The sequence below is a fragment of the Anser brachyrhynchus genome (assembly GCF_964034855.1).
Source record: "Anser brachyrhynchus genome assembly, chromosome: 3".
Classification (NCBI taxonomy): domain Eukaryota; kingdom Metazoa; phylum Chordata; class Aves; order Anseriformes; family Anatidae; genus Anser; species Anser brachyrhynchus.
The window spans coordinates 21,190,220-21,334,398 of record NC_137696.1 but is presented as its reverse complement, the minus strand read 5'-3'; the positions used below and the strand labels follow the sequence as shown (position 1 = coordinate 21,334,398).

Genomic DNA, 144,179 nt, shown 5'->3' with positions numbered 1-144,179 from the left:
ATTCTAGTTGTTTCAAGCAGTATCTTAAGATTGAGTACAAAACAAACCATACATAAACAGTAGAAAACAGTCCGCATCTTGTTGCCATGACAATGCCCTACTTATAGCACATTAAGCTGATTCATGTCTTTTCTCACCTCACTGTTAATAAATTATGGTGGCTGATGAGAATTAAGCCAGCTGGAAGAGCTAGTGAATGTAAGCAGCAAATTAATTTGCCACTTAACCATGGTGTCCTTTAGGGGAATTACCCTATGTGTAGCAAATAACATCTTACTACATGTAAAACTGTAGGGATGGGTTGAAATAGCTAATCTTTGTTTTCTTTGTAATACGGATGTATCATAGCTTATTCCTGTACCAGCAAGAACTGGCACGGTCCTGCTCCTGCTGTAGGCAGCATCACCAACTTGGGTTGATGGAGGACAGAGCGTTGCATAGCCTCTTCCGCCGCATCCATGGAGGTTTCAGGAATAAGTCTTTAAAAACTAAGTCCTCAAGTTTGGTTCAGTTTTGTCATTTAAAACATAGGGCACTTGGCCAATAGCTGCTAAAGCATGTCCACTGCAATCCAGCACCTTTTTGTTAAACTGATGCACCATGCCTACTTGTGCAGAGTTATATTACTAATCAGCTGGTGTATGAATAGGATTTATGCAGGTCACAGTGCAAGAGTTTGGATGGAAGTCAGCATTGGTCAGTGGTGATCAGAATTTAGGCTTCTGAATATATATTCAAGGTAGAAAATATTTCCTAATTTTTCTGCAGGAAGAGATTCAACAGTGATAATGGTAGAACCAAATAAGCACTGTATAGCTCGTAATAGCAGCCCTTAACAGAAACCAGCCGTACTTCATTCAAACCTTTGCCTCTATACTTACTTGAAGTCAATAAACTCCAGCAGCTGGAGCTGGAACTCTGTACTGTAGTACTGCCTGAGTCACAAGTATAAGGACCTTGGAAAATAGCAAATGGTTGCTCCTGGGACCTGAAATCTGAGAAACACTAACTGAATTCTAATTATAAATATTCTGTGATCTTCAAGTATTTGCTCAAGTGCAGATTGCTTTCCCTGCCTTTTTTCACTGCTGGCTTTTTGCATTGTTCTTCAATAGTTTCATTTTTTTTCTCAGCTCTAAGTAGGTAAAATACAAATTTTCTCTGGCTTTGTGCTTTAGTTTGAGTTAACTAAAGAAACATTACCTGAGCAGTATCAGCTGAGAAAGCCAGATTAAACAATCACTCAGAGTAGTTTGGCTAAACTAAGCCTTCTTCCTTCTGATTCCCGATTTCATCCATTTCTTTAATAACATGAAAAATCACTCTAGGCTGACATCTGCTCAGCTATCAAAATGCTGTTGAAAGAAAATTCTCCACATTTTCATTTTGTCAGAAAAGTCTCCAACAGGCAATGGCAAATTTGTTCTGAGATTAAGGAACTTTACAGACTTCCCAACAATTCACATTGCATTGGAAATGTCTGCAATAACAGCTTTGTGGTGAATAATACGGTGATAAAGAACAAGCTCTGCACATCCAGACTTAACAGCAACTCAAGAGATCCATGATTTCTCTTCATTATGAGAGCTGCAACACCCATTTTTCTTCTCATTACAGAAGGTGTAACACCTATAAACACTAGCTCGAAGTTACAGCTCCATGTTGTTTTCATCAAATATATGTCATAAAAATATATTTTTAAAAAACCTACCAAGGGGCCTGAAGCTCTTAAGAGCAAGTAGCTCCTGAGAAACTTGACATTATTCCCTTATGCTACAGACCGCAATGAGGAATTGAGAAAAGCCTTCAATGCCACAGCTACCTGCTAGTGCTCTGGAAAAGGTAACTTTCCCGTGGTCTTCGGAAGCCAGACTTGGAGGTGTCCTGTACATGGCATCGTTGTCTTAGGAAAGTTGAATTGACAAAATACAGTGTTCATGCTCGGTATAAAATTTTTATAATCTCCAGCTTGCATCGTAATCAACTCGCCGTTGTTAAATGGCTTTCTCTGAAAGCAGAAACCAGGGTTGTCATACAGTTGTCTTGGTCTTTGCCTTCTGATGGTCTGACAAATATAGATTCAACTCCAAGTGAGACTATTTTACTCTCCCACAAGAGCAATAATTACCAAAAACGCCACCCATGCCCTTTGGCCCCCAGGCGCTGTATCAGGTTCACTTCCTAACTTTAGTGCTGACCATTTCTCTTCTGCAGAGGAAGGTGAGGGGACAAAAAGGCGACAGAAATTTGCCCTGCAGGAGCCCTGGTCTGGAATGCCTCATTCTTGATGCCCAGTATCCATGTGAGATGGCCACCACCATGTATTCCCCTTTTCCTGGTCCTTGTCAGTCCCCACTGGCTCTGCAGTCATCTTTAGCAAGGGTCAGGAAAAACGATGCCAAACATGCTTATGGCTGGTGTCCCCCCTCCACCATGTTAATTCAGATTAGGAGAGAAAAAAACAAAGTGCTGCAGCCCTGGGTCTTCTCAGTAAAATGACCCTTTGGGGGCATGTATGCCACATACACACACACACTCCCCCCCAGTGCTCAGAAGCAGTATCCCCCCTGCCTTATATGTGCTGGTACATATGGACAGGGACATTACTAAAGGTTGATTAATCTTTTAATTTTCATACATACATTTCTGAATATGCTGTCGTAACAGGCTTTTGGAGAAGATCCACTGGATTATGCTGAAGAGCTGAAGAGATAGTTCCAAAAAAATAATTTAGTTTTCATCATCACATAATAGCTCTGTTTTGTTATGGGTAGGAACATTGGCAGTTTGCTTCTGCACAGCACAGCTGGAGAGCCAGAGCCTGCAGCTGTGGCGTTCTGTAGAGCTGACAGCACCATGGGGATAGATCCTGCTGGCATCAATTGACTTGGCCTCTTAGTGTCTAGACACTCTTTCCCATCCTTCCACAGCAGGAAAATATTCTAAATGATTATATGGATTTAGCAATTCAAAAGTATGTCTGTGCACCTCATCCAAAGGCTACTGAGCCATGAGGAAGACGTGTGGGAACTCTTGCTTTATTCTGTGTGCAATGCTGAGCTCTGTCTTGTTCAATTTCTCTAATGCTCCTGTGCCCATCAGCTCTGTAGCATTGTTAGCATTTCTTTCCTTCTATTCCACACCAACAGTCTGGATGGATTGCTCTAAAATTCCTTTTTTTAATCTTTGTCCGGAGAGTATTGGACAAGAGCTGTCTACTGCTAAGAGGTCTTGTTTAATGAAGCAGGAAGTATCAGCTGCTCTACCACAAAGCCAAAATTCCTAGACTTCTCGTAATTTCAAGGCACAACACTAAAGTTTGTATCAAGGATTTTTTCTTAAGGTGAACCTATTCCAGTTCCCTGCTCTGAATTATGGAAAAATTAATACATGTGAGTGCTGCAGGAGTATCACATTGAGAAACGCTTAAGAGTATGTGAAAATTGCAAGAATCTATGTGAAATTAATTTTTTGCCTCTGAAACATGACCTTGCAGTGTGTATTTGGGAAACTGTGGATTAATCTGTATCCTGCTTTTACTCCTCCCTCTCCTGTTTTGCCTTATGACCTAAGTATTAATGACGCAAGGTGGCATCACACATGAAACCAATACCCAAATCTTGTAGACAACAAATGAGTGCTGCCTGCTCTCCCCCACTACCATCATCTACCCTGTCCTACTGGAGCATCAGCTTCTGTATATTACCTTAAAATCTCTCTCCTCTAATGCAGCCAAGCAGATTCATACCAGCTGACTGACCTGTGCAGCTTAGTGCGTATGGAGATCTATGGATTTCAGGGCTTGGAGCTAAAGGAAGGTGACAAGTCGTTTCTGTGTCTCCCTGTGATTTTTTTCCTTAATTAAAAATATAAGAGAGAGGTGTGTTTGTTACTTATTTTTGGATAGTTTCTCAAGCAGGTACTGTGCAACTGCAGAGAGATAGTATGTACCACCAAATGGCAGTGGAGATTTTGCTGGAGCCTTTTCTTGGGGGGATACAAAAAGCAATGGCAGAGAGGACTCTCTAATGTGAATGGATTGCTTCAGCTTAGATATTTCCTTCCCCGTGTACTGGCCAGGTAGGTGAGGGGGCACACAATATAAAACGCTATGTGTGGAAAGGAACACAACCTCTCCAAAATTAGCCATTACCTTCCTATCCTCACCAAGAATGTTGTTAGTTTGAACAAAGCTGTGTCCTACTTAATGCATCTGGAGCTTTTCCTACCTTCCTGTGAAGTCTTGTCTGCATCTTTCTCTCAGAGAGAGGTATGGCGCTGAGATTCTTCATGGATCACCTTGCAGTCTTCTCCATCTGTTTCAGTAAATAATAGATGGAAATCATGAAAAGTAAACTAAAAAACAACGGTGCATTCAGTTGAACGACACTTAGCACAAGGATTTCTAATTTACCTATAAAGAAAGGTGTTTGTTTATTTATTTATTTATTTATTTATTTATAAACGTTGCCTGGGTTATTCTAGTTCATACTTGTGATAATTATTCTCTCCTTCAGTTCCCATTTTCTATATTGCTAATTTAAATATAAATGAAGCACCCTTGCATTTTAAGAATGCAGAATCAGATTTATAGCTGCCATATTTTGGCTTTTCCTCATTTACTCCAATACAGCTACGTACAGTGATATCAGCTTAGGGTCTGATTTGTGTAGTTGTGTTAAAGGAACGACACACATAGATAAATCACAAATAAGTAAGTCTAAACACAGCAGAAAAATGTTCATTACGGGCTGTGTAGGCAGATAACCTGCACTCTCACTGCTATTAATGCACTTAGAAAATATCTCCAAAAGGTTGTATTGTGTTGCCAAATAATGCATGAGGAAAACCATTTTCCAGTCAACTTTTCATATGCAGAAACAACTGAACTCAAAACTATTCAACTGATGTGTTTTAACTCTGTACAAGCAAATACAAGCTGTGGTTTTATCTCAAAATGCCGTATGATACACTAGTGCCAGGATATGAATGATAATCAGGATAACTAATTTTAAAAGTATTTGTGTTTTTGATGACTTTTTCTTTCCTGAGATACAGGGCAGAGGGGAGAACAGGACATGTGTTCAGCAGCTATATTTCAGACACAAACGATCCAGCTGAAGTTGGTTACTTTGGCACGTGGAACAAATGGTCTGAGCACTGCCCTAATTTTGTGTGCCTCTTGTGTTTGGGAGTAGATGTTGTTGATGAACAACTGATATCGCAGCTACCATATCGACAAGTGTCTGATCCTGCTTCACAAGAAACTGGTGGATATCTTTTCTTCAGTGGTTAGAAGCAAACCCACGTCTCTGGCTTTCCCACAGCTCAATACATTATTGCTTGCGAATTGAGGAGAATCTCCTACCAGTGCAATTTTATGGTTTCTTTAGAGTTTCTTAGCCTTCAGTCTTGCTTATTCACAGTCACATGTAATGTATGTGGAAATTGCAGCCATGATTTACTTTGTAGACAGTATGCTGTCAAGTGCATAATCTCTAACCATTTGAATATGGGAAGTATCATTACCAAATGACCATAGAATCATTCAGGCTGGAAAACACCTCAAGACCATGATCAGCTTCTCAAGAATAACTGTGATATTTAGGAATTTCAGAACTATGAACTAGGGCTTTTTTTTTGGCTTTTTTTTTTTTTTTGCTTTTTTTTTTTCAGTGGTGGAGTCATAACATAACTGGAAGCATAATTCAGGGAGAAGGGCATTGCTACAACTACTATGTTTAAAATAAAAGCTAGCATTCAATCTCAGGTGAATAACACTGTTCCTCAAACCTACTAAGACAGACCCTACCCTGCCTGTTGGTGAACGAGTGGCAGGACTTGAGCACAAAAGAGAGGGTGTAAAGAACAGCAATGCAGCTGGTGGCAGAACCAGATACCAGCTTCTTGGCTCTGTTCATATAAATATCTGAAGGGAGGGTGTCAAGAGGGTGGAACCAGACCCTTTCCAGTGACAGGACAAGAGGCAAGGGGCTCAAACTGAAGCACAGGAGGTTCTGGCTCAATATGATGGGGCACTTCTCCACTGTGAGGGTGACAGAGCACTGGGACAGGTTGCCCAGAGAGGCTGTGCAGTCTCCTTCTCTGGAGATACTCAAAACCCACCTGGATGCCATCCTGTGCAATGTGCTCTAGGTGACCCTGCTTGGCAGGGGGGTTGGACTGGGTGATCTTCAGAGGTCCCTTCCAACCTCAGCCATCCGGTGATTCTGTGATTCATTACTGCTTGTCTTGCTAGAGTTTCCTAATGGGTTAATCCCAGCACTAGGGTTCATTTCAATAGCACTGACTTTAATAGCACTGTTACCTAGGAACTAAATTGATCTCTTCCTTCCACTGCTTACTGAAAGGCCTAAGGGTGGAAGTTTTGGACATGCTTTAAAAAAAAAAAAAAAGAAAAAGGGACAACTGGAAGGAACCCAGCTTGGTTAGTGATTCCAGATGACTGATATTGCTGTCAACTGGTCTGCAACCTACAATGGGCTCGAAAAACTCCACTGTTGCAGATGTGGGCACTGCAAGATCCTGATAGCTAATAATTTAAAGTCAGTACTCCCTAAGGTGTCCTAGTTGTCCTCTCTTGCAAGAAAGAAAATATTGTAAGGTGAGATTTAAATGTCTCCATCCCTAGTCTGAAGCAGTGGCAGAATACCATCATTGATCTGCTCTTGTGACAAAACCTGCTCAGTGGCCAACAGCCACGAAGTCAGCAATGTTAACTCTTAACAAACACAGAAGAGCATTTATTCTTTCAGATGCACTGCGGTGTGACATGGTGCCTCTGGATATGGTACTGCCACAGGCAATCCTGGCTGTGCTTCAGCTGTTTTCATGAAGAAAGTCAGGCTATTAGCTGTCTTCTGGCAGACAGGTTTGGCTAACAATTGCCAATCTGCTTAGCATTAAGCAGGAAACTTAATGCTAAATACCATTACGTTAAAGTTAAAAAACATCAACAACAAACAGTTTTCAGTAACTGGAAGGAAACGCTGGCTGCAAGTCAGCAACAAAACCTTTACCAGGATATTTTCTCAGTTACAGACCTAGAGTGTTTTCTGCAGTTCTTTCATCCTGCAGGCAGGTTGGTAGCAGTAGTGACTGTGGTTGCTTTCAACAATACCGTTTGTGGGTCTGGTCTGGGGAAGGAGGGCCAGCTTTGGTAACTCAGGTACACTCTTTGCTGCAATACTGCTATGTTGCAGTTCAGAAACTTGAGAGAAAAAAAAAAAAAAAGAAAAAGAAAAAAGAACTTCTCATGTCAAATACCAGCAAAGATGGCACTCCGCTACTCCAGCTTTTCTCGGGTTTTGTGAAGTTATGGGGTGGTCTCCCAGTGGTTAACACTGTTCAGTGAGTATTTTCCAGGCAGTGCTTGACACCCACCACTGGCTGTCATTGTGACAGTTTTCCCCGGACTCCCATCACTGCCCTGCAGTGCGTGGGCTATGTCCGTGCCTGGGTGTGAACACTTCCACCAGCAGTGAAGTCTGTGATAATGATGAATGATGATGCTCTTTTGGGCATGTTACAAGCAGGTGTTTTCACTTAATTTGTGAACCTGCTAACAGTTATTGCAAGCTCCACCATTTTGGGAGCCACCTCAGGCAGCCAGAGGAGCAGTGCGCAGTGCTGCTGCTTGTACCCTGCTGTGTACGTGCTGACACTTCCAACGCCTGTTGGGTGAAAAGCAGAAGACACAAAATGTGTGATAATTACATTTTAGCAGTACGGATCACTTTTGGGACAAGAAGAAGAGTCACGGTTTGTCTTTTGAAAGCAAACTGATTTTGTAAGGTGGGATGGGGGTGTTATATGAATATTTAAAAATTGTGGTTCACCACATCCTGTAGCACAAAGAGGGAAGAAGGAAAAAGCTGATAAAAGAATTGAAAAAAATGAAGTGCTACAAATTTTTCTAGATCCCCACAGCATCTTGAGAATAGCTGAGAAACCATGAGACTTTTTAAGAAACTGGGTCTCTCTTGGTTTTGTTTGGACTTTAATAAGGACTTCAATAAGTCCTCTGGATACATTTGTGTCACACTTTTGAGCTTTATTCTGCAACCATGAGGGTTAAAAACTTTTATAGTAAAACTGGAATACTGGGGTCATTGCTTTAACCCAACAAATGCTGCAAGACATACAACATATTTGTGAGAAATGCCAGAGAGCTGCTTCTGACATTCTCCTAAAGTAAGCTTTTACAACAATCCTCCCTGCAATGGCTTGCATAAATCATAAATAAATAAATAAATAAATAAATAAATAAATAAATAAATAAATAAATCTTCCAAGCTCTTTTTATAAATTCTTCATCTGTTACTTTTGAAAAGCCAGCACATACATGCAGCCTGTGATCCCAGTGAATTTCACGAGGAATTAGTAATAAATATTTCCACACTTTCCAAGAACTGTTTATTATCTCCATAATTCACTTCCCTTCTCCATGATCTCTCCCAAATCCTCACCACATGTGGCTGATCCAAATGCTGTGTAATCCTTTTGATGCAGTTTGGTTCGTTTTGAGTCAGCAAAGCACTTTGTGTGCTTTTAACCTCCATGTTGCATGCCACACCTGTAGGGGGGCTGCTAACCTAATTTTGATTCACAGTGGGGGCAACAAGCAGGTCACTTATGGAGTTAATGTCAGCTGCTCCACTAATTACTGTAGGAAAGTGATCCCATCATCCTGGATGGAAATGTCTAACTCTACCCTACAAAGCGATTTGAGTGTGTTAATTCTGTTAATGCTCCATTATGGCTTCACTTGAGCTGTGTGGGCCGTATCCCAAAGTAAGGTGGTAAATCCCCAGCCAGTTCCAGAACTGGGAAAATGTGCGGATAGAAATATTAAATATATTATTGGGCATTGTTTTCTGTTTGATTGGTTTGTCTCTTGAAGTTTATTTTGAAAGACCTTCTTTGGTAACTCTTAGCTTATAGTAGCCTCAATCCTTTGAAGATACATGCCAAAAAACAAACAAACAAACAAACAAAAAAAGTCTGTGGACATGGTTCTGATCTCTCTGCTCCTTGGATAGTGAAACAAAAAATGAATGCAACAAGACCATAATTACTCATTATGTCTACACAGCACCATCGTACACACCACAGTACCATTATATCTACACAGAGCCATCTTCAGTGGTCCCTGGCACTGGCCCAGGGTAAACACATGTGGTTGTAAAAAATATTAATGAAAAGAGACACAACAGCACGTGGTGAAATTAAGGAACTCTGGTGCTGAATTACCTCGGTGACAGGTAGGATAGATGATGACTGACTGTTTCAGATGCAGCACCCCTTGTCTGTGGCAGTGAGAATGGGATCTCTAAGGAGTTAATTCACTGAATGAATCAGATCCCCAGAGACTTAAGTGGATCCATTCTGATGGATGGCATGAGCATCAATGGCAATTTATTATCTACAGAGTCTCTGAGCTGCGCTCTTGTAGGGAAAGCACCTTCCTCCTGTGTGGCTGGTGCTTCTGCCAGCTTCAGCAGGGACTGAAGCCTGGTTGTGGAGTATCTGGCCCTTAAACCTTCAAGCATTAAAAAACTGCTGGAACAGTAGAAATACAGCACCAGAGCACCGCGCTCACCGGAGCACCTGCTTTTTCCAGTTCGGTTCTCTGTCACTAGTTCTGTTGCGTGCATTTAGGAAGGAGCTGTTTGTCTTCAGTATTAATTGTGGCTGCCGAGCACCATTGCTATGTTACTCAGCTCAGCAAATTCCTGTCCTTAAAACAAGGTGACTATGGCAGGGTCTGGTCTGGTGCAAAGCACCACCGATGGGAGTGCCTGGGAGTTGCTGCTGTCTGAAGTGACAGAGGTAATCATATAGACAGGCGGTACTTTGAAGTGATCATTTTTCCTAGTCCTAGTCAAATATAACACATTAAGTTTCATCTGGTCACAAGGAAGGCTGCTATCAAACCCTTATCAATGTAGTGCTTTTGATAGAAATCCCTCTCTTTTTTTTTTTTCATCCCACCCTTCTTCCTTGCTGGACATAAAAGACAATGGAAGGGAGAGGGCCAAGCTGCTCTTCTGCACACAAGAAGCCAATTGTTTAAAAACAACACATCATTCAAGACCATGGGAGACTGAAGACAGTGGCAGAAGCATGAATGTACAAAAGTGCCTACTGTTAAGGCCACAGCTTTAAGTGTTTAAATTCAAATCACATTCCCATTTGAGGTTCGAATTTATACCAAGAACGTGTACACAAGGGTTTCAGTGTTTTCTACAAATTTCATCTGACTTCTCAGGGTATTCCTGATGGCAGTACATCAGAGCTGAGTGCAAGGGAGACTTGCTTTCCTTGCTATGTGAAGCAAAAACATTGCAGTAGGTTATTTTGGTTTGGTTTGTTTTTATGTGTTCTGTGTTGGTAAATAGAGCAGCCTGTCATCTCTGGGCTCTGGTTTTCCAACTGTGAGCTTAGTCTTTGGCTTGAAACACTACTGTTCTTGGACCTTTGCCTTCAGCTGAAGGGTTTAGTTGTGGGGAGGAAGAGGAGGAAGCAAGCTAAAGATGAAGTGAAATAAAATCCTCTTTATTGCTGTGGAGTAGGTAATGCTTTCCTCGATATTTTGGCAAGTGCTGTCTATGCAGACAGTGTGGACTGGTGCAGTTTGCTTTCACGTGGAAGAGGTGAATATCCATATCCCCTAATGGCTTCCTAATATTTTGCTCTGTGCTCTACTGGTGTTTGCTTATGCAGGTCACAGCAACTCCACTCTTTCCACTGCATGTCAGGCAAAGAGCGTTTGCATTGCAGATGTGAGAGGCAGGTCGAGCTCCTTCACACTGCAGTGTCTCTCAGCGCAACCCTATGGTGCCTGTTCCTGCTGTGGCCCTGTACCAAGGGGAGATGCTGAGATCTATACGGGCTTTTGGGTCAGGACTGTGGTACAAAACACCTGTGCGTACATGTGCAAAGTCTGCCCAGAACAATACCTGGACAAAAAGCACTCACTGTCTCCCTTTTTGTACCCGCCTCCACAACAGGGCATCCCATAGGGCACTAAAGGCTATGGATTTAAGCCAGCGAAGGAACCATTTTTGCGCAAGACTTGCTGCAATGAGACTTTGTGCATACAGGAGCCGAACAGATGTTAGGTCAGTTGCAGGAATAATGAGAGCATCCCCAGCTACACCAGATGATCTGTAAAGTAGACATGAGGTAATTGCCAAAATCTTCTTTTGGACAGGACATTTCCTCATTGCCTATTTTAGGCATTGGAGTACGTGGCACTAAACATCTGCTGTGAACCCTGTTGGTGCTGGCTCCAAGGGTAGGATTGACTTAGAGCACATATTCCCCTGGTTTGGACATTCAAACATTTTCCATTAAAACCACTCAGATGAGGTTATATTTGACAATCCACCACCACATGGATAGACCACGGAAAAGGAAAGCCCATAGAAGCTACATCCTTCACCTGTTTAACCATGCTTTTCTTGCACTGATAAAATATTACTGAAGCTTTCCTAGTTAAAAGACATGGAAAAAGAGTTTCTCTCAGAGATAGTTTTAGTCAGGTCACTGTGAATATTTTATGTGTAGTATCAAGAGCATAATATGTTCAATTTCTTGAAATATTTGACAAGCAGAATATCAGAACTTTTTAATGTAGGGGGCTTAGTGTCTTAGGAAAGAGGTATGGTACACGTTTAGACATTTTAGGGGTCTATTAATAGTATTTCTCCATATGAGTAAATCAAGTGGCACTGATGATGTCTCTGGGGTCTTTTCCCAACATGCACTGCTTGTGTTCATGAAGTGGGACAATTGCTGTGTCTCTCGGATCCAACAAGGGTATCTGTATGGAAAATTCCCAGCTCTGGCATTATAGTTTGGGTATATTATTAGCACATCCTGTTTCTTTTAGGATAGTTAATTTAGAAGACAAGGCAAAGCATCCTTTTCTCGAATCAGGAAAACCTTGGGGATCCCTTTGCAGTGGTAATGGATTAGGTGTAGTCAGATGTCCTCCAAGAGAGGTGTGTTATTAAAAAGCAGGCACTTGAGTACTGGTTTCATGAGCTGGGGTGGAGGTAAAAGGCACGCATGCAAATCCCTTGTGCAGAAACATCAGGCTGGGCACTGCTGCCTTGTTGCAAAATACAGCCATTTTGTTTTTCATATTTTCAACTTAAATATGGCTGTGCGTCAGGTATCTTGCAGTGAAGTCTCCCTCATGATTAGAAAAATGGCTTATGTACCCAAAACGATGGATAATTTTCTTCCTGCATGAGCAGCTGCATTAATAAAAGATATGATATCTTCTTACAAACTTTGTCTCATTTAGCAAAGGAAACCCAACTGTGGTTTTAGTCATGCACACGGGTGAAACAGAGGACTTGCCCGTCTGCACCCCAGTACCATGCCCGTGCTTTGTCTTTCTAGGAAATGGGAGGCGGAAAATGTTCCCCGAAACAACTCCTACCATCACCTTTTTCAACAATGAAGCCATTTTGTTTGTCTCTTTCAGGGGCATTACATTACTGTTTAATAGACCTTAAATCACTTTCCTCCCCTTCTCTGCTTCACGTTTCATTTGTGCAGGTACCAGCAAGCAGCTGCTGGCCAGGTGGGGTTTATTTAAAGTAGAATAGTTCATTTGGAAGGCATCTTCAAGGATTATCTAGTCTAACTGCCTGACCACTTCAGGGCTAAACGAAAGTCAAAGCAGATTATTAAGGGCATTGTCCAAATGCCACTTGAACACTGACAGGCATGGGGCATCGACCACCTCACTAGGAAGCCTGTTCCAGTGTTTGACCACTCTCACAGTAAAGAAACTTTTCCTAATACTCAGTCTGAACCTTCTCTGGCTCAACTTTGTGCCATTCCCATGTCTTGTCATTGTTTTTTGGAGGAGCAGAGACTGGCACCTCCCTCTCAGTTTCCCCTCCTCAGGAAGTTGTCACCTCAGGAGGAGGTCACCTCTGAGCCTTCTTTTCTCCAGACTAGGGAATCCAGGTGTCCTCAGCCTCTCTTCATAGGACATGTCTTCCAGACCGTTTACCAGCTTTGTTACCCTCTTCTGGATGCTTTCAGGTATCTTAACATCCTTTTTATGTAGTGGAGCCCAGAACTGCACGCAATATTCGAGGCAAGGCTGCACCAACTCTAAATACAGCAGTTAAAGTTCCCTCCTGCAGGAATCTTTCAGCTTGGCTTGCCACCTCCAGGATCAGCACTGCTGTCTGCAGCCACTGATGGCTGGAGAAATGTGGGAGCTACAGCTGCAGTGTTAAGGGGAGCAAAATGCCATTGGAAGGAATAAAATCACCAAACCAACCTCAAAGTCAATGCAGGGGTGAGGGCAGCACCTGGGGTGCTGGGCCTGGGGAAAGCCGACAGGAGTCACGGGAGCTGAACAGGGGGGGATGGATGCAGTGCTGCTGGTTGTGCTGTGGAAAGTCTTCCTTCATCTGCTCAAAATACCAGGGTAGATCCGACTAGCTTAGACTGCAGGATGTGATTCCTGAAGAACAAAAGCAGTGGATGTCATTCCTTCCATGAAGTAGCTAAGTGTCTTCATTGTACCTTTGTGGAAGTAGTGCCTGGGTGAGGTTGGCTTCGCTGTTTAAAGCATTCATCTTATCAAGATCGTTATGCATCCCAGTGTCTAGTTAAATGTTGTGATACTCTTACTCAAATTCTGACTCCCCAAAGTGTTGGTCTATAAAATAAATAAATAAATTTTGTCATCATTCTCCTTGATCACCTTTCATAGGGAATTAAATCAAACTCTTTTCTCTGGCTTTATTACCAGCTGCTGTTGCAAAAGGTGATTAAAGCTTTTTTGTTTGTTTGGTTGGTTTTTTAACTGGCCGCTACAGAAGTATTACTTCCATTACATAAAATGTGTAATGGTTGCCGAGAACACTTTAAACCATTTATATTGCCTCGTGGCATAACTAATTTAAGAATATCTTTGCAAATTACATTAATTATGATTTTCCCTTGTGTTATGGAAAACAAAGAAGAACTTTTTTTTAACAGCAACAGTTTCTTGTGTCCTGGACTTTGCAATGTTCAAACCAATTATCACATCAGTCACTACATGAAAAACAGTTTCACAGTTACGGTCATCATTGAGAACACAAGGTTGTAGTTGTTGAAAATGTTCTATCTACATTCATGTGTATCTTAACAAATACCAAAAGAATTTTTTTAAAAGAATCTCAAGCAAAGCAGTGTTACTGAAGACCACAGCAGTGCTGTTGTTTCTGTCATCATGGCTTAAATTCTGCTTTCAAGATGAATATCTGAATTTGCTCATGTTGATTGATACAGATTTTAAGTACCTATAGTCATAAATGTGAGCAAGATTTGGCTTAGCGACTTTGAAAATATATTTAAAAATAGGAAGAAATTAATATAAATAAGAGGATGTGTGAAGAGCTGTTTCATATTGCCAGGAGCGGAACGATTGGGTTTCTTTGGTTAACACATACAGCACGTCTGCATCCACATCTTAAGACAGGGAGACAGAACTGACTCAGAGCTACCCTACAGCCCCAAAATACCTTGCAGCTCTGCTTTGAGTGTGGCAGGCTCTCCAAGCAGCTGATTTTCAGCCAGTTCCTGCTGAGCCCTGCTACTTGGTGCTCTCAGTGAGCTGAAGATGGTTTCAAAGTGCTGCTTTGGCAGTTGATGGAAATTTTCACCTGAGCAGTCTGAATGGGTTGGAGTGGTTTTATGGTCATGTAACCAAGAGGGAAATCTGTTTGCCTAAAGTCTGAACCATTATTTTAAATGTAATTAAGTGTTAAAACTTGTTTTAGTTATAAAACTTAATGAAACACTACTGCAGAAGTGTTTCAGGACTCCTGCTGGCCCACGTAGTACTTCACACAGTCCTTAAATGATACTTTTTCTTGTTTCATTTTAATTCTCAGGGGAAAAGCTTACTCTTTCTGTTTCTTGTAACTCATTAGATACTGACAGCTGGCACAGTGTTGTACATGACAATGGAAAAATAGCAGGGAAATTCAGAAGGTATGTAACTGTGGATGCCCCCCGCCCTCCCGCAACTCTCCTCCTTCCCAGTAAGCAGCTCTAAGCAGCAAATTCATGAGACTTGCATCAGCCTGACATTCTCCACATATATATATATACACATACATATATATATATATAAAGGTGATAATTTGCGCTAAAGATTAATTCTTTTGCACTGAGTCAAATTTCAGTTTCTATCTGCCCTCAAATTGTGTCCTGGATTCATATGTGCAGTATCCTCAAAGATGGGACAGCCAGCTAACCTACAACGGGGTAAGCCTTATTTTTCCTTGCAAACCACCCTGTTGTTTCACTGTTGCACTAAACATGCTGATGCTGATGCTGAAGAGATGGTGGCAGAGTGATACTGTCAGACTGCTCAGCACTGTGGATTGAAGCCAGGCCTGACGCACATCAGGACAGTTGACATTATGCCTAATTTGTCACGTGCAAGCAGTTCTGCCCTGCCCACCTTCACATTTACAGTGACATCTCTGGGCTCTTTATTTAATTTTACCACCTTTGCAAGAAGCAAATAAAGGAGTCTGTGATGTGTGGCTGACACAAACACAAATCCTTCTAATGACCTCAGTGGAGCTGAACAGTTTAAATTGATAGAGGTATTTTCTCTATTGTCCCTGTAGGGAAAATGATACCTGCAGCTTGGCTCACCCATACCCAGCCTCAGTGCTGCCAATTGCAACACAAACCCTGGCACCAGCCCTGTTTCTGGTAGCTGCATTTTCAGAAAAGGTTGATGGAGGTGCTTGGCCTGAAGAATGAGCTGGCTGTTTTGCCTGCCCCAAAACCAGGTGCTGGTGTATGCAGGAGTCTTATGGTATCATCCAGCAAAAGCCTGGGTGGCTGTAATTCTTAACAGACACTTTTCTTTTTGGTTATAGCTGCCATAAGTAAATAAATAATTAAATGTATATTTTATATAATCAGAAACAAAATAGGGAAAACATTAGGGAAAACTCCAGGGGTTAAATCTCTGAGCTGTCTTTGACCTTCTACCTCAGTTTCTACCAGTTTAAAATCGTTGCCAAAATTAGTTTCAATTAAAGTGTATTTAATTTAAACCTTAAAAACAAACAAACAAACAAACAAAACACATTATTCATGTATGATCGAGCACCGCGCACATGCAGTTTTGCAGTTCACCGGTGACTCATGCAGTTCCTGCTAACTTTGCCATGTTCAGAAAATGCTTTTGCAAGTGGCTTGCAGCCAATGCCAATGCAATGATCGCTTAATGCAGAGGAATTTGCTGTCATGTATGGGTGTAATTTTGTTAAATACAAATACATCACGCGTGTTTCCACACATGACAGTGTGTGCAGTGTGGGTTGATTGTTCTGTACCCTTATCAATCTATTCCATGAAAACTTCATCTCAGTTTAAGGTGGCGATGCAGGATAGACAGGGCTTTGCTTACACTTCCAAAATCTCTATAATAGTCACCATTTGACTGGCAAATTTATCTCCTGCTTCCCCAAATTGGAGTCATTCTTAAACAGTCACTGGCTCCCAGCAGCTCCCAGCACTGACAGCTGCGGCATTTACTTTCGCGAAGCTCTGAAGAAACAATAAATACAGATACACCTGACCTGAGAGTCAGAAGCATTTGGTATGGCAGTAAGAATGTTCCTGGCCAAATGCTTCAATAGCAAACAGCTTAGCAGCAAATTGGCTTTATTCTTACCAAGAAGTGGCCATACATTTCTTTGGAAATTGGCTGTGGGGTTCAAGAAAGTAATATTATTCCCTTCCTGCCTCCTATAAAGCTGACAGAGCTAGCATATGAAGGTGTGATGCTATTGATTAGCTTATGAAAACAGTATTCTGATTTAGTAGAAAATTAAACAGAAATATTTCTTCTATGTATTTGAAACAATCAAGTAAGTGTAAAGACAAAGAGAATTATTAACTGTATGAATTTCCCCATATGCAGCTCACTGTGCCTAGGTGAAGCTGCAAATAATAATAATTGAAAAATGCTTTTCTTCTCCTCCTGAAATTTGCTGCCACCTTGAATTAGTATTCCTTGTGGTAACCGCTTGTCAAGCACCCAGCCAATAAATAAAGCTGGTGGTGTAAACAAAGCTATGTGATCTGGAAGTTTAAGAAGGCTTGGAAAAGCCCTTTGGGGGTCTTTCATTTTCCTAGACAAACAGTTTTTCCTACCCACAAAACTCTTAAGTTATCTGTATCAGCCTGCGTGGGAGAGCAGTGGCTCGGCCAACAATTCACCTCTATTCTGCAGATTTTAGTCCCATGAATCATTTCCAGTTCCGCTTTCCTGTTCCAGGCAGTGCTATTGCCACTGATGTCCAAAAGGGAGGGGGTACTATCAAGAATACCCAGTGTTACTATTGTTATTGTTAAATCAAATGAGAATAAGTTGAAAAACCTCTTGAATATCCTTCTGGAAGCCAACATTTAACTACTGGTATTGGAAAGAGAGAGACAGTTTTTTCCACATCCTGGGAAGCATTCAACACTAGTCTGCATCAGAAGCATGGCTGCTGAATGGACTGGACTTTGAGATCAAGCCAGAAGAGTAATTCCTACTTTCTGTCACAGCCTCCTTCCTCCTGGGACTGGAAAATGAGCCCAAAACCTTAAGAAGCATGTCTTGCTTTCGTTGGCTGCCAGCACGACTGAGACCCCCATGTGTCTCCATCCCTGTCCCCATCCCCAGCTGCTCCTCGCTTGATGGCTGGACATCCCCATTTAGACATGGGCTCACAATGCAAGGTCACCTCTACCAGCCCCAAGCTGCTTCCTGATGTGGCCAACCACATTCATCTCTTGAACAATTTATTTGAACTTCCCTTTGTTTCGAAAGCAAAGTGTTGGTTCAGATCACATGGAGCACTTTATTTTCTGTGCAATTGGGGAACTAACCAGCATTGTCAAAAAATAATGGTCTTTACAAAGAAGTGGTAGTTTGTACTTCGAACAGGATCACCGTTACTCCAATGGTACCAAATTATAAACATGTAAACAAGTAAACCAGGCTCAGGACAACAGGAGATTGTGCTCCTTGAATGAAGTAATAGACCTCTGGAAGTCTTTGCTGAAGTGTGATGTTTGTGTGCAAGTTTTTACGAGTCTGAAGAGAAAGCGGAAAAGTGCTTGGAGGAGAGACCATTTATTTACAGAGAGCCTTAATGCACCAGACTCAGGAAGTCCCCAGGCTGAACATAAGCAAAGGTTGGGAGAGCATAAGGGGGCAGAAAGATCACGTATGCTTGCACCATTCCTACCTTCCCCTTGGTGCCCACTTATGGCCACGGATGTGTATGGAATAAAGGCAAGAGGGATCATCGGTCAGCATCGGTGTGGCTGCTTTGTCACCTCATTGGAGGCTTTCGGGAGCAGGGGTGTAACCTCAGAATAATGCACAGGCAGGAGCTACACTTTTCCCAAGTCCTGTCTCTGAAGAGAAGGAGTTATCAAATCTCCTTGCTTAATGATTTATTCTTCAAAATAGCAGGGTTTGGGGCAACACTGCTGTTATGTCATGTGAATCCTGGGCCGTATAAAGTGGTTTATTTGTGATTGGTTTGGGTGGATTGGTATGGATGAGTCCATATCAGTGACTCAAACCTTTGGGTTTAGGAAAAATGAATAAGATCAAAAATATTTTTAAACGTGTTCAACTGACTTTTTTTTTTTAAACATTAAGTAAATACATCATCTTAATTAGAAGTGATCTTTCACAGTTAACACACGGCAAAATTACATATTGTTGTTACATGCGCTCACAGATCTATGAATAAAGATCTTCACAAAAGCCTAATCCTACTTTCTTCATAATTTTACTGAAGTACACTATTTCTTTAAGTTAGAAATTAAACAAAATAAACTTGGCTTAACTTATCTTTTATGGGTTGCCCCAGTCAGAAAATGAAACCCTCAGTAAAGGGTAGTAGTTTCTATTCTTTACTCCAACCCATTGGAACTCCAAAATCCAAATTGCAGTAAAGGAAGGAAAAACAGCAGCATGGTTTCACATAACCTCATAGATACCAATGGAATGGCTTTTATTTGTGCCACTTGACAATCTAGCTCTGTGTTTCTAGATCAGTTCTGATCTGACCAAGACACTAGTTCAGAGAGAATTCAATGTAGTTCTTGTCTTTAATTAATTAATATTAATTAATATTTAATTAATTCATTAAAACTTGCATTACTCTCAGTGAGAACTGATGTTAGCTATTCCAATGTAACAGTAACATAACACAATTATTTGCATTTTATTTCATTTCTCATCACTTCATTTTGCTGAAGAAAATGGACCCCCTGCCTGGAAGCCTCAGGATTCTGCTTGTAAGGACAAAGAGAAAGAGGTGCTGGTGGAGGAGCCGAGGGAATGTGTGGGAGAGGAAAGTTCCACAGCATCCTCCTGCTGCGCACAGCTGCTCACACGCAAACCCTTCTGCACCTGCACTGCCGCAGGAAAGGCTTGACTCGGGGAGGACCCTGAAGGAAGTTTTGGCTAAAGGATGATTTCCACACTTGTAAGAGGGAATAGTGCAGCTCTCCGGTAAGCACCGATGTCTGGACCGTGGAGGCCCCTGGGCATGCTCTGGTCTCCCTAGTGCCTTTTGTAGGACTTGTGTGTTACCTCCAGATGTGCTGGAGGCTTTCATTGTCCAGACACAGGTTTTGGCTGAAGCAACAGCCAAGGCAGCTGTGATGATTAGAGGCCTCGTGCTCTCTGGAGGAACAGGAGCAATGCAGTTTTGTTGATGCAGCATCTTTTGTATATATATTAAATAGAAATAGATGGATTTTCAGCTGTGGAAGAAGCTATCAACATTCCTGAACTTACAAGTCCTCTGAACAGCTGGAATCAGGTCCAGAGATCCCTGCCAGCTGTTCCACAGATGTGCCTGTCCAATCTCTCCAAGAAGGCCACTATCCCACACTAACGTACACTAATAAAAAAGTGTGTTGTCTTTAAACCAGAATGGTGACACCTGACATTGGAGCTTTTATATCAGATCCTGTTGATTTCTAACTAACTCTCCAAATAATATAAATGTAAAATATCTATGATGATAAAGAACAATGATCTGTGGAAGAGGATTTCTCAGTGGGGCTGCTTTACAACCTCTCATCCCCCGAGTCTATACATATATCCAGGATTGCCCCATCCCAGGTGCAGAATCCAGCACTTGCTCTCTTTAAACTTCATGTTGTTGATGCTTGCCCAGTCTTCTAATTTGTAAAGATCTCTCTGCAAGGCCTCTCTACCCTCGAGGGAGTCAACCGCTCAACGTTAAAGAGAACTAGCCTTAAAATGCCCCAGGGAACCCCACTAGTGACTGGACACCGGTCCAGCCTGATGTAACCCCTTTTACTACAACCCTTTGAGATTGACCCAGCCAATTGTTCACCCATCTTATTATGTATTTTTCTAACTGTATGCTGGATATTTTGTCCAGAAGGATACTGTGAGAAACAGTATTGAAAGCTTTGCTAAAATCCAAAAAGATTGCATTAAGTGGCTTCATTTGGTCAAGATGGATGACTTTGTCATCAAAGGAAATTAAGTTAATTAAGCAGGACTTTGCCTTCGTGAACCCATGTTGGCTATCACCAATGACTGCCTTGTCTTTCGAGTGTTTTTCAATAAGTCCCAGAACAGGCTTGTCCATAATTTTACCAGGCAGTGAAGTGAGACCAGCAGGCCTGTAATTACCAGGGTCTTTTTTCTTACCCTTCTTGAAAGCTGGAACAATGTTTGCCAGATTCCCAAGACCCCTAAAAAGTAATTGAGAGAAGTCTCTCGATGACATCACTCAGCTCTTTGAGTACCCTGGAATGAATCTCCTTGGGCCCCATAGACTTACGTGCATCCAGGTGGAGCAGCAAATCCCACACAAGTTCATAGTCAGCTGGGAGGTTATTGTTCCCCCGGTTATGGTCCTCCAACTAAGGGCTGTGGGGGGCCCAGGGCCCTACATATTTCCCCCTTTTGCTGGGCTCCATGCACACATACAGTAAGGTAGATTTACATTCAGCATTTATATATAATCTTACATTTAAACTAGAATATATAAAAAAATATACATATATGTGCAGATATGTACAAAATACGTCTGTGTACATAATACACATATGTATATATACATACAGTGACTTAAACCTTCAAAAGAAGAAAAAAAATTAGTAGGTGGAGTGCAGTCAGTAATTCATAGTAATTCATAGCCTTATATGAGGATGTCCCCAAACATGTAGGACAACCCATCATCTCATGAACATCAGACTTGATATTTTGAGTGGCATGCAGGGAAAATCTTGTGCAGTGATTAAAGAGCTGTAAACTGCTGCTGAGCAGTAACCAGTGCTATATGCAAATGTGGAAATTGTTGTTAAGTATAATGTTCAGTGATGAATGTTTTGATTACGGTCATTTTAGCAAATTCTGATACATGGCTGGAGCAAGACTGGAGAAGTGTTAGTTCTATCTTAGATCATCTCAGACCTTGACTCCTGTGGGAGATCAGGACATCTTTTTGTTTTTGGGGTATTAGTTTACTATCCTTTTTCTGCTGTGCCCAAGCAAATCTGTTAGCACCAATGGAAGTTAAAAAGAGACACTGGATACCCTAAATATTTTATCAATTAAAAAAGCTGTGTGGGTTCAGCTAATTTCAGATATCTACCCCACATAAGAGGAGGGGTTTTTGAAAGCAGCATCAGTTTACGAAATGCAAGACTGAACAGCTCCAGTCAATGCAGCCAACTTAGTGTGATGATGGGCTCATAAGTGAATCTCCCACAATTTTCTGCTGATTCTCTCCCCTGCATTGTCAATATGCTCTGTGCTCAGTGAACAAAATACAGGGTTGAAGGACCATCTCAGCTCTTTTACCAACATTCTGTGTTGCTGAAAAGAAAGCCAACAATAATAACCTGGGGAGAAAGAAGGTGAAGTGAAAATCTGCAATTTTCCCTGTGTTGCTGAATGGGGAATAAGGCTGAAGAAGCAGCTGTGGTAGTGAAGACTGGTGGAGGACAAGAGGCTGGAGCTGCAGAAGCTAGAGGAGAGTGGGTGAACAGGAGGGAAATGAGGGGTGAGATTGACATCAGCAGTATGTATGGCACAGCTGGAGACAAAGCCAAGCTTGGTTTTGATGTTCAGGGCTTCAGAGAACCTCTCTTTCAAAGTGTTGATTCGCTGTAGTACAAACTTTGGAGTATTTCTTTTGTTATCAGGGCTGGACTAAGTGTGTAGAGTAAGATTAAGTAACGTTCCTCATCACTCCTGTTCTTTGGATCTTTGACTAAAATCAGCCTTGGACAATGATCTCTTTCTGGACGTTTGTGGACAAACACACGTGACACCTCGTGGAATTGCTTTGTGTCCTTTCCACATTCAGCACACCTACCATTGTAGCTGCTTTTTAACAGTTCGTAAACTTGCACTCACATCTTGAAACATAGTTGGGACGCTTCTATCCCCTGCTCGTACTTGGATGCCATTGTGATATGTGTCTATAAGGCACTATGCTGCACATGTCTGTGCTGCATGGGGACCTGCTAGCCCTGAACAAGCTGCGCCAAGTGTCAAAACTACCCAGCTGAAGAGATGGAGATGCCACTCAAGCACCACAAGGGCCATTCCCCAGCTCGATGTATTAGCCTGTGTAGAGGTGTACCCTACCAGTCCCAAAGGATGTCATTATTATCATGAGTACCTCAGATACCCAGCAGATCCATGACAACAGGTTTAATGCCAGCAAGCTATTTGTTGGTGCTTTGATAGTGAATTGGATTTAAACCTTGATGATCCATGATTGATGGGTATTGTGAATGTGCCTAAAAGGACTGGCTTCAAAAGAAAAGGCTTCCTCTACTCATCCAGAGCCATTAATAGCATAAGGTTTGCTGGCCACGATAGTATAAGAATATATCAACCAAACAAAATGCTGTGTGATCATTATGATGCTCTTAATCAACTGGAAGGCGCCTTCCTGAATGCCACAGAGGAATGCACCAGCTGGTGCTGAATCGTCTTTCTTCTCTGCAAATAAGGCAGTAATCAACAGGACATCTGAGTCCAGGCTTATTTTCCAGGGCCTCATCCATCTCCTGCTCTTACTCATGAGATTATATTCAGTGCCATTACACTGAAAAGATTAAGTTTTATTCCACAGTCAGGAGTTTCAGCACAGTTGATCCTTCAGCCCAGCACATCCTACCCAGGCAATGAAAGAGTGAATAATTTTTTGTTTAGAGAATAAAGATAACTTTCAGTTACTCTTTTCTCCCATGCCTTTTACACCCTGCATGATGGCAAGGTCACAGGTTGGTACTTTTATCTGCTTGGTATGTCTTCATTTCATTTCTACACACCAGCTGTTCAGACACTGTTAGCAGGAGACATGCCAGCCCACAGACACGTGGTGATAAGGATTTCAAAGTTCGTTAGCTGAAAAAAAGTTTAGAGAAAACGTGGCTTTGTCTGTCAGAGACAGTACAACAACCAGACACAAAGTCTTTGGCAAGTATTTTTTTAATATTTCCAGACAGGGGACCTATTTAAAATCCTTGACTGGAACAGGATGTGAATCTTCCATTTCAGTGCTGGAATATCATCTCTGTGAGGGTGACTTTTCTTAGCTCGCTTGAAAAATTTGTCAACAATTGGTTTGCACGTATGAAATAGCCACTGTTATTTGTTTTGTACAAGGACCACACACCTTGAGTTTCTCTTATACGAAGGGAATTTCAAGCAACTTTGTTCATGAAATTCAGACAAATGGTAACTTTCTTGCAGAACTAGGTTGCAAAATTGTAATTATCAGTACACCTCAACCCATGTGTGCCCTAGACAGAGAGAATCAGGAACTCAATGACGCTCTTCTTATAACATGAAGTCACTGAAACCAATAACCTGGACTGCCTGGGTCACTACTTTGATACCAGTGATGGCATAACTATACAGCTGTCTCTTGATTTGAAAAGAAATTTATTGATATGATTGACAATATTGACAACAATTGACATAAAAGGGTTGCATGGAGAGTTGCATCATCTATAAAATATGTAAGAAATATGCAGTCCTGCTTACCCCATCCACAATCCGACTTCTGTGCAAAAGGTGACAACCAGAGAGTATCTCTTAAAGGAGTCCTACCTGCAACAGCTCTGGAAAGCTTGTGTTTTCCTCCTGATCTTGGACTCACCATTAGGAAGGCATCACCACAGGCTCACTGGCCTGTCTAAAGCAAATCCAAAACTGTCTGACAGTACAGCATCTGTGCTCTTCCTAATTCAGCCAAAAACATAAGAGCAGAATGAAAACAGATCTCTTTGGCAATTATTTCAGAGATGCTGAACCCCAGCCCACCACTGTGCAATGATGAGATGCTGTTCACCTCCCAGTCGCTCCCTGTACCAGCCCACCTATATATTAGAGGAGCTGATAAGAACCAGCTGCCTTGGACAGTGTTATGAAGCTAAGCACTTGGAAATGCTTGAAGATATTTGGATTAAAGATAGGCCAAATAAAAGATTATATGAGTAGTAAAGCTTATGATGTGCAGTAAGGCTAGGTGTAGCTTCTCCCCCCACCCCCCCAGCTTTAAATCAAAACTTTTATTTTGAATAGTAATGTAAAAACATAAAACCTTTGTTACTGAGAGGCACCATAATGAGCATCGAAATCAAAACAAAATACTTTCAGTTAAAAATATTCAGGCTCTCTTTAAACTGCAGAATGCTTAGTCAGGTATTATACCCAGATGAGAACTTGAACTATTGCCATCTGCCTTAAAACTTAAACGTAAGTATAAAAATGAACCACAAATAAATTCATTTCTAGTAGTGCAGAATACATGGATGTAAGCTGAAAGCCAATTGTTAAACAAGCAAGTTCTCTCCTAATTGTAACAAAAAGTGAGCGTGGTAATACAAGGTGAAAATAAACAGAAAGAAAACAGAACACACCATTGATTGAGTCCTTCATTATCTAGCATAGCTTTTAATGGAGGAACCTGCGTGTGTGTCATTGCTCTTATCTCACTATAGGCAGTAGGCACACACTGTAAAAATCAGTCTCCTCATTTTCTGCTTGAAAAGATCATTGTAAAAAAAAAAAAGTGTCAGGGAGTGGAGGTCATGCTGATTTATTGGCAATTAAACCTGCAGGATATCTGCACTCCTTTCAAAACAAAGTATCTCTGGGTAATTCAGCCTGCCAGATTACATAATGGGCTATCTACTAAAATGCATGAATCTTTTTGTTTGTGCACAACAGAAACAATTGACTTGGTCTTATTTAGGAAATTGCTACTATTTTCTGTAAGGTATTTGTATTACCCAAGAAGAGAGGGAGGTAAGTTATGTCTTAAAAATGCAAGATTCTCTCCAATAGTAAAAGTGATGTTTTTATTCCTTACATTGTTGAGAATATAAAGTCTACAGATAAGCTTCCTCCTGCTTAAATGTAAATAGATGACTCTGCTAAATATATAGTCCAAATGCTATGGGAGGCCACATTTGCTTTACTCGAAGTGTGATTTACCCGTTCTTGAGCAGCTACTTCAGCATGGGCTTTCAAACCAGGCTGCTTTGGCGTAGCCTGTTTGTCATGCTTTTCTGGCTGTATCATTTAGAAGTCTGTAAAATGTCTTCCTTAAGTGGCATAGCTGAATTGACAAAATTTTCACTATTCTGTTTTGGTAGAACCATCTCAAACAGGTTTGGGCTTCCATAATTTACTGAGATAGCATACTAAAAAAACAAATGCAAGTATTCCCACCCAAAGTGACTCCCAGCATACCAAGGTCTTTCTAACATAGATAACTTATTAGCTCTGTAAACAGTTTTGGATATCACATATTCTAGAGTTTCAGTGTTTCAATGGTGATCCAACGTGTGTATGTCGGTTCTCAGACATGCAGCATGCAGTGCAGCAGGGATACTACCATCAGAAACCAGCTCTGAATACCTTTCCAACCAGTGTGGTTGTATCACACTTTGGTTGTATGGTTGATAAAGCATCTAATCACTTGCTGGATTATATTCCCCCTACAGTTATTTGTCTGAGCTCTGGGTCTACACTTTAGAGGTAATCAGTGGTGAAGAGTGGGTTTCAGTAGATGTTAGAATACCTCCAATTTTAGGAGGAACTTTTAAGGGGGAAATAAAAAAGCAGAGAGTACAGCACATTCATTCCTTAAAACGGGGGAGTTCTGACCCATCTTTATGTAGCTACAACCAGATTTAAACAAGAACCTCAAGGCTGAGTCCCAGTTAGGACATAGCGAGAGATGAGAGAGAGCAAAGAAAGCAGGCAGCAGGACTGAGGAAGAAGAAATGGTAAAAATCATGCACTGCACAGGAATCCTCATGGCTTTGCCTAGAGGGAGGAGAGAGTTCACATGCTTGGCTGGTGGTAGGAGGGAGCAAACTGGGAGAAGTTCACAGACAAAAAACGCAAGCAGGATGTTGCCATGCAGTAGGCAGGCACACTAACCTGAAGAAGTAATGAGTCTTTCTGAAGCCATCATTTCAAACAAATTATCAACGCAAATCTGAGATAGTGTTTGTAACCAGAAATCCTAGAAGAAGCAGGTGTCCAAACAGAGCTGGGGCAGCATTTCTCTCACGGCAAGCAGGGATATAAATCGATGGGAAGAAGCAGAGGTTAGCAGATCCTGAGAGCAGCATTGTTTTGCTGCTGTGGAGGAGGCAATACTGCTCCTAGGTGTGTTAGGATATATATACAAGGTGTTAGTTACACAGGGATGTACTGGCTGTAGGTCACTGGGACCAGAGGGCCACTGGTTTCACGATGCTAGGTGCAGAGGCACTATAAACCCAGAATGAGAGTTTACATCTGTTGCAGAAATCCTGGCACAGTAAATTGGGCTTACTGACTCGGTGCCAGTCTTGCTATAACATGCCCACGCCATCTGACTTCTGATTCTTGCCCATGTGCAAGTTCCCTGCTTGCCCTTCCCTGCTCTCAGCCTCTCGGGTAAAAAGTATTGCTGCACACTGCCATCTTCCTACTGCTCCTTGACAGACTGCACAACTACCTCACAGACCTGTGTCCAGAGCCGAGCTGGACAAAAATGCGAGCCAGCTTCACAATGTGTCATGTCACTGCCCCTCTGCCGACTGGCCCAGATTGCAGGACCTGCTGGGTCTAATGGGAAGCATTGGTCCAGCAGCTTCTTGGTGGCAATACAAAGGGCTGTGAAATCAACAGCACCATTTTGGTGATAAAAATCCCAGGGTCCGAGCAATGAATATGTTACCGCCATCCCAGGAAGGAAAGCCATTTTTGCAGTCCCATTGCTGCTTTCATTTTTTGTGGTATCTCTTTCTGGGCCTTCTGCCAGATCTCTACACTTGCTAGCAGATCAGCCTTGTGCTGGATGCGGTCTGGCCCTGGCCCTGTCTTGGTCCCTGTCCTTCAGAGGACAGGATCAGTGGCTGCCTGGTTTGGGGAGGAGGTGCTTTCATGGCTCTGAGTGGCATGGGTCAGGTCTGGCTGATGCACTCATGGCAAGTCCCTGCTGTGCCCTTCTGCCCTTGTCTGCTCCTCCCCAGAGGCAGACTGCAGTTTCTGGGAGGCAGACTGCATCTTCCCAGTGGATTCTCCAAATAATATCCTCCATGAAACAGGTCTGGATGCTAGTCCTCTCTGCACAGGGAAAGCCTTATCCCAGGATACCTGTATAAAAGACATCTACCATCAACAAGATAGAAGGTCTGAAGATACTGACCCTAACATGGAAGAGGTGGAAGGGTTTATTTTCTGCCCAGAGGAAAAAAAAAAAATCAAAATAAAAACACAACCACAGACAGAACAAGACAACTTGAGCCATGAGTGCCCTGAAGAGAACTCGCTTCTGGCAAGAAATGGTGCAAGGGCCTGGAAAGGGAGAGACAGCAGTGAGAGTTTTGGCCTTGGCAAAGCAGGCAGGACTTGTCCTTGAGTGGGCAGCGCCTCCAAGGCCAGCCCTGGAGCAGGGCCAGCAGGCATCAGCAGCCTCCGCTGAGTCTGCATTGGCTTTGTGCAGAAGGTGACACAAGAACAAGGTAGGGTGGAGGGCACCTCCTGCCACCTCCTCAGCACCTACCCCAACAGTCCGTCTTCCCCATGCCTCCTGCAGCCACCTCTGGTGGAGTTTTTGGGACTGAAAGGAGCACTGGATGAACACCCTGAGCATCTGTGTGAAGTCCAGTGGTGTAGCACAAGTAATGTCTATTCTGCCTATTTTAAAGGTCTGTTTTTGGGAAATAGCAGCGTGTCTTTGTTATATATAAAAGCTCTGCTTTTCTTGGTTGCTCTTTTGCTGTAGGTTTTCTTCAGCGCCACTTGTTATTTGTCAGTGTGTGGTAGAAAGCCAGCATGTCCTGGAGTCCTTGTGACAATGCTGGGGGAGCAAAAGGGAGCCCAGGGCAGTGGGACAGGGCAAACTGCAGGAAAGAATGATTTAATCCCTCCAATCCTAAATTTCAGAAGAAGCAGATTTCAAGGATTTTGCACAAAGCAGCCTGGCAGTTCAGCCTCCGTGCCGTGGCTCTCCAGCTTCTCATGGGTGAGTGAAGGAGTGCCGGGATGACACAGGTGGCTTTGTCTCTGCCCGATGCGGCTGCTCGCAGCCCTCCACCATCTGCTCCCTCTTGCTCTCAGAAATTGCCCGCAGGATTTAGCAAGCAAACTGTATCATTGCAGTGAAGCAGGGATGAAACTCAGCACTCACACCAAGCCAGGAGATGAGCACACATTCCTCCATCCTCCTGTACCCTGTGCTAGCTCTGGTGATACCCACAGAAAATGCTGGGCCTTCCACTGGACCTGGGGCAGCTTTGGGTGCGCCAACAGTGTACAGGTGAGCTGCTGCAGAATTGCAACTGCTCACAGAAACATGGGATTATAGAATCACAGGCACTTTTAGAGTTCTGACTACGGTGAGTTGTTGGGATGAATGTCATACAAGGCAGAAAGTTGAAGCCTTCCTGAGGATTGTCCTGCACCTTCTCCTGTCCCCCTTCTCAAATCCACTGCTGCATCACTTGTCATTTCACAGGCAGCAAAAGAATAAAGTCAACTCTGGTTGATGTTGGAGTTTAACCAGGTGGTGCAGAAGGTGCTCCAGAAAGCCTTAAAGCTTGCTTATTGTCTTTACTGATACATAGTTACTGGATTTTCTACAGTACAGTATAGTTTAAAGCCAGAGAAACCCCTCATGTAGGCATGTCCAACAATAGGGATGATTGGGGAAGATAAAGATGATGTCTTTCAGAAGGCACAGAAGCATTTTATTTTATTTGAAGTGTTACGCTACACCATTGTTCAAATAAAATGCCCATTCAAAGTCCAAGGCTTTATTTTTTGTTTGTTTCCTTGAGGTGGCGCTCACTTCAGTTCAGGACACTTTCAGTTTATGTCTTTTTTTTTCTTTGTGTTTGCATTTTTTTCTTTCACTAAAACACACAAAAAAAAAATAGTGAGAAGGCATCAGTTCCTACTGAACTCAGACTATATTTTTAAAGAGTAAATGGAAAATTTGTGGGCAGCTCTGCTCTAAATGTCAGGGTGTAAATGTAGTCAACTACTAGGTGAGAATGGATGCTATCCTCAGTGGCCAGTGGCGGAGCTTTCATGGAAAATACATTGAAGTCTGACGGATATTTTATTCAAAAAGCCCTCTTTGAGGGGGGTCAAGCAGCTGGGCAAAAGGCAAGCCGACACACCCTGGCTTCAACAGGCAAATAGTGCTGGGCAGAGGAACAAAAGGAAGCGTGTGGTGGGGCAGGCGAGCTTGCCAGAGCAGCGGTGGTGCAAACGCTGCCTGCTCTGCAAATGCAGCCACAGCACCCATGGCTGCCATGAGAAACACAGTGACCTTGTGTAAAGGCAGCGCCTCTCAGAGCAGTAAACCACAGGACGTGCTTTCTGGCTGAGCATGTTTGCTCTGCTGGACTTTTAAAAATGTGCGGGCATTGTAGCCCTCATGACATCAGGCGGGGACATAGCAGTGTGCAGAAATATTGGTGAAGATTGATTCAGCTACAAACAGGCGAATCATCCAGGCAGTAGCTGCTTGATTTAAATGGCCAGATCGATAATAGCCGGGGATTTATGCAGTCCCGCAGCCTGGGTTCCCCCTTGGTCTGAAGTAGGTGAGGTTTGGTAGGTACCAAGGCAAGATGCAGCGCATAATTTTTGGAGACAGAGGATCGGTAACGTAGGTAAAAGAGCCCATGACAGGCGAAGTGTTGTTGGTATCAGCGGTGCTCATTCTGTTTTTAATGGCTGAGGAATCGCCTTGAACCTTGGACGTCCTTAGTAACACATAACGTAAGTGCACCTCCATTTTCTACCAAGAGGGTAGAAAGGCTCTGGATAACTTCTGAAGCTGAAAAAAATAAATAAATAAAAAGAGAGGGAGAGAATGAGGCAACTTGAATGCTGTTTCTGGACCTGGCCATGCTGTACAGTGCAATGGGAAGAACCTGTATGTGGACTGGGCCTCTCTGCATCCGGATTTAATCTACCCTTGGGAGAAAGGTCTGTCTGTGGTATCATGTGCCAGAGTCATCCTCACTCTAAAATTAAAAACAAAAACAAAACAAACAAACAAACAAAAAATGTTCTCTGAATGGCAAACAATTTCAAAATAAATACATATATATATATATGGTTCCAGCTCATCAGGAGTGGGGGAATGGGGGAATTCCCTTGAAACCCTTACACTTCCCCATCCTCCCTTACACAAGAAATTGCTGCAATGCATCAGAGGCAGGCAAAAGCTGTGTCCTTCAGCCAGCAAGGAAGCCTTGGAAGGTTGAACAAACTTTTTGTAGCGGCAGTTGGGTGCAAAAGAAAACTTCTTCCTGCTGCCTGTGAATGATTTCCCAGCTCCTATTATTATGCTGTAAAACTAAGTGCGCGCAGCTCTGTGAACTGTGCTGAGCAAACAGCCAAGTTCTTGCCCTGAAAAGCTTAAATCCAAAGGCACGGGCGAGCACAATGCGGGGCAACGCAGAGCAAACATGGCAGCGTGCAGGCTTTTGCAGCCAGGATCCTTATTCTTTGTCAAGTTGACACAAGGAGAAAAAAAAAAAAAAGCAGATTTAATCTCTGGGGAAAGCAAGCCCAGCATTCTGTGGAAAAAAAATAAATAAATAAATGTGGTTTTCAGGAAAAGAGGAATAGGTAAAAGCACACAGGCGATTAGAGATGTGAGGGGAAAGGGAAGCAGAGCCGCAAAGCTTCGCATTTTTAACTTTGCTGCCGGTTTTTTGTTGGTGCTGGATTTCCCCCCCACCCTTTTCGTTTTCAGAACCGAAGCTTCCCGGGAAACTTTTTCCGTGCGGTCGGCGGCTCGGGGGCAGGGGCAGGGCCGGGGAGCCTCGACGCGAGCCGGGCTCCCCCCGGCCGGGCGCCTCACGGGGCTCGGAGGCCGGGGAGAGCTTGGTCCGTGCCGTTCCGTGCTGTGCTGTGCTGAGGGGGCGCTGGGCGGGCCGAGCCGTGCCGGGCCGTGCCGGGGCGGGGCGGGAGGCGGTGGGAGGCGGCGGAGGGGTGGCGGCAGGGCCCGGTTGCCATGGGGAGGCGGGGAGGGAGGCGCCGCCGCCGCAGCTGCTGCTCCCTGACACATCCCCCGCTGCCATATTGTGCCCGCGCTCCCGGCAGCGCGGCTTCATGACCGCGGTGAGTGAGCGGCCGCCTCCCCTCCCGCCTCCCGCCGGCGGTTGCTTTCTCCATTTTTAAAAAAAAAAAATATTTATTATTTTGGGAGGGTCTGAGAGGCTTGAGCCGGGAAACGGCGCGCGGGAGGGCGGGCGCGGGGAAGCGGCAGGGGGGCGGCGGGGACGCGTGGCCGGGCCGGGCCCCGCGCGGGCCATGGGGGACAATGGCGCGGCGGGCGGAACGCCGCGGGCACGGCTCGGCTCGGCTCGGCACGGCTCGGTACCGCACCACACGGCACGGCCCGAAATGGCGCCCCGGCCCTCGGCGTGCGGCGGCGGGAGGAAGCGCTGCCCGGCAGCGCGAGGGGGCGGCTCCTCTTCCTCTTCCTCCTCCTCCTCCTCCTCCTCCCGCGGCCCCCGGCTGTGCCCGCCCGGCCCCGGGGAGCCGGGCTCGTTAGCTGATGAGCGCTAATGAGGAGGCAGGCCGGTCGCGCAGCTCCACGGAGGCAGGCTGCCGGCCGCCTCGGCTCGCCCTCCCCCGAGCCTGCCTTCGGCCCGCCGCAGCAGAGCCGCCGGCGGCCGCCGCGCTTCGCTCTTCCGTGTTTGCAAGATTTTTTTTTAGTATAAAATAAAATTCTGAAGCTGTTCGTTTGGCAGTGACTGAGTTAAGTAAGCGGTAAGCGCTTCAGGTTATCCTGCTGCGCGCAGTGCGTGGCTTTGACGAAATCGGTAGAAAGTTTCCCCAGGAATGCAGGTGGGTGTGCGTCGCGCTTCTGCTGGAGCCGCGTGCTGGCAAGGTGAGGGAGATGGGCTGAGCGTCCTGCAGGTGAGGTTAAGGCTCTGGAAACCTTTTTGTTAGGCACCTGACAGGGCTGAGTTCTGCTCCTGGTGATTCACAGGCCTGGGGCTTTTACGTGCGTGAGGTGGAGCCTGATGCCGAAGTACACCGGTGGCCGAGGAACAGCGTGACGTGTGTGGCTTACCTGAACATACACCTTGTGTCCCCGTTTGTAGGGGGATCAGACTTATGTTCATAAATATATGGATTCTGTTAAAGCCAAAACAAAGAGGCAGGGCCCAATAAGCTTATGTCCCTACTTTGGTGGCTGGCTAGGCTAGCAATGAACGTTTTCTGCAAAACAAGTTAAAAATAATGAATTATATTTTACCTCAGTGTTTTGAGGATAACTTGGTTAGGTTTGTGCCTATCCCGTGGTTTGGCACAGATCAAGATAATTTTAAGAAAGGTGGCAAGTGATATACACTCCAAATCTTGTTACAGGTGACGTAGATTCCAGTGGACTTGGGCAATGGTTGGGTTGCAGTGTACTGACATGTGAATCATTTCAGTCAACTTCTGTTACGTTTTTTGATTTGGGGGTCTTGTATCCTCCTAGAAGTCTAGTGTGACGATGAATCTGTGCAAGATAAATTAAGCTGGCACAGTGTTATGTCAACAAAACTTGGAATAGCGTTGTGGTGTTGGTGCATGTTTGTTTTTGACAGGTGCCATTTGACATTTCCCAAGCTCTACAGAAGGTAGCTGGACAAGGCAGCTTTGAACTGAAACCTGTACCGTAGCAATTAGCATGGCACAGAGCTTGAGCTCATGAACTTAGATGAGTACCAGTATGTATTATTTTTAAACCAGATGTTATGGTGCTGCAGCAGCACAGCTTCTGCTCAGGTCCAGTGCACGTCAAGCTTCTTTGGACCTTGGGAATAGTTTCTGTATGCCTCAGTGCAAAGTGCTCTGCAGGATAATTCCCTTGTGGTGCTTATGGAAGAAGGCAGTGAGCTGTCATGATTTCTGTGCTCGTCTGTTCCCATGTTGCCTTCATCCCAGTGTAGGTACTCAGCACGTGGTCCATTCCTGCCATTGGTATGAAGGTAAGTCCCAGCCTCACCTCGGTTTTGTCCACCTGTCCTTTTGGTCTGGTACACCACACTGACACCCGCACCACCTTGAGGACTGGGTCAGTGCGGAGATGGGTATGAGCAGCCAGAGTGGTCACGGGGGGAACTGCTTTTTCTGGCAGTTGTTGTTGCTTATGCTGGCCTAAAACTGTTGTCAAGCTGTGACTTGGCTTTTGTAGAAATACAAAAGAGATGGCAATTCTCACACCATATGTTTGAGATACCTAAAACATGTGTAGGACTTTTCTATGTTTTGTTTTGTTTTGTTTTTTAATGTGCCCATAACCAGAGCTCTGATGTTCTACATCGCATTTATGCTTGCAGAGTGTGGTGAGGATGCTATGTTCGTTCAGGCCGCAGTGCTGCCTTTGCAGAGGGATTTTGGGGTTGGAGGCATTGGTCCTGTAGCATTCCAGGTGTGTGGTTCCAAGCGCTCTCAGAGTGTTTCACTGTTATAAAACCTGGTTGATGCTTTTGTTGCCAGGATGAAGTTCTGACCCCTTCAGGTGCTGCAGGCTAAGCTGTACCAAAGGGACTCAGTAGGTATTGCTTAGCCCTAAAGATGTTTTATTCCAAAAGGGACATCAACCAAGGAGTGTGCTGATTCAACAGCTCCAACTGCCAAACGTTTGCTTCTTGAAGAGCTTTCCCATTTCCTCTGGGGAGTTCATGATGAAAGATGCCAGCATTGCCAACAGCTATTGCAGTGTAGGAGCATGCCGGTCCATTAAGGAACTTAACAGATACAGGGATGTGTACTGGAACTGTCACACTAGAAGGAGTGCCTGACAAGCCAGCGTAGCACTGGGAAAGAAGACAGAGGCTTAGAGGCATCTCATTTTTTACCATCTTTATTAAAAATAGGCTCTGTCTGCTCAACTCAGTTGCCTTGAAGAACCATCACATAGAGCAAAGGCTGACTCTCTCAGCGAACAAGATGACTTGGCACCTGAAGAGGCCATACAGGGATTAGTTCAAACTGATGAGAAAGTGGTACGGCTCTTGCATGGAAATGTAGGTTCCCATAAAAACAGTAGCAGTTCTTACGCTGTTGCCACTAGCGTTATAATTCTGCCTTCCTCCCAGCTGGACAGCTGGATCATAACCTGTGAGGTTGCAGAACATGCAGGCATTGGAAGAGGGGATGGTGTGCCCACCGCTGCTGTTGCTCTACACCTCTCAGGCCATATCCTTCGATGGGATATTCATACTGCACCATCAAGGTGCAAAATTAGCTATGTGAAATAGTGCCTTCCTTCACAGACTGTACATCAATGAGAAGCAGCCCTTAGGCCTTTTGTCGCCTGAAGTGAAGGCTGTCAGCTGCAGGGATGGAGCAGGACGTGCTTTTTACCTTTTAGCAGAGGTGTGAATCCTGCCCATTTTGTTCCATTTGGCTCCTTGAGTTTTCTTTTTGTTGTTCCGCCCCCTCCCATGTAACGAGATGCATTATGGATAAGCTCGTACATGAGATGTCATGGTGTTAGTTGCAACCAGTGTGCTTTTTTGAGGGAAGTAGATAGACTGAGGCAGTTGAGTCTGCCTTGTGTGCCTCCTGCTTGACAATTAAATGGTGTTGTGCAACTTCCTGTGCAGAAATTCTGCTGTCATCAGTGTTTTGTGACTCATGTAAACACGCTGCTTTGTCTTCTGACAAGTGTACACTTGCAAACTGCAAACCTTGTCCAGATCCCGGTATCATAAATTAAAGGTTTCTGTCTTAGGTTTTGTAAGCTGTGTGCATGTCTTTTACCAGCTCTGGCAGCTTCCTTGACTCCCAGAGAAGATGTCCCCAAGTAAAACAAGAAATGTCTGAGATGCTTCTATGCTGTCTGACTGGACCTTTGCATGTAATACATGTTTATCAGTTCCCTGCCGTATTGCACGTGCCTTCTCACTCACTGTTCTGAGCACACGTTGAGCGATGATAAACTTTCTTTCTCTTCCTTACTGTGCTGGGTAAAAGCACCTAGGGATACTCCAGGGCACTCACAAAATACAATTCAAGTAAGAGACAACGTACCCATGCTTTAGTAATGAATTACATAGCGCAGATGAAGTGCTGTCTGATGCTGGATAGCATCCTTGTGACCTCTGGTACTTTGCCTCCTTTCTTTAAAATGTTACAGCTTCCGGAGCACAAGCATTGGATCCCACTTGCACTGGAAAAGAGCTGTTGAGGGCCTGGGGGTCTGCCTGGAGGTAACTGGGAGGACTGGCTGTTGTGTTTAGGGTGGAAATATCTGTGATACAGGATGGTTACCTGAGTGCCAGTTTCATTTCAAGAGAAGCTTGCAATTTGTGTGTATATAAGATGATTTATGCCAAAACTCAGCAATGTAGGTTTTACTTTTTTCTATTGGCTTCAAGCTTTTTTCCTATTAAGTTCAACCTAGACTTCAAGCTCTCTGCTTTTATTCAGAGGTTAGGGTATCTTAAGAGCTCCTTTATTAAATTAGCTACTGCTGCTGTAGAAATCTCTCCTGTGCCCTTTATAAGGATTCGAGTATGAGTTGTGCTTGCTTTCACCCAGTTCCTGCTGGCAGAAAGTCCCGATGTGGTCTGCTTGCCCCAGTGGTACCCCCACTGGCTGTCCTACAGGATGGCAGTCTAGTCCAGTCTGGGTCCCACCGCTTCCCTGGGACTTACCAAAGGAACAAGTTTGAAACGCAGCATTGTAAAGATGGATCTAGGTCAGGCCTAAGGCCTCCAGTTGCTGTGCACTCTGTGCCGGTGTGGCATCACAGGAGAGGCAGCGCTGTCCTTCCCCTTTGTTGGCATTGAGCACGGCCTGTCTGTGTCAGAACTACTGGTTGGCATTGTTCATTGTGCCTCTCGACAGCATCACTGGATACCTCTGACCTTACTGGAGTGACCATGTTTTCCGTCTAATAAGCACTGGATTGGAGGTACTCAGGTGCTTCTCCTCCGTCTTTGTATTATTTTGCTCATTTTCCACCAGGTGAGCATCCCACCTGTGTGTACTGTACAAAACAAGTTGCTTTTTTTTTTGGGGGGTGGGGTGTGTGCTTCTCAAAGTGTGACTTGACGTACTTCCAAAGCCTGCCTCTGGTAGAGAGACCATGCAGCCGTGCTCAGGCTTTGTTTCTTTTTTTTTCCTCAGATCATTTTTAGTACGCTCCAGTCTTGCGCTTTGTAGCTACTTGTAGTTTCCTGGTTAATGTGTGGTCTTCTGTTTGCTTCCTTTGCAACAACCTGTTGCTGCACTGCATCGTGCTTGCATTCCGGACAAGTGTGTAGTCGCCTGAAAGATAATTACTGGCTGTGAAGATTGCTCGGTGACTGAAAAACTCACACAAACTGTGAGTGGGAGCTGGGAAGCTTGTTGCCAAACAGCAGGAGCAATTACTCAACCCTCATCCTCTGGCTGGTGAGCCAAAATCCCTAGACCAGCTATCAGAAAATGTGATTTGGTTTAGGGATGTTGACCAGTCAAAGTACAAGCTCGTTTGCTTTTGGACTTTTGACTGTGCAGTCTGAGAAGTGTCAAATGTCAGCTGGTGTTTCAATAGCCTACCTGTTAGCACAGGTGCCTTTCCTTTGCAGTCAGAGAAACTTGCGTCATCTGTCGGATTTCATTTGAAGGTGCGCCGTCAGCCCGCAGGGCTCCGTGTGACGATAAACTGGGCAGTCTTTCTGTGCGAGGAGCCCGGTTGGCCCAGCTGTTCCAGCGTGTGCCTGCTGTGGGGAAGAAAAGATCATTTTGTGCCCCAGCCATTATCAGCAGAGGGATTCTTCTGATGTAATTTTAATACAGAAAGACAAATTCAACGGAGTTGGGTTCAGAGAAAGATGGCTTTGTGGGGTGGGGGGGTTGCTGTGCTCTTGTTATGAAAAGGGCTGGGGAGATGGGCGGTGTGAAGAGCATCGCAGTGGTTCCTCGTGTCTGCACGGGGACGGCAGGTAACAGTACGCGAGCAGTGCCTGAGTGCTTCTGAGGATGCCAGCAGGTGGTGTTCAGATATTTGGCCTGTCTCAAGGTATGTCAGTGCTAATGGCTGCTTTTGGGATACGGCTAAAAGGAAAATAAAGCAGCAGTGCAGCAGTTGGGCCTGTCCTGCGCAGGGAGGATTCCTGAAAAACCCTCTCAAAATGTGCCTGGGCCTGACAGCTGAGAGGAAAACTTATACTTCAGTAGCTGTAGCTGGGAAATGGCAATCTGCGAAAGCTCGTCAATTACGAAGTTGTAATGTGAAGGTTTTTTTTTTTTTTTTTTTTTGTTAGGCTCTGACAATGCTTTTAAATTAAATCTTGCATAAGGATCACTTCAGGTGAAGCTCGAGCGTGTTGGTTTTCAGCAGAAAATGAGTTCTGGTGCTTTAAGGCTGAAGAGGGCAGAAAAGCAATATGGAAAATATAACATGTTTTCTAGTAGTGGTAAATTGTTACTGAAAGTAGCTGAAATGTAGCTAAAAGAATATTCACTTCTGGTTCAAGGGGATGATAGAGAAACATGTAAAAGTTATCAAGAAAACAAAATTAACATCAGACTTACACGCCAATACATTTGCTCAAATGACGCATTTCTGAACATATCAGTGGCTCACGTGTGTGTGTGTGTTTTAGTTCATTTAGCAAACAATGTACTGAATTTAAGCAGCTTTGCTATTGGAGGTAGAGCATTTTTCCTATTTAAAAACAACAAAAAAAACCCAAGCTTTTTCACCTTCAGTGACACCCAAGTTCTTTCAAATGGTTTAGATTTCCCTGGTTTATTTTTTTTCACTTCCTAATTTCTCTGTTCTACCCGGCCTGTTTTCGCATGCGCGTTTTAAATCCAAGGCAGGAGGAACCTTGTCCCAAGCTGGCTGCAGCCTTTCACAATGCTTCGCGATTTCAGACTTCTTGGAGGTGGCACTGAAGGACACGGTCCAAAGGCTCTGCGATGGATGAGGCCTGGAGGGCCCAGTATCCTGGGCCTATCTGAGTTTACATATCATTTTTGTTTAAAACACTTATTTTAATCACAAAAAAGTGTGTGTACATATGTATGTATATTTAATTAACAAACTTTTTTTTTAATACAAATTAGATGTTGGATAAAATCTGTTTCCTTGCCTGCCCTTCCCTTCCCTGGGCTATGATAAGGTTTTATTCCCTTCCCTTTTCAAATTTTGCTGAGTGTATTTTAGCTTCTGCTAATATCGGACCCTTTCATCAGTTTTTATTAGTTTCCTTTTTTTTTCCCCCTGCCTTTAATTAGATGAAAGGGTGTGGGAGGTTATTGACATTAAAATGGGAGAAGCTTGGAAATATTGCACCTGGAGCCCCTCTGTTTTCTTTTGCACATAGTTTCGCCAGGAGGAAATGCAGAAGTTCACAGGTTCTCTGTGTAGCAGACTGGCTTGAAGAAGCTGATGAACGCCTTGAACAATTGCCCTTCAGTTCTCCTGGCTTCCAAGGGAGGAGGAGTGGGCAGGGTGCTGGTGCCCTGCCTTGCTGGGAGCACAGCTGCCCAGACTGGAGTCCATGTATGCATGCGGTTGCACGCCAGGCTGCTGAAATCTGCGACCAAGAGGTAGTTTTGTCCTCAGGAGACCATAGTGCCGTAGTTGTCTTGGATACGTGACATCACGCAGCATTGTAATCAAATATAGGCCTTTTGCAGCGCTTTGGAGACTTGACTCTGACCCCAGCCTGCAGAACAATGCTGTGAAGTGGAGAGGAGCCTCGGATAAAGGAGAGGAGGGAGGGGAGAAGGTTAAATCGATGGAAAAATGGGCTGGTGCCGTGCTCTGAATGCTCGCAGCCATGTGAATGTGGTGCTTTTAACGTTTCCAGCTTTTTATCAATGGGTTTTCACTAGCTGGGCAGGGAGTTGTGTTACTTTTCCCCGTAACACACAAAAAGCCTCTCGTTGGTCCTTCGCTGTGAGCGTGCTGGCTGGAAAGTGTATTGCAAACTTTGTGTAAGTGGTGACAGTCATTTATACGTGTGCTTCTTGTGCCGTTTTAACAACACAATGTACACATCGATGTATTTAAGTCGGGACAATCCCTGGCGTAGCTGCATTTCCTATATATCCAAGGGAATATGAAAAATCAATAGAAGAGGTTAATGCTGGTGTACTTGCTTGCAAGCAAAAGATGTGCTGATATTTTTAAATATCATTTTTTATCATATAAATATCATATTTTTAAATACTCTCACAGAGCCTGTATATGTTTCTCCAACACCTACATAGAGGCTGTACAAATACTCCTGTAACTAAGGCTGCGTGCCCTGAGCGTGTTGCACTGAGTGTGGTTCCAGTGCTGCTCTTATTTGACATCAGTGTGAGACCTTTAAAAAATCTCTTCCCCTGGATTAAAATCATGCTCTGTTACTCAGTGCATGGTCTGTTTCTAACTCTAGAGGGAAATGACTGCACTATTAGCAGTTTACAGGTCTTCCCAAATATGCTGCTAGCTGATGAGACCCGGTTGCTTGGCTAGTCCTACAGAAACAAAGGGGCACGTCTGATCCTAGAGGGGGTTGTCCTGCCCTGGGGTGTGGGTGTGCTCACAGATGCTGTGTGGCACCTTCCATCTGACACCGCCATGCACTGAGATGAGAAGTGGAGAAGGGTCAAGCAGCAGCTCTGCTCACGCAACAACATGACACAAAAAAGTAGTGGTTTTTTTTTGCTTGTTTTTAACAAGAGGTAGAATGCTTTTTCTCTGGGTTGTTGAGTCTAGGCAGAAAGAAGTCAGGCCGTGTGTTGCCTGTGGCAGCTGCAGTAATAAAGCAGTGGCTGCACCTTGTTACCTCTAGTACTGCTGGTTTGGGGAAGGGTCACTGTGGCACCTTCGGTGGGACCGAGGTATCTGCTACTGCTTCCTCACTGGACTCTGCCGGAGCTGAGACTTCTTCAGCAAGGCACCCCTTGACAAAACTGTGTTGTACTTAGCACCTCTGGCTTTCTAGCCCTCACCTGCTATACCGAGTACCTTTCAGCCCCCAACACCTTTTTCAATATGAGCTCTTCAGTGAGTTTGAAAGAAGATTGTAAAAACCATTATCTTCTGTGTTGTTTTTTTTGTATTGATATGTCTTTTTTTCCTCTCCCTTTCCTATGATAAATAAGGAAATCCATGTCCTGTCTGTTCAGAATAGCAGCAACGCCAAAGCAGGCAGCGTTGCATTTCCAGGTGGAAGCGGAGTCGGTGTCCAGAGAACACACAGGACACGCTTCTCACAAGCAGTTCAGGGACGTGCAGAGAGAGATTCTCAGTGTTTAGAGCAGACAGATTTTTCTTGAACTTGGTAGCTGGCTTGCTGAGGATTTTCCAACTAGGAACTCATTGCTCGGAAAAGAAGCAGGCATCTCCCCCTGCTTGCTAAAAGCAGCTGCTTCTACATGTGGGTGAGGTGCAGCAGTTAGGGACTGGGGGTGCTGCTGCTCAGCTTCCAGTTCTGCTGCAGGCACTTGGTCTGTATGTGTGTGGCTAAAATTTTGTCTCTGCTGTGTAATAAGATCTTGCATTAGCTAGCGACTTGTCAGTTTCTGGTGCGCTGGTAATTAATTATTGGGCGGTGTGGATTGGTTTCTTCAGCAACAGCACTGTGCACAGTGTCTTGTGACACTGAATATCCTCCTCGGGTACGCTGGGGCTTCTCTAAACCTGATTGCTATCTGAATATGCCTACAGCCTTAGTCTGCCCAGCTCTTTGGGTGGTGGGTGGTGTGGAGAGCACGACTTACCGGGACTTTGCACTGTTAGAAGGAGCTCCGTTCCTGGCTTTACCATGCACTCTCAAGCGGTACCAAGATCGCAGGAGTGCTGGAAAGAAGGCTGCCTCTCTCGTCTTGTTTCTGGTGCTTCCAAGCTTTTAGTCAAGCAACCTCAGTTGGCTTTGCAGCCTTTTAATCATCTTATCCCAGAATCGTAGTCCTCTGTATATAATTACGTTGCAAAATAATGTGTACGTCCGTTGTAGTGCTTTGTTTTTGAGGAGGAGATGTTTTGGCAGGCTTTGTTTTGAAGGTGCTTACCAGAATAGATGCTTGAATGGGTTAGGATTTGGATATGTGATGCCCTTAGGCTTTGAATACTTCTGCTTTCCATTGTGGGTGTTAATATTAATGGTACCATGCTGTACTCCTGTGCACCTACTGGCAGGGCAAAGCACCGAGCTGGTGTTTTTAGAGGCGTGTTTAAGGCACGTTGCTTCTGCATTTGGAAGGCTGGGGGCTGAGTCCTGGCTCCGCTTGCAGGGCTGGGGCTGTCACCAGGGGAATAGCAGTGAGTTTCTGGGCATTCGGGATGCCAGCTGGAGAGGCTGGTAAGTGGCTGCCACCTGCTATCCTCCTTCGGAAAGGAGTGGCTGGGGGCAGCAGGGGGAGAGGGGAGCAGAGCACATCTCGTCTCATCAGCAGGGCAGGCGCTCCTGGCGCAGAGGGGATTGTCCTGCGTGGCTTTCTCTGCCACGGGAGCAGTTACAGAGGCAGGGAAGGTGTCAGTAAGAGAAGAAAGGAGTGGAAGGTAAATCTCACCAGGTGGCCTTGCAACACTCTTAACCTTGCCATTCTGCTGGATTTCTTTCACGTTTTACGTTGGTGCTGCTAATTTAGCTGGGTTGGGAGCACTGGAGAGCAAGTCCTGCTGCTTACCTCTAACCCTTTTGCATCAACCTTCCTGGCTGGTAACAGTGAGAAACATTAGGAAAGAATCCGAGGCTGCGATTGTACACAATTTATCATGATGTCTGCACTGGAGGGCTTCTTCCATGCTGTTTTCTTCTTGTGAACTGCCCTCCTTGCTCTTACTGTGGTGTTCCCACTGGATCGTCCCTGTCCACAAAACCCTGCTTGCTCATAGCAAAGACAGCCAGCAAAGATGGTCTAAAACATGGCTTCTTGTAATTCATCTGTTGAGGGAAACATGGCATTTGCATATTATTTACTATAAATATGTTGCTTGTAAAGAATTTAAAGTAGAATATTAATTATTCTAATGATTCCCTGCTAGCACATAATAGCACGCAAACAAAAAGCATGTTGATGCCACAATGCTGACCTAATTTGAAGTGCCAGCTCAAGTTAATGTTTTCCTTTTCTCTATACTTTGGAGCGTCTAGGCCATGTTTGTGTTTTAAAACAGACTCTGTTGCCTCATGTTGACAAAAGGAATAAATACAGTGACCTAAACTTGTTTGTGTGTACCTGTTTTTGATCTCCTGTGCTGACCAGAGATTTGCAAAGGGATGTTTCATGTGTTCTGAGCCAAGTACTAAAATCAATACACAGCTGAGCAGTGGAAGCTAGTACATAGGTGGCTAAAAGGACACGGGACAAAGGTGTGTTGTTGCCCCTTGTAAGGAAAATGGTGAAACGTTGTGGCAGAATTTGGGTTTGTCTCACTTTATGGATTTTATCACTGTTCCTTTGTTTTTAATTTAAGGAAGGGTTGAAAAAGTAACATAGACGCATGTATAAATTGCTCTTTTTTAAAGCCAGCATTCACCAACTTAGGGGGAAAGCTAAATTGTAGGGAGAGCAAAGTTACTTTTAAGAAGCTATTTGAGCAGTTTGCTTTGTGTTTTTTTTTTTTTGTTTGTTTGTTTTTATGACTGAGCTAATAGTTAATCATGCCTGTCCCTTCACATAAATTGAATTTTGGGGGATGATTTCTAGCACCATGTAAGTACAGATTTTGTTTTCTGGAGAAGGTGGTGAAGTTGGTCCACAGCATGCAAGGCAGGTCGTCTTTTTGGAGTTTGGATCTTCAGTTTCTCCAGATCACATAATCCCCTGACAAAAGGGGACTGGTAAGGTATCCCCTGATAAAAAGGGACAAGCAAGGAAAGCTTGGCAGTAGCTGGCGTGAAAGACTGTAGGCAGATAAGAGAAGAAATTGCTTACAGGAAACGGTGCTTTTCTGGAGGAGGAGTAAATTCTGTGTTACCACATTGCACCTCACTCTTGTGTCGCTCTCCTCCAAAATAAAGAAAATTGACTAATACCTCCCCTTAGAGTATTTGTTCTTGAATTAGAACAACAAACTTTTGTATGAATAAGTCCATCTGAGAGTGGAGCACTTAACTAAAAATTGTCCAAACACTCTAATTGATCCAGTAATTTCCACTGAAATCATAGGAGCAGTAGACTCGCTCTGAGTTTGCCCTTGTACAAAGGCTGACCAGGTCCTTGTTTCCGTGTCCTCTGCAGAAGATCCAAGTGCACTAAAGCATGTGTTCATGCAAATACTACAAAGAACTGTTGTAAGAAGATATCACTAATGTGTATGGCACTGCCTAGTGAGATAACTTCTCATCTGCTGTCTGTTTTGCAATTGAGCTGTTGCATTAGGAGCTGGAGCGTGAAACCAGAACGATAGCACATGTACCGGGGATAGGGATCTGGATTTTTTAAATATATATATATTTGTTTTAGAGTTAATATCCACAGCTTTGCTGATAAACTGCATCAGTAGTTGGAGAGCCTTACATTTATAGACGGCTGGTATAGCCACATGTGTAAAGTGGTTTTGTTGGTCTGCGCTTCTGATACAGCTATGTTGGCCAAAGCTTTAGGTGCAGTGAGGCTCTAACATGGTTACATCAGCAGAAAAAAGCAGCTGTTAGCATAACAGTTTGCTTGATGGCTTGTTTTAAAGCTCCACAGTGTGAGGGAGTGCTTGGGAATGACTGGGACTTGCAGGGGGTTGTACAGACTTAATTTGCACCAAGATCACAAATTGACTGTCTGCTATTTAAGTTTTGCAACTTATTTTTCCTCTTCAGGAATCAAAAGCAAGTGCTTCTAAATAGGGATAATTTACAATGTAATGAATATAATTAAAGGCTTAATGTGAGAACAGAATGGTTTAGATCCTACCTGTTGAGGTCTTTTTCAGATGTTGACATCGATAGCTGTTATTTCGGTGTCCAAATTGAAATTTCAAGACAAGTAGAGCAGTTTCCAAGGGTGTACCGTGAGTTCTGGCTATAAGCCGGGGGAGATAAAAGGGTGCTCGGGAGGTTACAAGAGGGGTTGTGTTGGACCCTGTCTCTCTTCAGTGACCACAGTATGGGTCAGTGCAATATCGCATTTCCTTGGGGCTTTTTCAGCTTGGGCTGACACTGAACATGATTTCTGTCTCTTGTTGCAGACCAATAAAGCTAAATGGGTCCAGTCACTGGAATGACTCCGGACAGGAAAGCTAAAACGCCAGGAGCAGAAAAAGCTGCCGGACTAAGGCAGGTTCACAGGATGGGAAGCTTGCCTGAAGCAGGAGATGCTGGGAGGCCTAAGGCCACGGTGGTGGACAGCGATTCAACAGATGACGAACTCACGAATTTGAACTGGCTGCATGAAAGTACTAATCTTCTAACAAACTTCAGCCTTGGAAGCGAGGGTCTTCCAATTGTTAGCCCTTTGTATGACATAGAGGGTGACAGCGTGCCATCCTTCTCACCATCCTGCTACCAGAACCCAGAAAAAAAATCATCGACTTCCAAACCCCCTTATTCCTTCAGCCTTCTCATCTATATGGCTATCGAGCACTCTCCCAACAAGAGCCTCCCAGTCAAAGAAATCTACAGCTGGATCCTGGAGCGCTTCCCCTACTTTGCCACAGCACCAACGGGGTGGAAGAACTCTGTCCGACACAACCTCTCCTTGAACAAATGTTTCCGAAAGGTGGAGAGAAGCCATGGCAAGGTGAGGCCTGGGGGGCGGGAGTTGAACAGAGTTTGAAATTCACGAGGAAATTAAGAACACCCTGTTATTTTCAAGAACTCCCCTCCTCCCATGTATGAAACAGTTGTATATTGAAATGCTTTAACACTTTATTTGCAACCAGGAATAGTTTGGAAATACCACTTCTGACAAGAGTCCAAGTCACTTCTGTCATCCTGTGTTTTTATTTAGCACTAAGCTGGGTAGAGCTAACGGTGATGCATCCTTTACAAAGCTGGCTGACCTGTTATTGTAAAGGACCTTGTTTCTACTTAGAGTTTTGCTAAGCTATACCAGTCAGCCTGACATTTTAGACATCTATTCTAGGATGTCTTGTGCCTTTTTTTTTCTTTAAAAGAACTCATTTGTTTGAGAATAAATTAAAAAAGTAAATAAAAGAATCTTTTGCCCATGCTAATTTTCTGAGCAGGGTCACACATGATGTTTGGAATTGGCAAGGGGTACCCTCACTGCTAGGGCGGATATAATCATTAGGGTACCTGCCAAAGGAGTCTATTATTGGAGTAACAGTACAGGTGTAAGCTCTGAACAGCTCTGAGTGAGTTCAGCAGAGGTGCCAGCCTTGCAGTTGACACTGGAGTTTGTACCTACAGCAAGCGTGTTGTAACCCATGGAGGTGTTTTCCTCCAGCAGCCCATGGTTGCTGCTGGTGGGAGGCGCTAAGCTGCGGAGCTTGAGGGTGCTTGTTGTCCTCTTCCCACCTCCACGCACGTGCGAATGCACACAGTCACTGCTCTGCCAACGGGAACAACATGAAAGCAACTGGGAGATGCAGACTGCGGGAGATGGGGCGGCATAGTGGCAGGCCGTGCTTTGGGAACTGCGTCAGGGAAATAATAGGTCAAACAAGGATTGCACAGACCTACCTCGAATTTGGGTATCTTTCAAATTTCTTCGGTGCTTTGCTGAACTCATTGATGCCAATGTTTCCTATCTATTAACCCATTTCCAATAAATTCTGTTCAAATCATAGTTTCCTGTTTCCTGTCCTATACTTTTACATACCTCAGCTTGCTTATTTGCTTGCTGTTCCATTAAACTTTTTACTATGAAAAGCATCTAAATCCTTGTAGGAAAATAATGGAAGCGCTGTGATAGGGTGTGTTTCTCAATCTGTGAAAGCTATTTTGAATATTACACTGACTTTTCGATTGTGATCTTCTCTTAGCACAGATAGAGCTTTCAAACAGTCTTCTTTACTCCTGTGTTTAGTATACTGTAGTGCTTTCACCTCTGTCGTAATGGTGCTGTCATAACTGTGTCTGTACAGTACAGTCTTTCTGAGACAAGCTACATGTAAAGATCTACTTCTTAAAGTCAAGAATACTTATTTCTGTAGAGCTAGTTTCTTTTACTGACTTGAATGATTTTATTAGTGATTTCCTTCCTTCCTCTCTCACTTCCCATCCTGCTCCTCAAGGAGGCAGCTCTGACTTTGGAAACAAAGCGAAACAGAACAATGTTCATCCCCCTCACCCTGCCCTAAAGTCAACAAACAAATCCTGAACCTGTGTGCTTGGACATCAGCCTAAGTGGTAATAGGCTTGTTATCAGAAATGCATGCAGTGTCTGGCGTGTCTGACAGCCTCTCAATATAGGTGGAGGTCCTCGATGTAGAGCCTTGAACTCAGCAGGCATCAGTGGAGTAAATGGGTATATATATATCCATATATCGTATGGAGGAGGATCACGTCGATGCTGCAGACCCCTTTGGCTGTGCTCCTAAGATGTGACTTCTTGCAGCAAGCAGCACTGGCTAACAAGCTCAGTGCAGCTGATCGTATTATCTGTAACCATGTGCTAGTGATGCCTCTGTGGGCTTCTCAAACAGAGCAAGGTAATTTGTCTTCTTCCATTTTTTTCTTTGCTAATGACATCTTAATTGTTTTCTGGAAGAGAATACATAGTTGGTTTTCTGCTATCCTGAGTGCCCATGGAAGAAGAGATGCCTATGACATGTTGCATCAGAGGAGCAGAGTAAGGGAACAGGATAAGAAGGGTTTTAAAGCCTTTCTGGCTTTCAAATAAGTCCGCCTCTCATATTGGAAGAGTGTCAGTGTCTGAATGGGGAAGGATCTGTGCCCTTTGCACCCTGTGAAACACTCTGTTTTCTGATAGTTCACCGGCTATTGCTGCCAGCCAGTCATCAGCGATGAAAATCTGCAGTCTCTCCTCATTTTCCACATTTACCACCCATGAGCTCACACGCAGGGCAGCTCTGGGACATGTGAACTGGATTCACTGGCTGATGCTAAGCTGGGAAGCATGCTGTGGAAGCATGCTTACTGTGCCCTGACTGCTGATGGACGTTGTCCACAAGTCTCTGCTTGAGCTGATGTGAAGTGAGACCTCCCAGACACATCTAGCGTGGGCGATTGTTCAGCAATGACTCTCACTCCACAGATCTATTTTTACTGGGCTGCACCACATCTTGTTACAGACGTAGCTGTGGATGGTTGTTCTGTTTGCCCATACATCAGTATAAATTGGCTACGTGCATCTACCCTGCCTATAGCGGCAGGTTGCAGTCACTCAGGAACACACTCTAGATGGCAGCCAGTGTGGATTGCGGGAAGGCTGTCATTGCTTGCATTGCTGAAAAATATTTGATGTTATGTTTGTTGTTGTTTGGTTAGTTGGTTTTTTCCTCTCCGAGCAGACAAGGTGGCAGGGTCGATACTGAAAGTCCTGTGGTTAAAGGGCAGCTGGCAGCAGGCGCAGGGTCTCGGGTTGCAGCCTGATGGAGTCACCAGGGAGGTGTTTCCATTCCCCTGGGCTGGCTGAAATGTGAGACAGCGCTGGGAGCTCTCCCGTTTAGAAAAGTGACAGTGCACGTGCCCTTGGGGTTTGTAGAGGGGCGTGAAAACTTCTTCCTCTGCCCTTATTGCCAGTTACTTGAAAAAGCTGTGTACTTTTGCATAGTGGCGGTGATATAACTTAATGAGCTGAAGGGTGATAAGAGAAAGTAACTGCTTTGAGATGTCTCAGGAGCCAGTGCTGCAGTCAACAAGAGGAACTTCTCGTGCCATGGCAGCAGGGTGTGTGCACATCAGATATCTGCTCTGCTAAAATATGTTACCCGTTCTGTATGGACTTACTGTGGTGCTGCCATATGCAAGTTGTTTGCCAAGGTTTACTTGAGGTGGTAGACTTAAGAGCTGAAATACCCTTGCTTTATGCAGTTGCAGTTGAGCTTGTGTCTGTGGTGACTTGGACAAGAAAGTTCAGTGGCTCTGGTAATGGTGGTTGGGAGCTCCTAAACAGCCAAGGGACAGTGCAGAAGCTATTCCCCGGGACACCAAACTTTCTTCCAAGGCTGCCTGCTCTTACTTTGGTGCCCTCAGAGATGTGGAGGTGTGACTGCAGGCAGTGATCCTCCGCAGATTTACCTAATGCTCCTTGCATCTTACGCACTGTCACACAGACTTGAGAGAGGTATACAGAGTTTTTTTAATTATATTTTTTTTATTCTGGGGGGGGAGATGGGGGACAGTGCCTGATACACAGCACGGGAGGACCTGGAGTGAAAAGCAGCATGTACTTGGAAGCCCTGAGAAGCTGCCCTGCTTTTTGCTAAACTGTTTCTTGATTGTGCATTTGGGGATTTTTAAAATTTTCTTATTAATTTCCACTGATGGAGAGAAAAGGTGTGAGGAGGCAGGAGCTACATCCATGTCAAGCATTGAGTCGGCATTCCTGTGCTCATGTAGGTGTGGCTCTGCCACCTGTGTCTTCTGGCATTCAGAGCGGGACAAGGTTTGAATATCTTCTACAAACCTCCCTTTCTACTTCCTCCGGGAGCCTGTCCCAGTGCCTGAGCACCCTCTGGGTGCAGAACCTTTCCCTAACACCCAGCCTGACCCTCCCCTGTCCCAGCTCCATGCCGTTCCCTCGGGTCCTGTCGCTGTCCCCAGAGAGCAGAGCTCAGCGCCTGCCCCTCTGCTCCCCTCGTGAGGGAGCTGCAGGCCGCCATGAGGCCCCCCCTCAGTCTCTTCTCCAGGCTGAACAATCCATCTGACTTCAACTGCTCCTCATACATCTTGCCCTCTAGACTCTTTACTGTCTTTGTTGCCCTCCTTTGGATGCTCTCTGATAGTTGTATGTCCTTATATTGTGGTGCCCAAAACTGCACACAGTTATTGAGGTGAGGCCACACCAGTGCAGAGCAGAGCGGGACAGTCGCTCCCTTTAGCTGGCTAGAAATGCCGTGCTCGAGGCACCCCAGGACATGGCTGGCCCTTTTGGCTGCCAGGCCACACTGCTGGCTCATAGTCAACTTGCTGTCGACCAAAACCCCCAGATCCTTTTCTGTTGGGCTGCTTTACAACCTCTCAGCCCCCTGTCTGTACATATATCCAGGATTGCCCCATCCTGGGTGCAGAATATATCTATATACCTGTAGGGACAGAAGAGAGCTGTCTGTTATCTCCTAAACTTCAAGATATATTTTCCACGTGTGTACAGTATTTTCCAGTGATTCACCTAGTTCCAGTGGAAGCAACTGGCAGGAGCTGCATGGGGTGCCCCGTACTGAATGGAAGCTGGGAACAGCTGCTGAAGGCTGGAGCTCCCGGTGGGCTGCTCCTAGTGCAGGTGTTTTCCCCCAGAACCAGGTGAACCCAAACAGAGTAACCGAAACTGCCTTTGGAGTTGATTTGGTCTAATCTTTTGCTTTGTTTTCCACAAAAAAAAAGGACTGTCAATGCTTGGGCTGTTGTTGCATGCCCAGATAAAGGCAAGCCGCTGGTTGTGGTAGCTTCTCCAGCTGGCCGTACATCTGTCCACAGCATATCCTCCTGAGGAGAATTACTTCCCATAGCCCTTTTTATTTGGGTTTAAATACAAGGAAAAGGCTTGGAATAGTGCCTGGCCTCTTTAAAGGAGGTGATGTTTAAATTACTGTCTGTTAGTGGTCAGTGCACTTAAAGTTGTGAATTTTCAGATAGAAAAGAAGATCTGCTCAATCAGAGCACTAGCCCATATTTTATCAGTGCTATCCCTTCCCCCCCAACTTTTTTTTTTTGAAAGGTTAAAGGACAAGGCTGCATGATGAGGGGCATCTTGTTTCCAACGTCGGTTGCCTTAATCAAGCCCTGAAAAATTCTGGGGCCTAGGAACATTGTCATTACCACACAGTCCAACGTTTCAAAATGCCAGAATATTTTTGTTTCCATTTTTTTTTTCATTTGCGTAGATAAAATACTGCAAGTCAAATTAGGAGCATTAGAAAGATGCAGAAAAAGATGACAGACCAAAAAATGTGTCAGAACAATTTATTTTAAATGCCAGTTCATTTTGTGATTTAGAGCCCAAATGGGCTGATGATTGCTCTGTGCTGGCTCTGTCCGGATGTTTCAGGAGATGTGAAATAAAAATCACATCTACATTTCAGCTAACATCTCAACGACAAATGGAAGTTGCCCTGCTATTGACATGAAATAGTAACCTCCAAAGGCCATTTAACATCCTGGATTGTCTAGGCTTTGTCTCTGCTAGGACAAGTGGCCAAGTTCGAGTGGTCTTTGGTTGCACAGGCTACCTAGGCTTTACCCATACATTGTCACTTCTGTTGCTGTGGTTAGACCTCTTCCAGGAACACTGATGGTTTGTTTTAAAGCTGAGATGATTCCATGCTTTATTTAGGCACTCTGCTTATTGCCTCTTGCACTGGGTTCAACATTCGTATTGCTTCAGGGTGTGCACTGGTTCAGCTCACTCGCAGAGCACCCACTAAAAATTATGGTGGTATTTTGGCAGGTCAGCAAGCTGGTGGAAGTACGTGGCTGGGAAGATGAAAGAGGGAAAGTAGCCCCTTTCTGGCTGCAGCCTGCAGTTAAACTGAATTAGGCGTCAAGTATAAGTGCTTGCCTAAAGTCATAGATAAAATAGTGCAGAGCAGGTTTGCTGGTGGGGTGAGTTCCCATGGCGCCGTGAGTGGGAGAGCCTCCAAGATATGAAAGAAAGAAAGAAAGAAACACAACAAACCAGAGTTGGACCTTTTATTGGGGAAAAGCATCAGACCAACGAGGGAAAGTGCTTGAGCTCCAGGAGAGATGCAGGAAGAGATTAGGGCGTTAGTCTAATGTTGAGATGGTGGATGGAGCCAGCTGAGAGGATCCCCCAGTTAGTGCCCAGCTATCTAAATCATCCTGTCAGCCACCATGGTGAAGGAGTAGAAGGTGCTTTATCTTGCTTGACTTTTGAAATATCAAATTTAACATCAAGAATGATTGGCACAACAGTGCTAACATCATTAGGTGCATCAAAAATACATGAATTAATTAGGTTTTCAGATTTTGAAAAAGTGTGAATATGGTAATCCAATTTGTAGCTGAGCATCCAACAAATTGCTTTTACAGATGGTATAAAGTTAAATGAGTATGTTACCATATCTCCACTAAGAGGAAGGCTCTTTGGCTTTGGTATCGATGAAGTGTTTAAACAAAATTTACAGCTTTCAGCTGACAAACTTGAAAGAAAATGGGGCTTTAAAGAAGGGGCTTTGGAAATGGTATCCCAAGCTGCAAGACAGACGTTTCCATAGCATATAACAGGGGTCTCAAGGCTGCATGCTTCATCGCATTGATCCATGCAGATTATGGAGCCACCTGAGGGTGACGTACATCACCAGCACAGAAGTGGGTGCCTACGTTATCCCATTTTGCTGTGTCTTGGGAATACTAAATAACTTGGTCCCTGGATGTTCTAATTTGCAATGCTTCTTTCTTGCAGGTGAATGGAAAAGGTTCGTTATGGTGCGTTGATCCAGAATATAAGCCTAATCTTGTTCAAGCACTGAAAAAACAGCCTTTTCCCTCAGCACTTGCGTTTTATACTCCACCAGCGTCACCACCAAGGTAGGTGAATTTTCTCCTACAAGTGCAGCGTGCAGTTACGTTCACCCACCTAGCAGAGGAAATGCCCAAGTAGCTGTTGATGTGTTGTTACGGACTTCCACGGGAAGAAGAATTGGAGTGGAACTTTGGTGAACTGGACAGGCAGGCAGGGAAACTGGCTAGACAAGAGAGTGTAATGAGCTCAGGCTTCCCAGATAGCAGATCATAGAATCATAGATCTCAGATTGGTCTCCCAGTTTCCTTTATAACTGAAGAAGAGAGAGAAGTGGGGAGGCACTGATTTCACAGCCATGGAGGTCAGGTTTTCCTCCTTTTTCTGCAGCAAATATTTAGCAAACTTTATATTTTATTCCAGATTCATGGGGTTTTGTTTTTCCCCTTTTCTTTCTTCCTGGGTCTTGTTAATTTTCTGAGCCCGCCTCCCCATCCCCATTTGGGCAGTGGGGTGGCTTTCTCTTAAATATTCTTTCTTCTACCTCTGTTTTTTTTTCCCCTTCTCATTGTGTCTTGCCAGGGGTCCTGGCTGGAATAACCCAGACAAGAACAATTAGTGTTGAGGCTTACGCTGCCTTTGTTGAGGGACTTCGCAGACAGACACAGCTTTTCTCACTGATTTCTAAGAGTTGACTGCTGGTCTGAGAGTGGTGTTTTTCACTAAGCCATTTGCAGTGGGAAATTATTTTGCAGTGGGGATGGGAAGAAAAGTCTTTACCCTAAACGTCATCCGAGGTGGAATCTGCTACGCTTCTCGAATCAAGGCTTCCTCATCTGATGCATTTTAAGATTAGGCAATAGCTTTTAGAGAATTTCAAGTCAATGTCATGCATTCTTGTTACAGGAAGAGGAATGTCAGCCTGAGTAAGCACTTAGAGGTGGCACGGAGAGTAGGAGGATAGAAAGCAAATAGGAATGCACTGCTGCCGATGAGATCAGGAGTTAGGAAGGCAAGTGGCCAGTTTATCTAGTTTGGCAAATAATTTGAGTGAGATGAGAGATAATTATGATGTCTGAACATTGCCCTCTGCCTTGCCTTACTGCAAGGAGTTTCCTTAACAAACAGGAGGAACTGGGATTACTGAAGCAGGATGTAAAACTGAATATTTAGCAGAACTTCCTAAGAGTCCCACAGGACATTGACCCTGGGATCTGACACCGCCATGTGAGCCATAGCTGTCTGCACCAATTGAAGATTTGCATAGAAGGGGCTTTTAGGGTTGGGCTTGTACCTTACAAGCTGCAAAAATGATTGGAAGGGACCTCTGGAGGTTGTCTGTCTGGCCTGAGGAACAGGGGATCAAATGAGACTCAGCCCGGGTCAGGTTGTAGACAGCTTTGCCCAGATACGTTTTTAGTGTATGCAGCATGTTCGAGGTCAGTCCAATGATATAGGCACTGAAGTGTGATTACTTTTGTATAAAAACAATATGGTGAAATTAGGTGTAGGGAGGGGGGAGAGATTTTATCTCAGTGAGTGCTGAGGTACCTGCAAGACCAAGACTTCAATTTGAAGCTGTTGGTTTTGATAAATTTTTTCTTCCATTGAAGGATTAATCACACTTGCAAATTATGAGGAAATCCTGGTTCTGGTAAGGGCACATGCCAAAACTACCTTCCATTGACTTCAAAGCATGGCGGATTTTGTAGTGCCTGTATTTGTAAGAACAGTAAAATAAAACAGCAGTTTAAGACGCTCACCTTATTCCTAATGAAAGCTATCTTTTTTTCCTTTTAATAACAAAAATACATGTCTAAGACTTTTGCTTATAGGCAGAAAAACAATTTTTTTCCTCCCTTCCATGTTTAAAAAAAATCTTGAATTTAGATTTAAATTCTGGCTTAGTTCTGGGGAAGGGCCCCAAGACATTGCCATGTATGTGGAGGGAAAGAGGAGGCCCAAAGGTACAGTTGGAGAGAGGCTGGGAACGACCATCCAAATTTAACTCCAGGGCAATACTAGAATTCAACTACGAGAGTCTCTGAATTTTTCTGTGGGAGTGCTTGTGTTCATAATTATTTTACAGTGTGTTCATGGGGAATATACCTATCATTCAACAGCATTTTAAAATAAAATTTAAAGTGTTGCTTTGATCAGAAGCTTTCCGAAACTGTAATCTGTGTCTAGTTAAGTGGAAGCTTGTATTATAGTAGGTGATTGACATCACTGGTACATTTTATTTCTGTGTAGCTTGTTCAACAGGTTGGTGCAAGGCCACTAACTGCATCCTCCTTCTAGTACCTGTATTGTGTTACTGGGCTTTGGAGACTGCCACGGTCCTCACCTTGCAAATGCCTCGTGCATATGCATAGATTATCTTAATCAATACACTAAGCATTAATTTGATCCAGTATAGCTCTGCATGTATATGATTCTTGAAGGATCTGAGCTCAAATGAAAGGATGAAGATATTTAGCATCTATTTGGACACTTGAAGACTACACAGCCAGCCGTGTTGGGCTGGGTACATTCCTCTCTTTTTGATTTTTTTTTTTCTTTTTTCTGTTTTTGGATCTCTTAGCACTCCATCACTCCCACAAGAAAACATGGCAGACAGTGAACTTGAGTTTTGGATGCTTGCATTGAACTGTGCAAACCGAATCCGCAAACTGTGCTGAATCTTTTTCACTGCGGTTACCACATGGGAAGATGCTAACTATTACTCTCCTTTTCATTAGCTTTGCTTACCAGTGCCAGGCAGTCTACAGTGCAACCAGAGCTCCTTATGTAGCTCAGATGACACATTTCAAGTCACCTTACTTCAATTTGTGCACTGTCTCCTTGCCATTAGCAGTCTGTACTGCAACGACCTTTGGAGCTGTTACTAATGGCAAGCTGAGTTTGGATCATATGATGTGCAGAGTGGTTGAGTTCAGGGTGGCTAAGGTATGCACCGCTGCAGAAGCAGGCCAGTGACCAGTGAAAAATATTTTGTTTAAAATATAACGTAAAGATTGAAAATTTTAGTTTTAAAATGGTATTTAAAGAGTTACTCTAGTTGTGTTGTTTTCATTAATGATCTAGACTAGTAATTAAAAATATATAATTAAGCATTTAGCAGCTTTGTGATTTGGGAGGGGTGGATTTGTGGCTCTCTCTAAGTTTTGAAAATAGAACTGCCTAAATATAATAAATATAAAAGGTAAACATACCTTAATGATAGAAGTCACTCCATTAATCCCGTGAGGTAGCTTTTACAGATTGGGCTTGAAAAAATCTTTCTGTCACCCTTTACAGTACAAGTAGAAGAATTAAAAGATGTTTATTGGTGTTACATGAAATTTTAATGGTTGTGTACTGTTTATGTTTCATGTATTTCAGTTTGCTAGTACATTTATAATGAACAGAATACTTAAGGATGGATGCATAGAACAGCTTTTTGTTCTGCAGTGTATTAAATGGTACTCTGCCAGATGAAAGTTGGCCTGATAATGCAAAAAAACTAACATCACCAGCAAACAGCCCAGCTTCCAATAACTTCAGAATCGGCAGATACTTTTGTTGTTTTTGTTGTTCCTCCCCAGCTTTTGCACAGCGCTGTATTTTGGTTTTGCTAATCTCTTACCATCATTTTGAAGAACAACAAACACAACTGGTTCTCATCTATTCTGCTGCTCCTGGGCTCCAGGTGTCTGTGTAAACTAACATTTTGTTCACATGTGGGTTTTACTTAAAAAATATCTGTTTAATATCCAGCCTTTAAGCAAGTACCTAAGATGTGTAGAAGTTAGTATCTCTTGCCAACAAAACTCTTCCTCAGTGTGTGTGTTGGGGCGTTTTTCCAAACGCTGATGATTGCTCGTTGTGCTACATACACAGTGTGTAATAATCAGCGTGTCAAGCCATTGACTGAGGGCAATAGAATTTGCTGCCTTTTCGTCTTGTCCACCGAGATATGGTGTCTTTTTTTTTTTTTTAAATCTTTCTATGATTATGGTATTGTGTCTAATGTAGTTTGTACAAATTATTCAGCAAATTAGGGTTTGGCTTTGACTTGTTGAATTTCTTTTCAGTAGGTCGTCGTCTCCTCACTACTTAACTTCAGTACTTAAGCAGAATCATGGCCGATCTCTCAAAGGTAAACATTAATCTTCTTCCGTTCTGCTCTGCTGTTTTTGCTAGTCACAAGCATATTCTGAACCCCAGCTGATTTTGTGTATGGACCTTTCCTGAAGGGTCTGCTACATTACAAAAAAAATAAAACAAACTTATTTAATAGAATGTGTGCTTATTATGTTAGTGACTTGTATATTAAGTTTAAATCCATAAGATGAATCTCATGTTGTAAAAGAAGTCTTGTTTTGTGAGCAAGGTATTTAGCAGACACATCAGTCCCAAATACGACCTACTTTTAGACTGAATTGTTCTGTAGAAAAACGATTAGAAAGGTACAAACACTGGCGTTTCCCTGTAGTTAGTTTCTTTTTTTATTGGTCACCACAAACTGAGACCAGGCAACAAAAATGTTAACAATTTTAAACAAAGAAGGCAACAGAATTTTAATATACGTAGTATGTAGCCACAGAAATGTCTGAAAATTGAACGCTTGATATAGGTGGCTGAGATCATAATTGCAAGGGAGCATGGAACAAGTCAGAAGAGAGTTTCAGAGACGTGTGGTACTTTTCATTTGCCAAAAAAGTTGGGCACAAGCTGGTGTAATTGCCAGTGTAGCTATGCGGGAATATCTAAATTCTGGATATTAAGCGAGTGAAGAGAATAGCCTTATGATGTCTGTGTAGTTAAGGCATCACCTTAAAAATTGCAGAATGTTGCCTTTAGCCCCCAGAAGAGGAGAACAGGATGGGTTTAGTAACCTGACTCTGAACATAGCTCTTGATGCCATAGGCTGCAGTGCTGCTCAGTAACCAAGTTTATATCCTGTGTGCTTCTGACTGCACAAGCCATGAAGTAGGTGTAGGAAAAAACCAGTCACATCCATAACTAGACGCTTTCATGATGTATAACCATGATTTTAACTGTAGTCACTGAAACTTGGAGGAGGAAGATTGGATTGGACTGAGTTGTGCTGGGGATGTGACTATGAGGAGTGGTGTGGCTGGACGGCCAGGCTCAAGGAGCAGGGAGGTGATCGTCCCCTGTACTCGGCTCTGGTGAGGCCGCACCTTGAGTGCTGTGTTCAGCTTTGGGCCCCTCGCTACAAGAGTTGCTGGAACATGTTCAGGGAAGAGCAGTGAAGTTGGTGAAGGATCTAGAAAACGAGACGTATGAGGAGTGGCTGTTGGAACTGGGGTTGTCTATCATGGAGAAAAGGAGGGTGAGGGGAGATCTCATTACTCTCTATTATTACATGAAAGGAGGTTGTAGCAAAAGTGTGTTAGTCTTTTCTCAGGAATAGGACTCAAGGAAACGGTCTCAAGTTGTGTCAGGGGAGGTTTAGATTGGATATTAGGAAGAATTCCTTCAGAAAGGGCTGTCAAGCATTGGAACAGGCTGCCCAGGGAAGTGGTGGAGTCCCATCCCTGGAGGTATTTAAGAGGTGTGTGGACGTGGCACTGAGGGACGTGGTTTATTGGCGGGACTCAGTAGGTCAGGCTTATGGTTGGGCTTGATGATTAAGTCTTCTCCAGCTTAAATCGTTCGGTGATTCTGTGATCTCTTCTAGCTAGAGCTAGAACTCCATAGTACAAGTCATTTCCCCGTTTATGACATTAGACATAGTTGACTGCAGATGTCTGAAGGGTGTTTCAGAACATGCCCATCCCTCATGATTGTCCCTGTGGCAGCCAGCACTGCTGTTAGTGGACCTGCCGTGACGTATGGTTGTTCAGCACAGTCATTCTCGGTGCTTGCAAAACTGCACTGCTCGTCACAGCTACACCAGCAGCAGCGTGCAAGCTAAGCAGGGGATGTCCGTGTAGCCACTCTTGCACTTTTTCAACGCAGACGAACCCGAAGAGATGCTGCTCTTGAGAAACAAGGGGATTTTTTTATTTTAATTTCGGACACTCAAAGGTGGAGGTGCCTTGCTGAAGCCCTAGCAGGAGCAGTTTCCTGCTGAAACCCAGTTTGAATCTCACAGTCAGGACTTAGGGCTGTATGTAACTCACACCTGTAACTAGCCAGCGTGCTTACCTCCACATCCCTTGTTTAGTTCTTTGGTTTTTTGCCATTTATTTTCAGGGAAACCTTGCTGGAGTGCAGCAATGCTGTCTTCCTGGTGTCCTCTTCCTCAGCCCACTGCGATCTACTTACTCTTACAGGTTTTAAGGATTGTTAGAGTTGCAAGGACTTGGCCGTACTTTTGTCTTACTGTCACTTCCCATGAGTTAAAACAGCCCACTGAATTTAAGATGGAAATGTGTTTTCCACTGACAGTCAAATGCAAATAGAACCAGCAACAAACAGCTGCCGAGCAGAAGATGGTTACTTCATTTTTCCATACGTACTTTCACAGGTGTTCCTCATTTTCTAACATTGTAGTGGGCCTTAGCACCAGAGTGGAGCTAGGCAGCGTGCTGGGATATCACAGAATTTCTGCAGAAGCCTGTGAGCACAGGTCTTGTACTCAGTAATAAAGCTTAATCCACTTAAGTCTTGTCCTTTTCAAAGATAATTACAATAAAGTCCTGGAAAGTGAATTGTGCTCAAATTTTAAAAGTCCAATTCCAAGAAAAAGTGAGCACAAGTTAATTTGCCATAGAGCGTTGTCCTTAGGGCTCTTTCACAAGGATGATAAAATGCCACCAACAAAGCACAGCTTCAGCAGCAGCACAGACACCCAGCTCTCTGCTGGAGCATCAGGCTGTTGAGGCCAGAAGGTTGGTTTTAGTCTTCAGCCACAAACCAGAAACACTGCTTGGGCAGCAAAGCCAAGGGTCTTAGAGACAGAGCAGCCACCTGTCCCACAGCGGGTAATTACCACATCTCCAAACAGAGGCTTTGTCTGTGCTGCGGTGGCAAGGAAGAATCAGCAAGCAGAGCTGCTGGATGTCCTCTGCTTGCTTTCGCTCAGGACTGAAGGAAAAACGTATTTGCTTGGGCAGACCTAGGGTGCTTAGGACTCTTTACAGAATGAGGGAAATCTCCCTCCTCTCAGTGATTTTGTTGGTGAGCCCTTTGAAAGATCGGAGAAATAATGCTTTATCAAGGAGAGCAATTGCAATTGAAGCCAAAACAGTGTAACAGTGACCCAGAGCACTGATTGTTTTTTCCAGATGAACAAAGTCACTGCAGAACTTTGCAGTGACTATTTCTTTGGGGATGCTAGCATGCAGAAGCACTATTTGTAGGTTGCTGTGTTTCATTAATGCCTCCCATTACTCGTCATTTTATCAAAGTGTTGCTTATATACTGGCATCATTTGTTAAAAGGAAAAGTCTGTGATAGCAAGTAGGGAATCACAGTATTTCACCTTCCGATTGCAATAGTGGAGCAAAGTAACTGTACATATGTTTTTATTTCATATGGAAATAATTTTTTATTTTGTTTTGAATTTTTATTTTGTCAGTTGTACTGTAGATTGTAAATCATGACCTACGACTTGTCAACTCAATGTGTCTCTATTGCCGCCAAAAAAAAAGAAAATAAAAGAAGTGCGAGTGCAGTGGAATAGAGCTTGAAGTACGCTGATTTTAAAATGATAAAGTGAAAACAATGGGGAATGTGTATAATTTATAGCCTGTGTTGGAAACAGCAGCTCAGTCACTTTTCCACGTTGATGCAAGGTGACAGGGTGTTCTTCAAATTTCTCCTCAAATGGGGTGAGGTTAGTAAAAATTAGGTAAGAGAAGAAAATCAAATTGACAATCCTGCAGTCCGCCCTCACAAAGTTCAGTCCCCCTCTTATTCAGTAATAAGGCATATGATGTGGCAGGGGGACTGCCATCGAAAATGAGATGGCTGATTTTCACTTCAGCAACTCCTGTCTCAGTGGCAGCTGAGCCGGATGGAGAGACTGTTCCACTTACTGCTGCCACTTCCTAGCACGGTGTCTTCCAGCCCAGCTTCTCCACCTCTTTGAGGTTTAAGTAATCCACTCAGTGCAGCAAAGGTTAGCGTTTTATGGCTGTGTTTGTCACCATAACTAAAAGCACTGCTGTTCATTTAAATCTTTCTCAAGTGCCTAATTATGGTGTAGATCTCCATGCCTTCTAGATGGAGCAGTTCTGTTCCATCTCCCCCTTTGTCTTCTCTGTGTGTTCTGTTTCACATGTTGTTAGTGTGAAAAATAATGCAAAGAGAGCACTTTGTGCTGAGGTTGTAGAAAAGATGCGTGCTCAATTAATGCTGCATTTAACTACATTCTTCAGCCTTGCATATTCATAGAGTGAGGGTATGAAGCTGATTAGGTGCTTTGCTTTGCCATATGTGTAATCCTTCTCTTTAAAACTGTTACACATAAAAGCCACTTGTTGCTAATAACATCTCATATGAACATCTAATTAATGTTGCTGATTCTTGTCTTCAGCTGTGGTTTTAGTGCAGTGGGAGGTTTCAGCTTTTGTAAGGTTATCATATTTGCGATACCTGGCCCTTCTGCAACCATATTGCTCATATGATGCCCCTCTTGGATCGCTGTGTCTTAACTTTTTACTGAGTCATGCTCTATCTGAATTCTTACACGTTTTTCCACTGCTCATTATTGTAGGCCAGCATATGCAGATAGATATTCTTCGCGTATTGCAGGGTCCTCATTTTGTCAGTATTACCTGAGTTCTAACATCTTGCGCTTCTCCTTCACAGAATCTGATATTGATGCCGCTACTGCGATGATGCTGTTGAATACTTCTATCGAACAAGGGATGCTAGACTGTAAGCATAAGCCATTTTACTGTTTTCTTCCTCTACCCAGTAGCTATAGATTTGCTTTAAAGTTTCAGTAAATGAGTGTAGCCTAGCTTGCAGATAGTAAGAGCAGCCAAGAAGCAATTCTGTTTTGATTATTCTTTCTGCTACCCTTACGGTTCTCATGGAACCACTTTCTCTTTTTTCCTTTTTTTTTTTTTCAAATTCTTCCCCCGCCCTTTTTGTACCAGATGCTAAGATTTTCTGTTTCTTCAGCTTTTATTTGTGATTAGCTGAGGACCGTTGTTCTCTGTGGGTGACAGTAAACATGCATGTTACAACTCTAAAATGCTCACTTTCAGCTTACCCTTTGCAGTCAGTCATCCAAAGCGTGCTTTGGTTTTCTTAGGTGATCTCACAGGAGTATATGTTTACTGATGGATCTTGTTTTTAATAGGTGAGAAAGCTCAGCCTCTGAAGACACCTAAGAAGAGAAGTTACGGCAGCGCATTTAATCCTTCCAGTTCGATAAATTTGCAAGAAAATGATTCTGCAGCCACCAATATTGATCCAAAGGAGGATCACAATTACAGTGCTAGCAGCATGGGTTCACAGCGCTGTGCATCTAGGTCCAGTGTGTCTTCCTTGTCCTCCGTCGATGAGGTGTATGAATTTATCTCCAAGAACAGCCATGCTGGAAGCGATGGCAGTGAAGGATTTCACAGTGAAGTGGATACAGACGTTGACTATGAAGATGATCCTCTTGGAGACAGTGGCTATGCATCACAACCTTGTGTAGATACCTCTGAGAAAAGTCAGCCTAGCAACAAAGCACTCAAGGAGTTATGTCAAGAAATTGATGAGGAGTTGAAAGAAGCAGCAGGGTCTCTGCTCCACCTTGCTGGCATCCGAACGTGCTTGGGTTCCTTAATAAGTACTGCAAAGACCCACAGTCACAAGCAAAGGAAAAAATAGTCTGTTTGTCAATGTTGAATATATACATATATTTTTTTTAATTGTGGCAATACTCTTCTACTTTTACCCTTCGCAAGGGAGATCAAAGCCATAAGAGGACTCATTGCTTTTTTATTTTTGGCGCTAACTGTAATTTAGCCATTTATTTTTAAATCACTGCCTAAAAAGAAAAAAAAATAATTTAATCTTCTCAGATTAGAAGAGATGCATGACTTGTGAAAACCTGAAAGCATACTTCTTAATGATCACTTTTTTCTCTTTTTTTCTTTTTAATAGTTAATTTTTTTTCAGATTTATGTTTGCTCAGATGCACATTGTGGATCATATTGACATCTCTGCTGGCCCCATGTGCAGAGTTAAATTTTGCCCTGTCTGAGGGCTCCGATTTCCATGTCAAGAATTAAAAAGGAGGAGAAAAAAGAAAGGAAAAAGAAATGTTCTTGCCTCAGTTGCTTCGTCCCACTTGCCCTCACTTTGCTTTTCTGCCACAGGTTTTGGTGGAAATGCTGGTGAGGCAGTTCCGAGGGTCTGCAGGTTTCAGCCCATCCAGTAAAGTGGCTGAAAAACTGCAGCACTCCCGGAGCTGCTTTCACAAGATGTTAAGTACCCCCAGGCAAGGAGTATAACCCTTCCTGGCAGAGTGGGTAAGGGGTAGCTGAGGTGGGTACCACCTTCTGCTTTCTTTTTCTTTCCTGCTGCACCCCTGCCACCACCTTGCTGCGTGCAGGTCAGATTCCTGAAGGAAACCAGCTTTTTCTTTTCATCTTAAGACAAATTGTCTTGGGGGGTGGCAGGAGGAGGGAGGGGTCATTTCACACATGCCTTGGGTGTCGCCAGCGGTGAAAGCTGCCATTTGCCAAGCTTGATGTTGTCCTGGTGTTACTGCCACTGCTGAATACTTCTGCTAATGCAGCCGTTATGTTTTGCTGCTGTCCCACTGCCACACCAACCCTCTTGCTCCCCACTGAAAGAGATGGATTCAGAGAATAAAGAACAGAGCAGCTTGTGCTATTTAAAATGCACGAGAGGCAGAGGTTTCAGGTGGCTAGGCTGTGAACAACTGCTGGAAGAACTCTTTACCCCCCTAATCTGAAACCAAGTAGAATAGCTTCCTTTTGAATCAGTGGACCCGGACTTGCATTTTGGGAGTCTTTGGCTGTCTCTGCCTTCTGTTTCCCAGATCACCGTGCCTTGTGCTCTGTGAATCCATTTAGCCTCCTGCCACATGCAGTGCATCTAACAAGCAAGGCTAGCCTTTGGCCGCTGGATGTAAGTCGTAACTCAGGAGGACCTCTGTTTTGGGAAGGAATTCCTTCACAATTCATTTTTGCAATAAAAGAATCTCTTTAGAGTTCCCAGACATCTTTTGGCCAAAAATGCTTTAGTGGTATTATGAACTTTTTTCCTCATTTATATTTTTAATTTTAAAATAAGTGATGATTGATGATTTTTTTAAAAGTTTTTTCTGTTCAAAAATGGGTATGCAGTTCTGTTGGAGTGGGTTTTAACAGTACTGTAAGTATAAGGATGCCTTAAGTATGTTTCAGAATCGTAGAAGACTATAAAAGGTCATCTTTCCTGTTCCGGAAAGGTAGAGTGATGTGGCGTAGTTTTTAGCTAACACATTAAGCTATTGTTTCCAGCAGGTGTTGGGCAAAGCTGGTTAAGAATTAGAAGTAGGAAATCAACGTCCACTGTTTTGGTTGTTGAAGACAGTGCTGGATTCAGCCAAAAGTTAACTTTTCCCTAGTGGAGTGTTTTTCTGGCTCTTTGGAGGCCTTCTGTAGACCAGTGTTTATTCTTATTTGTCAATCTTTTCATGAATACTGCCATAAACTGTCTACTTTAAATATGAATACAGCCATGCTGCTGAAGGGCTGTTGCTCTGAGGGCCTGGTTCAGTGCCTCTTGAAGACAATAGTGGTGCTCCCACTGATTTCATGGCTGTTGGATCAAGCCTGAAATATCTGAGGTTCTTTTGTAGCATGTTTTGGAATTAAAAGCCAACTCCTCTTTTTTTTTTTTTTTTAAGCACAAACACTAGAAAGTCTTTTTTTTTTTTTTCCCCCAATCAATTACTTCAGTTTTAAGAATGACTTGTTTTATCTCTTGAAAGGGAAGAAAAGTACTCTGATGCATTCCTGCTTTGTGTGAACACCCATTAGTCTAATACCCGTAACAGGACAATGTTTGTACAGATGTGTATGTCTTCTGGATATCACAAGTGGTGCATTAGCCGATTAGATCTGATATTGGATGTGTTACTGGTGGATAGTACGGGAAAACTCGCTATTTAAAAGAAGTTTAAACGCAGTGGTTCTTAGGATTTTTGGATGTGGAGATGTGAACTGCTTTTTGCTCACAGTTTGCTTTTGTATCTTGATGGAATACTGTAAAGGGCAGAGCGTGTCGATGCAGAAAACGAGGATTCAGCTACATGGAGATAATAGTAGCAGGCTGGAATTCTGCTCAGTGCCATGATTTCAGTGGGGTGCTATTGAAGACGGGTGCCATATAGGTCATGCTGGCGTTGGTTGCAGCTTTTCTTCAACTTCCAATAAAAGCTGGATCAAGATCCAGGTACTCTGGAAACTGTGGTCATACTCAGCTCCATGGTTTGGGTTTGTTTTGATCTTTTTTTTTCTTTGCTTTGGATAACATCTGAGAATCCTAATATTTATTAGGAGCATGGCTGAAGCTGGTGATAATGGCTTCAGCGTTACTGAAGGTATAGGACTGAGACGCTACCAGTGCATTTAATGACCACATGCAATGAGCAATAAACCCGTGCTAATAAACAGTTAACAGTGAAAGCTGCATCCATCCTTACAGCCCGAGAGAACTGAAAGTCCGGCAGGGGAAGTAACGCACCCCACGCTCTCCGTGCTCTGCCGTCTTCCCTCTCTCCCTGGCGATGGGGAGGGCAGCGGCTCTGTGCACCTGACGCGCTGCACCACGTTTTCCCCGGCCATTCCCTGCACGTTTATGCAGGCAGCGGCTGCCAGCTCGGCTGTGGAGCAGCCCCTCTTTGTAGTCAGACCAGCTGCTGTTCCTTTCACTTTCATAGCTAGAACTGGGTTTGGGTTTGTTTGCCACCTGAGTTAAGGACCCTGGTGTATATAGTATAAATGGAATATAATTAAAAGTTATTTTGACTGTTGGGGTTTGTTTCTTTTTTTTAGTGACCTATGTAAAATGTTCATGCCAATGGTCAACTCAGATATACTTTAGCAGCAGTTAAAAGGCAACAAAAGTATTGGTGAACCACATTCAATTCTTTAAATACAGTGGAGAAGTGCGTGAGACTGGTGTACAAGGGAGGCTGCTCTGCTTTGGGTAAATTCTGATGTGAATACTGTACAAACCTGTACTGGTCTTTCAGACTCAAATACTAAATTATTGCTTTTGTAAAAGTTGCATCAAATGTTTTAAAATCCGACTTTAAAAGGGAAGTTGCATGGTTTGCAACTTCATATTAGACAGAAAAGTAAAAGCTTTGGTTAAAGCAAACTACACTCATACATGTTAATAATGGTGTAGTCAAAATATTTATTGAAAAGAAAAGGTAGAATATTCTAAATGTTGCACCTGCCATTATATCTTAAAGCACATTCTTCACAGCTACCAGTGCCATTATCAAGTCTGTTTTATAAATGTACATTTCTTCAAACTAAAAAGTGCATAATTAAAAGTATTATGTTGCTGCCATATAGTGATATAAAACATTTTATAATTGCCATTTCATTGTAACTATTATTTATTTAAAAGTGAATTGTAAGAATGCTTTCTGATCAAATGAACCAGAGTTGTTTTTAAAATGTTCCCCTTAGCTTGTTTCTAATGTAGCATAAGCAATGTCCTTGGGTTTGTTTAGAATAATTTTGCCAGTAGGTGACCAATTCTAACCCTTTTTCCTCCAGTTTAGTCCTTTACCCATTTTAAAGAATATTTACAGAAGTTTAGTTTTTTGTATGCTAATCTCTGTTAATTAAAATGTTTATAAAGTTTATTTTTACCAAAGAGATGCAATTCATTATGACAAAATATTGCAGAATAAACTTTGTTTTATAACATTTGTGACTTTTCTGCCCACATTTTTCATTCAGATGATCAAAGGGGCTTTTATAAAATAAACGGCATTACAAACAGAAAGCACTGTGTTATCTCTTTATCAACACGTCTTGGTATTGGTCTCGGTGTTCTGAGAGACCCGTGTTCCCCTTTCAATCTTACACAAAACCGGGTTAGTTTGGAAAAAAACAAACAAATGTAATTCATTGTAGGTCTTGACTTGGTTTAGAACATTGCATGCATGTGGGAGTAATCTGTATGGTAACAGGGCCTTATCAATTCAGAGCAGGATTTGCTTTTGGACAAGTTCATCTGTAACTGGCCCATAATATTTGAAGTATATTCTATTAAAGCCAAGATTTAGTGGAACTCAAGGAATGTTTTGACATCTTTGAAATTGCAGGAATACTACTGCGTACCTTTTGCCCTCCTGTGAGACACATCTGACTTAGTTTGTTTGCTTTTTTGCAAAACAAATCTATTTTCCTGATGAAATATCTGTGATTTTTTAGTTCTGTGTCCATACCACTGCAGCTATGCTGCTTATATGATAGCTTAAAGATAGCTGTGTAATATGGAATGGATAATTTAAGGAACATATCCCTCAATAAAGAAAGCTACATAGTTCTCATTTGATATTGTTTCAGTACCTCAGATATTTGTTTACTTTTAGCTATGATTTTTATAGGGTCTGTTGCATCTTTATGCACTAGACCTGGAGGAAAGCATACAGGTGGCAAGAACCTCCTCTTCACCAGCAGGAACGAAGTGCTCGCCATCTGATTTTCCCCTTGTCTCAGCTTGTTTGCTGCTGTTGGGCCAGCTCTCCCGCTTGAATGAGTGCACACATGCACCCTCTCAGTGCCTGAGAGGCAGAATTATCAGGAGGTAGAAGCAGAATTCCTTCAGTATTCATTTCAGTGTAGTCCATACTGAGGTTAATTTTCCTGGGCAAAAGCTAGGCTAACCCCTTAACGCTGCTGTAAAGCCTGAGGATGCACAGTGAGGAAAGCAGGACGTGATTCTAGGCAATCGTGGAAGAGTGGATCTATATCTCATGGGCCAAGTCCATCCTGCAGTTCCACAAAGGTGGCACATCAGGGCAGGGAAACAAGACGTGATACGATGCTTTTACCTCTTAAAAGCCAGTATTAGCATCTCTGTCCTATTTTTATTCTTATTTTTTAACCAACTAGTGTCACGGAGTGAGTTTCTGTAGGATCTGATGCAAATACAACAGTTTTTATTGCAGTATTTGAAATGATATGCTAGATTTTAATTAAAACTTACCTTCATCACCATACCAAATAACATTGAGATTCTAAACCACAAATTACAGCATATATATGCACTGCTAGTATCTTTGATTTAGTGTTCATCTTAATATACTGGTAACAGAACGACTGCTCTAATTAGTCCAAACAAAATCACAGATAAGTATCATGTACAAATGACATCTTTCTAATTGTTATTCACTACATTGTGTTAAGAGAGCCTTTAGTTCACTGTTAAATGTCCCAGGAGTGTTTTCTTCTGTTACGGCTTCGCTGGGAATTGCCCTTTGTCTGGAACCACAGCTCTTGAACTAAAGCATTAACTGAAGCAATTAGCCAGTTATGCCAGTTGTATTTTAAGGACATTTGTTCAGGAAACACTTAATAGATCAGATTTATTTTTAACAATGAGAGGCTAAATTTGACACAGAATATGCTAATACTTTCCTAGATCTTGAGCTTCCAAATACCTGTAGGTGTTCTTAATGAGTACTCTGAGTAAATATACGTAATGGTGAACATCTGGCATGCTTAATCACATAGAAGTATTAGTAAAAGTCCAGCAATGTTACCGTGAAGGTTCTCAGCATAATTGGGACATAGAAACTCTTCTGTTTTACCTCTGCTTGAATTTTTCAGTCTTCAGATCAGCCGGTTTTCTTGTTCTCCCTGTTCTTCGAGAAGGCTCTCCTGAAAGCTACCTGCTCCTACAGTTATAAACTACTTGGAGCCCATATAAGATTTTTAACTATCCTCTGCCGGCATTTGTGTAAAGAGCGTCATTAAACGTGAGAGTGTTTATTTTCCCATTGCATCAATACAAAAGCAATCGTGCCCCCCATTATGCTCTTGAGTTACTAAACAAACCAAGATTACTCGGTTTCCGTTCTGAGGACACAATCTGCATTCCTCTTAAACACCCATCTAGTTCTTTAGCTTAATTCCCGTTTGAATTCAGCCCGCTGGCACACACATGAGGAACTGTAGACACTCTTCAAGAATGCCAGTGCTTTTTGTGAACTGGCCTTGACACTTCCCGGCCTTTGCAGCACCACTTCTTGCCTGGTGTGTTCTGGCCTATTAATGGCCGTTATTGTGGTCACATATGGTTGATTTATCCTGTTATCAACTAATATGTCCATATCTTTGTTCTCCTGTGTTACTTCCAAACCCTGAGGCCCCAGTCAGCAGAAAAGGTTGGTAGTTTGAGGCCTGGAACTCCATTGAACGAGATGTGTCCCAATCCTGATTCTTCACAATCTCTCCTTGTAACCTTTCTGCTCACCAGAAAAGCTCCCTTTTGGCACAGCTGTCTTAGGCTGTACTTTAACCAGCTCCTCTTTTTCCCGGTGGTCTGCAATGACAGGCACTAGTACAAGCACTTAAGAATTAGTGGCATTACGTCAAATGTTTTCTCAAAGTACAATCAGTGTGAACCTAATGCAGTTCTTTCATCTAGCAAATAAAGGAAAAAAGACAAGATTTTTCAGCCATGATGTGTATTTCATAAATGCACATTGATCGGTTCAGTTCAGTTTGCAATTATCTACAGGGTTGTTTTCTCCATTTTAAACACTGGGGACAAATCAAAGCTGTCTTTGTCTCATGTCCTAAGAGCAGACACTACATTTGCCATCATTGCACTTAATCTGAATCATCAGAATGACCACCTTCAACCAAATACTTCTCTGTGCTCTTTCAATATCCAGAGAAAGACATCCAATTTCTTAAAATTTCATGTTTAGCTGAGTTTAGCTTTTATGCTGGTTGTCGTACTCTCCGTTTCCATAGTTTCTTGACTGCCCAAGATCTAATATGCAGCACACTAGATTGGATTGAATGCATGCACAGTTTTTGCATCCATTCTTAAAACGGTGGTAGTAATTAATTAATTGGGGGTTTTCAAGCCTACAGATGCAGTTTGGTCCCTACCAGACCAACATCAGAAGCACTAAGGTGTTGATGTGCTTTTTGGCTGGCAGGCAGGTGCTTTGGAAAGTCAATAGATAGCTCTATCAACCTCTGCACAACATTACTTTTAAAAGTTATCATGCCTCAGGCATTTTTTGATTTAATTAAATTGGTATTTTGGTTTCTTTCTAAGATCCAGTAGGACCTCAGTTAATTTAAATGCTTAGATCAGCTCAGCTAACCAAATTTTCAGTTATTTTCAGTAAGGGTACATTTTCTCCTCTATTATAAGCTTAATGCATTTTTTTTTTTTAAATGCTGGTGGAGGATGCTATGTTCTTAATACCCAGTGTGACCTCCACAAATTACAGACATTTTCCCTTTCTTTTCTTTTGGTTATACGTAATTTGAAAAGATTACAAATCCACCTGTTGAGTGTGACTGTGGTGCACTTGCCCAAACGCCCCGCTGTTGCTGTTTTGCACGAAGTCTGCGAGCCCTTCTTCGAGGCAGGCAACGCGGCGCTAAGGCTGAACCATTTCAAAAGAAAAGCCATGCGTCCCCTTAGATGTCCAAGTGGCTGCACAGCTACCGGTACCGAGTGCAGTCGTGCTGCATTCTACCTTAAAAAAATGCTGCTGCCGTGCTTCATGATGTCACCTTGACCCAATGGCAACCCATTTTCCGTGCGCACAGCGCGAGCTCCCCAGAGAAGCATCGCTGAGTGACAGCAGCATCCCATGCAGCCGCTGCTAAGCAACAAGATTCAGCTTTCAGCAGGATCTAATTTTAAAGTATTTAACCCTAGATCTGTCAAGGCTCATTATTTCCAATGGGGTTGTTAATCACTACTTGTTGGCGTCCTAAGAATTCCAGCTTCGGAAATACCTTGGTTCTGGTGGCGTTGCTGCTTTATTTATAACACGCAGCACCTCACAGCCAGGAGAAGCACGAGCACCCGGGCTAGATCTTGGTATGAAATTTCGTTTTGGTGCATATCCACAGAAGTAGTGGATATGGTTAGGGGTGGAAAAGAGTGCATTGTCATTCTGCAAATCTGCTTTTCTTTGCTGGCTTGCACAAGTGGCTTGCACCTACCTTCTCTCTAAGGAATACTGTTTTTCAAATGAATGAATGCTTATGGATGTGTAGGTGCCCATAATACTTAGACTTTAATTTTTAGTGGTATTGTGTGTCCTCCTACTTTAGCTGAATTTCACTGAGGTTAAGAAGCTTGTCTTATTTAAAACCATTCCAATAACGTGCTGTCATTTTGAAATTTAGGTTTTATACTAGAAAACTAACTCTCTTAAAAGATTACAAAGAATATTTACAGATCATTATGAAGTGCCAATTACGTGGTTGTTTTTTTTTTTTTGACAATTAATATATACATATTTTGTAAACAGTTTGGCCCATTTTATTTCTGCCTAAAGTGTAGAGGCCTGGGAGCCTACTCATGAAAGTAATTCTAACTGCCATTCCTTGATTAATTAATACATATCTCCTTGAACGTGCACTCCTGTTTGCTGCTAGCTTCTTAAAGGCAAGTGGTATTTCACTCAGCTGAAAAAATACTGCTTCCACTGTTCAGTATCAGAGCCATGAAGAGAAGAAAAAACACTGAAGGCTGCACACACACACACACAAATTCATAAAATATAGTAAAACACAAAGAAAAAAAAAAGATTGGGTCATTTATTTAAACTCCCCTAAGATTCTTCTTCCTCCTATTGTTAGGATTCAGAACTGACACTGTTTGCTCCTCATGCTGTTTCTCCTTTCCAGTTCATACTAACACGCAAAGACAAACCTGTCTTTGCCACAGCGCTTTTTCCAGCAGGCAGTTTGATCATAACACACCCCTGCTGCCTTTCCATCCTCCTGGGGTGTCCCTATTCTGTTTCTTCAAGTTCACGTTTCCCATCCCTGCCTGTGATGAACAAATACCTGTTTATTAAGCTCTCCTTTTGCATTCTGTGTTGTGCCTTCTCTTTGTGCTGTGTCAGTGACGAACCCTGCTCCCTTGTCCTCCTTGTCTCTTCTTTCTCCACAAGAGTTTTGATGTACCAAAGACCTGGTTTTGGCTCATTCCAAAAGTCCAAATTATTTTTGGAGATGCCGTATTTTTGTAAGTGCTTATGAACAGCAACAGTTCGGATTAAAATATTCCCTAAACTACTAGTAAATCTGCCAGATCTCTCTCCTTTCTATGCTCACGTGTCTGTCTCTGCAGGAATTAGAAAATTAAGACAAAGCCATGCCATCTTTGCTATGGTTAACAGCTCCTGGTTTGTTGATGTCACTCACATGGGGGGGTAGGGCCTGTTTCCAAAGGCTTGCAGGTCTTTGTCCACAACTAGTCTACAGGAAAGACTGTGGACTTCTCACTTCACAGTCTTCATAATGCTCCTTCTCAGTTCTTTTATCTTTCTCTCTGAAACTGGTTAATTTGGCTCTCTGGAAATAATGTACATTGTCTTTATTTTTCTTTCTCCAGTAAATGTGCAAGACTCTAGAATTCGAGTGCAGGTGGTCTTATTTGTTAAACTTTTGTTATGTTTATCAATCCATACTGATATCAGTCCTTCCAGGCTCTTTTCACAGAATCGCAGAATCACAGAACCCTCTAGGTTGGAAGAGACCTCCAAGATCACCTAGTCCAACCTCTGACCTAACACTAACAAGTCCTCCACTAAACCATATCACTAAGCTCTAAATTTTAACCATCTTTTAAAGACCTCCACGGATGGTGACTCAACGCCAGGACAAGAGGCAATAGGAACAAAGAGGAACACGGGAGGTTCTGTCTGAGCACCAGGAAGCACTTCTTATTGTGCAGGTGATGGCCCACTGGAACAGGCTGCCCAGAGGTGTTGTGGAGTTTCTCTCCTTGGAGATGTTCAAAAGCAACCTGGTTGTGGTCCTGGGCAACCTGCTCAAGGTGTCCCTGCCTGAGCAGGAGGGCCGGGCCAGATGGCCTCCAGAGGCCCCTTCCGACTTTAACCTTCCTGTGATCCTGAGAAATAACAGTATGGATTTGCTGTGAGGACACGAAAGTCGTTGCTGTTGCACCAAGGGCTGGTATGGGCCGTACTGCAGTGGAACCAATCTCCAGGGAGAAGGGTTTGAAGCATGTGAAGAAAACTTGCACAAGCTGCAAAGTGAGCTCGGAATTATCACAGGCAGCTGTTTGCTCAGTTTTTCCATCTTCTTGCTCTCAGTAATTTCTTCCTATGCAAAGACAGCACTCCCCCCAGCCATGCACACACCCTAGAGTTGACTCAAGCTACTTATCCTACGGGCTGGGAAGGGACGCAAGAGACAGAGGGATTTGTTTTCACTGCTATTTTTAAATGCTACATAAACACTGAAATTATGATAATGAAGACTACAAATAATGAAAAAAAATGTTCTTTGAAGTGCATTTCTGTACATTTTAAAATTTTTTTTTAGTACTTGGCTCTTTTTTATTTTAGCAGAATAATCAGATTTTGAGAGTTGAAAGGTTATAATATAACAAAAGGCTTGCTACAGAGTCATCATGAGAAATAATGAGTGCGTATCGTGAGCACATATCCTGCTGTTCATACTTGCCGTTGCTAAGATAACAGAAACAAAACACCAGTTTAGGGTGTTTGCAGCTTCCGAGGATGTGGTTTTTGCATTTCTTGTGATAGTCTGATGACTGAAGATGGCTCCCTTCCAATCATTTTTGAATTTTTTCCAGATCTTAGAAACCCTTTTGTTGTGAATACTTGTAAGCATGCAAGGGATGGCAACAAAGTTTATTTTCCCAAAGCACGGAAAACATCCTGGATGACTGAAAATATATTCTTTGTTTGTTTCTCTGTCTGCACCTATTCACAGGATATGTGAAGTGCAAGTTATGATTAACCAGACAGCACTGTTTGAGCAGAGAAGGGAGGACAAATGAGCTTGAAAGGAGAACATACCAAAACAATCACTGTAATTCCTAAATTAATTATCTGTCTTGAGATACCACCTACAATTCAACACCCACTGGGCAGAGACGTAAGAAAAGGACAACCTCTGATCCACTGTATATTCTTTGCTCTCTATTTTCCCCAGTGAAGCCAACAAGACAAGCAAAAATGCCATGACCTTGGTAAGGTTTTTTTGTTGTTGTTGTTCAACATGTCATGTTTCAGCTTGCATCAAATTCTGCTGGGTAATGTGTTCTTTTATTATGTGGGTGGACCTTGCAGAAGACAATATTTTGGGGGTTCTGTGGCAACCATGCCACACTGCTTGGCATTCCACTCAGCTGACCTCTCTTGCTCTGATCATCTGATGACAGGATCGGTCGGTCTTTTGCAGTCACGTAGCGGGTCAATGACGGGCGAGCATCACTGCACCACACTGCAGCTACATGCACTGTGCACCTCTCTGGTGCAGGGGTTGGACGAGCTTGCTTTCTAGGCAGTGGGGAGTATTAAGAAAGTGCTTGAGAGGGAGCTTCACAGTAAAGCCACTTCCCCTTCTTACAGCCACGAAAAATAGCACCGCATTTGCACTGACAAATCAAAAGGATGAATCTGATAATTTACTGTAAGAAAGTAAAAAATTAAACCTTTTGTTACCTCAGTGAACTTTGACTCAACCTGTTTACCAAGCACCACCCCAGAACAGTGATAAATTACAACATTATATGTTGCTAACATTATATTGGACTCCAGGATCCATGAAAAGCTGGTTTAAAGGCAGAACTTGAAAATACAAGAGGCTGGCCTGGTGGTGCTCAAAATACATTGAAGTAGACCTGTTTCTGATGAGCCTAAAAATCCTGCAGTCAGCTGTCAGCCTTACAGCCTTTAAGCAGGAAGAGCACCCATCTTTTGATCCACTCAGTCTGCTTGTGTTTCAAGAAGCTGGCATGACATCCTATGATAAATGTCCTATATAACGTACATTTGGATCTGGCCATTCTAGATGGCTGCAGGTAAATAAAGTCCATGTTATTCCACCCTGAATACAGCTGCCCAGTCAGAATCGCTGTCGTAGTCAGTGTGGAACATTTCACTCTGATACAGCTATGCACTCTAACTCCCTCAGCATCCTTTCCCAGCTTTCATCTGTGAAACCCCTCTGCCAGCATTCACTGCACCAGATACAAGGAGAAAATGCTATCACAAAAGCATCTTTGAACACACGACAAAACAGGAGCACCACGTTTTGCAGTGTATGCTCAAAGCAATTCAGTCTTACATTTCAGGAAAGATACATCCTAGAGAATCAAACCTCAAAACACAGGCTTAGAATCAATTTTAAATGTTTTTAATAATTTTCCAGTATAAAAATTACCACACTGACATGTGAAGACATACCATGTGAGGTGGGCTATTATTAACCCCGGTATGCTGAACAGCAATTGCAGTGTACTTCCAAGTACTTTCTTAGGAACTTCTGTAGGGAATACAAAATGGAGCAGAAGGAATAGTTTATCATGGCCCTACTGTTAAAAATTAGAGCTTTCTTATTTCAGTATAGCTATTTAAGCTCATTTGGTCATGCGGAACAGCATCAAGATCATTTGGATGAATAGTGATAACATGTATTTTGCTTTTGCCCCCTTTAAGACTTTCTAAAAATGTGCAGTCTCTGTTCCTGGCAATATGGGTCAGCGATATATCCTCCAACCTAAGAATTCCTCTGGAGATACAAACGTATTTGCTAATCTACCTGTCATGTCCTATTTGTGTTTGCCACCTCTGCTACTGTGATAAGGAAAACAATAGCAAACACCATCAAAGCTACAGACTAAAACAAAGGATTAGCTTCCATTGTAGGTGGCTACTTCTTACTTCAGGGAAACAAAGAGAAAAGGAGGTGAGAAACCAATGATTTAGCATCCCTTGCACTTCCTACGACCGAGGAAGGACTATGAAGACATCATGCTAGAATTCAGCAGAAAAAAAAATACCATTGATACTATTGAAACTAAACAAAAATTGTAAATTGCTTTTACATTGCTATCCTAGACTAGGAAGCCCTTAACCTGCAAATGACCAGATGCTCAGCATATGCTGTTTAAGTATCATTAAGGTTTTGCCTTATTATTTTTTTCCTTACACACCTGATCTCAATCGTTTAAAAAAAAATAATAAAAAAAATCTTTATTGGATGGGCATGTCACAACCAAATACACCAACTACAATGTCTTCAGATTCTGCCTGGTAAGTGCTTATGGTGTATACACGTTTAAATGTACAGCAAACGTACGGGATAAAGAAAATAGGAGATAATTAGTGTACTAGTGGGGAAGCTGCAGGGAGGCTGTTGAACAAAGGTGTCTGGCAGCCGGCTGAGGTGGCACAGATCCGCCTCAACGCCCTAACTACTGCCCCAAAATGGCGCCCGCGCCCCCTGGCGCCTTCCCGCCCGCCGGCGCCGCAGCTTCGCTCTGCAGCTTTTTGTCCGCGGCGGCGCCCCGTAGCGACGAGCCCGCGCAGGGCGCATCACTTGTTGCCATGCCAACCGCCCCCGCCCGCCCCGTGCCGCCATCTTGGAAGTTGCGTCGAGATGGCGGCGCCGCCGCCCGAAGCCCCGCCTCCCGCCCCTCCCCGCGCGGCCGCCAGGGGGCGGCGTGCTGACGTCACCGCGCCCAACCCGGAAGCGCGTCCGTCCGTCCTTCCTGCGGCGGGGCGATGGCGGCGGCGGAGCTGCCGGGGAAGTACCAGAAGCTGGCCCAGGAGTACTCCAAGGTGCCGCCGCCGCCGCCTCGCGGGGGGCCGGGCCCGTTCCTGCGGCTGGGGCTGGGGCTGGGGCTGGGGGGGCGCGGGGCTGCGGGCGGGGGAGCGAGGCGGTGTCGCAGCCGCAGGGTGCGGAGGCTCCCGTCCCGCAGCACGGCGCTTTTCCCTCTAGTACGTGCAAGATGCTTAATCCGGAGCTCGTTCGTATTCGGTCGCTAAAAAGAAGATGGGGCCGTAGGTCTCGAATGGCACAGTTCGCCTACCGCCTTGGGAAGGAAAGCCAGCGCTTAGTTTTTGTGTGTTCCAACCATCAGAGAGCTTGGCGTGGGATACTGACCATGTCTGACAGCTTTCCTTAGGTTACAGAAGGAGGCGTCATCAAATACTCTTCCCCTTGGAGCTGCTATAAAAGACTAGATGGAATCCAAAGCATTCACAGCTGTATATTTTATAAGTACTTCCACATGTTAAGAAAACCCAACTTAAGAGTTGTTTCTGTCACTGGTTTTGTCTGCTCTTGTTGCTTTCTCCACTGGTCCTTCTGTACCTTGGACATTAATTTATGGCTCAGGATAAGGTAACTGAGGGCTTTTCTGCTTGACTCCTGAATGACACTTTGAAACACGGGCCTTTTACTATAGCTTCTGAATGTTCCAGCTACCGGATCCTCCTTTATTATCGCGTTGTGCAAAAGCATTCTCTGAACTTCATTTTGCAACTGTCAGTTGCAATGCTTCGTTGGTTCCTCACGGGAACGATTTTTTTGGTCTCATCCTGTTTCTTGTGGAGCAGCCCCAGGACATTGTGGGATCACCTTTACAGTTAACTCTTTCATGCGAATAATCAGTTGTTGAATTGGCAGGTTATTGTGTGCAGGTGGAAAAGGAGAGCGGTCCTATCAAGCTCTTTGCCAGTTCACTAATGGTGCTGTGGAAGCCAGGGAACGGGGCAGACGAGCGCTCAATAGATACAGGAAGCGACAAGGGAAGTACCTGGCAAAGGATCACTTTCCTTCTCAGTTCAGAGCAGTCCAGAAGGGTTTGTGTTTTTAGAAACTTTTCTTCCCTTTGAGTTGCGGCTTCTTGGTCTTTCACGCGCCTCTAATAAGAAGCAGGACTCAAAAAGCTCTTTCAACTTGTGCATCACGCTTCAGCTTGGACATCTTGGTGCAGCACAGTTGAGTTAGTTCATACTGTTTTATCACTGCACCCGACATGTTCCTGCGTTAGTAGCTGTGGTGGAAAAAAAGGAATAGAAAGCTGCTGCGCTGCTTTTTCTTGCTGGGGACAGCCTGTGCTTGGAAATCTGTGATGCTCTTGAAAGTTTCTTCTCTTGCCTTTGTGATGCCTGAGCAGCACAATGGGAATACTGCAGGACAAAAGCCTGTCTTTAGTGATGTCAATTGACTTTTGACCTTTTGAAATATATTGAAATATCGTACTGAAAAGGTTAGCTGTTGCTGTTTTACATTGAATCTTGCTTGTTATCTTTCTGCCAGACTGTACAAGCCCCTTTAATTTGTATCTGCAACAGCTGGAGTCAAATGTGTCAGATGAATACAGACTACCACTGCAGAAACTGGGGCTCAAGCAATCATCAAGAAATGGAAAGATGGGACTGTTGGTGGCCTTAGTACTGCAGAGGTACTCTGTAAAGTGACTGGCAGATGGGTGTCCTGACTGGCACTTTTCACCTTAGTGATTTTTAGCTCAGGTTTGTGAACTTCATAATTAAGTCTGAGAGGGCTTTTCCGTGTATGCTTTTTAGATGTTTTCCTGAGGCTTTCGTCAAGCTATTGTCAGGATTATCTGCTGCTTCTGGTAATAGGTATTCTTCTTGAATTGAAACAGATTTTGACTTCATTCTGAGCTTTGCTTGTGTTCCAGAGCCAGTCACGAACGGTTCTGGGGAGAACAGGGAAGAGGCAGAAGTAGCAATGTATCTGAGCAAGAAGTTGCGACTTTCCCGTAATTGTTCATGGTTCTTGAAACCTTAACTGTATTTGAGTTGTTCATTTTCAAAATAGTTATTAAGTTTTACTTGATCCAAGAAGTTCAGCTGGTTAAATAATGTCTTGTTTCTTGGCAGTTCAGAATGTGAAACTAATACTTTTTTCAACCTGATAACTACCTGCTTGAACAGAATTCTTGAAGAAGCAACGCACATCTAGTGCTGTCATGAATGTATACAATGTTTTCTGCACATTCTAGTGAATTGCTTTTTGTTGTTTCTTTGTCTTGCTTAGTTACTGGCATCTTTTTTTTTTCCAGCTTCGAGCTCAGAACCAAGTACTGAAAAAAGGGGTTGTAGATGAGCAAGCGAACTCTGCTGCTCTGAAGGTAATCCCCAGAAAATGCTCATGTCAGATGTATTAAGCTGTGACAAAATAGGTAAACGGAAGGTTTTTTTAACTCAGTGCTGTGATTAAAAGAATGAAGGAGGAAACTGATTCAGTTAAGAATTTCTGTTCTGCAGCTACTGTGGTGATTGTTCTCTGTAGGTGCTCACTTTGTAAAAGTAGAAAGTTGCTTCTTAATTCTTCTGCTGTTTTTTTTTCTTTAGCTTATAAGAAATTCTTTATGCCTCATCAGTGTCCAAATACTGAAGAAAGCAATTTTTTTAATGAGTGCTTATGATACTTTTTATTAAAACCATGTATGAAATTAAGTGTGACAGCTTTAAAATCTATTTTTTTATGGTCACTCAGGAGCAACTGAAGTTGAAGGATCAATCACTGAGAAAACTGCAACAAGAAATGGACAGCTTGACCTTTCGAAATCAGCAACTTGCCAAGCGGGTGGAGTTACTTCAAGATGAACTTGCATTAAGTGAAGCTAGAGGCAAAAAGAACAAGGTATATGCTAAAGGCAAACTATTTGCTTAGCAGATGTCTGTTATTCACTTGTCACTGTTCTATCCTGTTTTCTAGCAGCAGTTATGTTGCATCAAGTCTTTAGATTAATGTTTTTTTTCAGAACTTAAAAAAAAAGTAGATTTTTCTTCTAAATGCATTTTGGCCATTCTGTTCTTTTATTTCATTTTATGTAACTTGCAGCTTCACTCGATGGATTTCCAAGTTTTGAAGGACCTCAGCCTGGCTTGAGTAGGCTTTCAAACCATTGCCTCCAACTTTTCTTACTTGTTCAACTGTTAGAATGCGTAGCTCTCTATTACTTTAAGATGTTTGTATTACCTTTTAGATATGTTCTGTTTAGTTTTAGCTCTAGGGCCTCACTGAGTACGTTCTTTTGAACATAGGCCTACTAATTCAATGTCATCCTTACTTATGAGACTTGCACTGGGAGACCAAGTAAATCACATACAGAACTACTTAAATTAAGTTTCTGCTAGATGATCTGCATCAGATCACAGTCTTTTTAGAAGGAGGGGAATGTACCACAGTATTTCAGGTATTCTAGTTCATAGATGTTGTGTTCTCCGGTGCTGCCTGGCATTATCCAGTGGCAGGCTGTAGAATGCTTCTTGTGATTATCCCTGGTGTGACCATACCAGCTTACACATGAACACTTGGTGCGGGACAATGAGCCTTTTACTTGGTTCCAGGACCTGTGTATGCCTTTGTGTGTAGGGGTTAATATTGCCAACTGCTTGGAATCATGAAAGATTTAAATAATGTCAAATGGGAACCTGCCCGCACTAACCATTGTGTGTGTGTGAATGTGAAGTCTGAGTAGAGGCTTCCTTAGCCCTTATTAAATCAGTGTTCTACCGCTGTATGGTAACAGCAGTGCAAAGGAAAAAGTGCTGCTTTTAAGCTAATGCTGTGCGCAATACGTGTATCTTTAGATATTTCAGTTTAAGATACATATTAATGTGCTCCTACTGGGAATTAGTGATCAGGAGGTGTTTTCATACACTTGGGGTTGTGCTTTAGGATACCCCCGCATACTTGGGGATAATGCATATACCTGCTTTTTTTTTTTTTTTTTAGAAAAGTGCAGAATCTTCATCTCAGTTGAGTCAAGAGCAGAAAAGCGTCTTCAATGAAGATCTTCAGAAGAAGATAGAAGAGAATGAACGACTGCATATACTTGTGAGTAAAATCTTTTAGTCTTTTTTTCTACTTGAGAAAACTAGTTAGAGAAAGATGAAGAAAATACACCTGAATATTAGTGGGTTTAGAGGTTTAATTACATACAAAATAGCAGATTAGATCAGCTACTGTTGTTTACAAGTATGTTCCCCTGCAAAATGAGAAAGTATCCTGACTTCAGATTCTTAAGACTGTGTTGAATATATTATATTATATACGTTCTTCTCACTTAAATTTTTAACTTTTTGTGACAGCTAATCTACTGAAAGTTTTCATGCTTGGTACTGTGTTGGAAGCTTTTTAGTTCACTAACAGTTTACGATTTGCTTTGAAGTGTAAAATGTTTTCTGCAAATTGCCATAATCAAGTCAAGAATGTACTTCACTTTGGTTTAGAAAACTTCAGCAAAAAGCCTTGTGGTTCATGTTTAATTTCCCCAAATTACACCATTAATATTTTAAGTATTTGATATTGCAGGTCTGTAATAAACACGAAGTACTTTGTTTCTGAATCTCTTTTTTCGCTGTAAATAACAGTATCAAATTTCTACTTGTCTGAGAATTAGTATGTATGTGTTTTGAACCTGGAGTGGCTAATTACATTATTGTAATTCATAGGACTAGGTTCTGTAGTAAAATGAAACTTTAATATAAGATTCCTTTTCTTATTTTAGTTCTTTGAAGCAGACGAGCAGCACAAACGCTTAGAAGCAGAGCTGAGAACTAGACTTGAAGTTTTGGAAACTGATGCTGCCCAGCATCAGGCTGTGGTGGACAGTTTAACAAGGAAATACACAGATACTATAGAAAAGCTGCAGAATGATAAAGCCAAATTGGAAGTAAGGAGCTTTTCTGTTACTTGACAAGTTTAAAAAGTTTTGAAATGAAATGTTTTCCTGTGTCAGTATTTACATTGTGAGATTATCTTCTTGCATAAAGATCAAGTCTCAGACACTAGAAAGAGAAGCTAAGGACTGTAGGCTTCGAACCGAAGAATGGTGAGTGTTTTAATTTAATATAATGAAAATTTGCTTTAAATAAATGACTGCTGGATTACTTTTAAAGAGTAATAATGTTTTTTAAAAAAAGTTGATAAAACTCAAAATATGGGGCAATAGCACATTAACATCAACACCATGCAGGTCTGACCCATTTTTCTTCTGCTGAGTATGTAACTAGACAATCAGTTCCAGAGTCAGCTCTTACTAAGAGCAGTTCTATCTGCCAGGCTATTTTAGGTAGCTGCGAAGCTGATGAATGATTTGAAAAATTTCTTTGTCATGGAACATTATAAAATGTAAAGAAATCACTGAACTTCTATGAAACAGAGATACGAGTTTGCAAAAATGTCAGTGGGGGGGTCGGATGGGGGGGAAGGCAGGGAGCAGATGGGATGGGACTTGGTGAAGTTACGCCAAGACAACCAGCTGAAGAGTTTCAAGAATCCTCTCTCTCTTCCCACCCCCCAGTGCCTTTTGAGCAATAGCTTTTGCTATTGGTATTTGCAGGTAAAACACTCAGCTAGAATATTTGAAGTTTTTTGCTCAAGGATTCTATTGTTAGTTTTGGAATGCTTTCATTGTTTTCAAGACAAGTTGTAGAAAACTGAAGAAGCTGAGGACTGCGGGCCAAATCAGGTTAAGGTGTACTTCTCTGAAGTTCTTTATTAAGGTGCCTTTTTTAAAAATTTGCAGTTTGGATCTTTGATGTAAAGGATAAATGCACAGTAAATGGTCAGATGAAAAGTTCCTTCTTTCAAATGGTAATCTTGAAAAATACTTTTCATTTCAATTCATTAACTCAACTCTAATGAAGATCAGAGTTTCACTGAGAGTGTGACTTGTAAAAGAGGGTGAAAGCTATGTTTTGCTGTTACTTGCTTTTTTGTGGCGTTTAAGAAAATGTAGTCTTAATCTGCTGCTATTTAATTTAAAGCGCATCTGTCATTTTTTACGATGACTGCAAAATTACTGTCGTTGTAAGAAATTGTCCCTACCATTTAAGAAGGGAGACTTTTTAAAAACAAAGCCTGATACTTATTGATTTTTGGTGTTTAAAATTAAGATATAATGAACACTAGACAGAAGATGTCTTTATGAAAGTACTGTTCTTCTGTTTTCCCAAGCTTTTTGGCAGAAGGGATCCATTTGCCTTCTAAATCCAAGCTTTATTCTAGAAAGCAAGGGTTGGACTAGATGTTCTTAGCCGTCTTTTCCAACCTGAATGATTCTGTGAAGGGCATACAACACTTGACAGCATGTATGCCTTGAAAATTTAAAGGATAGAATGTAAAACAAAATATATCAAATTACTTACTATCCATTCCTTTATAGTACAAAAGGGAAAAATATGTACTGCAACTTATCTGAGTTTTTCTATCATGCCCTATTCCACTGCAGTTTATGCTGTACAGTTTCTATGCGATTTTGGGGCTGCTCTTGAAGAAAAATCTTCGTTCGTGTGTGTGAGCTACTTATTGAGCAGTTTCTCAATATCATACTTGTCTATTTGGATACTTCTTCCCTGTCAGTCCTGATTAAATTCCATGTATTTGAATGCTTTTTTTAAGAGGAAAAAATAAAGAGCTATCACTTTGACACTTTCCTCCCACCCTCCAGTATGTGTGCAGGAGTAATAGATGTCAAACTAAAACAAAACAGTGAAGATTTTGAGGGCCGCAGTTGGGTAAGGTGTGGAATTTAGTCTGAAAATCAATATGCAGTATAAATTTTAAAAAAATGTGCTGGAATATTTTACTACTACTACCTTTAATATACAGATAAACAGTAATAATTCACATCTGTGTATGCAATCAGATGTAAGTGAAGCACATCTAAGTAAAAATAACTTAAGAATGCATCAGAAACAACTGCCAAACCCTGTGTGAACAGGTGGTATCACAACAATGCTTAAATACAGAACTTTGGCTTTTGAGATGTTTCTAATTATGATGCGACAACTTAGTGAATTATCAGCAACTTGGTATGAAATACCATATCAGGTATAAAGTAACTAACATAAAGGCCCTCTTGCATTCCCATTCAAGTTGCAGCAGAAAAGAATACTTTTCTTATAGCTTACGCAATAAATGTGGACCTGGAAAATAATGTAAAGATTATAAAGAAAATTGAGTTTGGAACCCAGTTTGAGTTTGAGCTAATTGAGAATGGAACTTAAGATTTACAACATTTTCTTGCATCTTTCAATGCATTTGTTAGTGACTAAAATACATTGTTGTAGTCTAAATATGACACAGGAGAAAGAAGACAAGATAGGAGTCATCCTAACATCTAGAAAGACAGATACCTGTACACTCAAGGGTTGCTTAGGGTTAGCTAAGGTGGTGGTGATACAGATCAAATTTTAAAGGTTTACATTGAATGTGTGTGCTTTTTTGTTTATTTAGTCAGCAACAGTTAAAGAATCTTCAAGCAGCTTTGGGCAGTAGACTGGAAGAATCTCTATGCATAATCAGTGAAAAAGTACCTTTTAATGACACAAGTACGTATTGCCTTGTCTGGATTTTTTAGTCCTCTTGTTTAATTTTATAATTTTAGGTACCCATGTGGAGGAAATACTCTTTAAGAATTAAAATGCATTAGATGTAAGAAATTTTGGACATCTAAGCAGATACCTCGAGCTAAATGTAATATATATTCATGTTGCTAGTCATCTTTTGTTTAGTGATCTTAAATATATATACTTAAAATTTGATATTTTATGTAAAGCGAAAATAAAAACTTTAAAAAGCCTTTGAGTAACATAACACTTGTCTTACTTAGTGTTGACAGAATATTGTGAAAGATGAGGAAACACTGTCAACTTACCAGTTTCTCCACAAAGCTGCCTTTAGGTACTCATCTCAAAGAATGATATTTTTGTCGGGGTAAATTTAAGAGTTACAGTAAGTTGGGAATAAACTAGTGGCTGCAGTAATACTGACTCAATGAGGCACTGCATAAATAATGTTGTGTACTTAGGGGAAAGCCTGTCAGTATGTCGCATCTCTGGTCAGAGAACACCTAGACTACAACTTACTTATTGTTTTATCTTGGACGTAATCTTTTCATGAAAGAAAGTACTTTGATTTTGGGAAAGGGACTTTAACCTGAAGGAGTGCTTTGGTACCAGAATCAGTCCGTATATGCAAAATCAGTGCTGTTTTTGAATAGACTCAATGTGAGGTTGCACTTGGGTAGGGAGTGTGTACTATTCTAGCAGTAATCTTAATGTTTTGGACAGCCTTACATTCTGTAAAAGCTGATCTGGCTGGTTGCTAAAGGGGTGAGCCATCCAGGTTCTCCACTGGGTTGGCAGTACAGTGAGTCTTGGCTTGGAAAAAACAGAGCTCCTTAGGAGATGTTGACCCTCATACAGCATATTATGCTTAGATAGCAGTGCTTTGAGTTGATAATCCTTATTTACCTCCTTGCCTCTTACAAGTAAAGATCTTTGCCTGCTGTCTGCTTCTTGCTTATACTTCTCTGGCTGACATCTACAGGTGGTTATACTTGTAGCAAAAACTCTGTACGTAATTTCTCAGCTCGCTCAGCTGCCATGATCACATAGTACACTTTTGCTTGTGTAGAAAACAGTGCGGAAGTGGAAAGCTCTTTAGTGACAGAATAGTGAGAGAAAGTCAGGAAATGATTGTCTACTGTGGATTCCAAATATCTTGCTATTGGCTCTGTAGTTGGTTTTAAATGTAACTCGTAGCTGGCTTCAGTTTCAGCAACAGATTACTTGATTATCAAGTGTGATTTCAAGAACAAGAAGATAAAGACGAACTTTCTTAATCCCTTCCTTACAGGTAGTTGCATTCAATAATTTCAAATGGTGATTTTTAAAGAGTAAGAAGTTGAACTTTTTATGACAGCTTAGATAGTGGTGCTTATTGCACTTAATTGGACATGGACATGTTCCTTTTTAAATACTTAAGACTTTGTAAGCTGTTCTCTGGGTACAAATGTACATCTGCCTCTTTGGGAAAAAAAAAAGTGTTCCAATTTTTATCTGAATAATCATCCCAAGTGCTCTGTAACTGAAACAAATGCTGAAATATATGGGGAGTAGAACTTATTCTGAACAATCAACAAATTGTGTACATAGAGGAGCTCTTTAAAGAAAGAATACGTTGATCTTGTTGACAGTTGCTGGGATGTAACTGAAATTTCAAATTAGTCTTGGATTCTATAAGGATTTTTTTTAAAGACTTCACTCTTGTGTAGTGAAGAACATTGTTCTTCTGGGCAAGAAGATTCTACTGTTTGCTATCAAATTGAGGGTGTTCAGATAGTTAAACTAGATTTATAATCTGAGGCAAGTATAGGAAGACTTCCTGTTTAGTCATAGTAATGGTTCTTAACTGAGGATGGCTAGTCCAACCTCATTACGTCCATTGTTCTGATGTTTTTAGTTATTACTTACATAAACTGTACTATTACTGCAGTGAGTTTATTTAAATCACTGTATATCAGTAAGTTTTTTAAAAATAAAACGTGATTTAATACATATGCATCTCAATTTTTGTTCTATAGGATCAAATCGGTATAATGCTCTGAACATACCATTACACAACAGAAGATATCAGGTAAGTATTTTTTGACTTTGTATGTAAAGAAGTAACTTTCTACACAGATACTGAATGAAAACAATTGTTTCAGCAACCTAAAATGGCAGAAGATAGACTATCTTTCTTATTATTGTGGTACTTCAAGAAAATTTCTGTCCGCAAAGCTTCTGCACTCCTTAAAGACAGTCTGTACTCTTATATGCAATAAGTCATCTGCTTATCTCACTCTGACCTAGAGCCAGTCCATTGACTTCCGGTTGGTGATTGTTGTTAAGTATTAATAAAGTGACATCTTTATAGAAAGAATGGCAAAAATGCCTATATAGCTCTTATTAAAGATAAATACTTGAAATACTGTTTTACTATGTCAACCTGCAGTAAGTTAGAACCTGAACATTTCATTTTTAAAGTTAAATCTACCTTAGTTTAGAGGACTTAATCTTTTTTGGAAAAAAGGTAGCTTTGATATCTTTAGTTTCCCTCAAATTCAGCTTCTTTGGTCACATCACGAGCTCTGAAAAATGTTTTCATTTGTAAGTTGGTGTATACTAGATAATATATTATTTGTCATACGTTGTAATCTTTTGAAGGAATAAATGTTGTAATTCTGAGAGCTTTAGTTCACTCCCATTTTATGGGATATTTCTGACCAAAACACAGCCCAATTACCCTTATTAATTTAAATACTACTAAACTTGAAATACAGAGTTTCAGTTCATTACTGTAACTTCATCAACTTCCTTGGGAATGCAACTTAGTATTAAAAAGTGAAAACTAGTTTTCTGTGAATATCTAAGAGTATTGGGATTTTTACTGGAGTAAATCACATACCTTGGTGCAGTCAGTATTTTTCTGCTGTGCTATTAGTGAGGATAGGTGCCTCAGTGCACAGTATTTTCGCTTTGCTTGTATGATATATCTAGAACCTTCAAGGTAGTGCATTCGGATGTCACTAGAAAAGTTTCAAATAGCTGCTTTCTCTTTTCTTCATAAGTATGTCTATAGGAGACCTTGTTCCTTATGTCTGTTGTGAGAGTTGGTGACCTAGTGTCCAATTTTGTGATGGAAATAGTCTTAATTTGGCCTGTTGCTGAGTACTAGGAAAAAAAAATCTGAATAACTTCATGCAGAGTTTATCCCTTTACTGTTGCCTGGTAGCACTCTGTCAGCCAGCTTCATGCTTCAACATCTGCAGTCTTGAAAATGTTCCAGGACAGATTTTTATGACTGGCTCTGCCAGTGGAGGCAAAATGCTACTGTATTAACACAGGCTGCAACGTAAAGGACAGCAAAACAGTAGTATTGTCTGTTTTCCTTTCTTGCATAGGTAATTAAGATACACAAACTGAGTATAATGACTATTAATTATTTGCAGCTATCCCTGATCCACAATTGAGATTCACTTCATTTGACACTTGAACTATTACCAATACGTCTCTGAAGGATAACTCATTCTTGGCTGAAACGTCACTTTACCCTTATTCTGTACTCCATATTCACAACAGAATAAGGTTTTCTTGTCCATTGCCTTTGCATTTTCAAAATGCCCCATTTTTGATTTGTTTCTCGGATATCTTCCAATTGCACTGAAGCTAAAGAACACCCTCATGCAAGCAGCAGCTCAGTTCTGTACAGGTGGGAGAACTGCATTGCTGATTAGAGAAGCAGACACCTTTTATTCTTGGAGAGCCCCCAGAATAAAATACTTGTTTTCTTTAGTACTTAAGTTTCCTTCCAGATAGTTATCACAAATTCCTTGCTTTCGTAACGGTGAAAGAACTGAGCTGTGGTCAGCTATCAGTCTATTGATCTTGAAGTATTTGTTTCAAAGATTGCTTGTGTAGTTGTAACAACCTCTTAAGTGTTCTTGTGGCCTATAGTTTGAGAAATACAGCAAAAGCAAGCATCATCTGTTGTATGGAATACAAACACTTCAATGAACAAAAACACACGTTTTGGAATGGAATTGTAGTTTATAAATTCATTTTTAAAGTTTATAAGTGGATAATTGCTGTTATGTGTCTTATGCTGAACTAGTGGCAGGAAAGAAGTCAGCATTTTTTTCTTGTGTCTAAGCACCTAATATTTTTCACATTTAAATAGGTACATGTCAAATGCAATCACTTGTATAACTTGTCTTTACAGCTCAAGCTGCGAGACCTTGCTGGCCAGGCACTGTCTTTTGTTCAAGAGCTTGTAACAGCTCTTTTGAACTTTCATACATACACTGAGCAGAAGGTCCAGATCTTTCCCATTGATTCTGCAACAGACACTATATCACCATTAAATCAGAAGGTAAAGCTTACTGATTTCAGCTGTAAGTATATTCAGTTACGTAGACTTTACTGAGTGAATAATCTTAGTCGTGGAAACTTCTACCTCCTTTACTGAATGCTGTAAATGTGTTTCTGACAGGTAGCTTTTCCTGCATGAGAGGTCTTTTCTGTTGGGTGAATTGTCGGAATATGGGGAAAGGGCGAGTTGCAGAGAATCATTTTCCCCTGTGCCTTTGTTAAAAGAGAAGTATGATAGGCAAATCAAAGTTTTGCTTTTTAAATGCCAAATTAAAGCGTATTCATTAGTTAATGTAAAAATGCACTGTGTAGCATGGGAGATAAGAAGACAGAAGGTCTTGTGTTTGAAGTGTGTAACTATAATGTGAAATAAACTGGATGTAAATTAGGTTTACAGAGGTGAGAACTTGGACTCTGCTTGTCAAATATCAACTTTATAATCTGATTTTGGGCTATTTATGTAAAGACCCCTCCTGTAAGTGTTCTGAAGCTTGACGTCTGATGAAAAGCATGTTGAAATTATTGAGAAACGTGACCTGGCTCCTCTTATGCAACTCCATGGGAAGATTCTTTTATTTTTATTTTTCCTTTAGGGTGTCATTCAGAGTTCTCAAGTTGCACCTTTTGAATTTTACCTTCTATGCCATGAAACATAGAAGATAATACTGCGCACAAGTGTTTGTGCAGGGAGTTCATATGTGGGCGCTATGGAATAAAAATTGCTTTAACGTCTGACTTGTTGACTTTACAGTGTCAGTGGACAAACGTGCTTTAAAGTTGGTAGCTAGATGACCTAGCATTTTGTGGTTCAGATGAAAATCTCAATTTACTGGTTTGCATGGCTCAGACTTAATTTAGAGATGGATGTGACCTTCCGTTCATTGAATGGCTGCGTAGTACCTATATAAGCAATGTTAACTGTCATAAAACTTTCCTGTTCTTGGGAGGACATCCTTCAGCCTCTTTGGAGGCAACAAATATGCTTATGTGGGTGTTCTTCTGGAGAAATCCTGTTACATTTACCTTCTCAGTTCTTTCACATATTTAAATCAAGAATGAAGTTTTTCAGAGTTTCAGCATAGCTCTTGGTTTGAAAACAGTATTTTCTTGCTCCTGCCACTAGCAACACTCAAAACGGCATATCCTTCTTGTGAAGGCATGTAGTTTTGTTATCTTCCAAGTTTTCTGGGGCAGGAACTGTCTTTGGCCTAACAGTGATTGGATTCTATAAACACTATTGCAGTTTACAGTAGGCAAATAAAATCAGGTTTCATAGACATCACTTCTCATGCATGTTTTTTCTTAATGTCCTAACTAACAGTTCTTTGTTTTTCAGCAAAGTGCTTTCACACAGCTGAAACATGCAACTTAATCAGAACTGTAATTTGATTCTCCTTTTCTGATGATGGATTCAGCTCAGGCTTTGTTTGTCGTCATAATTGTTTTCTTGCAGCCTGCCTCTGTTCCTGTATATTTATAACCTAAATGTTTCAGTGCATTCTACCTTACAGCTTTTGCTGTGATTTTTTTCCAGCAGCAAAATGTCTTTTTTGCACTTCTTGAAGCTGCTCTTGGTCCTATATCATCGATTAACTTATCTGTTTGGCAGATAATCCTCAGTGTGATCTTAGCTCCTCCACTGAGTGTTTCAAAAACCTCCCCGTAATGCAGTAGAGAAAATGAGACAAGTGTCATGTAGTGGCTTAGCACACTTGTGCTGATTTATTTTTCCCCAACTCCAGGTCTTGTCTGGCGCTTTCAAGCTCTTTTCCACACCAAACACTCAAAGTAGATGTGGACAATTCTCTTCCAGGTTCAAGTATTTGTTTTCTCTTTAAGTATTGGATTGCTGGGTTCTACTGGGGCTTCAGCATCGTGCCAGATAACTCCAGTCCTCTCTCTTGCAACAAGGCAGGCGCATTCTGCATGTGGCTCTTCCTCCTTAGATTTAGGAATTCTCCTTAATCCCATCCAGATATATGCATGTATGAATGAGAGCTTCGCATCTCTCTTCTTGTTAACACTGTGTTACTGCAGCATAATAATAGCAAAAAAAATATATAATTTACTAAAGTTTCTTGTACCCTACTTGCCTGGGATCTTTAGCTACTACTGTAGTATAAATAATCAAAGGTGAAGGTATCTTTTGTGGGATAAATTTAAAAAAAAAGTATCACTTTTTGATTGCCTATGTCAATCTGTGGAAAAAGTTTTTGTAATTCTGTGGTGTTTATAGTCACATTTATAAATGTTAACAGTACCACCAGTGTTCATTTTGAAGAGTTTAAGAGTAAATGCCTTTGTTTCCAGGCTTTTTTTTTTTTTGAAGCAGAAATTATCCATAAAATTAATATAAGTAATTTTTAGGAAAGTCAGGCAGTTCTTTGACACCCATGTTTCAAAACTGCTCTAACCTGACATAGTTCCTGAAAGCAGTTCTCCCTTTGCTTAGTTACTCCTCCATCCTCCATACTTTGTATTGACAGAAATATACTTTTCCCCATGTGTCAAACTGGACTGTGAACAGATAACAATTAAAATATATTTCTCTTGCTGTCGGTTTTAACTGAGTTTAGTTCTTCAATACTTTGCACAGCATGTTCAAGTAAATGCTTGTGCACAGGATGAGGGCTGACAGATGAACAGCTGGGAGGAAGGTAGGACAGTTTGTTTTGGTGGCTTAATGGGTGCATGGATCTAGCCTTAATTTGATGTAATTGAACAAATAATGAAAGTGTTTATAGCCAAAAAAGCAGGAGTTTGGTGTGCTGTGCATGGCAGTTAAAGGGAGATACAGGGTACTGTGGCAAAGTCCTGGATTTCCATTATAGTTTTCACTATTTCTCACTTTCCCTCAAGGTATGTGTTTGTGTGCCCTGTAAGAAGAGGGGGCTGTACACTTGACTGTTTTGTTAATGATGTTTTGGGGATCGTTTCAAGTTACAGGTACTTTATAAAAAGTGTAAATTGTTATCTTAACATAGTTTGACAGCCTTCACCAAGCACCATTTTAAAATCTCTCTGTGCTTAGTTCTCACAGTATCTTCATGAAAATGCTTTGTATGTTCGCCCTCTGGAGGAAGGAATGCTTCACTTGTTTGAGAGTATTACTGAAGATACTGTGACAGTCCTGGTAAGATTTATGATTTTCATCATTGAAAAAGATCTTTACAGAGCAAAAATACCTATTTGTTATCTTTCTTTCCAGGAAACAGCTGTGAAATTGAAGGCCTTCTCAGAACATTTAGCTTCATACTTATGCTTTTTAAGAAAGATTCTTCCTTATCAGTTAAAAAGGTACTTTTGATTTAATAGATCAAAATAAAGGGTCACTATGTCAGATTTGCAGCATTGGCAACATCTACAACTCAGTATTAAGTCAGTCCTTAATGCACCTTGGATTTAAAAGCAGAACTTTTTTCTTTGCCTGCTGTTTTTTGAGCCTTTAGATTATGCTTTTTTTCATCTGTGCATTAGATCTAAAACCATATACCTTAAAATTTTTATCCCCTCAAAGATGAAGCTCTAATACAAGCTGCACAGACTTTTAATGTTCCTTAATCATGTTGTTCAGTAGCGCTGATACTATTCAAATGTTACACACTTAAACTGTTAATCTTTGGACAGGCTCAAGAAATTATTTGTCATGCAGCAATTATAGCAATTTAGTAAAACTTGGTCAGATGTACATTCCTTCTGCAGTGAAAGTATTTGTTCATGAGTTGTTGAAAAGGAAGGTGAATTATCAGTGTAAAGGAATACTTACAAAATAGGTTTGGGTTAAGGAAGAAGGAAAAGCTTTTTATGCTTTCTTTGTACCTTTGCTAAGTTACTCTGGTAAGTTAACCTTTCTAAAATAAATTCCCAGTTTATTGTTGCTTTGGATTGGGGATGTAGAGAGTACTAGCTATCTACCCCCAAAAATATCGATCTTTTTTAAAGATACTTACTCATTTGTGTTTGGTTTTTTTTTTTTAAATCATATATTCCTAGTTTGGAAGAAGAGTGTGAGTCTTCTCTTTGCACAGCTGCTTTAAGAGCTAGAAATATGGAACTACACAGAGACATGAAAAGGTTGACTGCGGTCTTTGAGAAGCTACACACATATATTAGTCTTCTTGCTTTACCAAGTAAGTGCCAGTTTTGGCTCACTTGCATTGAGGCTGGGATGTACTAGTATTCCTTTTGGGCCAGTTTTTTAAATAAATAAACACTTCCTAGATACAGGAAGAACAAGATTGTGGCTACTCTTTAGGTACAGTCTAAACTATGGGGCAAATGAGTTCTGCAGAATGCTGTGTCATATTGGATCCTCTTTTATCCTGGCTGGGAGTGTGTGCTGTAGGTTATTTCTTTAATGCTCAGCACTCTTCCATCTGGATAGACATGGACACAGTGCAGGCCTTAAAATTACACTATAATCCCATGTACCGCATTTTAGTTGCAGTTCACTGTAGAGGAGAAGAAATGATTGTAGGTTTTTTATCATACTATTGACACTAGGTCATTTGTTGTCTCTTAATCATGAATTTGTTAATAACCTGCATTTTATATAGTGTATGTATATGTTTAATATTAAAGGAAGAGATAATTCAAATATATTTTCAGTAGGTGAAAGTTAAGTGACTTTCAAAGATATTTTTTTCATTGGTGACTGAATGCTAAGGTTTTTTCCCTTTTGACGTGGTACTTTAGGCACAAAACCAGAAGGACTACTTCGAACAAATTACAACTCGGTGTTTACAAGCATTGCAGCAAGTCTTCGTGGATCTCATGACATTTTAAAAGGTGAGACTGCAGAAGTAGTGGTTGTTTTCAGCTTTGTTTCTTTGTTGATTCCTTACAATTTTTATGTTGATTACTTTTTTTTTTAACATGACTATATAACCAAAGTTTATGAAGAAGACAGTTTCAAAATTAAAGCAGAACTTCCTGCTTGTAAATGGCTTTTCTTTTATCAACAGGTTGTGGATATGCTGGATTTTTAGTGGAGTGCTTCTCGGTTGCTGGATTTTTAGTGGAGTGCTGTTTGTTTTAAAACTCCCTGAGAATTAACCATATGTTTAGTCCATACAAATCCATATATCCAATAGCTTCTGTACTATGTAGCTGTTTGTAGGGAGAGTAATTAGTATAGTTGAATTGTTTTGATACCAGTCAGCTGTATAAACATTAAGGTCTTATTTTAAACAAAATGTATGTTTTTGTTCAGTCAGTTAGCAGTAATGTCAATTGCACTGACCCATTTTACAGGGTCCTGTTTTAAAAAATTGATGATATTAGAGACTTGTAGACTTGAGACTTGTAGAGACCTCAAACAACATGAGGTACTACTATGCCAGAGAGTATTGTAGCACAGATAAGTTTTTTTGATACATACTCTAGGTATAGTTGCTGTAATGTAATCTCAATACAACTTAATAAAAATAAAGAAGACAGAAAAAGTACTGAAGAAAGTTTTCAGAACTCACTAGTTAGCAGTACAGATATGTGTAATATCTCATGCTCACATACTCGAGAATTCTTGATTTGTAGTTTCTCTTTACCCTCCCTTTATAACTCAAACAGTTCTCCAATTGCTTAAACTTGCCTCAAGTTAAAATTTCTGGTGCTGATGACCTGGGATTTCTCCCTTTTGTAGCAAAAGCACTTGATTGTAAAATAGCTGTGAAATGTTTACTTGTGAAATGCTTGTTCATTTTAACTACACCATGATTGAGAATGTCTGTTTTACATGATAAATACTTGACTTTTTTATGTTGATACTGTTGAAATTTATTAGCCTATGGAAGCTAATATTTCTGTGTAAATTACTTTCAAAAAAATGTGTGTAGTGGATTTGTTTTTGTTTTTCTCAGAAGACTCTTCTGTTAATTTTACCTGAAAGAACTTCAGATTATAGGAAGAGATATTCTGAATTTTTAATCGACTTTTAGGTTTGCTCTGACAGAATTAAAATACCTTACCCTTCTAAGTCATGTAAGCTTAAGACTCAGATACTGAGCATTATTAGTAATTATATCTTTAATGTCCTGATGTAAATATGTGGAAGTGGGAAGTACGCTTTGGAAATCAAATGCTAGGTTCAGTGGGAGTTTGGCTCCTCTGTATAGCTATGATTTTGGGGATGCAGAACACAAATATACCCCTTTATTCTGCCTTCTGTAACAGACGTAGTAATTGTTCCCTCTGATCTTAAACAGTTGTGTAAGGCAGTCTACTGAAAAACTAGAAGCATCCAGACTAAACACTTGTACAACTCACTTAAAGAGGGGAAAATTGTTCAAAACCCAAGGTCATTAGCTGTATTTGGAGATGGTTGCTTGAATAGACAAAAACATAATTGACATAAGTGTTTTTCTTTTTCTAGATATTTCCAAGCACTACAGTCAGAAAGCTACATTAGAACAAGACATTCCAACTGTCACACAGAAACTCATAACTACAAATGACTGTATTTTGTCCTCTGTTGTGTCTTTAACAAATGGAATGGGCAAGGTAATGGAAACTTTTGTCTTAATATAATGCTGTAACTTGAGCGTTTTTTTAATAAAATAAAAATTTTATTTGAGAAATCTAGGTGTACCTCTGATACTATTAACTATATGGTACAGGCTTAATGAAAGGTACTTTCAGGAGATATGTTTAGAAACTGTGTAATAAGAGTAGATATTGTAACGAGGATGGTTAGTAAGGTCCAAGCTATGTGGAAGAGCCTGTAGCTTCTTTAAATATCTTTTTGTGAAGTTCAGTTTCACTAAATGCTCGTCTTTCTCTTGAATGAGTTATTTCTGTAAGTCATTCTGTTCAACTTAATTCAAAAAGTGACTTCTCTTTATGTCTAGATTGCCTCGTTCTTCAGCAACAACTTGGATCATTTCACTGCTTCGTTAAGCTATGGCCCAAAAGGAGGAACAGAGTTCATCAGCCCTCTTTCAGCTGAGTGTATGCTGCAGTACAAGAAAAAGGCAGTTGCTTACATGAAGTCTTTGAAGAAGGTTTGTTCAGTTAGCATGCTTGCACAGAGAAAGCATAATTTAGTTGCTATTCAGTTATGTCAAAGAGAATACAGACCATTGGTTTCCAGAATTTGGAATGGATTTTTCTCAAGGAGAGTTTTTGGCTGAGGACAATGGTATCGATACAGCAGTAATACTATTGAAGTGATTCGATCATAGTTGCTCTCAAAATTGACAGTATGTGTTGATTCTGTTGTTAACCAGTTCCAAAAGTAGTATCTGCACTAAGACTCTGAGACTGATAACTACTTATTTAAACTTCCTCCCATATTCACCAAGAATATGGAGTGAGTGACATCATTTTTATGCTTGTATTCACTGGAAGACAGTGGGAGATCAAAAGAAGGAAAACAACAAAAACAAACAAAACCAAAAAACAGCTGAAAAGTAGGTATAGAGAAAATACCCTGAACCAAAAGACTGAATACCACCAGATCTCCCTGCTGTTCCCATTATAGTTAAAAAATAAGTTACGACATACTTCACGGTGACGTGATTTATTGAGAATCCTTATGTTGTGATACCTAAGTGGACCTCAGATACATTTGATCACCAAGTAGCACACAAGTAAAAGGTGCTCAGAGAACTTTGTATGCATTTTTGGGGAGGGAAGGCAATAGTTTTCTTTGAGTTTGAACCATTGAACCATTGTTTCTACTGTCTGGTATTAATATTTAGAAAATACTTTTCTTCCTTCTAGTAAAGTAAGAAGGGCAATAAGAAAATAAATGTAGAATACTTACTCTGATCTATTGTGAAACATGTTTTTTATCCTTTCACAGCCTTGTGCAGATTCAGTGCCTTATGAAGAGGCTTTAGCCAATCGCAGAGTTCTTCTGAGTTCCACAGAAAGTAGAGAAGGTCTTGCACAACAGGTATTCTGGTATAAATTGTACTGATGTCTAATAATAAATGTTGTAAAGGAAAGTAGTCTACCTATGTGTGTATGTGGTTGTTTGGACATGAAAACACATACTGAGTCATAAAATAACTACAGATGTCTCACTGATCATTTTGAGAGTAAAAGAACAGCGCAAACTGGAATATTAATTTCTAATTTTATGTACTGTCTTGAGTGTTTTTTGACTATGCACTGGTTAACAACAATAATTTATCAGTATATTAATAGATCACAGTTCTATAATTCTTGAGTGTGTGTTTTTCCTTTTCTGGAAGATAAGGCAGAGGGAGACTAAATGGTATTTAAAAGGCCTTATACGGTCTGCCCACCTCTTTATGAGTGGGACTTGCTAATTTGAAGTACTGACTAAAACTTCTCTTACTAGCTTGAATGTTCAGGCTGTTCTTGTGTTAGTGTCCTTGAACTTTTGTAGAAGAAAAAGACTTGTGTTTTTTGTAGTGGCCCATGTTCAGAGTCTATTATTTGAGATGAGCTGATGTTGAATACAAATGTGTGGAGTGAAAGGTTACATACTGTTCCATAGCTTTTCTTATTTGGACAAGTTGGGGGGTGTTTGTGCGTGTCGTAGATGATCACAGTTCAACCTACAGAAAGCAGCCTACTGCTTTGTTATTCACTAGCTCATTTGTGTTATGATTTGAAATAATTCTCTCTTCAAACGACTCCAGGGCTGTGTTTTTTCTGTGTTTGTTAATGTGAACTTCCATCCTAAAGGTCCAGCAGAGTTTAGAGAAAATTGCAAAACTTGAACAAGAAAAAGAACACTGGATGTTAGAGGCCCAGCTAGCTAAAATAAAACTAGAGAAAGAAAACCAAAAACTGAAGAACTCTCTTAGTGGATATTTAGCTGAAACTGTACAAGAACGTTCTGTTTTGCCAAATGTAACTGAACAAAAGGAGGAAACAACAGAAAAGAGTCAGAGGGAACCTATTAAAAGTACTAGTCTGGTAAGTGACTTTTTTCCTTCAATGGGTAAAAAATACATTTTAGTTGGTAGTAGTAGCAAGTACTATTTGACCAGTGAACCATTAATAATGAAAGTTGTTTGGTGTTGAAATCATGCAGTCATGCTTGGGTTCGTTACGTTTGCGAAGTGGCTTGCTGATACTCTGTTCAGATTTTGGCATTTCTTGGCTTTTGAGACTTTGCTATTTAGTATAATAGAGGCATTCTTGTTGTTCTGTACTTCTGTGACTGAGGGGGAAATGATAGGTATTAACATATTATAGATATGTTAAAGCAAACAGAAGTAGGTAACTAGTATTTTTAAAAGAGCTAAAAGACTTACTACAGGTCCATGTAGTATTACCTAAAAGTTAACTTGAAGTCATTCAAGTTTCCAGTATTCTCTGGATCATTAATTTTACATAACCTGCATAGGTTCATACATCTTGGGTTCATCGATTGCTTTTGGATATGGTATGCATTGTGTGTTGTTTTTATGTGTTGGTAAATAGCTTTTTGCTGTTTATTATGAATATTTTAAAAGGGTTGCCCTTTCCTCTGAGTTGCTGCTTCTGCAGTGGTATTAACAGGGCTGCCATCTGTAAGACATGAATTAATCTATTAAGATGAGCATTCAATAGAATTCGTGTTTTTTTTCTTCACCGCTTTCCTGCTCCAGGATTAAAAAAAAGACCAATGGGTTGTTTTCCGTAGAATCACTTAGGTTGGAAAAGACCTGTAACATCATCAAGTCCAACGAGTTTTGGAATTACCTGTTTTGAAGTAAACCGTCGTTTTAAGTTTTTGATCTTATATTTTATCCTTTAGGAGTTTGAGGAGATTTTTTTCTAGTCACAGTGCTTGATGTGAATGATAGGTCAGCATAACAAAAATATTGTTTGTAGACCCAAATCTATATATGGTCCTGTTCGGGTCAGGAAAAAAAATCTGACTCTGTATGAAAATATTCTTACATGAAACTAGTTAATCACATACATCCCTTGGCTAGAGTTCTGTCAGGGCTTTACACTAAGCTGTCAATGAAATTTATTAGTCAAACTGCAAAGAAAGGAATTCATCAGGTACTCAAGAAATCCAAGATAAATTTCCTTTTTCTTGAAATTTCCTTTTCCTTTTTTCCTTTTTCTTGTGTTATTTAGACACCTTAGTACATTGAAACATTGCTTTTTCATGTGCATATGATGCAAGTAGTTGCATAATCAGATAAGCTAGCTGTGTCTTGTTGTTTTTATTGCTTATTCCATGTGTACGTCCTGAGATAAGGGATACTTAATATTTGGAGAATCGGTGTCATCTTTAATTCTGTTCAAGGCATTCCTGTATATTGCGCTTTATTTTATGTTACATGTGGAAATTCTTAAATTTAATTTTAACTGTTTCAAGATTGTTTTATTAAAGTCCTTTTATGGCAGGTACCTATTTCTGCAATCCTCACTTCATGTGTATTTTCTTCCATGTTTTAGGTTGGGATGTTGACTATAACTACTGATAATGAGAAGGTAATCTATTTTGAATGTTATCCAATTATATATGGTAAATATTTAAATTTAATTGTTGACCTTATTCCAAAGGTGTAATTAAATATCAAGAATAACGTAAAATAATGGCATGAATCACTCAGGTAGTCTGTGTACCATATCTTCAAGCTTCTGAGATCATGTATATATTTTTTTTGTTCTGTAGAGTGAACCGTAGCTTTTATTTGTGTAAGTGGCCTGGAACAGTATGAGCTGTAGTCTAGGTCTGTTCTCTGTAGTTTCAGTAAGAGTACAGATCAATGCTTTCCTTAGGAACCCTAAGTGATTTCAGGCCTCAGTTCTTAATTTCCTGAGAAGGGGCTTAAGCTGGGAGTGGTTTAGGAAAAGTCACTGGCTGTAGCATCTGTGTTTAACAGGCTATCCCAAACCAGAGGTTATACTGAAAGAAACATAGGGCTAGCTGTCAGACCAAATACTAACTCTTCCTTTAGCACTGCTATAGCATAACGCTTGCCACAGCAAGAACTTGAGAGTAAGATTCAGTGCTTTGGCTTTCTGCTCCTGCAGGGAACTGCCATGTAGTTTAGTTTGCTCCATCTTTTTTTTTTTTTTTTTTCCCTGAAGGAACGATTAAAATGGGGGTGGGAGTCAGGTAATAACTGATACCAGTTCTTAAAAGCTCCGGCATAGTACTGAACTTGGAGGTATTGAGAAATCATATGAAAGCTGCCCCCGAGTCATAAACCACCACTTCACCAAAAAAAAAACCACACACACACAAAAAAAAAAATAAAAAAAACAACACACCTTAGTGTCTAAATGAACTTCTGGAACATGCACCATTCTGAGAGTTTGTGAGCTTCTGAAACTTAGTTATGTGGAGGAATTCTTCCTTGCTGGGAAAAAACAGTAAGTGCTTAGTATTTTTTTCAAGGTGGTAGAGTGAGTTTATTTCTGCAGTGTTTTCTGTCTTCATCGGAGACTTAGTATGTTAAATCAAGCAAACCTCTTGCATCCTCAGTCATTACGTTGTCCTTAGAGGAAATACAACACTAAGTAGGCATTGTCAGTTGATCTGACCTCTCATTTGTCTGTTGTGGTTTGGGGAATTTAATGCTTTTGGATATATTGGGCATCAGGAGGGAAGAAGTCAGTAGAGAAGACTCTGTGATGCACTGTGAAGTATCCAGTCTATTAAACTTAATTATGTCTGTTTCAATTTTTGATTTACCAGGCTCCAGATGTTGAGTCTCGTGAAGACTTAATAAAAAAACACTATATGGCAAGGATAGCAGAACTTACATCTCATCTACAGCTTGCTGACAGCAAATCAGTACACTTTCATGCTGAGGTGAGCATACAGGCAGTGTTTGTACTGAAAATTGCTTTTTGAATTTTCCATAAACAAGTGTTAAATATATAGTACATCATATCTGGGAAAAATTTGTTCCTGGAATATGTTTTCGTCTGTGGTCTTGTATGTGTAACAATGGATAGTATAGACAGACTTTTTTTTTTAAAAAGGCTTTTATTAGTGTTTTCTTCATTGCATTAAGAATTACAATGTGTATCATGTATTGGTCTGCTCCTATAAGGTGAAATGGCTGGTATTAGTTACCAGGTTATTTTTGACTTCATCTTAAAATAATGCTGACATCATTTAAAAAAAAATACTTGAACATATAATGAAGTGATAAAGACGACTCTTCTGAGAAGCTGTACTTAAAATTAAGAATTAACAAAATAATTCATAGTCTCTTTAGATTCCTCTTTTCTTTTCAAATCGTTAAGTAATTCTTCTTGAACATAGTGGCTGTTTTGATTTGTAGAATTAACCAAAACATCTTAAAATTATTTTTTTAATAGTAGATGACATAGTAAACCATCTTTCTATGACACTTGAACAATGTATGAAGTGAGTTGTGTTTTTTTATGAAATATTTTCCTAGCAATAATGTGATAAAAATAAAGTTTAGACAAGTGGTAATATAGTAATTCTGTAAAATTAAAGAAAAAAGTTTAATGTTAACTATTTAGTTATCTTTGTATTAAAAAATGTACACAGATTCTGATTAATATCCAAATATGTAAGGTTTCCAGAAAGATGGAAACATTCAAAGCATTCAGTTAAAGATGACACAAGACAATACTGTAGAGCTAACTTTCTTCCCTTCTACCCTCCTTATCCTGCTTGAATTGACAGTGTCGAGCACTTGCCAAACGACTGTCTTTAGCGGAGAAGTCCAAGGAATCACTCATGGAAGAATTGAAACTAGCTAGTCAAAACATCAGTAGATTACAGGCAAGTAAAATATTAAATGACGTAATAGATGTATTTGTATAGTTAATTGTGTGTAAGAGGAAGGTGAAGGAGAAAAAGACCACCAAGCATGGTCCTGCCTCTTCTAGGTCCTTAGTAAGAGATGTAAAAACTAACAGTATGTAGAAAAAAGAAGTAATACACTTCAAATCCACGTATAAAGTTGAAGTGAAATATCCTTGCAAAGAAAAGATGGTAGTAGCCAAGCCTGTGTTTTAGCACATTTGATGTCAAGGCCCTTTTATCGAAATGTGTTTTCTGTATGTCTAAATACAGAGTTGTATGGCATATTTCAGTGTCTCGTTTCCCTCTGTGAGGGGAGGGTTAATTAAATGGATGCAGTACTTGCATCCATTTTTTCCTCTCCTAGTGTCTTCTACTCCTTACATTATTAAGTGTGATACTGGTGAGGCTGACTCCATATTAGTTCATTTAACTTAAACAGGACTAGGAAAATGATGAAAGTGCAGTCTCCTAGATGAAACATGGAATCCTTAATCCATTGTAGCACCTGGGACTGAAAATCTTAGAAAAGCCTCTGTCATTTTTTGTGGGTGGATATCTTAATATTAAGCAGAGATAATTTTGGGGTAATTTTTAAGTTGTTGTTAACAATAAGATGATAAACTGTTACAGCAAATTGCTTGTGAACTTAGCCTTTTGTCCTTGCCCTCCACACCGCTGAGAAAGGAGGCAATAGTAAAAGAAAATTATTATAATTCATCTCACAAATTCTTCACTTTTCTTCATATTTAATTCGTATCTTTATTGTTCACCAGCCTGAAATGGTGAGTGCCTAAAATACAATGAATACGAATGATAGACATTTGGAAGAACTGTTCATGAACCAGAAGTGCTGTCTTGATTTGTTCCTTTAGCCAATTCCACAATTAATATCCAACTTAGCATGAGATGTTAATCTCCAATTACATCATCATCCCAAAAAAAAGTAGGCACACCACTGATAATGTTTAGTAGTCTGTATAACTGTGAATCTTATCTCAGGACCTTTCCAATCTAACCAATTCTTTGAAAGCAATCTGGCCTACTCCTGGGTCAGAGCAGATACCATTTGGATCAAGTTGTTGAGTCAGGACATCCTTGTTGGCCTTCTCCCACAGTTCCTCAGCTTCCGAAGCATTGGTCTGTTCTTTGCTCTGAGGAGGTTGTCCTTGATCATTCAACTCCTCTTGGCCCCATTAACTAACTTCCAGGGCAGTTCTCACAGGAACCTTGCTCAGCAAACCTTGAGAAGGATTTCAGAAGAGCAGATTTTGTCTAAGGTTGCTGTAATTCTACTATTCATCTTGCTTGCTTCTCTCTGGATCTTAAATTCCAGTAATTCACGGTTGCTGTAGCCAGAGCTACCACTGGCGTTCACATCCCCGACCAGCTTTTCCTTACTTCTGAGTAACAGGTTCAGCAGAGAGCCTTTCTTACGTCTGTTGATCGCTGGTATCAGGAAATCCCTTACAACACTAAAAACTCCTGAATTGCAAGCATCCCACCTTCTCCTTCCAGGAGATAGCAGCGTGGTTAAAATTCCTCATGAGGATTAGGGTCTTGGTAGTGAGATTAAGTACTTGTATCAGATGCCTACCACATTACCCTTGTTATTGTGTGATTCCTGCTTATAAGATCTTAACTGTGTTTTAACCACTCTTTCACATAGAGTGTGATTCTTGGCCTTCCTATCCTGTCCCTCCTAAAGAGTCTGTATCCATTCATTGCTATGCTCTAGTAATGCACAGTATCCTTCCATGTTTTTAAGGCCAGAAAGATCGCTCTGCAACTGCACGTGAATTGCTGATGCCTTCAGCTTCACGTGCTGCATGTGTTCATGTACAGGCAGTATTCTAATCCTAAAGATTTTACCTGTGTCTTGGTTGGAAGCGATGGTGGAAAATCTAGCTGTTCAGCTTTTACGTAAGCTATACAAAGCTGAAAAAAACATAAAGGAAACAAAACAAAATTACAGGGGAAAGACCGTGCATGAATCTTGAGGTGAAAGGAAGTAACTACTGACTTTTTTTGTCAAGTGTTATTTTTCAATGGTTTAATTGCAATTTGTGATTCATTTATGTAATTTCAGTGGTTTAAGTGCGCATATTAATTGCACATATCTAGCATCAAAAGTGTAGATTACTAAGTGGAGATAGTGACAACTGGCAAAGCAGACATTTTCTAATACTGATCAAAGGCTTCAAGTTGTGGACTTTTTTCTGTTTTTTGTCCTAATAGGATGAATTGATGACAACAAAGAGAAGTTATGAGGATCAGTTAAGTATGATGAGTGACCATCTATGCAGTATGAATGAGACCTTAACTAAACAAAGGGAAGAAATTGATACACTAAAAATGACTAGTAAGGTAAGTTGTCAAGTGTTGACAGTAGACACTGGCTAGTGGAGTTCTGTGGGTTGCATTTGGCATGCCTGCAGTAATACCCTTTCACAAATCTGTCAACAAGCTGTAGTTCTTACTCTTGGCCAACTGGAAAGAAAACTCCAATGCTGGTCGTGCATATTTCAAAAAAAAAAATATTTTCGGAAATGTACATGTGTGAAAGAGCAGACACTGTATATCACCGCTTCAGAGCGTACACATTTAAAGTGTACCCTGTGAAAGATCAGCACTTTTTTTTAATCTGGTGAAAATGAAACTATTTGCAATACCATCTAATGATATAGGATATTTATGATAATGCCCTGTGCTCCTGTCCTGGCAATTGTTCTTTCTCCTCTGCTTTATTTCCATATTCTAGTTGGTCTGTTTTTTTCATGTGGGAGTGAGAAAGTTGCCACTTAAATTCTTCTGTCAACTTTCTCAAAAGTCACACGTACATTTCTTCCTAGAACCTTCAGGATAGGATATACCGTAGTTTAAGCACTGACTGTTCAACAGCAGGCTACTATAATTTTCATCATAAAGTAGAAAAACTTGCTTCTAGTAAATGGATAAACTCCTTGCTTGGAAAAAGAAATGTATGTTGTGAAGGTCGTTATCCTTCACTCGTTTGGCTGTGAAACAAATAATGCGGGATTATTTGTGGAATTGTGGAATTAATTGTGGAATGCATGGAAGCAGGTTTCACTGAGATGTGTGTGTGAAGATCTATGTTTTGATTAGATACCCCATGACAGTGATTTTTATATGTAGACTTCCTCCACGTCTTCCTTCAGATGTTTGAGTATTTTGGCTTGACATTGTGCTCTTTAAGGTTACTTTTTTTGTATATAAGGCCTTGTTGCTTCTAGAAGGAAGCTCTATATACTGACTATATCACTTCATGTTTTTATAAAATGTTTTGTGGAATTTTTAACCTGTCATAATTTTAAAACTTGAAGGGGTACTCTGTCTCTAAGGAAGTAAGTCATAATCTCATAACAGTAGACACACTTTTTTGCATTTTGGATGCTATCAAATGTAGAAACCAAACTGCATCACTTTCATTTCAACTGAATTAAGCCATTAGAAAAACAAATGTTATCCTAAGGAAATAGGAAAATGGCGAATTGGCAGCAAGTACTACTGTACTTTTGTACTACTGTACAAAATTTTTAAGCTGTATGTTTGCATTGTGGAATTGCTGAAAGTCAAATGTAATGAGGTTGTTGCGAAATAAATCCTTTTCTAAAAACTAAGAATATTCTGTGTAGACTAAGCTGAAGTCAATTTTGTTTTGGAACAAAATGTTAGGGTGGAGAATCAATTTAATTTGAGGCAATTATCGTATAAGGCTTATACTTGAAATATCACTGAAGGACAAATTATGATTTAACTTGCCTTTGGTGTCCTTACAATGTTAATGGTGCTAATATAATTGAGTGTTGTGGGACATAAATCAAATGTCTCATTTTCCATAGGTTTCAATTAAAGTAAGGTACTGTTGTACTTGTTTGAAAGCTCTGGTGCATTTTTCCTCTATTATGCCTGTATGGAGAGAGGGATTTTCAAAGCAAGCAGTTGCAGGCTTCCATTATTAACACTGGACTGTTTATTCCCAGTCTTACGGTGTTTCCTTGCTTGCTGTAGCTATAAACTATTAGACCTCGGGTTTTATATGTTGTCTATATACTGTTCTTATCTGAACTATATACTGTATTCACTGTTTTCTTCTTGTTGCAGGGAAACTCTAAAAAGAATAAAAATCGATAGTTCCTGGCTCAACTGTCCGTGGAGGCTGCTGCTGAACAGAATGTAGATGTTGAACATTCATTGTCCAGTTCCTGCTTGTTACAGGAAGCAGGGGTGGTATTTGATCTAGTAAAAATGGGATTGGTGCTGTAAATGGCTTTAAACTACTTAGAATTTCTAACAGAACTTCATGTTGTATCTAAACTGGGACACATACACTCTGTGGATAATTTATATAGTAATTACCTTCAGTTTTTACTGTGCACTTTTTAAAACTGGGTTTTAATTTCATGTAATAACTTCAGCTTTTGTATATTTTTCAAATAGATTATGCATTAACAAATTTGGTATCAGTACAGTAGCTGTCTTGAGTTACGTTAAACTGTCAACACCTGTACATTCAGTTACTTGTTAATAAGTTTAGAAGTTATTTTTGAGAATTTGGCTATGTAAGCTGTGCAGCTACTGTAAATGTATTCCTGTTCTCAGCCCTTTTGAATTAACTGGAATTGTGGCTTTAAATGATTTCTATAAAATCACACAAGCAAATGGGATCATTCTTAATTTAGATTGCAATAGTTCAAACTTTCTGCTTGTATTTGGCACTTTGAATTTTTGAAATAAAGAGCACAAATAGCTGAACTGGGATACTTCTATGAAATTGTTTTTAAGCCCTTATTTAGGCATTTTGTTTACATGTATATGTACTGGTTGAAATAGCTGTTTAAAGTTAGAGGACAATGTGATCATATATTCCTTTGCTCTTTTGGGGCAAATTGTGTGTAGAATAGAACAGCTTACTGTGCTCTCTTATGGTAAAGAATATGAAATACATAGAAAATTTAAACACTGAATTTGGAAAAAGTCTTTCATGGAATTAAATCCTGATAGATTGACTGGGGATACGCACATGGCTTTTCTTGTGTTTTGGGAAGTTTGTGAACTTTAGGCCTTTCCTAATTTTTTTTAAATGAAGTCCAATACCACAAGTTTTCATGGCATTGACTTTTTTTTAAAACAGATGCTGTGCTGCTTACACTTTACACTGATCTTCTGTTTCATAATTTGCATTATGGCACTTGTCCCATAAGGGTTCACTCTGATATCAACTGTGTCGGTGTTATTAATATGCAACAATAAAATCAACTAGACAAAAAACAGTGTGACTCTTTCTTAATTCTGGTTATGCCATAAGCCATATGCCAAAGCAGATAGCTTCAAGTGTTTCAAATAGGGTTGGAAGCTAACTGCTTTCTGCCAGATTTTTTTTTTTGAAGCTGCCTTCTCTGAGGAATTCGATCTGTCAGTGAAGGTACTAATTTAGTTATCTTTAATTTTATGAATCAAATTGATGAACTTCTTACTGATGCTACTACTTACAGTGCCTACATTCAGAAAAAGACATAAGTAAAAATATGCTTTGAAGATTGTTTCAGGGCTTAATAGAAAGTTAAATATATGTTATCCTCAGCTGTTTTTGCAACCAAAACCAATGTTATCACTCTTATTTTCATCAAAAATGCTAAACACAGCATCAGAAGAAAACTAACGCTATCCCAGCCAAAGCCATACAGTATATTATAAGTTTCAGCTTCTAATGCTGCAATGCAAGTTACTATTGAAACTACCCAACTCGCATGTACTTACCTGCTAACTAGTTAGTTCTGGATCAGCTTCTGAATATCTGTAACTATAGATGTTTAACACCTATACTGTAATTGAACCGTTCTGCCATTAAAAAGCTGAATGCTCTTTTAAGCATTGCAGTAGAGAATTAATCTTAGAGACAAAGTTTTCAACAAATATGAATTTGAACTATTTTGTCTATACAAAATGGTCTGTGTATTTTGGAAACACAAATTGGAAACTGTACTAATATTGAAATAAGGCCAAAATATTAACTTGTAAAACAGTATTGTTAGGTGGAAATCAGAAGTTGTCCCAGTGTTACCACATTCATATTTAATGATTTTGTTACTTATATAAATATCCATCTGTGATTTAACCACTGATAACTGATTTAAAATAACTAATTTTTAAACGGTGTTCACAGTGTCTTGCTAATTCCTTTGGATTCAATATTAAACAGCTTAGTGCTTCAGTGATATGGGTGCCAGAAACATCAGACCTAGATCACAACTAGATGTGGTCTGGTAGCACTCAAGAGCAGCATCTGTATTAGGACTGAAACACTTCACTCCCTTGCTTGCTGAAATGTATTTGCTATTTTTACAGGGTGTTTTTCCTTTTTACCAAGCTAGCTTCACTTTCTCCTTTTGTACTTGTAATCCTGTTGCTGTTTCCACTCCAGCTTCCATCACTGACTTGAGCTGAACTTTTTTGTGGGGAGGGGTCTTTGACCCAGCATGGTTCCTTGATGCTGACTTCAGGCACAGCAGGAGCCAGTCGCTGTTCAGCTATGCTCCCCATACCTTCGAAGAGGGGATTTGCTCAGACATCCAAGGGATCAGTTGTGAACAGGAGAGAAAATCAACTTCATAACCGCATAGCAATCTATTTTCTGGACTGGTTGAGCCAAGTAAACCCTTTTTATTATATAAATACAACGGTGTATTAAACTTTGGAGAATCATCTGGCCATATAAACTGGGCAAACCTGTTGTTCTTCAGTGCAGTATGTAAAGGTAATTTGAAACTACTATCTTAGCAACAGCAGGCTCATGATAAAAATGAAGTTTATTACAGTAAAAACATAATCGCTAATTGCTCCTTCCTACAAAAGCTAGATGCTACTCTATTTAAAAACAAAAACTTGTCATGCATTTTTTGCTTTGGTTACTATTTGCACTATTACTCAGCAGTGACTTAAATCAATGCTAATTTAAAAAAGGCTCTGTTTGCCCTAATTCTTGAATACTTTTTTTTTTTAATTTGAATCATGAGAATTAGAAACTTGTTTTAACTACACCCATCTGCAGAACTGCTAGCTTAATGACAGATGGGGACAGAGGAGAGCTTCTGGAGACTTTTAGAAACCAAGATGTATTTGGGATTATGAAATCTGCCACATGGAAACTTGTCTAGGGGCAATTTCTCATTGTTTGCCTTTGTTGTATGTGTAGGCAGCCTCAACCACATCAATGCTGATTCTGAATCATTGGGGTTCTTCCACAAACTTTCAGTACAAATACAGCACTGCTATACCCAGGCTGAGCAGCGAAATAAGCATATGATTCTTGTTGGGCTTAATTTGCATGTCAAGCTGCTATGCTGACAACACTAAAACAATGTAAAAAGTTAAATTTTTAATGTATAAAATGGTAGAGATAACCACAGAAATCAGCTTATATGTGCTGGTTTTAACTAATTCACATGGCAAAGTCAAAAGCCTCATAAACTGATGAGGTCTTACGCAATGAAGCAGCCGTGGAAATCCAGGCCTGGTGCTGAAACTATTTATGGTCTTCCATAAGCAACACAGGTTGGTGCTGGGAAGAGCTTTAACCACAAAATTAAAGAGTCCAGGGTGGAATTTCCAGTCGCTTTAAGCTCTACCAGTTGTTATTCATTAATTCCTTTGGAAGGAGTAAATGCAAAGCACTTTATTTAAGGAAGACTTTTTACTGAAGTTACCAGGTTGAAAAAATCTGGCCTGAGAACTCAATGCAGTTTCATTAACTGTAGTCATTGGTATAAGGAATTAGCTGTAGTACTGGACCCCCTTATGTGCCTTCTACTTAGTGACTTTCAGATCATGTATAGCGCATACAATGTCTGTCACAGCAAATGCCTGAGGAGAGGAGGTATCAGTTTCACTGAATTTCTTTTAGTATCTGGAAAGTTTGGTTTATGTTCAGTCCCAACAAGGGCACAAAGCCAAGTTTCTCTTAGATTTTCAGTCTAGCCCAGGTGGTCATGAAGCCAATGAGCACCAAATCTCAAACAGAAGGAACAAAATGAGTATGCTATATTTCTATAACTAATTTATATGTGGTGAATATGTGGTAATTAAACAGTGAATATACTAAACTTGTGAGTTTTTTTAGGAGCAATAGAGGTAAGTGAAAACTGAATTTATTAAATAAGGGAAGGAGACAAATTTTTCACTAATTTTTGCACTTTGGCTTGAATTCTCAGGAAGGACTTTTATGGAAATTTGTTGCAAAAATAAAAGGCGAAGTAGTAGAGCAAAGAGTTAAAAATAAGTCTACAAATGAGTGCTTTTCTATTTCCATTCAATAGTATTTGGTTCTAGCAACATAAGAACTGACAGGTTTCACTTTTGTCAAAACAGTAAATATTTTACAAAAAGGTTAATATACTGCAAATCACATTGAGATCAGCATAAATATAGTTAGCAATATAAACTGTTAGCATTATAAAATGTTGAATTAATTTAATAACTGCCTGTAGCAATATGTAATACTGTATCCTTATGTCAAATTTCAGATTGTATTTTCAGTAGAAATAGTTTTAATGGTTCTAATTTGTTCTGCATATGCTATTCATTAAAGTGAAATTGTATTAAGTACTTTTAAATCTCAGCATCATTTTTTTTTTTTTACTGCTTGTATTTATATTGCACTGAATTATTTAGGGAGAAGGTGAAAATGGTTGCAGAATTTACTGAAGAACAGTCTTGTTTTGGAAATGAATCCTAAATATTAGAATACTTGTCTCTTTGATTATGTTATTTTGCAAAAAACAAAAACATTCATGTGCACACAGAGACATGGTGAAGTTCAGTGATGGACATGGTACCAAGAAACTGGTTTGCTGCAGTGAGGGACTGGAGCACTGTCACTTCTCTCCTCTTCTAAATCTTCTGTCTCTCTGTGGTTTATCAGCATAAAGCAAAACTGAGGTCTCTCAGTCACTAAAAACAGCAGGTTTGTACGTGTCTCAGCAAAAGAAAAATTTGATGTATTTTTAGACATATGCTGACCTTGATAACGAGATACAAAAAATTAATACTCTTCCCGCCTAAAATGAAAACCATTAGAAAGGGGTAGTGTAGAAACTAAGAGAAAAACCTTTACTGAATGTTGTAAAAGAGTAAGTGAGAGTCCTGAGGACTCCTTTTGATGAATGTATGTCTAAATTCCCTGTTTTTGGGGGGAAGATATGAGGTATCAATCTTCCTTTTCTTGTTGCTGAGGCATTGGGCGTGCTCTGAGAGAAGACAGGCGAGTCATTGGGATGGAATTCCAGAGGGGAAGAAAGATGCTGAGATCAGGTTCTGGCACCCCCAGGGCCCTATGCTGTGATGGAGGGTGGCATGCCAAGCTACACAACCCAGCACTTGCCAGTGATGAAGCTGCTGCTTCGTCATCTGAGCCCGGGGGCCTTGTGCTGGCAGTACTGAAGAAAAACATTTGAAGACAGAAAAATAAAAATGCAACCATTCTCTCTGGCTTGCAAGTTACATATTAAATTACGATGGAAAAAACTTCAGGCTATCAGAAGAAAAGACAACCTTTTCTCTCCCCAGTCATATCTATATATTCATCACTGATGTTTTAATGAGATATATTCAATATAAATATCACGTAGAATCATAGAATTATAGAATATCCCAAATTGGAAGGGACCCACAAGGATCATCCAGTCCAACTCCTGGATCCAAACAGGACCACCCAAAAAACAGACCATGTGTCTGAGAGCGTTGTCCAAACGCTTGAACTCTGTCAGGCTCGGTGCTGTGGCCATCTCCCTGAGGAGACTTTTTCTGTGCCTGACCACCCTCTGGGTGCAGAACCTTTCCCTAACACCCAGCCTGACCCTCCCCTGTCCCAGCCCCATGCCGTTCCCTCGGGTCCTGTCGCTGTCCCCAGAGAGCAGAGCTCAGCGCCTGCCCCTCCGCTCCCCTCGTGAGGGAGCTGCAGGCCGCCATGAGGCCTCCCCTCGGCCTGCTCTGCTCTGGGTTGAAATGCTGATTTTACATTCTATTTTCTGTAATAGGACTTTGATGGTATCACTCAATTTATGATCTTTAGTAGGTCTATGACTTGAACAGAAAGGGAGTCCATTGATTATAAAAAGACTGAGCAATAGTGAAGGTATAAGTAGTTTTGTTGCTCCTTAAAGGAAACTCACACCATCATTTTAAGGCCAATCCTCAAACCCTGCCTTCATGAAACTCCACCATCCCTTACACGTCATTGTGATAGAAGTAAGAACAAGAGCAAGATTCTATCAGAAGCTGGTAGGTAACAAGCCATCATGTTACGTATTATAAATATAAAATTCATTGGGAGCATAATTTTGCCAACTAGTATTTTACCTGATTTGAAACAATCAACACACATGAAGAAAGAGCTGGCTAACTATATGAGGCATTGTTTATTATTATTAAGATAATAAAAATTGATCTAAAACTAAACAAAATAAAAAACGAGAATACCATTTTATTTTCTTAGCAGAATTCTTGTAATTGTAATAGCATTAAACTAACAGATAAATTTATTTGTAGGGAAAACTGTACATTTCCATTGCAACTGCAGACATTCAGAATATTTCCCCTGAATACAGCAAAAGATCAGGATTGCTTGGTTTTCAGAGAAGATATTAGGACAAATGAAAGTAAATTACAAAAGGACACCTCTCCTTAATCTCTTTAAAATGCAAGGGAAAGTTCAGCAGCACTGAAAAGCAGAGACGCTAAAATGAACGCAATGCCTTATAAATGCCTTATAAATTTGGATACATTACACAAGAAACTGGAATTTACTGCTGTAAGTGAGCTGTCGCTGACCCTGATAGCTTTGCATACATGGAATTAGTGTATCTGCAGTCACCCTTTCATCCCACCCATTCTGTCCATGATTCCTGTCCTTTTTGGAGCATGGTACCTCTGGTACGTGCAATCTAGAAACACTCCATGTAATGGCTGAGAAGGAATTTGTATTACTTAGGGTAATATGACAATTATCCTGTTGGTAATTAAGCCAATTTCCAAGCCCTGTTCTGCATTTCTTTGACAGATCTCCTCTCTCCAGAGAGACTTTGAAGCAGAAGATAACCTGTCCTCTCTTGGAGCTGGGACCTATTTTCTCTGAGAGGTAGAGGTCACTGCTGAGGGTAAACAGAGGGCAAGACCTGCCCTGGACATGGTCTTCCAACATTGCAGCTTGGTCTTTCCCTAGCTCTATAGGTTTTTAGGAAGACTTGGCAATTTTGATGGCCTACCTTGAAGAAAATCAAAGAATCACAGAATCATTAGGGTTGGAAAAGACCTCCAAGATCATCTGGTCCAACCACCCTACTACCAATGTCACACACTAAACCATGTCCCTAAGCACCACGTCCAGCCGTTCCTTGAACATCCCCAGGGACAGTGACTCCACCACCTCCCTGGGCAACCCGTTCCAATGCCTGACTGTTCTTTCTGAGAAGAAATGTCTCCTCATTTCCAACCTGAACCTCCCCTGGTGCAACTTGAGGCCATTCCCTCTAGTCCTATCACTGGTTATCTGGGAGAAGAGGCCGGCCCCCAGCTCCCCACACCTTCCTTTCAGGTAGCTGTAGAGAGCAATAAGGTCTCCCCTGAGCCTCCTCTTCTCCAGACTAAACACCCCCAGTTCCCTCAGCCGCTCCTCACAGGACTTGCGTTCCAGGCCCTTTGCCACCTTCATAGTCCTTCTCTGGACACGCTGCAGGGCCTCAATGTCTTTCTTGTAGTGAGGGGCCCAAAACTGAACACAGTACTCGAGGTGCGGCCTCACCAGATCAGAGTACAGGGGGATGATCACCTCCCTGGTTGGGAGGCTAAGAACTCCGAGGATAAGTGGTCTAAAGCCTGAAATGTGTTGTTGAAAATGATGTCTTTCAGCGTTGATTGAAATCTTTGTTGCTGTGTGTGTATCAAAGTCACTGCTCATCCCACCTCATGCTCTTCAATTTGCTGGAGCCTGTCTCAATTCCATTTCTAGAACAATCTCACAATGCTGGAGCCTGTCTCAATTCCATTTCTAGAACAATCTCACAAGCTTCTTACCACATGGAAAGTCAGCTCCTTGTCTCACCTAAGTTACATATCAGTGTCTCATATCCTCACCAGAGGCTGCCCACATGCTTACTCCAAGCCTGTTCCCTAGGAGGTCACCATTTCTAAAACAATTGTAATTCATCTCTGAATCTCAGTCTCAGTAGCTTGCCCTTCCTCAGCTCCTCTTTGACTGCAATGTATCTTCTGCAGGGCAACATAAGCAGATTTTCCTCTAGTGGTGGATCACTTGTCACCTAACTGGTTGTGGTCATGAGTCTTTTCTCACAGTTACTGTCCCTGTGACTGCTACTCCACCAAAAAAGTTATTTCCCAAGGGTTGAGGGGCATACTCATTAAAACACAGGCACTTCTTTTCTTTCAGGTGTCCCTTTCCTGGGACGTATGTTCTAGACACCAAGAAATCCTTTGCTGTTTCTTTGACAGCACCTTTCCTTTAGAGAGAGGAAAATTGATGCTACAGAGGAGAAAATGCCTATTTTACACAAATTGGAAAATCACCCTGGCTTAAGATTTTGCTAAGAAACCAGCAAGTTTATGCGTCTGATGTAAGCTAAATGGCTGCAGAGCTCTACCCATGCTTTTGAGCCAGCACAGTGCTACAAGGGAGAGGAGTACACAGCTGAAGAGAGTGATCCTGGAGTCCTTGTCAGAAGTAGAAGCAAGAGGCTCATGAAACTCTTGGAGAAGTCAGTTTAGAAAGGGAAGAATTGAAGCACTTCCCAGGAAATGTTTTTTTTGAGCTCTGTGGCCAACCAGTTAGACATTCTCCCTGGTCTTCCACATCTTAACACCTTCCCCCCCCCAGCCCCCCCCCCCCCTTTTTTTTTTAGATCTGTTTGAGGGATGAGTTTTTTTTTTTTTTTTTTACCTTCAGGAAAGGTAGGACAGGGCTATCAATACCTTACAGACATTGTTATAAGCAAATGCACACACAAAGTTGCCTTAACTATATGTACTAGTAAGAAACTCTACTGCTGTAGCACCCATTACCACCGAAATGAAATCTTGTTTTCATCAGGCATTTTCTTCCCCACTTTCTGCATTTCACAGATTTCATATATGCTTGGGTAACTTCTTTTACACAAAAATTCAATTAATACACTTGAAGCACTTCTCAACACTGTTTTAAATGAAGGCTATGAAGCATGCAAAAGAGCTCTGCAGTCTTCACTGGATATATCAGAATTTTTATGCATATCGCTTATTATTAAAAGTTGGTGAAAATCAAATCCAGCAATGCTATATCATATTATATGAATTATAACATCTAAGAAAAATTGGCTCAGATATTACCATATTCTAACAATGGGTCTAGAAAGTAACTGTTTTAAATTCATGATGTATGTTAGAACAAGCACTTGCTTTTCCCCTGTTGAAAAGGTTCCCCTATTCTTTGAAGTTTGGTATATGCTGGAGAGTTAAATAAAATAGATTTTCTGTAATTTCACCAACAGTCCTGCTTAAAACCATAAAGTTTTGCAGACTTGACGGTTCAGTGGTTAGCACACTTATTGTAAACTTGGGAAAGGGCAGGAAATGAAACAAGGTTAGGCTGTAAGTGCAGCTGAATGGCTCCCATGGTCTCGCTGTTCAGCAGATCCACTTCTGCTGTTTGAATTTCAAGATAAGAGGAAATTGTTCGAAAGAATTTCTGGGATGCGAGCAGCACAAGAGGGAAATTATTTTGCACCTTTGAAAGATGTGACCTTGAGGGCAGTGTTTGGTGCCACTGGAAAAGAGACTGTGCTTGTTGCCAGCAGCTGCGGTGGAGTCCGGCCCGCGCCGCCTGCTTAACGCATCCCCGTCCCTTCTCCAAGTTTATCCAGAAGATGTGCTCAGGCACAGAACGGAAAGGCAAGCACTCGGCTTGCTCATCTCAAGGATTAAAACAACGTCCTTGCCATGGGAACACTATCCACTTCTTACAAAGAAAATTGTTTTGAAGATAAATTCCGGGAGCGACCAGCTCTCCGACCGAGGCTCAGCCCGGCGGGGTCCCGCCGCACGGCAAATGGCGGCCCTGCCGGGCGCCGCGGGGGCGGCCGGGCCGGGCCGGGCCGGGGCGGGGCGGTGAGGCGAGGCGGAGCCTGGGCACGGACCCGGTCCCGGTCCCGCTCCCGGTCCCGGGCCCCGTCGCCTCCTGCTCGGCCGGTGCCGGCTGTGTCTGCCGACAGCGGTGACCCCCTCCCGGGCGGGCCGGAGGCTGCCCCGCTCCCTGCCCGGGCGGCTGCAGCGGATGCCGCGGGTCGCCGGAGGGCAGCCGGGGCCGGCGGCGTCGCCGTCAGCAGCGGCGTTTTCCCGGTAGTTAAGGCGCAGCCGGTCGCTTGGAGCGGGGTAAGTGGGTGAGGTTCTCTGTTTTTTGGTTGAAGAACGGGATTTAATAAATACCGAGTTCTACCTTTGTTTGTTTACCGACGGCGAAGTGGCGAGAAGGGGCTGGGTTTGCGCGGCGTGCCGGGGCGCGGAGCTGTGCGGCTGGGTACGGGCATCCCCCGAGTTCCCAGGACTTTCGCCTTGTTTAAGCAGGGAGCCAGGCCAGCGAGGATTTATTTATTATTTTTTTTTCCGCGTGCTATTTGAAGCAAAATTAACTCCTGGAGCCTTTTCTCATGTTTTCTAGTAATGCAGCTGGTGATGTTAAACTGTGCGTGTGTGCTCGCAGCGTTTGAAGTTATTGGTGCAGAAATTCCTGCTGTATGTTCAGCAGGACACAGGGCTTTGGGAAAACAAACCAGCAGATCCAGCTGAAGAATGTGCCTTGCAGCGCTGGCACGTGTCTGAGCTGGTCAGACTGCACTTAGTGTGTATAAATAAGCCCTCCGTGCAAACTCTGGAGATGCAATTCAAGCATAGTGTAGGTGACAAAGACTGCAGAAAACTTTTGCTTTCTGGTTTTAACTAAGTATTCACGGAGAGGGGTCTCTTCAGTAAAGTTTTGGTTCTTATTTTTTAAAAGATTTAGGTGTTCTGCTATTTGCGACAACTGAGAGCACCTCGTAAATGTGCTAGGAAAAATGCTGACTGGGGTATTTTATTGAAGCACGGTAAAAGTTAGGTTACGAATGTCTGCGCTCGCATTCCTGGTTTGGGATGTTTTCTCACCGATGCGGAGTGCACCAGAAACCTGTTTTTTCTGCAAACAGGACTTAACTTTTTGGGGGAGAATGGTAACGTCTGGATGGGGAAGGGAAAAGAAGTTTTAGAGCTTGAGGCTCTTACATATGAACTGTTCACCTTCCTGTTAGCTCCATTTTCCATGTCTGGAGGTCATGGCTTTTTTACATGTGTAATAAAAGAAGAAGGTTAGCTGAAGGCAAAACATCAAATAGTCTGCTTTATTGCATTGAAAGTGCACCTACGGCAAGAAAATGTTATGAAAAAAAGCTTACCTACTTCCCTGACTATTTGTATGAGTAGCTATATGGAGAGCAGTGCTTAGCACCGCACCATATAACTAGTCTGTAACTAGTTTAGAGCACAGAAGTAGTTCGTACTACTAGAGTTTGGCCAGACCTTACACTTATACGTAACTGATGTTAGAGCTGTACCTTGCACTGTTGGGAAATTCTGGACAGAGGCAGGTCCTCACTTCATGATCTGAGCTGGTTATTCTCCTTCTTCTTCTCTCCTTTTGCACATACACTTATTTTCAATCCCTTCAAAAAATATTGGGGTGTATAAACTTAATGGGAGAGCTTTTGGACGTTGCTACCCAAATCTAGATCTCTAAATAACAAATTAATGCAAGCTCTGAAGTTTATCCGTGCATGAATGTTAACTCTGGCATCGTGCTTTTACACTGTTGGGCAACTGAACTCCACCACAACCGCTCTTTCACTCCTCCTCAGAGGAAGTGGGGGAGAAAACACGATGGAAAAAGGCTCGAGGGTTGAGTTAAGGACAGGGAGATTGCTCACCAATTACTGCCATGGCCAAAACAAACTCAGTATAAGGAGATGAGTATAATTTATTGCCTATCACTAGCAGACTAGAACAGTGAGGAACTAAAAACAACCTACAAACAGCTTTCCCCCATCCACCCTATCTTGCCTTCTCCCCCTGAGCAGCCCAGAGGAATGGGGGCTGCGGTCAGTCCCTAACACTTTGTCTCCGCCGCTCCTTCACGGTCCCTCTCTGCCCCTGCTCCCCGTGGGGTCCCTCCCACGGGATGCCGTCCTTCTGAACTGATCCTGTTGGGGATGCCCACAGGCAGCAGCTCTTCAAGCACTGCTCCAAACATGGGTCCATACCACGGGGTCCACATCTATCTTAGAGGTGCTTTTGGAGAGGAATCCGGATGAGGATTTTTGGGTAAGCGAATTAGGAATCGTACTTTCTGACATGACTGTCATCGGTAGCTATTAAAAATACTTCTATTCAATTAAGCAGTAAGGATTTAATTATGATATGCCTTGTTAGCATGAATGTTCAGGCTTTGTGACAGGGAGAAACAGAATATCCTGCAGTTTAGGAGAGAGTGGGCCTGTCAGAAAATGTTAGCAGTAGCTTCCATGTAGTACTTTTCATGTTAAGAGCTCTGCAAGTTTTATGTGATGTGTTAATCTCTGGGAAGGTACTAGCACTTGTTTATTGGCCACTAAAACATGAGGTATGCTCATGCATAGTATGAGCATGATGTAAATGCTGATGTGTAAATGCTGATGTAAAAACGGACTCTGAATATACCCCCCCATCCCTACATCCATCCTCCCCCCAGGTATACTGTGTGGTTCAGTGAATATGCTAAGTGTAGTATTTCAAATAGCTTCCCTGCTTCTTGTTATTCAGCACTTAGATTTGGGGAAGGAGGTTTTGAAGCATACTTTTTCATCACGTATTTGTTGTGTCATTTCAGCCATGGCTTCCCAGGGACGCTACAAACACTAGCTGAGGACCAGTTTTAAATTTGTTTCTAAACATGGCCTGTTTAACATTTTGATATGCAATCTGTGTGCCAAGGCGTTCAGGACTTTTTTGTTTTGTTTTGGTTTGGTTTTATTTTTCATCCAGAGGGCTGCTTAATTCTAAAATAAGGTTGTTGATTTTAGAGAAATGACACAGCTGTACATGACTGCATTTCTGCTGCTCAGTAGCGTGTTATAAATCCCTGCCTCTGCTCATGGGGAGGAGTTTGGATGTTAAATGAACTACTTGCTGAAGCCCTCTGCAGTTCTGCTGTGACCAGAGCACTTGTGTGAGATGTTTGTGCATTCCTAATGATAACTCGTTTCCCAAACACAGTTTAAGGATGCTTCAGTAAATTCAGTGACATGCCATTAGCTTGGTGACCTGCAGAAGTACTGTAAAAAAAAAACAACAAACATTTATTTTCCCGTCTTTTCCAGGCCAGAGCACTGTGTTATGGTTTAAAGAAAAAAAAAAAAGGGAGGGGGGAACCAACAAAAAAGCCTTCTGTGCAGTAAAATGTCAGCTACTGTCAATAAACAGTTTGCATGAGTCTCTTCTGTGACTGCTCACTGGCTCCCCAAAATCTGCCTGCAGAGCATGAGTTGTGCAGTCGCTATGGCAATGCTGGAGAGGGGACTGGATGGCAGCAGGAACTTCGGCCTCTTCTCCCCTGTTTATCCTCTAATTGGGGTGATTTTTTTTTTGTATAGAGAAGAGAGGCCCCATGGAGGGGTGTGCTGTATAAAGGAGACAAGCAAGCATGTGCATGAAGTGAATTAAAAATGATTTATATATCTCGTCTAAATGGACAATGGGAAGAAGGAAAACAAATGATGAAGAGAATGCTTACTAGTTACCGTACTGATTTGATCAAACTTGTTTTTATGTCTTCTAGGAAAAGAGTTTTTTCTGTTAAAGGTGTTTGCTTTTACTTGGATTACCATTTTGGGGTTCTTATGGCTTAACGCTGTTCTCAGCCAACTTAGTAGAAATACTCCTACCACTTCTGACAGTGGATGCTGTCCTGTTGAATGTTTCCCTTCTGATCACCTGTTTGCCAGCGAGTGGGGCATGAGCATGGGGATGGCCCGTACTGTGTGCTCAGGTATGTACCTGAAGTCCAAGGGTGCACGGAAGTGTGTGCTACCAAAAGCATGTTACTGAGACCTGGCCTTCCCAGCGCCTCTCTGTTCATGGGTACCCTTCCTGAGCCTTCTGAAGGAACCACCTGGGAAGTGAGAACCATTGATGGACCCAAGAGAGATGCTTAGACTTGTTTTGAGTATTGACAGTTGCCATTCTTGTGGCTAGATGATAAATCAGAGCCTTTAATAAAAAGGCTAGATGATAAATCAGAGATTAGCCTTTTTTTTTTTTTTTGTCATTCTCATTACCTTTTAATTGTAAAGTCTGTGGTTTTGGATCTTTCTTAAATACCAGTCCAGAATTGGTGGTGTGGTACAGTGCAAGATACGATCACCTTTCCTCAAAAACAGAAGAGTTCAGTGTAGCTGTGGATTGGGAAAACTTTTTTTTTCTTTATGTTAGAATCCTCATTGTAAGCCTGTGATTCTTGGATGCTTTGTTGGTGGAGATGGGCTTCTTACTGACTTCTTTGTGCTGTTGCAGTCGTTGATCTATGTGTTTTATAATGTATCTGCAGGCTGCAGGAGTATTCCTGTTTTTCTAGAGTGCCAACTTCATGTTAAAGCTGGTGTGCCCTGCAGCCGTGCACTTAGTTGGATCAGTGAGCAAGCTCGTGTGACTCGCCCTGGCTGCGTGACCACAGGAGCAAGGAGGGAGGCTGTGGGCATCGTGGCTTACGGCATACGGGGAGATCAACTTAAGCTGATCACATTATGCTCAAGGGCAGTCATGCATGTGGTTTTGTTGTCTTTTTGAAGCAGCTTTTGCAATTACTTCATGTTTGAATGCTAGGGAAGGTCTGTTAGGGTGGATCCAGGCATGAGGAGTTCATTCACAGCACCTGCTGGTTAAGGTTGGGGTAGTTATTCCATAGGAAAATTGAAAATGCCTTTGAATAGCTTTGCTAAATTTTCATACAACTTCTCTCTTCAACTTGCTGAGCAGGGGAAGTGGAAAAGGAGGCACGGAGCTCTTCTCCCTGGTAACCCGTGATAGGACACAGGGAAATGGCACAAAGCAGTGCCAGGGGAGGTTCAGACGGGACGTTAGGAAACGTGTCTTTACTGTGATGGTCGTCAGACACTGGAACAGGCTTCCTAGGGAGGTGGTTGATGCCCCGTGCCTGTCGGTGTTCAAGGGGCATTTGGATAATGCCCTTATTAATGTGCCTTAATTTTTGGTTAGCCCTGAAGTGGTTGGGCAGTTGGACTCAGTGATCTTTGAAGATTGATAATGCACTTCCAAGTAAATTATTCTGTTCAATATAAACTGGAAGGTTATCACTGTCTAGCCTTGTTTTGTAGTGAGCAAGATGAGCTGCTTCTCTGGGGGAAACCCTCTTCAGTAACAGCCACACAGCCTGTAGTAGATACTAGAGATGAGAATCTGGCAGCACTGTTGCTTTTTTCATTTTATTTTGAAAGCTTGCTGTAGGTATTCCCTCGTGTGTGAATTTACTATTTGTTTGCAGCTTTTTAAGGCATGAGACATGACCCAGAGGTGCAGAGAAGCAGGTGCTCCATTGAGCACCGCTGTACAGAATTTGTCCCGAGTGCTGGATGCTCTTCAGGGACAGCGCATTTGGGCCAATACATGGACTTGACGTTTTAATAACCTAATAACCTCTTACCCTTCTATGTTTGCTGCAATGTTTGCATGTTGGGTGCCTTTTTTCCCCAGCATAGACAATGTCCAGATGTGAGATTTGCTTTATTCCCATTGCAAGTATGAGCCCTGCTGGACACAGGCAGCATTGTGCTGATGCTATTAATCATAGAGTGGCTCGGGTTGGAAGGGACCTTAAAGATCACCTAGTTCCAACCCCCAATTAAGAATGTTAACTTTTTCACACTTGTGTGTGCAGTATCAGCAGCTGTATCTGTCAGCTGTGCGTGACTCAGGACGGAGCAAGTTACTCCTGCCTCGCATGGAGGTTGTGCTCCTGGCGCAAGGAGTTTGGAATCCCACGTGAACAGCTTCTCCCAGCTGCGCCCATGCTCTGCGGAGCCAACGCTGTAAATACAAGTTCACGTTATGCTTTGAAGTCTGTCTGTATTTTTGACTCTTAGGCCAATGACTTATTTTTCTAAAAGTAACGAAATGAGTGATGCAGTGGAAGACTTCACGTATATATCCAAAACGCAAATGAAAGCCAATTTTTCACAGTCAGTTTTGTCATTTGCTTGTGTTTGTTTCACATGTATAGATTGTAGATTTTTTTTTTCTCCATCTAGGAGACATAGAGCAGAGTTAAATAAAAGTGCAGCCATATGTAGTCTCAAAATTTGAGGCAAATCAGCATAAATCAAGCAATGTTTTACATAGAAGGTGTTCTTCATTTTTTTCTTTGTGTAGTTAAGTAATAAACTATATGGTGATAAAGGAATATGGCTGTAAAACTGAGAGATACATTTGCCATATTTTACTTGGATATTACAAGGACTTACAAATGTTTAGGTTATTTTATATACCATATGTGCTTTATTGCTTAAACTGCAGAGAATTTGTACTTCCCTGTGAAACCATTATGCTTTATGGCAAAATGCTTTAAGAGTCGTCTGCGTATTTATACAATAAACAGTAACAACTCATATGGTGTCATTATGGGACAGCTTTACTGCGGCATGCATAGTATGGAGAGTTTTGCATTAGATTTCTAGTTAGCATGTGGAGAGTGGATGATGATGTTCCTGGAAATATCATTTACATGCATTAATGTATGGGGGCCATAGTCTCTCTGGCAGGGCAGAAATAAAACTGCCAGGTGTTGTCCACAAATGGAGCAGCTTGTGCCAAGAGTTCAGCTGGTTTTGAAGGGTTTATTTAACCGTTTTGTTACAGTGTGTGTAGGTATATGTGCATTGCTAAATCTTTTTTTTTTTTTTTTTGAGCTTGAACCAATGTGCAATGTTGATATTTGCCTAGTAAGATCCCACCATGGAAGTAGCACGCCTAAGAGATGTGCTCAGGTGTTACAAAGAGAACTTACTTAAAGACTGTATATAGTCTAATGCTTTTGAAGGCACGATAGTCTCTGGGGCTAGAGAGGTGACAATGAATGTATTTATGTAATTATGCTTCTCTGTGTATTTTGGAATATGAATACACTCTATCAAACATTACCTTCACTTACTATATGTTTTGCAAAAGGGTCTTGTTTCCCTTTTATTCCCTGTTTAACTGACCTCACTCATCTTCAATATTTTTAAAAGGAAAATAAGGAAAAGAAAAACAAACATAAAACCAGGAGGCAATCCTTGGGCAAACCTGTGAAGGCAAGTCAGCTCAGGCTGCGAGCTGCCGTTGTGGGAGCTGTGCTGTGATGGAGACTGTCCTGCAACCAGCCCCTTCATGTTTAAATCCACCTGGATGCGCCTGAAGGTTTTACCTGGTGCCAGAAGCTGGGAAGACCTTGGGACCGAGATGCTCAGGGGGTTCACCAGCAGCTGCATGACCCCCAACGTTTTTCAGCCTGCAGACAGCCCAGGCGGTCTGGGTACTGTGATGTGCTGGGCTGTGGACAGAACTGGCTCACGTGCTGGTTCTTCCCTGCTGTAAGGGGGGTGATGAGAAGCTGCTCCATCGGGGTGGTGGAGACACAACCGGAGGATGTCACCGTCCTCAGCTAGCTGAGGACCAAGGTGTATCTGGATTAAAAATACCATAGTCGATACCTTCAATTGCACCTTGCAGCAAGTAAGTTGTTGTTACCCTTTCGCCGCAGGAACAGATAGCGGCATCCCCCCTGCAAGGCACAGAAGCTGAGTAGTATTTTAGCTGCAGATTTGATCTGGGATTTTAGAAGCAGCAAAGGACCTGGTAATAGCTGCAGCCTATAAAATCTCTCAATAATAGGGTAGGAATCCTCTTCCTTACATCCTTGAGGTATCAAAATGAAGAAGTTACAGCTGCAACTTCTGTTCATTAAATGCTGAGGGACTGAGTTAATTTGCTAAATGCAAGGGTTGTTTTCAGGCAGAACACGATGGGTTGAGCTGAGTCGCAGCTCTTGAGTTCGCTGCAGTCAAATTTAAGATCAGCTGATGTTTCAGCCAGCTTTTTGTTTGTGATTTTAATATTCTAAAAATGGTATTTCCTGTCACATATCTGAAGGACATACCACACGTGCTTGTAATTTAGATGGTATGGGTTGCATAGCGTACGTGGTCAGAGAGATCAATGGCATCTTGCATCGTTTTCCTGTTACCTAAAGTATTTGGGTTATGCTTACCTGGGTCCCAAGGGATCTTTTTGGAGCCAAACGACGTCTATTTTACAGCCTGATTTTAATGCCTTTTAAAGGAGGAATGTGCTAATTCTTAATAAGGAATTTGAAGCACTTTTTAGAACAAAAGAGGACTTGAGAGACAGGATTAATTTATTGTGTCGTACAGATGTAAAAGCATCCGAGAACAAACTACATAAAGTAGGTAAGACTATAAATGTGTGTTTTTCTTTTAAGGACTAGATGAATGGTGCTGCCTGTAACAGAGGAGAGGGTGCATTTCATCATATTAGCATGACATTACAAAAATTGCTTTTAAAGATCCGTTTGGATTTTTTTCTCCACTCCCAGTAGTTGCTTTCGGTAATTAGTGAGCAATAGCAGTGGAATTGCTATCTATTTCAACACTTGCTTCTTGCCTGTGTTTTTTTTTTTGTTTTTAAACACATTCCTGAACAAGTAATAAAAGGTGAAAGCTGCAGTTTTTGACAGGTACATGAATGATACTGTAACTGCAAATGAGAGCTCCATCTGCGAAAGTGTTTCCCTTTGTAGACATTTATTGACTGAGGTTAAGTATATAGCAGTTACATTTCAAACATCTTTATGAGTGTGTTTTGTAACAGAAAAAACATGCTGAATAATCTGCAACATCACATTTTAAAAAGGCTGAATAGCAACAGAGGCTGGAAAAAAATAGTTCAACATCTGGAAATAATAAAGGGCACTGAAAAACTTCACTTGAAATGTGAAAGGGAAATGCACTGGAAAATGAATATTTTTTCCTGTAAACAAGGTTTGCAAATGTTCCTGTTTTATATTTTCTTCCTCTTCTGCACAATCTCAAGTTTTTGTGATTTGCCCCTTCAGTGTTGCAGCAGCGGGACAGGAAGGCTGTGCTTTGTCAGGCTCCCGAGTGCACCGTCACTTCCGTTCAGCTACATCCATGGAGCCCAGGCAGCAAGAAGGTCTCTCAGTCTCCTTGCTCAGCGTGGTTTTTCACCCTCAGTATTTTTCTCTGGCTGGCAGTCACTTACCTTTCATAAATGCCAGATGGGGATGGAGCAAGCCTGAAAACATCGAAACTTCCTGCTTGCAGAAGCAGTCAGTAAATACTGCAGAGGGGACGGAGGAGAAGGCTGTGAAATAGGAAGAAAACATCATGACCAAATATGAGACCAAAGAGCTTTGATTTTTCTTTCCACTGCCACACTTGATTTTGATGAAATAACTGAGTGGGCGAAGGATACAGTAGTAGTTTTGTGTCTGAGCTGTGATTGTCCTTTGTAACTTGTTTGCTCATTTTCTCCTTCTCTTTTTAAGTGGGGAGGAGAATACTTATAAAATAACTAGCATAGTGCAAATATTTTTCTTGAACAAAAAGGTTGAGAGTTCAGAAAAATAATGAAGGACCAAAGGGTCCATGCCAATCCCTTGTTTGTTCAACAGCAGGGTGAGTGTCTTGTGTCAGTTTATGATGCTTTCTTAAAGGCTATAAGCTGGCCAAGAAATAAGGGAGAAGTTTTGAAAAATAATGACTCGTAGGATAAGATTCCACTTGGCTGAAGTTTGTCATCTCTAGAAACAGACAGTTCTCTAAACGCTGCAGATGAGGAATGGCTTTTGTGGTTACATGATTATATGCGTACATCCTTGCTGTGCAATTAAGAAATGGCTTGACTACGGCTGTTTGCGTATGAGGGAGAATGGCTCTAAATTATTGTTATCTAACCGTAATTAACAGAGTAGTATGTGTGCAGGTGGTTTTGTGCACATGAACTCTGCCTTCCTTGTGCTTTCCGGCAAATGCGAACACACTCTAACACAATAAGAATACTGTTTTGCAAATGAACGATGTTTATGTAGGCCCTGTGGTGCTTCATTGTACTGGATTCCTCTGCAGTCAACAGCAATTTATTTCTCACTTCTGCATTAGTCGGGAGCAGTGGGGAGGAGAACTTTGTGGATGACTTATCTTGCATAAGGATACAATGAGCGTTTACATTTCAGTGCATGGTTTAGAACAACAAAGGCAAGACAATTATTTACTGGCTACAGTCTTGCTCAAAGGACATCTAGCTGTGCAATTCACCAAAGTTACTCTGTTTGATAAGTGCATTAATTCGTTTGAAGCCTGGTGCTTTTTCCAGGACACCAGCCAATTCAGTGCTTGGCAGATGCATATGTTGTTACTTACTTGGCTTTGACGTGAGCTTCAACAGCTTGTATCTCCTCCAGATTCTTACAGTCTACCCTTCAACAGGGATGTACTGCTCATCCTTATAGGTAGCTCTTGCTTGTTTATAAGCCATTCCACCCCTCCTCTAACTTTACTGTGATGTCTGATCTCTGAGAGCATAAGTCAGAGGTCTCTGAAGAGAACAGAGACATGTAACACACAAAGTACATTTGGCTGAGTAACAGTTTTAAACTGAAAGAGGGTAAGTTTAGGTTAGATAAAAGAAAGAAATTTTTTACTGTTAGGGTGATAAAGCACCAGGCCAGGTTGCCTGGAGAAACTGTGGATGCCTCATCCGTGGAAGTATTCAAGGCCAGGTTGGTTGGTTGGGGCTTTGAGCAACCTGGTCTAGTGGGTGGCATCTCTACCCATGGCAGGGGGTTGGAACTAGATGATCTTTAAGGTCCCTTCCAATCTAAAACACTCTGTGATTCTATATGATTTGTAAACTGCATGCAAATTTTAAGCTTTGTGTGGTTTGAGTATTGTAAGGGCTGGGTTTCTTGGTTTTGTCTTTCAATAGAATTGATTTCTGATTGTGTCTGTTCTTTCTTTATAGATGCTTTGAGGGTGATATATCTGCGAGTGCTTCAGGTTTCTCTTACAAGATGTGTTCCACAAATCCAACCAATTGGGTTACCTTCGATGACGAGCCACTCTTCCAGTCACCTCAGAAACTGGTTGATAATCACAGCAGTTGTAAAGCAAATGGCCTTAAACTCAACCTTTCTAACGTGCATGAATCTTCAAGTCGATCATCTTCTACAGGCAGCACTCCACTCTCGTCTCCTGTAGTTGACTTCTACCTAAGCCCTGGGCCCCCCACTAACTCTCCACTGACCACACCAACCAGAGACTACCCAGGCAATCCGTGCATCCAGAACCCTGGGATTCATATCCTGTATCCTATTCCTGAATGGCCATCAAATGTTAACCTTCCATCACCTGGGGTTTGCTCTTCCCTCGCCTTGCAGAAATCCAGCAGCCTTCCTTTGACTAACGACAATCCAGTTAAGACTTCGTTCTCCAAATCAACAGATGAGGGAAACCCTGATCTGCAAGGAGGCTGTGACAAGTCAGGAGAGTCGTTGACACTGGGGCGCTTCCCCCACTTCCAGAGTGACTGTGGCTTTTCCAGTCCCTTTTGGAGGGAAGGGTGCGCACTCAGCACATCACCAGCTAATGTTAACACATGCAGGAAGGACAAAGCGATTAACAAAGGCATTTGTCATTCTAAAGAAAAAGAGGTTTACCATGATCAGAAGAGCCTTAACCAGGGCTCCTTCAGCTACATCTGTGAGAGGCTTGAACACCTGCAGGCTGATGGCTCTGACACTGTGGGAAGCTTACCCATTTCCAGTGCTCACGTGTGGCACAAGCAGTCCCCAACTGTTCCTCACGGCCTGTTCAGGAGCCGGAAAGCTGATGGATGGCCGTTCATGCTGCGCATTCCTGAAAAGAAGAACATGATGTCATCTCGGCAATGGGGTCCTATTTACCTGAGGGTTCTTGCAGGAGGTGTGTTGCAGATGTACTATGAAAAGGGCCTTGAGAAACCTTTCAGAGAATTCCAGCTGCAGCCACACTGTAAGCTATCCGAACCCAAACTAGAGAGCTATAATGTTTCAGGAAAAATCCATACAGTGAAGATTGAGTGTGTCTCTTACACAGAGAAAAGGAAGTATCATCCCAAAGTAGAAGTGATCCATGAGCCGGAGGTAGAGCAGATGTTAAAGTTAGGAACCACGGATTATAATGACTTCACTGATTTCATTGTAACAGTTGAGGAAGAGCTTATGAAACTTCCTACCGTTTCTAAGCAAAGGAGAAATTATGAAGAACAAGAAATGACTCTAGAAATAGTGGATAACTTCTGGGGGAAAATCACTAAAGCAGAAGGAAAGCTTGTAGAAAGTGCTGTCATCACACACATTTATTGTTTGTGTTTTGTGAATGGAAGTACTGACTGCTTTCTAGCTCTGAACGACCTGGAACTCCAGAAGAGGGATGAGCATTACTTTGAGAAGGATGTGGAGAAGAAATGGATCAACATTCTTGATTGCTATTTCCATAGCTGTGTCAAAACGCAGGAATTTGAGCAATCACGAATTATTAAGTTTATACCCCCTGATGCCTATAGGCTGGAGCTAATGCGTTTCAGGACACAGTACCATGGAGAAGACCTTCCGTTTTCTGTGAAGGCTGCAGTAGTGGTTCAGGGGGCATATGTAGAACTTCAGGCTTTTATAAATATGTCTTCAGCTACAACACGTTTACCCTCTGTGAAATACTGTGAAAATGTTATGATACGCTTTCCAGTTCCTGTTCAGTGGATCAAAGCACTTTGGACCATGAACCTCCAAAGGCAGAAGTCCCTAAAAGCAAAAATGAATCGAAGAACATGCCTTGGTTCTTTACATGAGATTGAATCTGATCCCGTAATACAAGTCTCGGTTGGAACAGCGAAATACGAAAGTGCCTACAGGGCTGTTGTGTGGAAGATAGACAGGCTTCCAGATAAAAACTCAAGTAAATAATTTGCGCTATAAATTGATGGGTTTGGGTGCACGTCTTCTCAGGACTTTGCCCTGTTTTTATGCTTCTGTGCCTCCATCAGCTTCAGTACTTCTGATTTGTGTCTATATTGGTGGTATTGGGGGAAGCTGGACTAACCTTTCAGAAAAAATAGCCTTTTTTTTTTTTTCAAGGGCATTTTCCTAATTCAATGGAGGCAGATGTATTACTGTCACTAATCTTAAGGGTGCAGTAGTGTGGAAGTGGATCTCATCGTTCTGAGTAAACCTCAAGCCTATAGTAAAAAATAGATGGGAGGGTTTATGCTTCACAGGTTTGTGCTGGACAGTGCAGGGATGGGAAGCAAATGCTGGTAGATGAAATGACTTGTTCACCCAGTGTCATACAGTTAATAGGAAAGGTGGTACTGGAACTGTTGTGTCCTGAATTTCTAGCATCTTTCAAAAAATGGTGGGTATGATATATAATTAGAAGGTGCTGTGGTCATACTTGTAGCAACTTGGCTGTGCTTCTGCAAAGGCTGTTATCTATTGCCTCTTTATGGGTTTGTGTATTGAGATGGTATGTTCTTGGCAATAACTGCACTGCCAAAAATGCCTCCCACTTTATTCCTGTTTCTCTGTGGTGCTAATACCTCTCTAGATACTTGCTGCTGTAAAGCCAGTTAAGTTTATAGTCATGCACATGGGAATTGTTAATTTTTCTCTAAGCAAAATAGTTGGTTTATATTAACTGAGGGAAAGACAATTTTGGAGGGCAGGAAAATATAAATATATGGTTTTAAAATTCCTGTTTTCAATCATGTTTAATCATGTTCAATCATTACTAGGCCACGTCATCTTTTTCTAAAGGCATGCAAGATCTTGACAAAAGTATCACTCTGGTTTAAGATCTGTAGGGTGAAGGCGCTTGAACCTTTTCGTGGATAGGCATTTTATGTATGTGAGACTTTGGGGATCTGTGTGAGACAAGGGCATCTATTAAGGTATTTGCCTAAAACATCTGCAAAATCTGTACTTTTAAAAAGGCAGTAGGTGCGTAGTATTTACAAATAGCTTGGGCTAGTCTTGTAACATCCTGACTGTCTGGACAAACTACCACTTTAAAATGTCCAGAAGAGATTCAGTCTTTGAATTCCTGGTTTCAGGTATGCTCGTACTAATCTGACATGTCCACTCACTACCTCTGACAGCTAGACGTGTGAGCAGGTGAGACTTTGCATTCAAAGCAATTAAAACCCCCCCCCTCCCCAACAAGCAAACAAAACCTCCTGTGGATTACTTTCTTCTCATTTTTAACTACCTGTAAATTATATTAAATCTGCTTGGTAGTTTAATTAAGATTTTTTTTTTACAGTTTCATATTTGAATACTTCTGATTGTTGCTTATGTCACTGAAGTGTCAGATTGAAAGAAAAACTGAAGCAGGAGCAAATGAAAAAGGAATACTATCCTGAGCCTACGTATGAACTAGATTGCTTTTGGTATTAAAATGCCATTCCAAAGAGTCTGGCATCAACATGCTAATGTGGTGTTTGTGAGAGTATGAATTACTACTGCATGCCTGCTGGCAGAGTACAGTGAATCTTTTTACTAATGATGCTACATGGAAGTAGCAGTGCCTTCCGTGTTGTACATTGGGTCTTGTTTAGGCGATGAGGTCTTTTGAACCTTGAGCAATTTTGCCTTTCAGTTTCTATTGATCTGCACAGTGCGAGAGAGGGCACAAATGCTGCAGTGGTCAGATTGAGAAAGGACATTGTGTTAACACCATCTTGGTTCTTCCCCTTCCTTTGCTTTGGAAGAAGCTGTGGTTGGCCTTTAGCTATGGCCAATGCCATACGTTTTTTCCTGGTTCCCCCCAAATTGTTGGTTATTTGGAGAAGAGCCCTCTACTTTGCATGCTGCTTGCTACCTTGGTATGTCATGTTCAGCTCAGTGGTGGGGGGCAGAAGAGGCGCAGCAGCAGTGGCTGGACTAATGCAAGGCTGGAGGCTGAGCCAGAAGTGATGGTGGGGGTGTGCTTTCTCAAGACTTATGGGACTGCCTGTGTGGGTTGCTTTTAATATTTTTTGCTCTTTAAGTACTGAAGGGCTGCAGTGAGGTCTCCCTGGAGCCTTCTCTTCTCCAAACTGAACATCCCCCAGCTCTCTGAGCCTCTCTTCATAGGAGAGGTGCTCCAGCCCTCTAAACATCTTTATGGCCCTCCTCTGGACCCAGGACGCAGTTAGCCTTCTGGGCTGCAAGTGCTCACTGCAGGCTCATGTCAATCTTTTTGTCCACCAGAACCCCCAGGTCCTTCTCTGCAGGGCTGCTCTCAATGACCTCTTCTCCCAGTCTGTACTCATGTCTGGGATCACCCTCACCCAGGCGCAGCACCTTGCACTTGGACTTATTGAACCTCTTTAGGTTCACATGGGCCCAATTCTCAAGCTTGTCCTTGTCCATTTGGATGGCGTCCTTTCCTTCTGTTGTATCGACCGCACCACTCAGCGTGGTGTCATCTGCAAACTTGCTGAGGGTGCACTTGATCCCACTGTCAATGTCGTTGCTAAAGATATTAAACAGCACCAGTCCTGAGTTGGACTCCTGAGGGATACCACTAGTCACCAGCCTTCACCTGGACACGGAGCCATTGGTTATAACTCTCTGGTTACAGCCATCCAGTCAATTCCTTATCTACCAAATAGTCTACCCTTCAAATCCATCTCTCTCCAGTTTAGAGAGAAGGATATTGTGTGGTGCTGTGTCAAAGGCCTTACAGAAGTCCAGGTAGGTGACATGGGTTGGTCTTCCCTTGCCGACTGATGCAGTCACTCCATCACAGAAGGCCACCAGATTGGTCATGCATGATTTGCCCTTGGTGAAGCCATGCAGGCTGTCTTGGATCACCTCCTTGTCCTGCACGTGCCTTAACATTGCTTCCAGGAGGATCTGTTCTGTGATCTTGCCAGGCACAGAGGTGAGGCTCATCAGTCTGTAGTTCCCTGGGTTTTCCTTTCCGCCCTTGTTAAAAATGGGAGTGATGTTTCCTTTTTCCAGCCACCAGGGACTTCACCTGACTGCCAGGACTTTCCAAATATGATGGAGAAAGGCTTCGCAACTACTTCAGCCAGCTCCTTCAGAACCTTGGGTTGTATGTCATTGGGCCCCATAGACTTGTACCTGTTCAGTGTCATCAGGTGGTCTTGAACCTGCTCTTCATTTACAGTGGGAAGGACTTTGCTCCCCCAGCCACAGCCTAGAGGTTCAGGGACTCGAGATATGAGAAGGCTGACTGGCAGTGAGGTGAAGAACCTGTTGAGTACCTCAGCCTCCTCCATGATTGTTGTTACCAGTTCTCCCTTCTCATTTACCAGTGGGGGTACACTCTCCTTGGTCTTTCTTTTCTGGCCAATGTACCTATAGAATCCCTTCCTGTTATTTTTGCGTAATAAGCCCAGCCAGCTTGCTGTCCAGAGCACTCTTTCCCCACCTGGCCAGGTGTGTCTGAGATCACAGAACCCCAAACCCTGAGCCTGGCACCAGCCACATAGCCAGTCGTTCACCTATCTGTTCATCTCCTTCTTGGGTCCCAGTCTGCCGCTGGGAGGACAGAGGAGAGCGCAGTTCATTCGTCTTAAGATTTGTTGTGCACAATTAAACTCAGATTTATGTTGTTTGAAAGTAAGAACTACTTTTTTTTTTTTTTGGTGGCATTCTACAGTAGCTTAAACTTCTGATGGTTGAATAATTCCTCTGGCTGATATCTGAAAAATCATCTATATCCTTGAAGTGCTCATGTGTTTGAGGAAACATTTCAGTAGAATTACTGCCTGGTCAATTTTAAAAGCCTTTAACCAAATATTCTGCACACATTTAAGCTTTCAAAAATAAAACTGTCCTAAGTTGTGGCAAAAATCTTAAGACAGTCAAACTAATAGAAATATGTAAACATTCATAATACTTTTATTGGAAGGAGAAAAAATATGCTGAGGCTTTTGCTTTCAAAAGGCCTTTATTCAAGGCTTAGAAAAAATAAGGGGAGGGAGAGGGGAAGGAAAGGTTATCTATTGTTTATAGATTGAAATATGTTAGTATCCACGGGATCTTTTAAACTGCTTCCTTGGAAGAGTGCTGGCCATGCCAAGTCTATGTCAGCTGTGAGATACCCCAGATTTTTAAAAGCTGTCTGTGCTTATTCAGATACATAAATGGAGAGTTTGGAGCCTGAGTGTTAGTATTAATTAAAAAAAAAAAAAAAAGTTTAAAAGGCTTGGAGTTTGAAGAATTGCTCAAATGAAGTTTCTGCAAATGGTGTGAATATATACTTTGTGAAAGCAGGGCTTACAATGTTCTGCACTTACATATATAATGATTTCAGCACAGTATTGCCTCCAGTCTTTGCGCTGGAGAAGCTACGCATGTGTGCTGCCTGGGGGAGCTGGGGAGACATTAGTCTTATAATCACTACGTTTTAATCTCTTGCTGTGCAAATTTGCACCCTGTGGTGTTTCCTGCAGTGCCACCTCAGATAAGGTTGCTTGAATGCTACTCATACGGGTGATTGAGTGCTAAATAGTGTGAGTAAAGGCAGCAAAGTTAGGTTATTAATTTTTTGTGAAGTGCTGTCTGAATGCTAGGTGATGGTTTGAATTTCATTTAATAGCATGGTGGGATTTTTTGTTGTTTGTTCTTCAAAGGAAGGGAGCAAGAATTCAGAACATCTTTGGGTTTGCCAGATCGTCACATGTAAAATAGGGAAAGACTTAGGTGTCTCAATTCCAAAAAGTTGTAACAAGTTGCCTAGACACCTAAGACTCGTGTTTTCTGTCTCCTAAGGTAGCCATTAAAAGCTCAGTTATCTCCCTAAATTGTCCAGTTACCTTTCAGGAGTGATTCAGTTCCATCAGGCCAGATGGTCAATGTCTCCACCATGCCTGAAAGGGTACATTTTGGATAGCTAGCTAGCCTTGCGTCTGCGTAATATGCTAACAATAAAGCTCATGTATTAGCTTTCACTGGGCAACCGTAAAGACGTATACCCTGCCTGCTGTACCTGCTGTAGCCAACTCGTCTTTCTGCATTTTCTTTGGTTCTGGCCACCATCTCACTTATTCAGCATTGCTGGCTTTGTTGTCGTTGATGTTGGTTGTTTGTTTTGGAAAAAAAGTCTTACACATGCAACCTCTCTTTCTTCTAACTCCAATGTAGCGCAAGGCTGGGAAGCAATAGTTTTGTGGAGCAGAGGTAACAAACACTATCTGGTTTTAGGAGAAAACTAAGGCAATGCTCACCATCTCTTGAAGCGTTGGGTAGTCATGTTGTTGTCTGACAGCTGGTGGGAAGGGGTTGCTACATGCTCCTACCATGGCCCTGTGGTGGGCAGAGGAACTTGTTTGCAAGTGAAGGGGTGAGTGCCTCTGGCATTGGTCTTGTGCAGGAGGTAGGTGGGCTGGGAGGAGTTCTGTGTTTTGGGGGTAGCTAAAAGGGTCCAGGGGAGGCTGCTCCAGAGGACCCAGGGCAGTAGCCTGATCCAGATCCCAAAACTATCATCTCTGCTTTTACAGGCTACCTCTGAGGGGAAAGAAAGGGTCCAGAATTTACCAGATCCCAACACTGAGACATTGAGTGCTCTGCCTCTCACAGTGTACGTTAGCTGGAATGTGAGCCCAGAGGGCTTTTTAAGTGTTAGGTGATACCTGAACCATAACTATGCCATGTCTAACAGAGACCCTCTAGCAGCAGGCCATGAGGAATGGCTCATTTATGCCTTCATCTGGAATCAAGCGGGCATCTGCCGTGAGACATCTACCATCAGATAGCTCTCCAGGAGGATGCCAAGCAATTTTGTGGTTTCCCATTCTTGGAAGACAAAATACTTTTCCAAACAATTCCCATCACTACTCATTTCTTCATAGGCCTCCCTCCCACAGCAGGAAGATGCTGAATTTGATCGCCAAAAGTCCCTAGATGTGTACACCCTTTTCCTTCTACCACAAAGGGACTCCAAACAAGATGCTGCTGGACAAAACCTTTCTCCTCAGATCCTTGGTCAGCCATAGCCCTAGAGGCTGAGAGAAACCCTCTTCTTACCATGTGCCATCTAGTGTTACGACTGCTACTATTTTGCCTAGGGTCGAGTTGCTGCCTCTGCAGTGTGACGCACACTTTTGTAATGAAACCTGGGGGATTTCATAGCCAGTGGCTGATACTCTCCCATGGTGCAAGACAACATCTGCTGTGTATATAGAATTATTTTCTGAAATCTGGTTCAGATCTCTTAACATTAAAAATAGTTACAGAAGAAACATTTAGGATAAGGACTGAATGCTGTATATGCTGGAAGCAAGCCTGCAGTGGATGCTTGTAAACCAGCCACTTAGAGAGTCCAAACAGTGCAGGAATGCACTTGTCCAGTGGCAGACATAGTCCTGTCTGAAGTGGTGGCTGCAACAATGCTGCTGTGTTTGTGTGGCTTTGGGTGAACCGACAGAAAAACACTTGCAGTCAGCAAATATCTCTTAGATTGTTGATTATTGTTATTATATGTGGAGGAGAAAAAGAGTTAGAGATTCTGTCCCCCCCACACCATCTGAAGTTCAGGGGCTGACAGTCCAAAGGAGATTTCTCGTTCCTTTTTCCCCGTTCCTCACCATTTCTTCCAGGCAGTCAGATTTTAACTGTCGTTGAACAAAGGAAGGGAGAGAGAGGGGATTTTTAATTATATTAATAATACTTTAGTAGCCAATACAAAAAAGTAAAAAGGTTGTTTTAGTGAGTATGTTTAAGACAAACATGAATTTCATGCTCTTTAACCCTGGATTGTTGGGAGCCTTTTGACTTCCTTCCAGAGTTGGGATGAAATCTGGAGGGCAGTTTATCGAATTAAACTTTGTTCTGATGAACTCAGGGACCAGTATATTTGACAGAACTCTATCCATCAAAAGCGATCAAAATTACTTTCTAAAATTGCAAACGGCCTGGCTTGGGCAGGTTTTGAGGCAGGTTGTGGGGGAAATTCAGACAAGGTGCTGCTGCATATGTAGCTTCCACCTGCCGTGCAAGAGGATGTGCCCAGCCCAAGACTCCTAGGAGCACTGGAGATGATGTGGCTGCTGTAGGGAAACTGCTGCGGGTTCAGCTACTTCTTATGGAAGGACTTTATTATTATTATTTTTTGTCTTGTCAAATGCCTGTGAGCATTTGAATATGGAACGTTACATGGATGATTCCTATGGGATAGATAAAGCTCGGTGTATGTTAGCCCCATCGTTAGCATTTTCTTCATTTGGATGCGAAATTGATTCCTGCCACTGGAGAAAGTAAGAATGGGACACTTTTGCCTGAACTTTGAGGTGCCATTTAATATAATGGATAAAAAATATATTCTGCCAGGCTTGCCTTCAGCAAAATATGGCCAATCCTTTCTCTGCCTTTCTTTGCCTGCAGCCAAATGGTAGTTTGTTGTTTATGCTGATGCTTAAAATCCTGGAGAGGAGGGGAAACACGAAATTGCTACTTTTTTGCCCTAAAGAATTTGGAGATGCAGATGCGATAGAAAGGGCTTTTCGTTCTATTATACTGCTTTCATGCAGTGATTCTGCTGATGTTTCTTTGGAAGGCAAGCGTTTCACCCTGGTGTTCCTGTGGGCCAGGTGAAGGAGCAATGGTTTTCCATGCCATTTCCACATTATAACGGGACAGTTACTTCAGCAGTATTTTCTTTTAGAAGAAGCAGGGTTATGTTCTTTTCCCAAAGCAGAAACAAAGCTAGGAAGGGAATCCAGCTAGCCTGTATCTTGGCAGCTGGGATGTACCTTGTTTGAGCTTTAGTCTGAGCCATACCTTTATCTTCCTGCTATAGACAGACTGTAATAAATGATGTTACACAAGATAGTGCTAGCTCTTGAAAGGAACACCCTACAAGTGTTGGAAAAATTGGAAAAAGTGTAGGAAAATTCCTACAGCAGAGAGCCCTGGCTGTACACAGGGAGGTATCTCTGTCTTGGCTAAGCTGGGGTCTTCCAGTTTTTATTTTTCTGTAACAGTAAAGTAAGAAATATATTCTGAAGTGAAAACTGAGATTCTTTCCTAATAGTCTGAATTTAGCAGCCATTTCCCTACATTTGTACTACTCTTTTCTTAATCAGAAGCTGAGAGGATCTACTAAATCACTTGTAAATTAATTTGTAAAACCACAATCATTGTGGAAAGTGTGCTGAAGTAGAAAAGATGATAGAATAATGTACTATGTAACAGCTATGCATTAATAAAAGATAGAGCTGTGGTCTTCTGCCAGCAGACTAACCATGCGTTATGAACAAAGCAAAAATAATTAACTGATTTTGTGTGTGTTTGTTGTTTTTTATGTTTTCCAAGGTTCAGATCATCCACACAGCCTGTCTTACAAACTCGAGCTTGGATCAGACCAGGAAATACCTTCTGACTGGTACCCATTTGCTACTGTACAGTTTGTCATTCATGATACCTGTGCATCAGGAACAGAAGTCAAGTCACTGGGCTTAGAGAGTGATGTGCAGCCGCAGAAACATGTGATTCAGAAAGCTTTTTACAATTGCCAGGTATCCGGGGCTGTTTTTCCAATTTTTTCCTTCTCTTCCCCTACCCCACTCCCTCCATACGGTATTTACAGAGCAAATCTGCTTTGTATTCTAACCATATCTTGCATGTGCTTGTGATAATGACTTCAAGCAAAAGAATCATTAAAAAATAATTCCTTGTCTCATCAAAGATGATGCTGGAAGACAAATGCAGCCTTATTTTTCCTCGGTGAGCTATATTTGGGAGTAGTGGTTTTGAAATCTGTTCAGTCTGGAAATGTTTTGATTCTGCGTCAAAGCTCCTATTTGTGCCATTGCTGCAAATCACACTTTTAGTGCCCCCCATTGTTTGCTAATTCTACCTGTTTTTTGTTTTCTAACTACAGGTTGAAATTGAAAAGAAGTGGATTAGGCTTGATGGAGAAGATCCAGATAAGGCTGGCAACTGCTTAATGCAGTGAAGGAGAACCGCGCGCGTCATCACCATGATATTAGTAGGAATCAATTCACATTGGAAATTCTATTGTTAGAAAAAGCGCATTGATCGTGTTTATCCTAAACTAGGTCATCAAATATATTTTTAAGTGCTTTTGGGTTTGTTGCTGCAAATCAGCACTCATTTGATTGGCTTGTGTTCAAGTCAGGTTCCTGTCGTGGGAAAAACAGGATGAGCAAGGTCTGCTTGTAAAGATTTGCAGGATGCGAGCACTTACTTGACTGATTGTAATATATTTTTTTTCCTGTTGCATATCTCTGACTTGGGAATGATCTCATAGTCCATATCGAAACCTAATGACACTGCTCAAAGAGTTCATGTCACTTGGACATACAATGCTCAGCAGTACAAATTGCCAGAGCTCTTATGCGCAGACCAGCATATGTGTAAGGTCCAGCAGGACCAATTACAGTTTTTTTTAGTGGCGTTTGAAAACCTATGTCCCCCGTGTTTTTGTTCTCCTTAATTTATGTGAACAAAACAAGCTGTAATATTATTCTCTATGAGAGCCTCAACTAATGAGTTATAAACTGGGTGATTTCATTGGTAAAATGGGAAAAGTTCCTCAGCAATAATATTCCTCATTTTTCTGTGGCAGCGAGTGTTTCCTCCCCAGCACTTTTACAGGTTCACTCAAAGTAATCTCTTGGGCAAAAAAAAAAGAACATATGGCAGATGTGATTAAAATGTTTGTGCCAGCATCAGGCTTTTTTTTTCCATTGTTGCAGCAAGTGAGGGGGCATATTCTCATCATGCGTAAAACGGTCCACTCCTATTTCATTTGATGAAGCTTTGATAATTTGCATCAGCCCACAGGCTGAAAAAATGGTGAGTTGCTACTGATTGTGCCTTTAGGATTTAGGGTCCAGATGTTGGTTTGGAAACTGCAGAAGCTGCTGCATTGCTGCTTTGAAGAACTTCAAGACAGAGGGCATTTTTTTTTTTTTCATGCATGGAAAGTGAGGTATTTTCATCATGCTGCTGGCTCTAATGGCATTTTTGAGGGGAAACAATGCAGGAATAGACTATTGCAAGGGAATTGAAAGTGTGACATTTTAGCAGGTAGCTACTAACCCTATATTAATGTGTTAACTTCCTATTATTGTAATTTAGGAAAGTTTTTTAGCATTTCCACATAGCCATTATCCCCTTAGTCATTTTATGCAGGCTGTAATTCCAGCTCTGTTAAAAAAATCTGATAAATTAAAAAAATACTTGTGATAATTTTTTTCCTGCAGTTTTCCTAAAATTATCCTTACTTCAAACTGAAATTATTGGAGAATAAAAATACAGTAATACACTAAGTCTTACTTTATATTTTGCCACAGCTTGTAACTGTTTATATGAGCACTGTGTAAAAATACAGATAAATGTTATTCCCTGAAAGTAGAAAAATGTGGGATATGTACTGAGAAAATTACCAGTCTGAGGAAACAGAAGGCCATAATATGAACATAGTTCACCATAATAAACTTTTCCACCCGTTTGGAAGCTGAGAATGAAATGCATAATAGATTCTATAGTAAGTCCTGGGGGCAGGTTTTTATGGGTATTACATTGCCAAAGCCCCAAATAGACTATTATGGTATTTTGTCTTCTCTATATATCCTTTTTATTAGCAGGTTATATTATCATAAATCTAAGCAGAAATTTGAGTACAGTAGGTATCCAAATATGTCTCAGATGCGGCATCCTCCATCCCTGTTCTGACTTTAGTAGCCATTAGCACCTTCAAGTCATGTTTGGTTTGTTTTTATTCACATTCAATTTCAGTTTGTTTACTTCTCAGCTGAACTGAGTGGCACAGTGAATAGTAGGGCAAAATGTTCATGCTTGGCATCACAGCAGAGCTCTGCAATTCACTTAAATCCGTAGTTATACCAGAGCTGTAAAGCAGCATTTTAATTCATCTTTCTTGGTAGTGAGTCCACATTGTATCTGGTATGGTGCAAATGATCATTCAGCCTTACTGAACTCGTTAACATAAAAAGATCAAGCTACAACTTTATCTGTGTAGCACAATCTTGGATTTCCATCTGAGGCTTGCCAGACTCTCTGTTACTTTAATAAGAATTGGATCGGTATCACAGGGAATCCATTCCACAGAAATACTCCTGTATTGGAAGAAAGTTACTCTGTTTAATGCATAGCTTTCAATTTAAACCTGACAATTAGGGAAGCCTAAGGCTGAATAATTACCCTGTTCAGATTCAAACTGCTGTTTGTATACCTTGCTGTCAGAATATTTAAAAATATGAAGCACTTTAATGAAAGAAAGTTTGGATTGTCTGACTTCCCCCCATCAATTCTAACTTCCTATTCTACTGCAACCTGCTAAAGCAGAAACACCCTGGCTTCTCCTTTGTAATATTTCTTCTGCATTCTCTGATGCCATTGAGTATAACCAATTGAATGAACATTCTCTGTGTTTAAGACTTATTTGCTAACATTTTCTATGAACACTATAGCAGGTGATAGTGAGTAAATATACTGGTTTTTATTCTTTAGAAATCTGGGCAGTAAGTCATCTAACTGTATTCTGGGAGATGAGGAACAGTTGCTAAAATGCGTGCTCAGTGTCCAGCTGGCAGAAGGACTGGGGCTTTAAATAGCCCATGAGGTACATTGGCATCATATGAGGAACCAGGTTTCACACATATCTGTTCTCTGCATGTCCACAGCTAGCACCTGCACTCACTGAAAGTCTTCCAACTGCTTAGGTCACATACGATGCTGACACTTCACTAACATTTACTGCAGGGCAGTATTTAGATATTATCTGTATTTCCTTCACAAAGGAGAAGCACAGTTGGTGTGTTCTAAATTTTAAGTGTAAATCAATGAGAACGGCTATTTTCAAAGTGTTTATTTACAAAGCGTTGTATTTGCTCAAACTGACAAACTTTTTTTGCATTAATCTTTCTTATACTAGTTGTGTTAGTGTAGGTAAATTGTATTTGATGTAATTTTGGATTCAAACACCCATTGAAGTCAATGGAAGTCTTTTAACTGACAAAATGGGATCTGCATCAAAGCCTTTAAGAATAAAGGAGAGTGGGGAAAAAAAGAAGAAAGGAAGAATAGTTATAACGGGCAGGAAAAAAAAACCACTGTAGAAGATTCTTGATGCTAGTAAATAAGCAATCTTCAATGCTTGCTTACTGCAACCAGAAGAGAGCACAAAAACGAGGACAGGAGGTGTTACTGGATGTCAAAGCTGAAGCCTTGCAGTGACTGGGAATGATGTTCTGGCTGCCTTTGTGCAGCAGCTCTTGAGAAATGAGGATGATGGTGCACTCTATTGAACGTGATGCCAAGCCATGGTCATCCTTATGCTCTGTGCTTTTTTCCAGACTCCATATTAGTTGTCCAGAAGTACTCTGCATCTGAAAACGTGTGTTCACATGTTGCATTTAGCTGCATTTATTTTACTTGACAGACTTCTTAGCTGCCGTATTGGTGTCCACATCATTTTACATTTATTTGTCTTTTTGTTGACTAAACACAGTAATTAACTGCTGCAGTTAGTAATTCTTAGCTGTAATTTTGATAACTCTGAAGCAGTGCTGTTATTCTTAATGGAAAATATTTTATTTTTGTCTGTATAAATATAAGCAGATCATGCTGATGATCTTGTAATAACACTTTGTAGATTACATATTGATTAGAAAAATAAAATTGTATTTCAAACTAGCAGTTTCTTGTCCCCTCATTAAAAAATTATCAAGCTCATTTTACGTTTACTGTAATTAACTGGTTGATCTTGTACCACCAAGTATTGCAGTTTATTACAAAAAATAATTCTGTGTGTATGAATGGGGGACATCACTCTTAGCCTTAAATAATGCTGGTCACAGAAAGCTGAACATGCAAGATTAAAAGTAGGAACTTTGGTATCATCCTGATGATATGCAGAGGTATGTTACTGCTGTAACCTAGTTGGACTGCTCTCTAATGTGGGACCTTCTTTTCTCCATTCGTCTGTAATGTTGAGTCAATTTTACCTCCTAAATGTAAACATTGACACCAAACTTTAGAAGAGATCAGAAATGGAGGGAGCAATCCGTTGCCTCAAGCAAAAACAAAAAAGGTTATTTTAGCCGCCTTTGTGGAAGGTCATAGCATGCAAATGAAAAGCGTCTCCACAGAGCCATGAGAACTAGTTACTGATTTTTTTTTTTTTTTTTTTTTGCTGCTGATTATGTAGTTAATACTGTTAAAGGGGATGTGCAATGCTTGCATCACTTCAGGTAGAAGTTCAGTAGACTTTGGAGGAGGAGGAAAAAAAAAAAGTGAAACGATGCATATGGTCAAGTATTAGGAGAGCAGGAATCCAACAATGTTTGCTCTGGAAGGGAAGCCCAAGGAAAATGATCCTTGAGCAATGGGTCCTCACATAAATGCTTCCAAGACTCGACACAGCAGTGCAGCTTAATCTTTATGTGTCTGTCATTCTTCAGTAGAGTTGACTTGGTATCAATTAGGCAACGCACAAGAAAACGTTACTGCCAGACTGTGCTTGAATCACCTGTTTCTAATTCATGTGCCTGACTGATTTTAGCAGTAGCAAATTGTTGGTGCTGCAAAAAAGTGCTGCTGGTGTAAAGGGCTTCTGTGGTTGCTCAGATTTATCCCTCTAAATTATTAAATGCAAAGTTAGACATAGCAAACTGGGCTTGAGCAAAACATGCCGTTCTTCCTTTACTTAACTTCACACTCAAACTGCTGGATTTCAGCAGTCATCTGCCCAACTGCTGGATTAAAACTGTTGAGGAACCATCTGCTCAACTCTAAAACTCCCAGCAGCCATTTCAGATAATGTTCCAGGCGCCTCCACCTACAGCCTCCCACCGCAGCCTGACTCCGTGTGGTTCTGAACATGCGTGTAGCTAGTGCCTCATCGTCCTGCTCATCTCTTAGGCACAGGAGAGTGGAGCTGGGGAGCCCAAGAGCAGGACTGGAGCTTTTCTTGGGGACGGAGGGAGGGAGGTTGAATATTTAAGAGAGGCAAGGTTTATTTCATCCTTTATTAGGCTTAATCATGCTACAAAAATCTCTGGGTGTATCAAGGAGCAGAGCTGTACAGAACTATTCAGTGTATTCAATTCATTGGCAGTGCCTTTTTTATACAGCAGTTGTGCAGGTCAGAGCCCTTCTTGTGCTCCCCTACGTCATGAAAGTTTGTCATTAAATTAAACTAAGGGACAGCTTTTTCTACAGTTCCTCTGAAGTTGTTTAAATCCGGTAAAAAGGGAGGCATTTGAGGAAACAATTGTCACACATGATAAATGGGAGAGGTCCATTTTTTAAACGTGTCCCAGTGTTACCTGTCTGAGAACTCCAAAAGAAATGATGGAGCTTGTAACAAAATCACATTATTTATAAAATTGGTTATGATACTACAGTGCCATATATATAAGAATCAACCGCTGAAAACAAAGGCAGTGTGTTACAGAGTAGCTTTAAAATGAAATTATAGGTCTGACCACGTCAAGGCATTTGCATAGGGACTGCCCAGATCCTGCAACCACTTCCTTCTAAGAGTGATTACATTTACTTGGTAAGAAGGGCAAGATGGTAGTTGTAATATAATGTCTTAAGAAAGAATTGTGTAGACCTGTGGTTATTTATGTTCCTCTACAGCAGCAATACTAGATTTTAACAGGAGAGGGCATTCACTACCAAGCATCTGAGTTGGCTGAGGGCTCTCTGTTTCTAGAGGTAAGGCATTTGAAAATGGTATTTTTTTAAAATGATTAATAAAGGTTCATCATCCAAAAATAAATCTTCTCCAGACATCATGTACCAAGAGGAGTATAAATAATTACAAATTAAAACCTGTCCAGTAAATGAATGCTTGAGGTGCCCTTAAGCAGCACTACCCCAAGTGCTGACAAAACCCAGAAAAATCAAGAGTGTCTGAATAGCATACTAATGTTTTTGATAACCTGACTTCTAAAACACTTGTGAGCTGTTAAAGAAACTGCAATGGGGAGACCTGGATTGGAAGCTGAACTGAGACTGAAGGAAATGTCCATGCTGACACACCCAAAGTAACCTGACCTCTAGCTGAGATAGCTGAGAAATCCTTTGGTATCAAGCTGCCCAAACTCCCTCTCTTTTTGAAGTTAGGCATACAAATTTTTCCAATGTCAAGGAAGTTTGTAACTCCCTGATAAATGAGGGGTCATAGATAGTGGGAAACTCATTTATGTATGTTCTTTCTGCATTTTTCTACCTTTCTAAAATTGCTGTACAGTAGGCTGGCAGATAGATGGCTATGTGTCAGGTTTATCTGTCTCATGAATAAGTTGCAGTCAGCTGCAGGATCACCATCTGCAACCTTCAGTGCCCAGTGAGATCCTAAAGGCTGAAAGTTCTTCCTGCTATTTCTTTTAACACAACAGGACTGATCAGACAGGAAGAAGAATAATGAATCTCCTGTTATGCACTATCCCAGATAGTTTCAAATGAATGATGCACTTTAAAAATACATACTATTATTTAAATTACTCTATGAGCAAAGCAACATGGCTTGCCTTTTTCTTGTGGTGATGCAGGGCACACAGAACAGCTGAATATGTAATTGTTACTTAATTCAAGATCTAGACAGTGTCATTAAATATTTTTGTTGCAGAGCAAAATTACTTCAATAGCAAATTGCATTTGTTCTTTGTCTCACTTGCAAAAATACAACTTACAATATGATTATGGATGTTGCTTCCTTTTTTTTGCTGTAGTTGTAGGTGTTAGTCTAGCTATAAAATTAAGGGTCTGTCAGTATTTTCATTAAAATCTTTTCATTCTTCAGGTTGTGTAAGCTAGCCTTAAAATCTAACGCTTAAAGGGTGAGTCTTCTCTTCACAAGTCAGACAGCACTGTATCTACATAGCAACCTAAAAATAGAAAAAGAAAGGAAAAAGAAAAAAAGATACTTCTAGGTTCTGAGAATCAGGAGAAAAACACTGATGTATGCATAGATGGAATGCGTATAAAGGCCAGAATATATATTCTCCTACATATATGATAATAAAGAACATTTTTCCAGATGAGTAACTGCTAAATTGGTAAATCTCTGTATTAACATATGAGCAGATTGCTGCAAATGTAAGCAATAATTTGTGTAGATGTACCAGATTGCTGCTACTTAACTGGAAGCTTCAGCTATCTCCCTGTTTATGAGGTAAGAATGACTTCCCAGTTTTACAGCAAGGTAATATGCTTTTCCAACCAGCTTTCCTAGGTATATTTTTGCATTACAGGGGCAACTGTAGTTCTCTTCCTTTCTGTTCTCAGGACAAAGCCTCATTTCCTCCATGTACAAAACCTGAGGTTTCAGACTGCTTCAGGTTGTGCTAGTGCTCAGGGTCCAAACTGGGTGCCTCAGTTGCCTTGTACTTTGCACAGGGCCTCGTCCCTCTTCGGCCTCCGGAGCTGAAAGAAGAAACTTGGGTTTAGTAACCAATACTCAGCT

General features: G+C 41.5%; 3 protein-coding genes across 6 annotated transcripts; all 3 read left to right on the top strand.

The window, feature by feature from the left end:
* Positions 1 to 31,610: 31,610 nt before the first annotated feature.
* FOXN2 (forkhead box N2) lies at positions 31,611 to 66,064 on the top strand. Its single transcript, XM_080584740.1, is given in 7 exon segments — positions 31,611 to 31,741; positions 44,751 to 45,301; positions 52,073 to 52,197; positions 56,206 to 56,270; positions 60,899 to 60,967; positions 61,398 to 61,827; positions 61,829 to 66,064. Coding segments are annotated over 6 exon segments (1,269 nt in total). The 5' UTR covers positions 31,611 to 31,741; positions 44,751 to 44,764; the 3' UTR covers positions 61,872 to 66,064.
* Positions 66,065 to 75,741: 9,677 nt separating this feature from the next.
* PPP1R21 (protein phosphatase 1 regulatory subunit 21) lies at positions 75,742 to 105,288 on the top strand. Of its 2 annotated transcripts, XM_080583694.1 has the most exons (22): positions 75,743 to 75,896; positions 78,155 to 78,223; positions 78,592 to 78,738; positions 79,837 to 79,938; positions 80,612 to 80,776; positions 80,877 to 80,935; positions 83,344 to 83,438; positions 85,475 to 85,527; positions 87,655 to 87,804; positions 90,835 to 90,936; positions 91,012 to 91,100; positions 91,797 to 91,933; positions 92,499 to 92,591; positions 94,174 to 94,301; positions 94,649 to 94,801; positions 95,605 to 95,697; positions 96,459 to 96,692; positions 98,175 to 98,210; positions 99,424 to 99,540; positions 100,393 to 100,491; positions 102,751 to 102,879; positions 104,638 to 105,288. In XM_080583694.1, the coding sequence occupies exons 1-22, from the start codon at positions 75,840 to 75,842 to the stop codon at positions 104,665 to 104,667; spliced, it is 2,337 nt and encodes a 778-aa protein (XP_080439820.1). In that variant the 5' UTR covers positions 75,743 to 75,839; the 3' UTR covers positions 104,668 to 105,288. The 2 variants fall into 2 exon arrangements, with proteins under 2 accessions (XP_080439819.1, XP_080439820.1); XM_080583693.1 differs by having other exon boundaries at positions 75,742 to 75,896; positions 90,835 to 91,100.
* Positions 105,289 to 113,892: 8,604 nt separating this feature from the next.
* Positions 113,893 to 140,399, top strand: STON1 (stonin 1). Of its 3 annotated transcripts, none has more exons than XM_080585015.1 (4): positions 113,893 to 114,948; positions 125,692 to 127,661; positions 136,028 to 136,230; positions 136,596 to 140,399. In XM_080585015.1, exons 2-4 carry the CDS (start codon positions 125,741 to 125,743, stop codon positions 136,668 to 136,670), a joined length of 2,199 nt encoding a protein of 732 aa, XP_080441141.1. In that variant the 5' UTR covers positions 113,893 to 114,948; positions 125,692 to 125,740; the 3' UTR covers positions 136,671 to 140,399. The 3 variants fall into 3 exon arrangements, with proteins under 3 accessions (XP_080441141.1, XP_080441140.1, XP_080441142.1); XM_080585014.1 differs by lacking the exon at positions 113,893 to 114,948 and adding an exon at positions 115,986 to 116,925; XM_080585016.1 differs by lacking the exon at positions 113,893 to 114,948 and adding an exon at positions 123,385 to 124,346.
* The last annotated feature ends 3,780 nt before the right edge of the window (positions 140,400 to 144,179 follow it).

Bases quoted from the DNA above. Each gene is read 5' to 3' on its own strand.
- PPP1R21 (XM_080583693.1), top strand. From the start codon at position 75,840: ATGGCGGCGGCGGAGCTGCCGGGGAAGTACCAGAAGCTGGCCCAGGAG. The intron at 80,777-80,876 runs GTAAGGAGCTTT...TCTTGCATAAAG, and splicing joins ATGATAAAGCCAAATTGGAA to ATCAAGTCTCAGACACTAGA. The intron at 91,101-91,796 runs GTACTTTTGATT...ATATATTCCTAG, and splicing joins CTTCCTTATCAGTTAAAAAG to TTTGGAAGAAGAGTGTGAGT.
- STON1 (XM_080585014.1), top strand. The intron at 127,662-136,027 runs GTAAATAATTTG...ATGTTTTCCAAG, and splicing joins GCTTCCAGATAAAAACTCAA to GTTCAGATCATCCACACAGC. The intron at 136,231-136,595 runs GTATCCGGGGCT...TTCTAACTACAG, and splicing joins AAGCTTTTTACAATTGCCAG to GTTGAAATTGAAAAGAAGTG.